A 142,144-nucleotide genomic window follows, 5' to 3' on the forward strand; every position below is an offset into this window, starting at 1 on the left:
CCAGATGCTCTGTTTATGACGAATCTCCGGCGAGGTTGTTTGATCAAGAAATGATCATCTCTCATATTGAACACCAACGCTCTGAAATCGATCGGTTCATTGCAATTCATGTAAATCCCTCTTTCTTGAATAAAACCCATTTGATTTTTGTTAAGAAATTGGAATCTGATTTGTTTGGATTTACAGACGGAGAAGGTGATGATGGAAATGGAGGAAAGAAAACAGAGGCAATCGAGAATGTTGGTGAGCGCCATTGAAGACAGAGTAGTGAAGAAATTAAAGGAGAAAGAGGAGGAGATTGAAAGAATGGGAAAACTCAATTGGGTTTTGCAAGAGAGAGTTAAACACCTCAGCTTGGAGAATCAACAATGGCGGAATTTAGCAGAGACGAACGAAGCTACCCTCAACTCTCTCAGGACTAATTTGGAGCAGGTTTTAATGGCCAACGCCGGCGAGGAGGCGGCGGCGGTGGCCGATGATGCAGAGTCGAGCTGTGGGAGTAGTTACTCCGGCGGTGGAGGAGGGCGGTGCCGGAAGTGTGGTGCGGCGGAGTCGAGGGTGCTGGTTTTGCCGTGCCGGCATCTGTGTTTGTGTACAATATGTGGGTCCAGACTCCATACTTGTCCTGTGTGTAATTCCGCCATTAATGCGAGTGTTCATGTTAATTTTTCTTGAAATTCATACGAAGAACACAAATTCACAGGTACATTTTTTTTGTTCTTTATAATATTCTTTTTTTAAAATATGAATTATTCTAATATTTGGAGATTTATTGGTTTTTTTTTTTTTTTTTTGGAAATTATGGATCGAATTAATTGAAATTACGTGATTTAAGGGAAGTCATGAATTCTGTCATTAAATTTATATTCAAGAAAACGTTAAAAGTATGAATCTTTTCTTTTTCCTTTTGATTTTAGCAAAATTATATTAAATATTATAATATAGTTAGGGAGAGGGAGTCGGTGAAAGTAGTAGTGTAGTGTTTATATGATCTGAGAATGAGAATGAGAATGAGAATTCGACTAACTCAGGCTATCCAACCCTACGCCCGACTAACTCAGGCTATCCAACCCTACGCCCGACTAACTCAGGCTATCCAACCCTACTCCATAAGAATTGGATTGGGTTGAGTGAGATTAGTGGATTAGTGCACGTATCCAATCTATTTTTTTTTTTTTTTTTTTGTTTGATATTTAAGTTTATGAAAATATGTGATTTATAAATTTTTTATATTTGAATTTATGAGATTTTAATTATAAATGGATAAATAAATTTTTTAATTAATTTAAAAAAAAAAAAAAAAAAAAATCTCATAATTCAACTCTATATTTTTGGTTTTATGGGGTAATAAGCAAATAATAATAATAATTTTGAGGAAAAGGTGAAAATAGGATGAATGGAGAGAGGGGGACACGTGGGAAATGGGTCTGGACAGTGGGGAGTGGAGCCCACCACGTGTGAACAGAAGAAGGGTTTGGATGAGTTGTTATTATTATTGTTCTGAATTGGATTTAGTTGCAGAAAAAACTAATGGGTCTGCACTCTTATGGAGTGATTTTAATTTTCTTTCTTATATAGATATAATTAATGAAATTTAAAATTAAAATTTTTAATTGATTAAACTATTTACAAATATATGAATGACTATTTATTAATACAACCATATGGTTGATATAGTCATGCCTCCTCTCATAGTGATATTCCATCACCGGCTCTTTCGAGCACGTTAGCCCTCTTAAGTTTTTGGGATTCTAGGGAACTCATGGTAAGCTTTTATGTGGTGGCTAACCTCAAGCTCTGGAAATGACGTCCTTTGTCCAAGTTTTTCCTTGCAACAACTGGGATACTTCCTGATGCTCTGCTTCTATCTGAGCTTGTGAAAATGTGAATCACATTATGTGAGGAATTGGAGTCATTCTCTTTGTAATCCACAAAATCTATTTGAGGGTAAGTTCCTAGTAACATGGTGTTTGAATTTTCCACTCTTGAGATAGTGGAGGTATGACCCTAGCGTGACCTTTTTACTCATCCCATAACCTTATCTTTGCTGGCCCCGAAGGCGGTAGATTGTGAGAATCCCACATTGGTTGGGGAGGAAAACGAAACACCCTTTATAAGGGTGTAGAAACCTTTCCTTAGCAGACGCGTTTTAAAATCTTGAGGGGAAGCCGGTAAGGGAAAGCCCAAAGAGGATAATATTTGCTAGCGGTGGGCCTGGACCGTTACATCTTGCACTGTGCGACATCAACTCCCTATCTTCCTAAGGCTAGTCTGCTATATCATAACTCCTTTCGGTCTCATCATCGTATCAAAATAGCACAATTCGAATCTAACATCGACTTATAGGGTTAATATTCACTTTTTAACCCTTGAGGATATTACCATAACTGAAAATCTATATAACAGGGTTAATATTCACTTTTTAACCCTTGAGGATATTACCATAACTGAAAATGTATATAATAGGGTTAATATTCACTTTTTAACCCGAGGATATTACATAACTGAAAATCTATATAACGTACACCCAAAACAGAAAAAATTCATACAGGTCTTGCATCATATCATATACTACTAAATAGTATGATTACTTGAATTATATGTAGAGACATAAGAGTGGATCAAGTTCAAGTATATAGTCAAAATGATCTATAGTATAAGGATAAGGCTGAGTACCTTATTCTGGGGACACTATGGATGCGGCCCACTTTTGTATATGATATAACCAATGTGATCACTAAATTGTACATGTAGAGACATGTGAGTGGGGGAATCCTATGCAATGAGTATTGCATAAGATCGGACCATGAAGAAAATCACTCTCACTTTATAATGTCGTTTACTATTGAGACTGATTTTCTTTTCATTCGATAACCTAGGTAACTCGGTTTAATCCTGAGCTAACCATGATCTCTTGTTTATTCGGAATTATCCTTAGATTTGCATGGGTGAGAGTGGCTCTAGTTCGCCGACTCAATAGGCCTCCCATTTCAAGGGTAAGACTGGGTGAATGGCTGGGGACGTGGGGTGCAAGATGGAATTCACTCCTACCTACTTTTAGGGATAGAAGAAAGGTAGTTCCCTTAAGCACTGACGACTTCAAGTCTTGAACAAGGGGCCCCACCCTCTCATTGGCCTGAGAGGGATTCGGTTTACTAGTTGGACCACAAACCAATTGTTCATTAGAGGATCAGTGAGACGTAAGGAACAAGAAGTAACTTTAGGGGTAAAAACGCTAAATTGACGTAGCTCTAGTTACGAACAACCTATGAAGGATCGACTTACTAATCATGGTTATATCAAATGGACAGAAATATATCTATAGTGAGGGGAGTGCAACTACTAGGCTATAGTGGAGTGTCCTAGTAGTTAACGAATGTTGGTTAACAAGGTTAATGAGTTTAGCCGGTTAATCTTGGATTGTTGGAGCCCATGATCTATAGGTCCATTAGGTCCCTCTGCTAGCTCATATCGGACTAAACCATAGAACAGTGTGACGAGTGAGTTCGAAGTGTTCGAATTCAAATTAGGGAATATGCGTTACATATATACAATATATTTAACCGCATTTTTGTTTTATTTACGAATTAAACAAAAGGAGAGAATCTGAAGATTTAAATATCTTAATCAATTATGTGTCGGAATTGGTTGGGATTGACATTTGAATTAATATTAAATATTAATTAAATAGTTTAATTAATCATTTAATGTTTAATGAGTTTAGATACTAAAATTCCACTAACATGTTCATTTGAATGTTACTTTAATGAGTTTAATGAGTTTTAATGTTACTTTAATGAGTTTAATTAATCATTTAGTATTAATCATTTGAATTAATACTTATCAATTATAGTAAATAACTAGCATGTTCATAAGTATTAAAACTTAATGAGTTTAGATACTAACCTTTTGTAGTTCAAACTCATTTTTCCTCACGAACCGGTTTCGAACCACCACTAGTGTCTTCTCCACTATCCTCTGGCCTTAGAACGGGATTGTGGAATCCGGTGAGTGACTAAACTTGGGAGGGATTTTGTATATATGAAGAGAGTGTTTGTGAGAAGTTTTTTTTTTTTCAAGGTTTTTCAAGAAGAAGACCTTCCATGTACTATGATCACTCTTAAAGAGTCATGTTTGCATGTTTATGCAAATTTGAGTTCACCAAATTTTGACACTCAAAATTCCACTCAAATGTTTGAGATGATGCGGCAAGCATGCATTTTGAGTTAACCAAGTTTTGACACTTAAAATTCCACTCAAACTTGTGGGGGTTTATTTGGCAAGCATGCAAGTTTGGTTAAACCAAATTTTGACACCTCAAAATTCCACTAACATGGATTTTTCCGAAGTCAACATTTTGACTTTCTTCATTTTAATTCAACAATTAATTTGAATAATTAATTTCAAATTAAAGTAACATTAAATGATTAATTAAACTATTTAATTAATATTTAATATTAATTCAAATGATTAATTAATATTTAATATTAATTCAAATGATTAATTAATATTTAATATTAATTCAAATGCCAATCCCGACACATAATTGATTAAGATATTTAAATCTGATTTAAATATCTCAGATTCTCTCTTTTTGTTTAATTCGTAAATAAAACAAAAATGCGGTTAAATATATCGTATATATGTAGCGCATATTCCCTAATTTGAATTCGAACACTTCGAACTCACTCGTCACACTGTTCTATGGTTTAGTCCGATATGAGCTAGCAGAGGGACCTTATGGACCTATAGATCATGGGCTCCAACGATCCAAGATTAACCGGTTAAACTCATTAACCTGGTTAACCAACATTCATTAACTACTAGGACACTCCACTATAGCCTAGTAGTTGCACTCCCCTCACTATAGATATATTTCTGTCTATTTGATATTGTTGGATCGATATGACAACCCTAAAGGGTGAATAGGGTTTCAACAATGTAATTATTCAATTTTTTTATTTTTATTTATTTATTTATTTATTAATAACAATCAACCTTGATACCATGCAATAAAACTTAACAATAATTTAGAACTTAAATAGGAAAAGGGTTAGAAAATATAACACCATAGTTTTATAGCTCGACCTACTCCACTAAGCGCCTCTTGGGAATTTAAATAAAACTTTATGACTCTTTCCTCGGATCAGAGCCCAACCGCTACACTGCTCTTTTTACTAGTGCAAGAGCAAACTCAATCCTTTCCACGGCTTAGGATCAAACCGGTACACTGCTCTTTTTACGAGTTCAAGAGCAAACTCAATCATTTCTACGGCTCAGGATCAAACCGGCACAATTGTCTGAAATCTTACAAAAACACACCACAACACTCTGAAGTAATAGACATCTCTCTCAGTCAAGAATAAGATAAAACAAATAGAATTGGAAAAATAAAATAGAATGGGAAGCTTTGCAGGAGCAACAACTGAGGCTTTTAAAAGAAAAAATTTAGATCGAGAAAACAAATATTTTGTGTGTTGTGTTGTGAAAAAATACGAAGAGGTGATGAGTTTATATAGCGATCAAGTTGTAAAAATAGGAATTGATACGAATCACTAAAACGTGAGGACCACGAAAAATAATATTTATTTATTTTTAAATTTATCGTAAAAAATTATAGACCACATGTTTCATTTAAATTTTAAATATTAAAAATATTTTAAATTCATTTTTATTATATATATATATATAAATATATAAATATATAAATATATATATATAACATATTTAAATGTAATAATATAAAAAAATGTTAATGAACCATTTTAAAAATAATTAAAAGTTTTATAAATCTAAATGAAATCTAATTCAAATAATTATCTTTTATCAAAACTAAATGAAATCTTTATAATTTCTTTCTATTTAAAAGTAATAACTCGTTTTCATAAATGAAATCATTATATTCTTTTTCATTTAAAAAGTAACAACTATTCATAAATGTAAATAAAATTTTTATAATTTTTTTCCATTTAAAAGTTTGACCGAAAACTTTTATAAATGTAATTGAAATGATTTTATAATTTAAATACTCATCTTTTAATTTAAAAGTAATGGAAAACTTTTATAAATGTAATTGAAAACTACACCATTGTTACTCTACCAAATTTGTAAATGTCATACTTCGATTGGTCTATGATGTCAATTTTGCCGCTTGGTCCATGATGTCAATTTTGTCACCACATCATCATGTCAAGTATCTTGTTTTGAATTTGATTGGTCCATGATGTCAATTTTGTCTCCACATCATCACGTCGGGTATCTTGTTTTGACTGAAACTTCTTCGTTTTATCTCTAATTTGAGTGAACCAAAAAATACGTTGAAATCGTTATTCCCAACCTTACACTGTGGACAAAATACTAAGAATTGTTAATAAATGAAGATAGGTTTGTTATCATCAAAACATCAATTAATTAATTTGAGATTAAGGCGAAAAAGGCAACAGATATAACCATGATTAGTAAGTCGGTCCTTCACAGGTTGTTCGTAACTAGAGCTAGGTCAATTTACCATTTTACCCCTAAAGTTACTTCTTGTTCCTTATGTCTCACTGATTCTCTAAAGAACAATTGGTTTGTGGTCCAACCAGTAAACCGAATCCCTCTCAGGCCAATGAGAGGGTGGGGCCCCTTGTTCAATACCTGGAGTCAATGCTTAAGGAAATTACCTCTCTTCTATCCCTAAAAGTGGGTAGGAGTGAATTCCATCTTGCACCCCATGTCCCCAGCCATTCACTCAGTCTTACCTCTGAAATGGGAGGCCTATTGAGTCGGCGAACTAGAGCCACTCTCACCCATGCAAATCTAAGGATAATTCCGAATAAACAGGAGTTCATGGTTAGCTCAGGATTAAAACCGAGTTACCTAGGTTATCGAATGAAAAGAAAATCAGTCTCAACAGTAAACGACATTATAAAGTGAGAGTGGTTTTCTTCATGGTCCGATCTTATGCAATACTCATTGCATAGGACGCCCCCACTCACATGTCTCCGCATGTACAATTTAGTGATCACATTGTTTATATCATTTACAAAAGTGGGCCGCATCCATACTGTCCCCAGAATAAGGTACTCAGCTTCATCCTTATACTATAGATCATTTTGACTATATACTTGAACTTGATCCACTCTTATGTCTCTACATATAGTTCAAGTAATCATACTATAACCAGAGTGTTCTTAGTTTATTGGATTTAGATTAATGATCGTAAAGTTCACTTTATTCAATAACAATCTTTATTGAATAAATAACAATAATAACTCTATTGAAAATAGAATATGTTTTTGCTTACAAACTATGAGTTTTAGGACATAAAACCCAACAATGTCGCAAGAGTGGTTGATCGATTCAAAATGTGAATTGTCCACCTAACGTCTTTAGACCAGAAATTTTTAGGCACTTTCTTCTCTGTCAGCATATCTCTTATCAAATTCATGACGGTGCGAATTTTACATTCGGCCACTCCATTTTATTGTGGGGTATAGGTTGTAGTCAATTGTCTCTTCACTCCAGGTTGTTTGCAAAAATCGTTGAATTTTGCAGAGTTGAATTCTCCTCCTCTATCTGTTCTTGAATATTTTATAGCCATTCCATTTTCCTTTTTCACCGTTATTTTGAAACATTTGAAATGATAAAATGTTTATGATTTTTCAACAAGAAAATAACTCCATGTCTTCCTTAAAAAAATCATCTATAAAGCAGAACAAACACTTTTTCTCGCTACTTGAAGTTGTGAAATTAGACCACATAGGTTAGCATGAACAATGCCCAATTTTTTAGTTGCTCTCAATTTACCCATTTTTTAAAATGGAGTTCAATGTTGATTGTCTTTCATACATGCCTCACAGGTGGTGTTTTTAGCTACAATTTATGGTAGGTCTTTCCCTATGTTTTTGTATTTCAAGGTGCATAAGTCTTTGCGCCGAGATGACCATAATGATGGTGTCAAAGTGTTGATTGATCCGTATTTGAAACTTGGAGGCATCTTCCATCGTGTGTTCACGCAGATGGTTCAACAAGAAAAATTAATAGCCGATTTGCACTCATAATTAATTCAGCCATTTTTTTTTTCTTTTTGTGGATGATAAATGCTACCTTCACCATCTTTGAACAACACTGTACTCTTTTTTCTTGTAGTTGTCCAACAAAGAGATTATTTTTTAGTTGAAGTACCCACTGCCTTTTTCTTCTTGTGGATGATAAATGCTACATACACCGTCTTTGAACAATACTGCTACTTTTTTTCTTGTAGTTGTCCAACGATCAAGAGATTATTTTTGAGTTCAAGTACTCAGTACACATTACTAATAATGTAACGAACCCCATGCAAAGTTAATTTCACTTCATCTCTAGTAACTTTCATGCTTGTATTATTTCAAAGCTTGACCGTCCGGTAAAAGGTCTTGTCTAAGCTTGAAGACATACCTTCATTTGCACACATGGTTTGAGCAACCAGAATCTAAGAACCAAACATCACTTCTTTTTGCTTTGTGTCTTTCCATATGAGCCATTAATAACATTTTATCATCTTCTTCGAGCTCGACATAATTCAATTCTTTATTCATCTTTGGACATTCATATTGAAAATAACCTAAGTCATGACACCTATAACATTCAATAGTTGCTTTGTTGAAAGTTAATTTTCTTCTTCCGCGACCTTTGTCTCGGTAAGTTCCTCTTCCTCTGTTACTCATTTCCGTCCGACCTTCGACTTTTAGAACTTACTCCTCTCCATCAATGTTGGATATTCGAAATTTTTGTTCATGCACCACTAAAACTTTGTAATTTATTAATGGACATGTTATCAATATCTCTGGATTCCTCAATGGATACTACAACATAAGTAAATTTTTCAGTCAAGGTACCCAAAAATTTTTCTACAATTTTCTTATCTAGCATATCTTGTCCATGGTTTCTCATCCTGGTGAAGATTATCATTAGTCTTGAAAAATAATCCATGCTACTTTCATCCTTCTTCATCTCTAAGATCTCAAATTCTCTCCTTAATGCATTAAGAAAAGATTTCTTCACTTTTTGGTTTCCACTAAACTTTCATTTCATTAAATCCCAAAAAATCTTGGTTGTGTGACGATCAATTGCCTAGAAGAGGTAATGCTTTACTTGGTGATCTTTGAATCTAGCATCATCAAGGTGCTCTTTTTGTGTCTCAGTTAGCATTCTTCCTACCACTTGTTTGTTTTGAGAAACCAATATGTACCACAATTCACGGACCTTTTGCTCCATAGACCCTTTTCTCCATAGACCCTTTGCTCCAAGCAAATATTCCATCCGCTCATCCAGTGATCACAGTGACCATCTGAGGGATCTTCGTTAAAGTTTTGTCTTCACTCATACTCTCTGCATTTGATCACTAATAAATTTTTACTCTACAAAATAGTGGTTGCTCTGATACAAATTGTAAGGTTTTAACAAAATCAAATTCTTCAAAACACGTCATTTAGTTTTATAATTTCCAGGTTTTACGAAAAAGAAAAATTTGTGGTTGTTCTTTTTCTTCTTTGTCTCTGGTTGCAAATAGGAAATGGTCACTTTTAGTTAAAAGGTGTTTGAAATTTAAATAATAAAGCTATGAAGGCACTCTTTGTCATATATGATTGTTTTCTTCTTATTCAAATGTTTATTTTTCTTTCTTAAATTTCTACTTAGAATCGCCACCAACGTCTTATATATCTCATATGTGGAATATAATTCTTAAAATGACATTATTTATAGCATAAAATTTTGAAGAAATTCAAAAAAACTTCAATTTTTGAAAAACATTGACATGATCTTACGTGTTTCAACATGTTATAATGAGATTAGAATAAAAAAAAAACATGAAATAAATAAAGAACATGAAATGCAACACAACTTATTCTAACCTAAGTCCAGGAATTTAATTATGCATCCATCCTATGCACGTGCCATGTGGCACAATCGCACTTTTGTTGGCAGTGGACTTGCGATTGTGCGACACTCACTTTCCAACGACAAGTGAGCAAAGCCAATTCGTTCTTGCGTCTCCTACGGCCAAGCGACGTATGCTCGAGCCTTTGGCCTCAGTTTTAAGAGAAGGTTTTAGAAAACGAGGGCAGAGAGAGATTTTCAAAAGAGAGATTTTTGAAAGAGACGTTATATAATCAAGCAAGAGAGAAATAACAACGGTTCACAGTATATAACCTTGGGTAAGGAGAATGTGTCAATGAATCTACCATCCCTATCACTGATTATGCTCGACGGAATGCCCCATAACTTGAAAACGTGTTTGAAAAATAGTTGAGCTGTTATTTCAGCCGAGCATAATTTGGGAGTGGGGACGAACGTCGCATATTTCGAGAACCGATCTACGATAACCAAGATAGCGTCATATTCTCCGACTTTTGGGAGGTGTGTTATGAAGTCCAGAGACACACTTTCCCAAGGCCTTGTTGGCACAGGTAAAGGTTCCAAGAGTCTCGAGACTTTGGCTTTCTCGACTTTGTCCTGTTGGCAGATGAGACACATCTTGGTGTACTGCATGATATCGTCCCGCATATTCGACCAGAAGTACCCCTTTTTGATTAGGGCATATGTTCTTTGTCACCCAGGGTGTCCTGCCCATAAGGTATCATGACATTCCTGAATGAGCTTCTTCCTCAATTCTCCCATTCTTGGGACGTATAATCTGGTTCCTTTAGTCATTAGAAGGTCTCCCTCAACCCAAAACTGTCGTGTCTTCCAAGCGTTAGCTAGTTCGACGACGGCTTTGACCGATGGGTCTTTGTGTAAATGTTCTTTGATGATGTCGCGCATCGATCCATCGATCTTACTTGAATGAATATGGGATAACATGCACAGGGGCGCATGTTCGCCCTTTCGACTCAGCGCATCAGCTGATTACTCTTTCCTGCCTTGTGTTCGAATTTGAAGTCGAATTCCGCCAACGACTCCTGCCACCGGGCTTGTTTTGTCGTCAATTTTGGTTGATCGAAGAAGTGGCAAATGGCGTTGTTATCCGTCTTCATTATGAGCTATGATCCCAAGAGGTACTGTCTTCAGACTCGTAGGCAATGGACCACAGCCAGCATTTCTTTTTCGGAGACGGTGTATCTCCGTTTAGCATCATTGAGCTTTCAACTTTCATAAGCGATGGGGTGACTTTCTTGAATAAGGACACCGCCTAGGGCTAAGTCGGAAGCATGTGTCTCTATTTCAAATGGCTTTGTAACGTCTACTAACCCGAGGGCAGGACCCCTCGTCATGGTTGCCTTCAGATCTTCAAAGACCATTTGACATTTATTTGACCACGATCAAGGGTGGTCTTTCTTCAGGAGTTCTGTAATGGTGCGGCTCGTCGTGAAAACCCTTCGACGAACCGCCTATAGTAGTTTGCCAATCCTAGGAAGGATCGCACATCGGACATGGAAGTAGGGATTTTCCACTCTTGGATAGCTTTTATCTTATCACTATTCATACCGATCTGTCCACAACTGATGACATGTTCAAGGAAGTTGATGCTGTTTGTGCGAAGGCACATTTTTCTTTCTTAACGTACAACTGATTCTGCCGTAGCTTGTCAAACACCAGCTTCAAGTGCACCTTGTGTTCCTCTAGGGTTGTGCTGTATACAACTATGTCGTCAAGGCATACTATGACGAACTGATCCAAGTATTCGTAGAAAACCTGGCTCATTAACGTGCAAAACGTAGCTGGGGCGTTTGTCAAGCCAAAGGGCATTACCAAGAACTCAAAGGCCCCATATCTTGTTACGCACGTCGTCTTGGACTCGTCCCCTTTGGCAATACATACTTCGTTGTACCCTGATTGTAAGTCCAACTTCGTGAAGTATTTGGCCCCGTGAAGTTGGTCGAACAAGTCGGATATTATCGGCAGTGGGTATTTGTTGCGTACTGTCACCTTGTTCAAGACTCTATAATCTATGCACAGACGCAACATCCCATCCTTCTTTTTCTGAAATAGTACGGGGGCTCCGTAAGGTGCATTTGCCGGGCGGGTGAATCCTGTCGTCAACAGCTGATATGATAAGGAAATCACTGCAAGGGGAGTAAGATTCGGATTACCTTGTCGATCGAATATCTCAAGGCAAGAACACTTGATTGAGATTCGAATCACTCCACAAGCAAGATCGATCATGTCTAGCTTGAATGATTCTTGTTGATCAAATATCTCAAACATTTGTTTGATATTCGAATCACTCCACAAGCAAGATTGATCATGTCGAGCTTGAATGATTCTACATGCAACCTAAACTACATAGAATTCCAAAGAAACTTAGCCATTGGCTAAAGAAAAGCACATATGCTTCTTTTACTATATTTTCCAAGTCTTCTCACAAATACAACATACATGGCTTTATATAGCCTCAAAATGAAACTACTAAAGACATTTCAAGAGTTGTAACATTCATAGCATTCCAAGAGTTGTAACATTCATACTTAATGGCCATAATTAACCATTATGTAATTGTAACCTAAAGTAAATTAAAAGTCTTAAAATGCATTAATAAAATACAATAAATCTAAATTGTAATCCACCCAAAATTTATAACATGAAACTTCATTCTTCTTCAATGTGGCATGAATTGAAATATTTTTGGATAATTTCAACAATATTTTCTTCACATCTTCATTGAAACATATTGTATGATTGATGTCTCTTGGTTCATATCAACAACTCATCTAATGGTTTCCTCAATTCGGCTAGCTCAGGGGGAGTCATCCGGTACGCGTTCTTCGCTGGGGGTTTAACCCCAGGAAGGAGTTCAATTTCGTGATCAATGCCTCAACGGGGTGGTAATGTTTGTGGTAAGCTCTCTGGCATTATGTCAGCATAACTGTTTAGTACCTCATTGATTTCGCTTGGAATAGTTTCCTCAGTGGTCACTTTTTCCATCAGTGGTATAGCCATAAATGTATGTTCCTCTCGTGCGAGTCCTCTTTTCAATTATATGGCCGAGATCATTCTAAGATTACCTGGTTGCTTGATGCTTGCAGGTATTACTGTGGGGTTGCAGTCGGTGATCACCAAGCATTTCGCCAGTGGCATTGGGATAACTTTGTGTTCTAGGAGGAACTCCATCCCAAGTACCACGTCAAAGTCGTCCATGCGAACCATGACAAGGTCCAACTCTCCTGTCCAAGCCCTTAATTTGAAGCGGACTCTTTTAGAAACTCTCACAATAGGCAAGGCCTCGAAGTTGACAACTTTCATTTTTCCAGGGTCCTTTTCTATGGTGAGTCCCAATCTTCGTGCTTCTAGATTGGAGATGAAGTTGTGGGTCGCTCCTGAGTCTATCAAGGTATTCTTGCTTGGTCGAGAGTTTATTGTTGCATCCACAAACATGAGCCTATTCTCTATTATCTCCTTCGGATCGACCTTCCGTTGGAGGACTGACAAGAATTTGAGTGCGCCCATTCGAGGGTTGTCTTGATCTTCCTTCTTGTCTAGCATAGTCTTGACTCTTGTGTTGTTGCTCTCTTGAATGGACACTTCGAGTGCACTGAGAGAGGCCTGATGAGGACAGTAGGATAGTTTGTGGGGGCCTTTACACAATAGGCATTGTAAAGGTGTCGTCGGATGGTTCCTTTGAGGGTAAGGTCCTCGAGATGTCCCCGCTTGGTTGTTCTGAGGAGGTCTATCTGTCCACCCGCTTGGTCTGTCATTACTTCCGTTTGGTCTATTGGGGCTTCCATTTCGATGACCTGGCGGCTTATATGTTTTGCCTGCAATGTCTGGGGCCTGTGTTGTTTTTCTTTAGTAACCCGCTTCGTTCCTATAGTCTAGGAGTCTCTCGGTGCTGGCAATTGCAGTAGCTAGGTCTTGGACCTTTTTCTCGTGTACTTTTGTTTTGGCCCATGGTTGTAACCCATTTATAAAGAAGAATACCTTGTCCTTCTCTCATGTGCCCCTGATATCTAGCATCAGGGTCGAGAACTGTTTGACATAGTCCCTTACGCTTCCAGTTTGCTTTAGGGCTATTAGTTTTTCCATTGCTAGATGTTCTACGTTTTCGGGGATGAATTGGTCCCTCAACTATCTCTTGAGGTCTTCTCACGAGTCTATGGTGTACAATCCATTCTTGATATCTTGCACCCTCGTACGCCACCAAAGTTTGGCGTCGTCTATGAGATACATCAAGGCTACTGTCACCTCTATGTCGTCGGTACAAGTCGTTGTGGCTTTGAAGTACTGTTCGACATCAAAGATGAAGTTCTCCAACTCCTTGGCATCCCGGTTCCCTTTGAAAGGTCTAGAGTCTGGGAACTTCAGTTTGTTGGATCCTGTATTAGTTTGCCCAGCCATGACGTTCTCCATGGCTTTCATGGTCACTTCAATTCGAGTGCTCATGACGGGCATCTTTTCTTGGATGTCATCGATCGTTGTTCTGAATTCGTCAGCTAATCCATTGAACAAATTCATCATTGTATTTTGTAGCACGTCGAACTCTTTGCCACGTCCCTCCTTGTGCGCGACAGAGCTATCGGGACTACCAGACGGTCTTGGACTGCTCGTAGGAGCAACTTTTTCTTCGAGTGAGGTCACTCGAAACATCAGTTCTGCAATTGGCAACCCATCCAGGCGATTGCCCATTGCGTCGATTTCTACGACTTTTCCATTCAATTCTGTCACCCGTGCTTCCAGGAAGCGGATGGTATCAGGAAATTCTTTGAGGAACAGCATTTCCTCATCTATTAGAGTAAGCCGGTCGGCTTGTGATTTGGGTGTCGACTTTGTCGTCGACATGTTTTCAGTCTTTGCTATTTCACGGAGCTTACAAAGCTCTGATACCACTTGTCACAATCGCACTTTTGTTGGCAGCGGACTTACGATTGTGCGACACTCACTTTCCAACAACAAGTGAGCTAAGCCAATTCGTTCTTGCATTGCCTACGGCCAAGCGACGTATGCTTGAGCCTCTGGCCTCGGTTTTAAGAGAAGGTTTTAGAAAACAAGGGCAGAGAGAGATTTTCGAAAGAGAGATTTTTGAAAGAGACGTTATATAAGCAACCAAGAGAGAAATAACAACGGCTCACGGTATATAACCTTGGGTAGGGAGAAGTTGACAACTAGTCTTATCCCCCTATAGTACATTCTGAGGCATTTCATATCTAACAGGCCTAGACATGATATTTCTGAAACGTCATACTTTCTAGAAATACAAAAGTAAAACACTAGAATATGAAAAGACATAAAGGGTTGGGCTTGTCATGAGCATGCGGCCATGGGCAACACGCCTTGGACGAGCATGACCGTGACATGGTCTCTACTTGCGATGCCACCATCAACCGTACATGGTGCCTTGCCTTTACCTGAAAAATGATGTAGCACACGACTTGAGTATTTCAAAGAATACTCAGTAGGTGACCCAACTATAGGAGCCATGCAAAAATGCAAACACATGCAAACATGTTCTAGGGACCTATTCTTAACTCATCCTAGGGGTGGCCTCAAGCCCAGACTAACTTTGGATGTGTAGTACTTCCATACACACAACCCACATATGCGAGTGTGAGTCTCTAAGCAGTTCGCACCCCCTCGACCCATCATCGTCGAGCTAATTGTCCGTAGCGACGTCCGGAGGTCAGCATGCCCGGGTGTCATGCTCAACATGATCACTGTCATCATCATAACGTGCGTGTCCGCACTCATCATCATAAAAGGGGGAAGTATCCTTATGCATATGTATACACAACATGCATGAGGTCCCTTTATTTCTCGCCTTTAAAATATTTTTTTGACACAATCCTAGCCTCATCTCTCTATTAATTTTAGTAATACATATGCGTTAGATATTCATATTAACATCATTATTCATGCTCTTTAGGGTTGTGTCCTAGGCCGATTTCTCAACATGATTTAACATGATATTCATCACAGAGAGCATCATCATACATCATCCTATAACTCATATACGTCATCATAGCTCATAAATCATCATATAATTCATGTACATCATCATAAGTCATAGCTCATACAACATCATAACTCATACAAGTTTCTAGTCTATCCTAATAGTAAGCCACTTGTTTGACCTTAGCGTGCGTTCTCTCTAATTTAAATAAAGTTAGCTCTCATTCCTCAAAAGCTATTTCAAATGTCGTCGAAATTCGTTTCCTTGATTAGGGCCGAAAACAGGTTGTCGAGGGTCAGAACGGTAAAAATTTGGATTACTCGAGCCGGATAAGCTGAGGGAGCCGCGGAAGCCGAACCGAGCTCACCCAAGTTGCGAAGCCGAAGGGCTGATTTTGTCGTAGGTTGACATGTGGCAGAATAGAGGCGGGCCATGTTGTGCGCAGACAATTTCGGGTCGAGGCGCGAGTCACGAGTCGAGGTCTCGAGTTGTGTCGGCTGTAGGCTGGGATGCGACCACGGATTGGGTCGTGATGCGATTTGGGCCTCAGGTTCTCAGGCTGCTGCAGGTACGGGTTGCAAGCGCGAGTCACAAGCGTACCGGTTGAGTCGATGCAGGTGTCGGCAGCTGCAGTGGCCTGGGTCCACGGTTCGGTCTTAGGCCTCAAGTCACAGATTGGGTCCAACCTAGATCCGTCGGATCCTTTCTTTTTCACCCGACTCACGACACAATTTTTCGACGAATTTTCTCTCTCCTTTTGCGACTGTTTCTGACATCTTTTCTCTTCCTTTTTCTCTCGCCATCTCTCTGTCGACCTCTCCTCCCCTCTCCCCACGAAGTTTCGTGGCTGGTGAACGTCCGTAGAGGTAGATCTACGGGTTCTCAAGAGTTGGATTTCCAAACCCTCTTTTCCAACGACAGCGGGCAACTTTGCAGCGTGAATTTGCTTTGGGTTGACGTACTAAGGCGGACAATCTCTTTCACGGCATGAGCTGGTCGGTTTAGGCATCAGGGAAGTTTGGCTGACATTCTTGGAGGTTTGGAGGGTTGTGGAGGAGATTTTGGCATGCCGAGGAGGGTGGATGCGGGCTTCCAAGCATTGCCCGAGAACTCTAGTGCCTCGCCAAAATTCTCCTTTTCTTTTTTAATTCTGTCGGTATGTTCGATCTAAATATTTGAACTCAGTAATTGATCAATCCTATTACCAATAACATAATCACGTATGAGACAATATTAAATTAGAGTCCATGTTTCAAGGTATAAGAATTAATATTTAAATAATCATACCTAAAATCCAAAACTTTCAAAATATGAACTGAATTTAATCTATTTTTGTTAAACATCTATCTTTCATATTTTATTCCTTGGTACCAACCCTTATTAAGTGTAAAATAACACTCGTTATAATGGTATACAAATTTGAAATATTTTTCTAATTTCTCTCTCAAAGTATAAAACTATCAATTCGAGTCAACCTCTTGACTAAATTCTTGAATTCAGAAGATAACACATGTATTTGGGTTGTCTTCTTCTCGATATAGATGATAGTAATGAGTTATAGGGTACGAATGAAAGGTTGGGTAAGCCTTAGCCCAATCAATCTGCTCGACTTTGGGTTGAGGCTCTTGTTTCTTCGGCTCTGGTTTCTTCGGCTCTACTTTCTTTGGTTCTTCTTTCTCTGGCCCGACGCTAATAATGTAAGCAGAGGGCCAAACCTTTCTTACTTTCCCAACAATCTCAACCGGGTCAGCCGTTCCAATCACTGTAATCTTGTTCTCTTTTGGGTCGGCTGCCATTGACGCAATGCCTACAAGTTATTGCCAAAGGCCAGATGAAGAACTAAGCCATAATGAAGAGGAGAAGCCATTTTGATTGATGTGTTTTGGTGAATGATGAAAACAATTACCTAAAAGGTTGGAAACCGCCTTGAGCACCCTTCGCTTTGTCTTGTCATCGCTTATTTCCACTTTCACAACAACTTTCTGTCCGATAAGTGACCTATCCATCGTCAGTAGTTGGTGAAAATATTTTCTAAAATCACTCTATCTTATAGTGAAAGATCTCTATTTATAATCATTTACTGAATAGAGAACTAAAATTACAAATGATATGGAAAGAACAATAAATGATGCTTATAATAAAAAGACAAATATGATAGTAAGTCGTAATGGAAGACAAATATCTACATAGTTGCATATAATAAACGATCGAATACGATATATATAATAAATCATAATTAAAAACTACTAAAAAAATAATTAGAAGAAGAAATGGAAGAGATTCTTAGTTCTTACCATCATTTTCTTTTCTTTTTTTTTTTTTTTTTTTTTTTTTTTTTTTTTTTTTTTTTTTTTTTTTTTTTGAGAGATGATAAAGAAACTTTAAATTGTTTGGAAGAAGAAGACGAGGAAAGATAGAGAGAAAGGTTGTTGAGTGCTTAATATATATAGAGATTTCTAATAAATAATTCATAAAAAATAAAATTAAAAAATTAAAAATTAAAATAAGAGAAACGAAAAAAGAAACTAAAGTAAGAGAAACGTTTGATTAGAAAATTGAAAATCTTAAATTAATTTTAAAAAAATTAATGAATTAGAAAAAGGAATGTGAATGGGGATCCAAACTTCTTTAGGTGGAACTCTTTAAGAAATAATCCGTTGATCCAACGTCATTTATACTAATCTATTGATCTAACGTCGTTTACACGCTTTTTAAGAATAAAGTTTGAACAGTATCATCTAGTAATTTAAATCACTTTCATTGACTTGTTTCATAGCATTCAGCTAAGTGGTAGACTAGTTGTGCCAATAATCGACTCCAACAACAAAAGTTTTTTAGTATTTCAAGGCCGTCCTACGTGTATACAATTATAGAATTATAGAAAAAGAGATTGGTTTCTCTTTTAATCATCATAATTAATTGTATGAATAGTTGAAAGTGAAAGTTATTTTATTTGAAAGGTAATATATATCTATTTTCGATAAATTTAAGTTTAAAATATAATACTAAACGAAGAAATACCTTATTTTCAATAAGTGTTTTCTTTATAATGTTGTTGGGTTTTGTCTATCTTACCTCTCATCGAGTCTCGATGCGTTATACTTGGCTTCTTTGGAGTATGTCTAAACCCTTCTATAGTTCGTACGGGTCTTAAACTTGCTTATGTTAACCATATTAAAATGTACTTGTCCATATCACTCACCCTCATGTCAAGTGTCTGCGAAGTGTAACCTCTAATTTTTTCGAATCATCGAATTGTTAAGATATTATGGAAAATATGTAACGACTCTAGTTTTCTACTAACTTAAAGTCTCTATCATATGTATGACGTAACATCTTGTGTTGAAATATTCATTTAAAATGACTTCATAAAACAATCTTATATGTTTAAGAAAAAGATCTTAAAACAATACAAAGAAAATATTAAAATAATCATAAGTAAATATAAAAACAACAATTGTCCTATACTAACCTAAGATCTACGAAATTAAATGCGACTATCCTATACATGTGTCATGGTCTTTAATTGTAATGTCATGAATATAAAAGTAGCATATGACTTGATTATTTTAAGAAATATTAAGTAAGTGACTAGGGTCAGAGAATGCAAACACATGTAGTTATGATTAGAGACTATCATTTAAAATCATCATATAGGAGGCCTCCCGCTTGGACAAATTGGATGTGCAGTACTTCCCTACACACAACCCACACGTGCGAGTGTGAGGCCACCCAGCGGCTCACACACCCGTTGGGCTCATCATAGTCGGACTAGTTGGTTGTAGCCAAACGTTTGGATGTACAATAAACCCTTGAATATCATGCAAGACATGATCATTATCATCATCATAGTGTATGTGTTTGTACTCGTCATCATAAAAAGGAAAGTATCTCAATGTAAATGAGTATACAATATGCACAAGGTGCTTATACTTTTCATCTTAGAATCATTCATGTGACACAACCCCACACATTCTTTACATATTACTCTAGGTAAAAATGCATGCATAAGCCTTCATACATTCATCATTTATAACATCATTCACGGGTTGTGTATTAGAAAACTCATCCTAATGTAACATGGCATTTCATACATGCACATCATCATATCATGTCATAGTATCATCATGCATCTCATGCGATCATATCATAATGCATCATCATCCTAATCATACAACACGGTACATCTCATCATCATAACATCATAACATTATCGTAATACATCATAATATCATATCAAATCACATCATCATATCATCATAGTATCATCATAGCACACCCTAATACCATAACAACATACACGACATGTGCAAGAACCACTGGACACGTGTCATCATACATAAGACATGTCTTTCGACCAAGCCGATAGTAGGGTAACTTACTTAATTAGTTTAATCTCGTATCATCAATTTATCCTTAATGAAAGTTCGATTTTGTCCTTTGAAATCCAAGTCAAGCTATGTGAGTACATGACATCAATTTCATGTTAAAACTTCTGCAAAACTATTTCGCTAAATTTTACCGTGGTTCATGTGTTAGAATTCATGCGAACATTAGGAACTTTGCATAATTAGAATCTTGGAATGTTTATAATGTTTATTATAATATTTTTTTTTTTAAATTTGTTCACACTTACTTTTAACAAGTTTTAATCATTTTCTAAAATGACAATTAATGATGACATGGGTGTGTGGAAAAGAATATTTAATTTCTGACTAAAATCTAAATAAGTGAAACTAAGTCAAGATAAAAAGAAAAAAGAAAAATCTAAGATATAACTTTTGTTATTTCAACAAATGAATCATTTTGGTATTTCTTTAGTTCTTTCTCTAAGCACCAATCCATCTCTTCTTGCTCATTTGTTCGGTTCTTTTTCTTAGCCCTAAATCTATCTCTTCTGGATTTTTTTCCTTTTTTTCCATTGACAGTTTCAAACTAACTCATTTCCCTCATTAAGTTGCTGGAAGTGATCGACAACGACCACAACAACGGCAGTAGAGGCGGCGGCGAGGATCATGACCGGAACGCGGAGGATTGGGATTGGGGGGCCTTGCTATCGCAATCGTACAATCAAAATGAACTAGATGAAAAACATATATGTTGACCTAGGTTGCGTAACCGTATCAAAGAAGGCTTTGAAATAGGATTACCAGTGGAAACAAGATGTGCCCATCCTATTTTTTTCCTGACCGACGCATGGTACGACTCCCCTTATAAAAGATTTTGTATTTTAATCAACTCTTTTTTCTTCTGTTGTTGTTTAGTTTAGAAGCTTAGTGCTTGAAATGGCATGAGTGGTTGTTGATAGACATAGACAGTGACTTTTGATTTTGATGCTTCACTCTTGAATTTGATTCTTTAGTCAGATAAAATAGAGTTAAGGGTCATTTAAATACAGCAGAACCATTGTTGTAGAATAGCTTCACTTTAGTATTAGGAGGGCATGTGTGGTTGCTCATTATGTTATTGGCTATTTGGATGAGAAGTATAGATATAGACACGAGACAAATTAATATAACAAGGACACAACACTATATTTTTAATGTCTAGAACACATTCTAAATTACCATAATTGAGCGATTAAGCAACTTAGAGTTGCTTCGAACAGTGGAGATGGGTGGAAGGGAAATGATTGAGAGTGAGAAATTGATAAGATATGAATGATTAAAGTGGATAATCATAATAATATTGGAGACTTAACTTAGTGGGGATTTGATATAATTTAGCTTGAAAGGAAGAGTGTTTTGTTGGATATTAAGTAAGATTGTTGGACTTGAACAAAGAAATCGAACTATTTAAAAAATCGATATCATTATAGCTATTAATGTGAGATCCAACATTAGTTGAAGAGGAGGACGAAACATTTTTTTATAAGGGTGTGGAAACCTCTCTGTAGCAAACTCGTTTTAAAAATCTTGAGAGGAAGCGTGACAGGAAAAACCCAAATAGGATAATATCTGCTAACGGTGGGCTTGATTCTCTTTATTTATTTATTATTTTTATTTTTTACCAACTGTGGTTAGATGCAAATCTTATTCGTTAAGGCTCAAACCTGACTAGAGAATAAATAATTAAATGTTTTTATTTTTGTTATTCCACTTGTAATTTATGTCTAATAAAGAAGAATAATAGACTCTTTAGGTTTTGTTTGTTTTAATTTTATTGCAATTATACTTGGGAAGATGGTGTAATTTGAAATAAGGTTTGAATTTTAAATGTGCTAGGAAGTATACCAGGAGCGAAGAAATTTGGACTTTTGGTAGTGTGACAGTCTTTTTAGGTTGTAGAGATTGAAAAAATGTGTCCAATTTTTCAATAACAAAGTTGCAAAGTTGCACAACAAGTTGCTTTCCATGATCTTCACAAACGATTCAAATATGCTTTTGCTTTTGCAGATACCCACATTTTGCTTCCGCAAAGAATTCTAAACCCTTCACTGGTTAAAAATTTTTCTACTTATTTATCATTTTTTTTTCAATATTTACTATTTTGGTTTTAGTTGATTAAGTGAGAATGAGTAGATGTGAAAAATGTTAATGTATGCCTTCTTCCTCTTTCTATTTCTTTTTGCTCTTGGCACATTTTATCTTTTTAATTATTTATTATCTCATGTGGAGTGATTCTACTTCAAATTCATCATTGTCTTCATTCACTTTGAAAAATATTTATCTAATGAAAAAATTTTAATTAAAAGACTCTTATCAATTACAAATAAGACTTTTAATCCATTGTTTCCCTCTTGATTTAAGCTTTTAAAGTACATGTTGTTAAAGTAGGTTGCACTGTCACAATTAGTGCTGTCATCATATATTTGTTTTGGTTTTAATGTTAATGATTTGTTCTTATATCGTGCATATACGGTCGGTTGTTGTGGGAATAGATTGTTGTGGAATGAGAGTGAGGTCAAAGAATAGATGAAAGTGTTTCTCTATCTTCTCTTTCTTGCATTTCTTGGATATTGAGTAATGGTAAACAAATTCCTTCCTAGAATATGTGAAAAATGAGATCACTTTAGAGACTTGTTACAAAAAATTTCTAATATCTCACTACTAGTATGCACTATATAAGTTTCAACTCTTTTTTCCTTATCTAACCATTGCATGTCTTTGTCGCCACAAAAAAGAATACCTTTGTAGCTTTTAAATATAACATTTTGAACTAAAAGCTATGAAAAATTGAACATCATGGGTTACATTTTTTTTTTTTTTTTTTACAATTTTTTTAACTCCCACCTACAATTTTCATCTCTCCCCTTCCATCTCTTGGTTTTTGTCGATTTCATTTCACAATTTCTTTCCCTCCTCGGACATCAAAATTCTTCTTTCATTTTTTTCAATCTACTTCTATATTATTAATTATCCTCTTTCAGAAGGTTAGAGATAAAAAGTTAGAGAGATGAAGATGAGCAGAGCAATAGTGACTTGAAGGAAGAGGTTTTCGAGATTCCAGGAGCCTCCAAAGATTTAGGTAAGTTCAATCAGAAGAATTGGTTGCTGTATTTTAGATTTTTGATGTTTAACTATGGATTTAAAGTCACTTCTTCTAGTACTCTTCTCTATTTATAATTGTTTTGAATTTTAAAGTGGTTTTAGTGGGAGAAGATGTAGAAGTGCAGAGATACTTACCATGGTTTTAGTGAGTATACTTCACGAGCAAAGATGATAAAGACTTACCATGCAAAGCCTTGACATGATAGCGACTCTCATTCATTGAACAACAATGCCGATAGTGGAGAATACTTTATCTTATATCATTGGAATAACCCTTTATTTTAGGAAATTATTAAATATGTAACTTAAATAGATTATAAAATTTCAATTATTAATTGAAGCATGACATTTAATGTTATGTATTTCATGTGTGTTTAGTTAACTATGAGTACTTGGATTAAATTTTATTACAATATAATTAATTCAATGATATTTAAATATTAAAATAAATTTTGACAACAAAAAATAATAAATTCTATGAAAAGGTTATTAGAATAATTATAATTATTATAAATGATTAAATAACTTTATTATAACATAATATTAAACCTATAAATGTTATATTGTAGCATTAAAAACATGCAATTATAAGTTAAAAGATAACACGATATTATAGTTATGTTAAACATATAATAGCATTAATAAAAACGCTATAAAATGATTATATAACAATGTATAAAAGTTATAACTTCATACTTTATTATAGCATTTATTATAGCTACAAAAAAAACGCTATAAAATGTCTTAGACTTTAAATAACATGGACTGTCACGACGTACGAAAAACGATATAAAAAGTCTATGATAACATTTTTTGTAAGCTATTGTATTCATTGTTTCTTGTAGTGAGTTGTTGAAAATTTTATTTGTTACTTTTTATTTCAAAATTGTTGTAGTGGGCAAAAGGGTGAGAAGTTATCTGTCAAATTAACTTTTCTTTTGGGTAGATTTGAAGGGAGTGGGAGTAAATAATGACCACTAGCGTTAGTGATCATTTGAAGAATTGAAAGTTTATTTTGTAAAGAGACTATAAATACCCACCCTTAAAAGTTTTAAGTTTCAAACAATTGGTGTACTAGATTGAATCTGAGTCATTCAATCAAGCTTTAATCAAGTTCGATGGTAAAGTGACTCAATTTAGAAAAATTTGTAGCCTCATCTCTTAGTTGATCTGAGTCATTTAATAAGGTTTGATCAAGTTCGATGGTAGAGTGACTCGATTTAGAACAAGTTTGTAGTCTCATCTCTTAGTTGATCCAAATTATGTATAAAGAGGTGTTAATTTCTTTGGTTCAAAATTTCTTATTCCAACAAAAATTTGAACAGTTGGGCTGAGAACGAGAGTTGTCAATTTGACATTAGAACTTAGGTTGCATTTTATGCTCATGTTTATCTTTTCTTTAAATTTGTCCATTTATTTTTTTAGGGCCATTTCCACTTCTTTTTTCATTTCTCACTTTGTTCTCATTTTCTTCCTAAGATCATATTTAAATCTTAAAAAAAATCATTATCATATTTGTTATTAAAATTAGGGTTATAGATTGTCCTTATCCTTTATTTTAGACATTTGCGACATTTGCATGCTTATTTAGAGATCAAATAAACTTTGATTCACATTTTTTCTTAAATCATCTAAATTTGTAATAGTTGAATTTGATATTTTTTCTCCTCATAATTTACAGATAACTTCTAATTTTTGGTGTAAAATCGAAAGTTAGATCATTCTCAAAATACTTTCTTTTTGGACTTCAATACAATTTTATCCAAAAATATCTTTGTGTCCATTATTTATTTGTTTATTTCTTGTTTTATTTTGCTCTTTTTTATAATTAACTTAACTTGATTTCTATTGGCAATATATTAACCTATTTTGATCATAATTTAGTCAATTTCTTAGATAGCTACCTTTGTGTGTAATAAACACGAGTGTCCCTGAGTGTCAAATCAATGAGTTGAGTGTGTGAGGTCCTGAACATATTTAACTACTGTTTGTACAATCATGAACCAAGACAAAGGAAATGAAGAGAAGATTAATGAAGCTAGGTGGAGAGAGGCACAAGTCGAGACCATTTCTCGTTTGAATCAAGTTATTAGTACATTGACAGACCGGATGGAGCGAATTGAAATAGTTTTAGGTAATCTTCAGGGAAGAGAAGTACTCTTGAATGAAGGAGTTGAAAATGAAGAAGATGACAATGTCACCCTTTTAGCAGGATATAGTCCTAAGGGAGGGAGAGATGTCGGTCGAGGGAGAGGAAGAGGCCGAAGAAGGGATAGAGAAATATTAGCACCAAAAAGAATTGAGAGGGAGTACCAATATGAGAGAGGAGAAGAAAGAGAAGTCGGGGGAGTATAGCAGAAAATTCCAATTTTCTATGGGAAATCTAATCTAGAGGAGTATTTGCAATCTGAGCAAAATTGAGCATGTTTTCGATTGCAAAAATTTCAGTAAAGAAAGAAAATTGAGATTACACAATTGAGTAGTATTTGTGATAATGCAATTATATGGCAAATATCTTTAAAATCAAAATGGACGAGAAATTATGAAGAACTAATTGAAACATGAAGAATTGAAAACCGTGAGAAGCGGAGTTCTACTCTATAGTATTTTCCAAGTTTGTTAACCAAGAGAGAGATCAATTTAAATACCCAACTTTCAAATTAAAATATTTTAGGCTTAAATAGATTAATCACAAGTAACCAAGGTAAGCCACCAGCACTTGCCATCCAAAACCAAGCCTAAGAGGTTTTAAGTTCATTTGCAGCCATAGAAAAGGTATAACGTCTCCAACAATGTAGCTAACACATAAGGTATCAATAATTGAATTAATTAAATAAAACATAATATTACATCGGTGTACAACACATTCCAAGTGCACCAACTAAACAAGTCTAGATGTAAAGAAATCAATCCAAAGGAAAATAAGATACAACTTTTTAACATGAATTTCTACGATAACATTACAACCAACAAAAGAACTTTTAGACTTTGATCATCTTCTGATTGTAGATCTCTTTCGTACCTATTAGATCCACCCTAGAGCCCATAATTTTATGAGAGGCACCCCAACTGGTATGCAAATATCATAAAAATTTAGATGGACTAAAGAAATTAGGAATAAATTGCTAAATACAACTTAGAACCCTAATAAGTGACTTAAGTGAGGTGGGTAAATGGACATATGAGTTTAGAGAGCTAGATTGACTTAAGCCATGGTATTGGCTAACTTCAAGGCTCAATTAGAATAGGTAGCCATAAGAAACATGGAGAAGATTTGATAAGAGTCTAGTGGTAGCTTTATGAATATTTTTATACTCATCTTTACTATTTTTTATTTTACAAGAATTATAGGTGGTTGGTTGATGGTGGGAGCGTGCAAGAGCCGCACGCTAGCAGGGGAAATATTAAATCCTAAACCCTAAATTCTAAATACTTATTTTAACAATGATAAATTTACGTCTTTTTATTTTTGAGTCTAGTTAACTATCCTTGATTAGCAAGCGAGTTGTTTCAATTAAAAGTTGTAGTTACTCATACAAAGAGATGATGATGAACACTAGCTCGATTAGGATTAGGGCAGCTTCAGCTGCGTTAGTCAAATGATACTAATAGAGAGAAATAACCATGATATAGAGAGAGGTTATCAGCTGGGAATAAATCGAGGGGACACGACGTGACCATTTACTTACAAGATGATTGCTGCCAAAACTACATCGTCATGGTCATTGAACCACTCCACTCATTCATAGGTTGATGCTAATCATAGAGCGTGAGAACGAAATAAAAGAAAGATTGGGAGAGTGGGAGATTCAAGGTGATCGCGAGAGTGAGAGATTAAAAAGTTGAGATGAGTTGTGTGGGATTTAGATTGATCGAGCCAGAGTTAAACGAGTGAGAGGGAGATCATGAGAAAGCTGCGAGGTTGGAGCGAGATGACATGCCACAATTAAAACCAAGATTCTCCCATGATCTTAACATTACAAGTTCAACTAGCCCGACCAACCTACAATAACCATATCCATACCAAATGAGGATTAAAATTAATAAAAAAAAAAAAACATAGTCCAACAATTGAAATCAAAATACAAATTACTTACATTTAATGCAGAATTTTCACACAAGTAAAATTTCATAGTAATGTTGAATTTAAACCGGTTTTGTTGGGATATGAAGCTAGATGTTTTTTTTTTTTTTTTTAATAAAAGATCCGTATAGATGGTAGATATTTTATAAAGATCTTTTAAAGATATATATGGTTGGTAAAAATTTGTCATAAATATATTTCATAGATTATATTTGTAGGGGTTAAATTTGTTAAACCTATATTTAGTAAACGGAAACCATATATATATACATCACAATGCTTTTAAAAATGTACTTTATTTGTTCTCTATATTCTTTGTTGGTTAACATACCTAAAGTCATTAATATAAATCCTTCGAGTCAGAGTTCTCTTTGCATTTTCTCTCTCTTATTATTATTATTTGTGTTCATCTAGATCGAGTGTGTGCATTGTTGTGCGATCCTAACAACTAGTGTCAGAGCTACACGAAATTCACCACGATCTGTGAAAATGAAAAGTTCAAAGATTGTAATTGAGAAATTCGATGGATCCAATTTCAGTTTCTGGAATATGCAGATTGAAGATTATCTGTACCAAAAAGATCTTCAGGGGGTGAAGGCAGATACCATGACCATGGAGCAGTTGAAGCTCAAGGATCGTCAGAGCATAGGGTTGATCCGGTTGATGCTATCCAGAAATGTGTCGTTCAACATCATTAAAAAAATATGACATCAAACCTATTGAAGGCATTGTCGAATATGTAAGAGAAACTGTTGGCTATGAACAAGGTGTATTTGATGCGGAGGCTGTTCAATCAACAAATGTCTGAAGGTGGATCTGTTGCAGATCATATAAATGAGTTCAACATGATTGTAAGTCAACTGAGTTCGATGGAAATTAATTTCGAAGATGAAATTAAGGCATTAATTTTGATGTCATCTTTACCCGAGTCGCGGGATACTGTTGTTGCTGCAATCAGCAGTTCACGAGAATCTAATAAACTAAAATTTGATGAAATTCAAGATGCAGTTCTCAGCGAAATTTTTTGCAAATGGGAAATCGAAGATTCATCAGGCAATACTCTCAATGTTGATCGAAGGGGAAGAAGTAAATCAAAGAGCCCAAACAAACATGGACGATCAAAATCAAAGAATCGGGAAAAATGTCCAAACAAACCAAACGTAAAGTGTTGGAATTGTGGAGAAAAAGGGTACTTTCGAACAGATTGTACAAAATTGAAGAAGAAGCCGAATCACAAATTTGAAGATGACAATAATTCCATATAATTAGTAGAAGATATTGTGGATGCTCTAATCCTCAGTGTGGACAACCCGATTGAATCCTAGATTTTGGATTCAAGTGCATCTTTTTATTTATCTCCAAATAAGGAGTTGTTTCAGATTTTAATCTGTAAGTTTCGAGAAGGCGTACCTTGCCGACAACAAAGCTTTGAAGATTGAAGGAAAGAGGGATGTCTGCATAAAAACTCAAAAATCATTGGACACTAAAGGATGTCAGATACATTCCAAGTCTCAAGAAGAACCTTATCTCCAATGGTCAAATGGATAACACAGGTTATACAATAAAGTTGGGGAAGAGTTCATGGAAGATTGTGAAGTGTGCTATGATGGTAGCACGTGGCACAAAATCTGGAACCTTATACACCACTACAAGGTGTATGAACAGGGCTGCTATTGCTGAGAGTGCTTCAAATTCAAGTCTATGGCACAATAGACTTGAACATTGAGCGTCAAATGAGTGAAGATGTTGGCTACGAAAAGAGTTTTGGAAGGTCTAAAATCTATTAATATGAGTCCTTGTGAGAACTGCATTATGAGCAAACAGAATCGAGTTAGCTTCACAAAGGCTGACAGAGAATTGAAGAAAATGAGACTGAAAATGGTCCATACAAACATTTGGAAACCATTTCCAGTTTCATCCCTTAGCGGATCAAAGTTCTACGTTACCTTCATCGATGATTTCAGAATGAAGGTATGGATTTATTTTCTGAAATACAAGTCAGATGTGTGTGCCACCTTCAAAAAGTGGAATGCTGAAGTTGAAAATCAATCCGGCTTGAAGATCAAATGACTGAGGTCTGACAATGAATGAGAGTACGACAAGTTAGAGTTTAAAACATTTTGTGTAGTTGAGGAAATTAGATTAATGAGGACAGTTCCTAGTAAGGCAAGACAAAATGGCATTGCAGAAAGGATGAACAAAACATTCAATGAGCGGGCAAGAAACATGAGGATTCATTCTGGACTACTAAAGACTTTCTAGGTTGATGTTGTGAACATAGCAGCCTATTCGATCAATAGATGGTCGTCAGTACCCTTGGAGTTCAAATTGTCAGAAGAAGTAAGGACAAAAAAAGAATTCGAAGTACTCTCACTTAAGAAGAAGTATGTTCATGTGGATCCAGAGAAAAAAGACAAGCTTAATGCTAAGGCTGTGAAGTGCTACTTAATAGGCTATGGCTCTGACATGTTCAGATATAGATTTTGGGATGACAAGAATAGGAAAATTCTAAGATATTGTGACGTGACCTTTAATGAAAATGTCGTGTACAAGGACAAAGAGAAGATGAACTCTGAGACAACGAAGCAAGTGGGAGTTGAGCTTGAGTTGCAGGAAAACTCACCCAGTGATGTTATAGTAGAAGCTCAAGAAACTCCTGATATCGTTGCTGAAGAACCAGACATAGAGCAAGTTACACCTGAATAGGTGTTGAGGAGATCATCCAGAACTATTAGAGCACCAGATATATATTCACCTTCATTGAATTATTTGTTGCTGACTGGAAAAGAAGAACCAGAGCCCTTTGACGAGACCCTACAATTGGAGGATACAAGGAGTAAGCCATGGATGATGGGATGTCTAGGCTTCAGAAATACGTTGCTCTTTCATATACTGAGGTTGAGTACATGGCAATAGCTGAAGCTGGAAAGAAGATCATGTGGATGAAAGACTATTTGGAAGAATTGGGCAAGAAGCAGCACGAGAAGATTCTTTATAAAGATAGTCAGTGTGTCATACAGTTGGTGAGGAACCCAGTCTATCTTTAAAGACAAAAGACAGAAGGTGATACCATTTCACCTGCGGGTTAGTGGAAGATGGTGATGTATTTGGAAGAGATAGAGTGTGTAAAAATCCAGCAAACATGTTCACAAAATGTGTTGATATTGAAACATTGAACTCATGCAAAGCCTCAATTGGTATGATGCAGTGAAAGTGAGAATGAAAATCTTGGTTGACTGGATCAGTCTCCAAGTGGCCGATTTTTGGGATATACAGCCTAATGCCTTTTTTTATAGTAAAAGAATATTTCGTAAATATCTGGTAAAGATTTCGTAAAATTTGACAGAAATATATTTGATAGATTATATTTATAAGTGGTTAAATACTTATATTTAGTAAACAGAAACCATATATATAACATGTGCTTCCAAAACATATTTTATTCATTTTTGTATTCTCGGTAGGTTTACATGTTTGATGAAGTTATCAATATATTCTTTTAGCCAGAGTTTTCGTAACATTTTCTCTCTCCTATTCTTTGTGTTGATCTAGATCGAGTATGTGAGTTGTTGTGCAATCGTAACAGATATTTCATTAATATGATAAAATATTCATGTTTTTTTTCGTCTTCATTTTTACCTCTATTTTAGGAGTAATAAAAAAAAAAAAAAACCTTCTCTCTTTAATATGGTTGGACAAATCTTTATATTTATCGATTAAACCATATATTTTCCCGAGTGTGTTTTTGTGACATCCAAGTAAATGACGAGTACATGAATAAACTAAAATAACACTTCCGAATAAGAATGATTCTAAGGATATGAATGACGAAAAAAGTTTAAAAGAAATTAAATTACTACCTATACAAATAAAGTGTACCATTTTTTCCGTCATCAAATTCCAAATTTTAAATCGTTATAGCTTTAGTTTTATATATATATATATTCTCCCTTTTTTTTCTATAAATTAACATTTAATAACAAAACCCCATAAAGTCAACTCAATTGAATCTGTCAAAATCAAATTAGAAAATTGAGGGATGAAACAGACCGTTTTCATTTCAGATCAACTTGTCGTCCAGTGTTTTTTTTTTTTTTTTTCTCAATATTTGTAATTTAAAATTGTTTATTTACAAATATTTTATAGGAGTTTGATTCTGATTATTCAAGTTTGAGTGTTATTTTATTTGATTTTTAATATTAAAATTTTAAAAATAGAGATTAAATTATCCACGGCTAACGGATATTGTCCTGGATATTGTCCTGGATCTCACAATTCACCTCTCTCCAGAGCCCAGCGTCCACGCTAGCACTCGAGCCTTTCTCCAATCGATGTGGGACCCCGACCAAATCCACGCCCCTTCAGAGCCCAACGTCTTTACTAGCACACCGCCTTATGTTTACTCCTTTTGGGGAACAGCCTCCTTATTGACACATCGTTGGTGTCTGGCTTTGATACCATTTGTAACGCCCCAAGCCCACCGCTAGCAAATATTGTCCTCTTTGAGCTTTCCCTTTCAAAGTTTCCCTCAATGATTTTAAAACGCGTGTGCTAGGGAGAGGTTTCTACACCCTTATAAAGAGTATTTCGTTCTCCTCCCCAACCCGATATGAGATCTCACACAACCTTTGAATGCTTAAATCTTCAAAATGTTTGTTTTTGTAATGTCTCAAGCCCGAGATTCAGAACATGATTTGAAATCTGGATTTGATACCTGATAACATCAGTATTCCCCTTGGCACGTGATGACTTTAGCATTCCCCTACATCTTATACAATATAATTACATTACCTACTACTTATATTATGATAATTTAAAGAGTTCATAATATTCAAAATTTCAAGATGAAAAAGAAAATAAAATTGGGCCTAAATTAATTTCATTTTCTAAGAAAGAAAAAGGGGTGAGACTAGATTTGTAAAAAGAAATTAAGAACAAATAATTTGCTATAAGTCACTTTCTAGCTTGTTAATAGGAGAAAAAATTATCATATCTTTCCAACTTGACAAATAGATATCAAATCTTTCCAACTTGCATGCCTTGGCCTTTGCCTATGGCTACCCACAAGCTTCCACATGCCCTTGTTCTTCGTACACACCTATCTATGTGCTTCTCCAAATGCAAACCCTAATTTTTTTATTTGCTAATAGAATGGATGCAAAACAAGAACAAAAAAAATATCTAAATGCCCTTAATCATAAATAATTATAGAAAGGGATTGGCGAAGAAAAAAGATAAAAGCACAAGAAAAAGTGTGATGGGATTGAAATTTATTTGAAGTTAGAAAAATATTCCTTATAGTGTGAAACTTTAGAAAAAAAAAATATCCATCTTTTATAATTGGTTGTCGTGTGATAACTTTGAATTAAAGACGTTGATAATGCGACTTAAGTATTCGAAACGGAGAAGAATTGATATCATATCTCGAGAATTGAGTTAAAAGAAATCCTACATCCATTGTAAAAAAGAATTATAATTTAACATATATAATAAATTTGACCGTTTATTACACGCAAATTGCAAAATATTTGTCTTTCATTACGTCTTACATAAGTATCATATTTATCATATTATTATAGGCAGATATATTTGTATCTATTTACCGTTCTTTTTCGTATCTTTTGTAATTTATTTGATTCTTTAAATTATTATAGATATAAAACTTTCACTACCATCTAGCAGGTGGTGTGGTTTTAGCAAATATTCTCATGGTATGAGAGCCATCTTGGTTTAGCAACTCTGATTCTTTATTTTCAATGGCTTCTGAATCCTTCACTCATCTTCTTCTCCACCATAACTGCGGGCTTTTTCGATTTTCAATGGTATGAGAGCCCTCTCGAACGACGTAGGGGCTTTGATGATTGGATTGATTACTCTTCGGCTCCACCCTTTTAGCCTCCAAATCACCCTTCGCCATACTTTGTACATACAACCTCACATTTTCCAACACAATCGGTTTCCCCTTAGCCAATATAGCCTCTTTCATTTTCTTCCCAATCGGCTCTTCATCCTTCACAAAAAACCTAACCTCAAGATCCTCATCAGCGTTCTCATCGAAAATATACGGAATCTCGACAAACCCATCGACCTTCTACAGAGATTTATCTTCGAAATCCGAGCACCGCACCGGCCTCCTCCCCAACCAAGTTGCCGCTGGCCTCCTCGCCAAAATTGGCTCCTTCGCTCACTGTGGCGACTCTTATGGCTTCAATACCATCTTCATCCCTTGCTCCAGGGGGCATGACTCCCACTTCGTCCATTGGAACTTCACAACATGCTATGGCGCCAACTACTTCTCTACCGGCTTCGCCTACTGCTCTGTTGCTGGCCTCCATTCCTGGCAATGGTGGTTCTATGAACAAAATCACTGTCTCTAGATCTATCATTATGGCTCTTCAGCCACTCCTGATGGTCTCTTTATTAGTCAATTAAAATATGCTCGAGATTTTTATTGTCCTTATCTACTCGATAACAAACCAATCCACGAGGCGTAGATCTCACTCCGTCTCCGCCCCTCTCTTTCTTTCTTGGTCTAAAATAAATGGAGAGTCTGCATTCTCAAGTATTCAATGTTGATTCTAAGAATATTTGTTAAAATCACCACGTCTGGGGTGAAAGTTTTGTATTTATAATCATTTACAGAATCAAATAATCATTTCATCAAAAATTATCTTTCTTCAATTATATTTCTCCGCCTTTTTCAAAAAAAAAAAAAAAAAGTTGGAGCTAGCAAAATTAATGAACTAAAACTTTGTTTATAATTCTTTTGTTAATTAATTGAACTTATGAATGGGGCCATTGAGATGTAGTTGAATTAAAAAGAAAGATAGCATATGATAGCAACAAGATTAGAAACGTTTTATTTAAAATACCCTTTGGAGGGTTGATGAGAGAATCTCCTTCTTGGAATTTGCATATAAATAATAACCTCTCTGTCTGCAATTTCCACAACTCAAGGAAATTGAGATATCAACTAGAGAAAAGGGTAAGAAACTCAAACCCAATTCAAGTCAATGGCATCCACTTCACTTTTCAAGTTCTTCTCCATCTCCTTCTTTCTCTTTTCTCTTCTCACAACCCAAGCTGTTTCACAATCTAACGAATGTGAAACAACAACCAATGCATGCACCAATAAAGAAAAGGCGTTACGACTCAAAATCATCGCCATTTTCTCGATCCTCGTTGCGAGTGTGATCGGCGTTTGTTTACCGCTCTTCACTCGATCGATCCCGTCGTTGCACCCTGATAGAAACATGTTTATCATCCTCAAAGCCTTCGCGGCTGGCATCATTCTCGCCACCGGTTTCATGCATGTTCTACCTGATTCTTTCGATATGCTTTGGTCGAATTGTTTGAAAGAGAATCCATGGCATAAGTTTCCCTTCTCGGGTTTCGTTGCCATGATGTCGGCGATCCTTACGCTCATGGTCGATTCCATGGCTACGAGTTTGTATACCAAGAAACATACCGAGGTTATGCCTGAGAATTCTCAAGGAGGAGATCAAGAGTTACCTATAATTATTACTAGTGACAACAAAGAAATTAGTTCTGGTTCTCAACTATTACGTTACCGAGTGATTGCCATGGTGAACATTTTCTTTCCCTTTCATTTCATTTTTCTTTTAATCACGAGGCTGTAGATTTGAATCTTCATCTCCATTCAAAACGTCTTATTAGGTTTTGGAATTGGGAATCGTGGTTCATTCGGTTGTGATTGGTCTATCACTTGGAGCCACAAACGACACATGCACAATCAAGGGCCTAGTGGCTGCTCTTTGCTTCCATCAAATGTTTGAAGGGATGGGTCTTGGTGGCTGCATTCTTCAGGTGAGATTAGCTACTACTTGTTTAAGCCTTGTTTTATAAATTACTCTTCTAATTTCTAGGTAGCGTTTGTGGTCTCAATGTGATCAATTATTGGCCATATCATTTTTCGATAGTTTTTTATGTCGTGTTTCCATGATTATCATTAATGTTCAAAGTCGATGCCCTTGTGAACCATTAGTTGACAAAAACGTACCTCATAGGGTCATTATCGGGTCATTATCGGGTCATTATCTAAATGATGACTTTTTTTCCATCCATTTATATGGTGATTATATTGACTAAAGGAGACAAATCTAAGCAAAGATCTAACTTATATTCATGATAGTCATTTTAGTTTTAATTTGGTTCACATATTTTTCAAAATGGATTATGACTTATATTGATTGAGAGATTGTATTTATATTATTTCCTTCTTATTTTAGTTTTAATTTGGTTCACGTATTTTCAAAAAAAAAAAAATTGTGGCTATTTGTAATGACCTAAGTCCACTACCAGCAGATATGGTCATCTATGTACTTTTCCGTTTCGAGTTTTTCCTCAAAGTTTTTAAAACGTGTCTACTAGATTGAGGTTTCCACACCCTTATAAAAAAAAAAATGTTTTGTTCCCCCTCCAACCAATGTAGGATCTCACAATCCACCCCTCTGGGGCAAGCATTCTCGCTGGTAGTCGTTCCCCTCTCCAATCGATGTGAGATCTCACAATAAACCCTCCTTTGAGGCTCAAAGTCACTCGCACTCGTTCCTCTCTCTAATCGATGTGCGATCACACAATCCACCCCTCTTCATGGCCCAACATCCTCGCTGACACAATGTCCGGTGTTTGCCTCTAGTACCATTTCTAACCGCTCAAGCCCATCGCTAGCAGATAATATTCTCTTTGGGCTTTCCCTTTTAGACTTTCTTTCAAAGTTTTTAAAACACATCTCCTAGTGAGAAGTTTCCAAACCCTTAAAGTAATGTTTCGTTCCCCTCTCCAATCAAATGGAATCTCACACTGTCCTTCTTAATTTCTATAAAATAAAAGGATAAGCTACATTTATCTCATTATCATACTCTGTTTTTCGAAATACTTTGATTGCTATATTATTTTCAATCCTAAACGACTCGTTATCAACGAACCGAGCCAAACTAACGCAATCCCAAAACCCTAGTAACCCTAAATTTCGACTCTAACTCGATTAGGATGGAAAAAACAATATTGCAGGCAGAATATAAATGGATGAAGAAGGCAATAATGGCATTTTTCTTCTCGGTGACAACCCCATTTGGGATAGCCCTAGGAATAGGGTTGTCAAAGACATACAAAGAAAACAGCCCTAGTGCCTTAATCACTGTGGGGTTACTCAATGCTTCTTCAGCTGGCCTCCTCATCTACATGGCTTTGGTGGATCTTCTCTCAGCTGACTTTATGGGCCCAAAGTTGCAGGGCAGCATCAAACTTCAAGTCAAATCCTATATTGCCGTTCTCTTAGGTGCTGGTGGCATGTCTTTAATGGCGAAGTGGGCTTGACAACATGATTATCTTAGCCAATTACATTTGTCAATCTTTCAATTAATGTATCACTCTATAATTTCAACTCTTTCTGTTCTAAACTGATGATTTTTTTCTTATGTTTTGTTTCTTTTTTGTTGTGTTGTTAGGTTGTAATTAATTAGTACAATCTCTTTAATGATATGGTGTACTCTCTCGATTATAAAGTCACTTTTCGATGCCAAAGATGCTATATTTTTGTAACGCTCCAGGTTCATAATTTGAATCCTGAACATGAGTCATTAAAACAATATGATACGGTGAGATTCCACATCAGTTGGAGAGGAACGAAACTTTTGTTATAAGTTTGTGAAACTTTTACGTAGCAGATAGGTTTTTAAAACATAGAGCAGAAGCTTTAAAGCGAAAGTTCAAAGAAGACAGTATTTGCTAGCGGTGGGCTTGGTCTATTACCATTCCCAATAAGATATGGTTGGGAGACAAACTAAGGCTAGACGGCATGTGACACGTGAAGAAAGGAGAGGTGCATAAATAAAACAATACCACATTTATATAAGAGCTATACGAAGAATAGGATGGTTAAGAAAGCTTAACCATATTTTTATAACGCTCCATGTTCAAAATTCGAATCTTGAACGTGAGTCACAAAAACAATATGGTAATGTGAGATTCCACATCGGTTGGAGAGGGGAACGAAACGTATCTTATAAGGGTGTGGAAACCTTTCTCTAACAGACGAGTTTTAAAAATCTTGAGTGGAAGCTCGAAAGAAAGTTCAAATAGGATAGTATCTACTGGCGGTGGACTTGGTCTATTACAGGTATCGTTCCCACTAAGATTATGGCTACCTGGGAGACGAACTAAGGTAGCAGCTAGCCGGCATGTGACACGTGAATAAATAAGAGGTGCATAAATGAAACAATACCACATTTAAATAAGAACGATCCCGAGAATAATCTTGCTATAGATTAATGCAAATCTCTTCGTTTAATAAAGATTGAATCATATTGCTAAAAATCTCTTTGCTTGAAAATATCAACAATTGATACCTTTATTCATGTGCACCCATACAATTTGGACAATGCATCTAAAGTTGAACATTCCCTCCTCAAATGTCTTTTTAGCCAATTTTATAGACGGAGTTGGGTTGGACAAATCTTTTGAACCAATCTAAAATTTCGAGTTAGTAACCCGAGCAACTCGAGTAGAATTCACAACCAGACCTTCTATTTTTTCATGTTTAATTGAGTTGGGTTGTCGGGTTGTTCTTTTGATTTTTCTAATTATTCAAAAAAAATTACTCAGGCACAATATATATTACATTAATAACTAAAATCTTATATTGTTCAAATATCAAACATCCACAAATCATAATGCATCAGTAACATCGATTACAAATGTCAAATATTCTTAATCTTCATAATAATCTTAAACGTAAGATATGGTTGGATTGTAACCTTATTTTCTGACTAGTCGGGTTAACCCAACCTAAAAAATGTCAACCCCGCAGATCAACTTAAATTATTCAATCCAATCCAAATCGAAAATATCTTTTTGCTTAAGATATTATCAATGAACTAGACTCAACTTGGGTTTAATTATTAAACCTATCTCAAAGTAGTTGTTAAGTCTATTTGGTTTAGAATAAAATCTCACCTTTTGATTTTATTCAACAAATTTTCATATTTAATCTTTAATTTGTTTGACTTTCTTTTAATCCTTAAAAACTTTGGTATAAAATGCATTATGTGTTATAATTCTCAATAATTGCCAATAATTGCGGTTTCTTCTTCGCAGTGACCAGGCCCGGGCGACTGTTTACCAAAAACACAGGTCTCCGCAAAGTCGTAAGACCATGTATGGGGGCTGACGCCTGCCCAGTGCCGGAAGGTCAAGGAAGTTGGTGACCTGATGACAGGGGAGCCGGCGACCGAAGCCCCGGTGAACGGCGGCCGTAACTATAACGGTCCTAAGGTAGCGAAATTCCTTGTCGGGTAAGTTCCGACCCGCACGAAAGGCGTAACGATCTGGGCACTGTCTCGGAGAGAGGCTCGGTGAAATAGACATGTCTGTGAAGATGCGGACTACCTGCACCTGGGCAGAAAGACCCTATGAAGCTTCACTGTTCCCTGGGATTGGCTTTGGGCCTTTCCTGCGCAGCTTAGGTGGAGGGCGAAGAAGGCCCCCTTTCATATTTTAATATAATCATTACAAGCAATTTGATCCGCCACGAGTTGTTCGTAATTATAGTTAGTTTAAAAGTCGGTTTTATCCCTATAATTGCATATTTTGCTTTAATTAGTACCGGTATGATCGAATTATAAATTGAGTCTCTTACGGGTCAATGGGAGAGTGGAGCTACCATGACCTAGTTTTTGAGGTTTCGAATCTCGAATCGTGATGAAAAAGGACGACAAAAACAAATAAAACAAAGTAAAATAAGGTAAGTGTAACGAATTGGAAAAAAAAAAAAAGAAAGGAAAAGTCAGAAAACGACACTCACGGAAAATCCTGAGATTCAGGTTAAATTAGATTAGGAAATTGGAGTTATTAAGAAAATTGAGTAAATGTTGTATAGGAGATACCTCGGCAACACTTGGAATAAGCTTCGGAGGACGAACTCAAGTAAGTGGCATTACTATCGGCATGATTAGAAGTTTATGTTTGTATGATGACATGTGTCTCATGGTTCTGCACTTGTCATATGTTTGATATTGTGAAATGTTTATGAAACGATATGACTATGATATGTTTGTGATATAATATAACTATAGTATGATATGTTAATGTTATGACACGTGTTATGATACAATGTGGTGATGATATGATATATGTTATGGTGTAACACGTTTGACAATATAATACATGTTGTGACATATTTTATGATATGATACGTGCATGATATAATATGATATGTTGAAGGACATGTTATGTGCATGATATGACATAATACGATGTATGATATGAATGATACAGTATTCAACCCTGATACATGTCTTAAAGGCTATGTTGTAAAATGATATGATATGAAGGAAAAATGGAAAGGGTTGATTTAAATAGTTAAATAAATGAAAAATGTTGGGACCTCATGCATCATTGTATGTCTCATACATCGAGACATTTCCCTATTTACGATGGGTACGGACGCATACATTACGAAAAGGAAAATGATTATTATTTTTATCATAATACTACGACGGTCACTATTCTTACTGGGTGTCCTTAGGAAAGGGGCCCAAGAGTTGTGTGAACTGACGGGTGGGTCCATACTCGCAGGTATGAGTGTGTGTAGAATAGTAAATACACATCCAATGAGCCACTTAGGACACCTAAGAGAATATAGATTTAAAGAATAGGTCTCATTCATGATTGTATACGTTTGCATCTAATTCCAATAGTGGAGTTACTTTCTGAGTATTTCTTAAAATACTCAAGCCACGTGCTACTTTATTTTCCAGGTAAAGGCAAGGCTCTCCTACACGGCTAATGGAGGCATCACAAATTTAAAAACTATGGCACATGCATAGGATAGTTGTATTTAATTTCGTAGACTATAGGTTATCATAGGGTATTTGTGTTTTATTTTTTCTTGTATCTATTTTAATTTTCCGTTGATTTGTTTTAAAGACCTTTTTATTAAACATTTAAGTTCATGACACTGATTTATGTTTATGTTTCAAATGAGTATTTCCACATAAAATGGTTACGTTATGTATGCGATAGCAACTTTAGGTTAGAAAAATAGGTCGTTATAATTGGTAACAGAGTAAGACACCGGATGGAGTGCCAGCGAGGACGCTGAGCCTCGAAGGGGTGGAATCTAGACGGTGTGTCAGCAAGGACGCTAGGCCCAGATGGGGTGCATTGTGAGATTCCACATTGGTTAGAGAGAGGAACGAGTGCCAGCGAGAATGTTGAGCCCAAAAGGAAGGTAGATTGTGAGATCCCACATCGGTTGGGGAGGAGAACGAAACATTCTTTATAAAAGTGTGGAAACCTCTCTTTAGCAAACGCGTTTTAAAAACGTTGAGGGAAAGCACGAAATGGAAAGCCCAAAGAAGATGCCAAAAATGTCCTTCAAAAATCTTGAGGATGTAGTTTCTAACCACCTAGGGTAAGAAATACTCGCATGCTAGCACATCCTAGCCCTGACAGACACGACTTACCTACATAATTATACAGAGACGACACATGGCACATGCAGAGTGGTGAGACGTCGTCCAGGTCGGATGTGGTCTGTCAGTTTGGACCCTTATAAAGAATGCTTGCACACGTTCCCCTCTAAAATTGATGTTGTTCTCACAATCCACCCTCCTTCGGAGCCCAGTGTCCTTGCTGGCACTCGTTTATCTCTTCAATCGATGTGGGACCTCATAATCTACCCTCTTCGGGGTCCAGCGTCCTCGCTAGCACACCGCCCAGTGTCCACCATCCTTCAAGGCTTAGCGTCCTCACTAGCACACCGTCTGGTGCCTGACTCTGATACCATTTGTAACATCTCAACCCCACGGATAGCAAATATTGTCCTCTTTGGGCTTTCCCTTTCGAGGTTCCCCTCAAGGTTTTTAAAACGCGTATGCTAGAAAGAGGTTTCCACACCCTCCTTTAGGGCCCAACATCCTCTCTGACACTCGTTCATCTCTCCAATCGATGTGGGATTCACAATCTCATCCTCTTCGAGGCTCAGCATTCTTGCTGGCACACCGCTTGATGTTTACCCCCTTCGGGGATCAACGTTCTCACTAGTATACCACATGGTGTTTGGCTCTTATACCGTTTGTAATGGCCCAAGCCTACCGCTAACAAATATTGTTATCTTTGGACTTTCTTTTTCAAATTTTCCTCAACATTTTTAAAACCTACCATGAAACGAGACAAATTTATCCTTAAAAAAAACAAAATTTTCCAAAATTTTAACACAAAAAGATTCAATATTTGGAAATATTTTTTTGTGCAAAAAGAATCTAAAATACACATTCCCAATTTGAAGAAAATAAAATCAGGAAATGTTATGGAAAATACCTTTAAAAAGCCTTAAATTAAAAAATAAATAAATAATCCATGAAAGGAAAAAACCTTAATGAAAAAAATTATACAAATAAAAAACCTAAAAAAATTTAAAATATAGAGATTAAAATCAAACCGTATTAAAATGGAAGGAACAAAATTGCCAAGTTCATAACCGAACAATCCGAATAGAGTTCATAACCCAACCCGTGAATTGCCGAGTTCTTTTTTTTTAATCGTTTAAAACTAAAATCTCATAAATTTCAAATATCAAACATTTACAAGTCACAAATCATCACTAACATTAGTTACAAACGTTAAATATTCTTAATCTTTTTAAAAGTAAGATAGAGTTAAATTGAGTTGAGTTGAGTTGTAACCATATTTCGAGTTCTCGAGTTCTCGAGTTGACCCAATAAAAAAAATGTCAACCTAAAAACCAATCTTAATTTTAGTTTTTAAAAAATTCAACCAAATTAAAATAATAAAAAAAATTAACTCCACTCAACCTTTATAGTTTAGGTTGAATAGTCTGATCAATTTATTAAATCATACGCTTCTAACCACCAAGATTAACCGAAACATTCGGAGCGAATAATCCAAGATAATTACAACTAAATTATATTAACTTTTAACTTTGAATCATAAGACAAATAATTAGTGATAGAATAATAACAAATACTATATAGTAAATTTCAAAATCTATGAATTAAAAAAACATAACTTAAAAACTTAGGAATCATTAAAATAGATTTTTTTCCATAAAGGATTATAGTGGTTGGTTTTTAGATTCCCAAGGACCAAATAAAATATTTTGAAAATACTTTAAAAAAATTAATTAAAAAAATATAAAATTTTAAATTATTTTAACAAAATTAAAAAATAACAACAAAACAAGAATCTTTTCTATTTTTTAATTCAATTATTTATTTTGGTAAAAGGCCTCTTGACCAAATTGTGACCAAATTGTAATTATTTCCCTTTTTTTTTAATAGAAATTTGGGGATGAATATAAAAATTTTAAAATTTTAAAGATATTGTAAATTAAAGAACAAGCCCTTATCCATAGCAAAATTATAGAACGAGCCCAACTAGGAGGACAATGAATGGCATAAACAGCAAAAGAAACCCATTTTTTCTTTGATCTTAAGGCATCAAATTAGCAAATAGTAACTCAAGATTCTTCCCTTTTCTCTCTTTCTTCCCATTCATCCTTCTCTCTCTCAAAAACCCAATTAATGGATCCGCCTCTTTTCTAGAGAGAGAATTTGGGGTGCTGCTTTGGTGCTTATTCTTGCAGTTTGTCAGATTAGGGTTTTTTTTTTTTTGTTTTTGTTTTTGTTTTTAATATCATTTCTTCCACAGACAAATCTTCCAGGCCCCTGAATTCCCTTCACATGCGGTGAAGTTCTTATGGTATGGAACATTCATTCATTTCTTTGATTTCTTTTTTCTTCCGTTTCTTCTTTCTCCGACCCCCAATCCCGGAGTTTTTGTGAATTTTTGTTTGGTTCTTTTAAATGGGGTTTCATGGATTAGGTAGTTGATTAATGGGTCGATCTTGATTTGCATAGAAAATACAGGAACTGCTTGTTTTGTTTGCGTTTTCTCCGATTCGGACATGTTCCTCTTTTTCGTATTCGATTTTTGGAATTTCGTGTCCTCTAATGTGGAAATGGAATGATTCTACGATAGGGTATTCTGTCGCTTTTTGATCTAGAATATAGATTTGATAGAAATTTCCGAGTGATTTATATTGTTTTCTGTGATTTTAGGAGCGAATGTTGCTTTAGTTTGCAAATTAGGGAAATCTTGCTCCCGATTGTGTATTTGGAGTTCTTAAACAGCGGATGAGTAATTAAGAACTGCGAAGAACGTTCTTAAATTCATTTGCTGGTGGATCTTCGATTGTTTACTGCCATCTGGGATTTGTGGATCGTTTGAAATTTTTTTAACAAAATGGAGCGTCGTGAGATGTTTGGTCCAGCTGAGGAAGATGATGTTGAAGATTTTCGAAGTTGTTGTGAAGATCATGAGGATGTGGTGGAAGACGGGTCTGAGGAGGAGGATGATCTTGATGAGTTTTCGGTGAAAATGTTCTTTAAAGGCGTTTCGATAGCTGAGATCGGTGATCCGTCTTCTGGTCTTTCTGGTATTGGAGTGTTCATGGAAAGATCAGGGAAAGTCCCTTTTATTCAGATCCAGAAAAAGCTTGATTTCTATGTTGATGAGCTAGTTGCTGATTATTTAGCTTTGATGGATGGATTGGTTGAGGCCATACAGAATGGCGTCCGCTCTATTCGAGCTTTTACCGACTCCAATACGTTATATAATCAGGTTATTACTTCCCCTAGCTGCGTAACTTCGCTTGAAAGATTGCATAAACTCTTAAATTTATGTGCGTTTTCTGAAGATATGTGAATGTTTGACAGATAACAAATGAAGAGGAGCCTGAAATTCCGCTTCTTGTAGCGCTGAAAGAAAGGATTCTAGAGCATGCTAGCACTTGTGAAGCGTTTTCTCTGAACCTTTCATCACATTCGGACCTCGAGCAGCCATTTCATCTCGCGAAAGTGGCTATTGGGATTCTTTCTTGTCCACAAAAGGGAGATAAATCAGTTGAGAATTGTTCGATTTGTTGTGAGAACAAACCGACCGCTATGATGGTTGCGTTGAAGTGTTGTCATAAGTTCTGCTCTCATTGTATGAAGAGTTATGTTGATGGAAAATTAGAGACATCTCAAGTTCCTATCAGATGTCCTCAGCTGAGATGCAAATATTACATCACAAGCAATGAGTTTAAATCTTTTCTTCCCTTGACTTTATATGAATCGTTGGAGAATACCTTAGCGGAAGCGAATATTCACTCGGATAAAATTTACTGTCCTTATCCGAATTGCTCTGTTCTGTTAGACCCGAGCGAATGTTTGTCAGCTCGGGCAAGTTCGTCAAGTCAATCGGATAACACTTGTATTGAATGTCCAGTTTGTCAGAGGTTTATTTGTGTTGAATGTTGTGTTCCTTGGCATTCATCAATGAGCTGTGAAGAGTTTCAGGACATCCCATTAGAGGAAAGAGACATTGCTGATATTACCTTACATCGTCTTGCACGAAACAAAAGGTGGCGACGTTGTCAGCAGTGTCGTAGGATGATCGAATTGGCTCAAGGCTGCTACCATATGACATGCTGGTAATGCTACTTCCTCCAAATCTCTTGTTATTTATGTTAACGTGTCGGTTTATGAGATAATTGTCGAAACACCGGAATCATCGTGAATATATGTCACAAGTTAAGTGGGATGTTAGATTTTTTGAAGGATCAGCTTGTAGGACTTGATTAGAAAGTTCGAGGCACTTTATATACGTATTTGCACGTCGTATACGTGATCTGATATTTGCACGTATGGTCTATACATCTATGGTCAAGCTCATGTGGTTTGATATTTGCACGTCGTAAACGTGATTTGATATATGCATGGTATGGTCTATAATCTATGGCCAGGCTCACGTGGTTTGATATTTGCACGTCGTAAACGTTATCTGCGAATTGCAATGCTTAGTTTTTACTAAACTAGGAGCAGGGTTTTCTTTATGTATATGAATTCAATGCTTATACTGATATGTTACAGGTGCGGGCATGAATTCTGCTATTCTTGTGGTGCTGAGTACCAAGATGGGCAACAGACCTGCCAATGCGCCTTTTGGGACGACGACGATAACTCCGAGGACTTGGTTACCCACTCCATCCAAGAATCCGAGCAGTGGGCATGGGAAACTTTTAATTCCCTCCCGATGATAATGGACGCATACTCAGAGCAAGAGAGATCACAGTTAGCACTAATCCAACGATTCCTGGCTGGGGGATTCAGTCTGAGTGACCACCAACCGTATCAATCACCACCACGATGTACAGACTCTTACGTCGACACGATGAAGGACCTACACCAACTTCCATGGCTTGAGAGGTTCGTTTCCGTGATAAGTGATAACTACTATGAAGATTATGTACAATGATATCGATTCTTAGACGAAAAATAAAAGGGGGAGGTAAAAGAGTCTCTCACTCTAGTTTACCTCCCTCGATACCTCATTTACACTCCGCCGCACAGCTTGGCGTTTCGATCGTTAGTTACGACGCTGCTCTGTTTGTCTGTTGAATCATATTGAATCATATACTGGAAATTATGAAGTGACCCTCAGAGGTCCTCATTGCATTAGATTAGAATAGAATGAAGGAATCTTATGCAAGAATGTGAGCTTTGTTTGTTTGATTCTTTCCTGTTTCAAACAAAAGAAAAAGGAAAAGGAGAAGACGAGAAGAAATAGTCAACAATTTAATCAAAATGAAAATTATGTGTTCATTCTGTCTTTGTGTCATTGTTCTTGTTTTTGCTTTTGTTCGAGTTTTGGACTCGAAACTTCTTGGTTGGTCGGTCGAGAGTGTATGTTTCGATGAGTTGAGTTATGTTCAAGGTGGAAAAGTTAAACCCGTCCTGCCTAAAATTAAGAACGGACGTAATCTCGATGGTACTTTGATGAGAGTATGAATGCTATATTTTGGTTTGTAACGTTTAGTTTTCTTTGAATTTTTTAACGATTTAACCGATCAATTTTAGGATGTCATACTTAAAGCTGTATTTTCAAATATTCAAAACGGACTTTGATGAGAGTATGAATTCTCACCCTGTTCATGGCGGATCCCCACTCATTTCCAGAGAGAATCTCCACCCTATTTAGAACGACCCCTACGAGCCCCGACTCCACGAATTAAATAAACATCTCTACTGTAATCACATCGATTCGAATCACGCCGTAATTACTTTTGCAAGTTCCGGAAAGCTCATGCAATTTATTTGTACAAAATCAGTTCAAATAAATTAACAACTCATAAAAACAATAAATCAATCAAATCATCTATGATTTCTAATAAATCAATCAAATTCCCCTATGCTCCATCTTTTACCATCCTCTGTTTTTCCTTTTCATGTACAAATGGTACAAGATCCAACGAATCGAAACAAAGTCAACAACTTCAATCTCGAGCTATCAAATAACCGATCATCGACAAGAGGTATCGTTCGAGCCATAACTAATTTTCTCGAGGCTCAAATCAGACATATCAGCTATCCATCTTCTAGCCCCATTTGAATCTCCTAATATGTTATACGCATACGAACGCCATCTTACATCAGTACCACATGGATTCGAAACCCCTGTCTTCGTAAGCTTTTGCGTTCTTTCAAGCACCACGAGACTCGAAAACGTAGAGAAACTGTTTCCTACGAACACATCGGCTCTCAAGCAAACTTCGTAGTCGATTGCTGACTGAACGAGGTATGGATACTTCTTGTAGATTTCATCAATGCCCAATTTCTTCTTTTCTAAAGGTACAAACCCGTCTTTCCAACCTTTCGAAATCGAAGAATCGTTAAGTAAACTATCTGCAACCGCGAGATAAACGACCGTTGGCGTTTTCATTCCGATAATGTTGCCTACTCTATTCACTATCTCCTCCTTGCTACTACAAATTTGGTTCATCTTAGATCTCTTCTCTAACTTCTTACAGTGAATCATCCAGTCGATCTCGATTCTCATGTGGACTGCAACATATGGTACCGGTTGCAACAACATCCGAGCTTTAGCACCGGTAGCACTCGAGTCGAGTTTGCTTCTTACTTCGGATCCTACTTCTCTAATCCTGGAGATCACTTTATCTGCTTCTTTCTCGATCTCGTCGACCAAAACCAAGCACTCGAAAACCTTGGCGTAGTCCTTCACGGGCCAGTGATCATGCCATAAAAATGGATTCTTACCCTCTATTCTAACCACCTCTGCCTGATCAAATGGCTCCTTGCTATACTCCTTCAATTGCTCGAAATCCCTCTCGACCGTCCACTTCCTTCCGCTTCCTTTCGGTATCTCGATCGCTTTTGTTCGATTACTTACATCCATATAACGTCCCAATCGAACAAATCCATTACAACGAGAATTAAACTCTTCATATCGAAAGATCTTATCGAAGGAAATCGGTTCCAAACGCTCAACTTCTTTATAAAACAGGGAGGCACTAAGACTAGGCATCAAAAGAGTTCGGTTCAACATTCTTGCAGTCAAACAAGCTCTTGCAAATGCTATCTTTTGATTGTTTAAACCCCAAACAATCTGAGGAACCTCCAAAAACTTATCTAAACGAAATGGAGATCGATTTCGGATGAATACTAAGTCATTCTCTTCGATCCGACCGACACTCGAGAACGGAAAGACAATAGCTCTAACAATCAGAAGAACAAGTAGTATAGCAATGCATTTACAGATCCTGGAATTTAGATAACGAAGGCAAAGTACAGAGCGTTTACCATTCGATGAAACATCCATTTAGAATTTCAATTCATAAGTCCCCTGCAAGATATCAAACAGAGACCATATCCTTTGGCTATTCCAGCACAATCAAATCAATGCTGGAGAAATCATAACAACCCTCAAATCAATTAAAGAAATCGAGAGAAACCCAATTGGAATCATGAAATATGTGATCAAAAGAACCCAGAAAAGAGTAATCAAACAGGGCAAAATCTTCAAATCAGAAGAATCCTTAATCTAAAAGCAAGCACCTAGAAGACACCCACAAGAACAAATCATCAAAACGCTTTGACAAAAGTAAGAAACGAGGATCAATCGAGATGCAAAAACGATAATGAGGATTAAACGATTCAAAGGGTATGAGGAATTCCCAGTGGTTCAACAGATTGAGAGCTCAAAAATCAAATCAAACAGAGAAACAGATGCAAAATAGATGTTACCATTGAAGAAACCCCAAACCCAGAATCTAAAAACGAGAATCACTGACGAGAAAATCAAGAACAACGAAAGAACAGAGGAAAACACAACAGAGAGACGAAGGGTGGAAAGGAAAGGGAGATGGGATTCACATGAAATGCAAGAAAAAAAAAAAAAAAAAAAAGCGAAATCCAGAGGAACCCACATGAGTTGCTTGATTCAAAAGCGAAAGAAATCATGGGCGTTGATGGAGGAGGAAAAGGGGAAAAGGGGAAAAGGGTTGAGAGAAAATGGGGCCTGCGTCAGGGAAGGAGATGGCGGCAGAGGGAAGGAATAAAGGGTTCGAAACGAAACAATCTAATCAGGAAAGAGAGTTACAGAGCAGGAAGTACAGATTTGGGGAAGTGGAAGTGTGGAGCCCAAATGGGGCACACTTCTGAGGCCATCCGAATATTTGATATATCCCCTAAATACTATGTTTTTATAAATCAAGAATACTCTCTGTATTGGAACCAAATCGTTTGGACTTCGGATGAGAGCTTATAATTAAGGTGGACAAAATCATACCATTGTGGGGAGTCGTGATTCATAACATAATCGATATTATATAAAACTTTTTTTAATTATTTAATTGTAATAAATTAATCTTCACTAACTTTTCTTTTATTAAAAGCAAACAATAATTTTTTTTTTTTATTTAGAGTTGGTATAATACAAATATATATATATATATTATAATGTGTTATTATTTCTCTCCGATAAGTTATATTTTAAAAATAATCATGAACTTTCATTTTTGGAATATGTTCCTATCCGCTTCGGTTTAGTATTATCAATTGTCTAAAAATCATAGCATCATAAAAAAGTAAACAAAATAAACTTCACGCTTTGTATCAACTTCTTGTCATCTTTAGTCTCGTTCTTCCTCCCTCTCTTGTCATCGTCGATACCTTGCTTGTCTTCACCCTATTCTCGTAACCCGACCACCCTCGGCTACCGACGATGATCACGACAACGACAACACAAGTGGGCCCACCTCGTTTTTTGAAGAATAGAATCCCAAAAAAATAAAGGACAATGTAGTTTATAGGACAGTTCGTGTTTGTGTTTGTGTCATTACTACAAAAAACAGGACAAATTTTTTAGCTCTCTCTCTCACTTTTTAATAATACAACAAATGCCTGTTGTGGGGCCCATTCTAGGGTTCGAACCCCACACCCAGGGCTCGCTAATTCATGCCTACCAAACTGCTAAAAGTTGTATATTTTTGGCTTGTTCCTTTTGTTTTTATTTTGGATTAATTTTTTTTTTTTTTTTTTGAATTTTTAAAAATTATTACTTTTTTTAATTTTAATTTTTAAAATTTTATGAACAAGAAAACAATTTATTCTCGAGTAGGAGTATACATAAAGTTGATAATTGGTATGTAATTTCGAAAAGAATTACCTTTACCAACTATCCCACGTCCTTCCAAAACAATATTATTTACATAAACAGCCCAAAGATAATATCGATTGTCCATAGAGCTACGAAGTTTGAATTCGTCGTATAAATTCAAATACAATTAGACTCATATCACGGGGCAAATGTTATTGATCCAGATTTCTAAACTTAAGAGGACGGGCGTTGGTCTAGGCTCCTCGTATCATAAATTTATGACGATGCCAAGAAGTGGGTTGGTCAAAGTATTCTTACCTTTCGTGAGCATAGCTGTGATGGTGTTAATATAACACATGCGGAAGCAATTTGAATCTTAGGCACTTTTAGAACATCAATTATAGTAAATAACTAGCATGTTCATAAGTATTAAAACTTAATGAGTTTGAATACTAACCTTTTGTAGTTCAAACTTCTTTTTCCTCACGAACCGGTTTCGAACCACCACTAGTGTCTTCTCCACTATTCTCCGGCCTTAGAACGGGATTGTGGAATCCGGTGAGTGACTAAACTTGGGAGGGATTTTGTATATATGAAGAGAGTGTTTGTGAGAGGTTTTTCTCAAGGTTTTTCACCAAGAAGAAGAAGACCTTCCATGTACTATGATCACTCTATTTAAAGAGTCATGTTTGCATGTTCATGCAAATTTGAGATAACCAAATTTTGACACTTAAAATTCCACTCAAATTTTGGGATTATGTGGCAAGCATGCATGTTTGAGTTAACCAAATTTTGATACTCAGAATTCCACTCAAACTTGTGGGGTTTATTTGGCAAACATGCAAGTTTGGTTAAACCAAATTTTGACACCTCAAAATTCCACTAACATGTATTTTTCCATTAAATAAAGTCAACATTTTGACTTTCTTCATTTTAATTCAACAATTAATTTGAATAATGAATTTCAAATTAAAGTAACATTAAATGATTAATTAAACTATTTAATTAATATTTAATATTAATTCAAATGCCAATCCCAATCAATTCCGACACATAATTGATTAAGATATTTAAATCTTATTTAAATATCTCAGATTCTCTCCTTTTGTTTAATTCGTTAATAAAACAAAAATGCGGTTAAATATATCGTATATATGTAGCGCATATTTCCTAATTTGAATTCGAACACTTCGAACTCACTCGTCACACTGTTCTATGGTTTAGTCCGATATGAGCTAGCAGAGGGACCTAATGGACCTATAGATCATGGGCTCCAACAATCCAAGATTAATCGGCTAAACTCATTAACTTTGTTAACCAACATTCGTTAACTACTAGGACACTCCACTATAGCCTAGTAGTTGCACTCCCCTCACTATAGATATATTTCTGTCCATTTGATATAACCATGATTAGTAAGTCGATCCTTCACAGGTTGTTCGTAACTAGAGCTGGGTCAATTTAGCGTTTTACCCCTAAAGTTACTTCTTGTTCCTTATGTCTCACTGATCCTCTAATGAGCAATTGGTTTGTGGTCCAACCAGTAAACCGAATCCCTCTCAGGCCACTGAGAGGGTGGGGCCCCTTGTTCAAGACCTGAAGTCGTCAGTGCTTAAGGGAACTACCTTTCTTCTATCCCTAAAAGTGGGTAGGAGTGAATTCCATCTTGCACCCCACGTCCCCAGCCATTCACCCAGTCTTACCCCTGAAATGGGAGGCCTATTGAGTCGGCGAACTAGAGCCACTCTCACCCATGCAAATCTAAGGATAATTCTGAATAAACAGGAGTTCATGGTTAGCTCAGGATTAAAACCGAGTTACCTAGGTTATCGAATGAAAAAAAAATCAGTCTCAACAGTAAACGACATTATAAAGTGAGAGTGGTTTTCTTCATGGTCCGATCTTATGCAATACTCATTGCATAGGATGCCCCCACTCACATGTCTCCACATGTACAATTTAGTGATCACATTGTTTATATCATATACAAAAGTGGGCCGCATCCATAGTGTCCCCAGAATAAGGTACTCAGCCTTATCCTTATACTATAGATCATTTTGACTATATACTTGAACTTGATCCACTCTTATGTCTCTATATATAGTTCAAGTAATCATACTATAGCCAGAGTGTTCTTAGTTTATTGGATTCAGATTAATGATCGTAAAGTTCACTTTATTCAATAACAATCTTTACTGAATAAACAACAATAATAACTTTATTGAAAATAGAATATCTTTTTGTTTACAAACTATGAGTTTTAGGACATAAAACCCAACAAGCTGAAACATTATAAGATCGTTACTATGAAATTGATTCAAACAGAAATACTATTTCAAAATTTAATGAAAGTGAATATTTAATAAAAACCCGCATTAGAAATATGTTTCAATTGACGGAATTTAAAACGGAAGCTAAATAAATAAAAATATAAATGGATGTGAAATCTTTCCTAAAGAACTTTAGCGTTCACAGCAAAAGCTGTCAACCGTGCACATACCCCTTACTTTTACCTAAAGATCATTAACAAAACGATGAATATTTAAAAATCCTCGACGATAACTAATCAAAAAATGTATATACATGCAAATATGTTTTCATCTCTAATGGGACGAGAATTCATATCTTGGCATTGGACAATAATTTCATTTATGGGCCAGTTTGGATTCATAATACTAAGCTACGTACCATCAACACATGCATTTAGACCTATTAGGCGAATTCGTGTACGCTTGAGCGCTCTTATCCAATTGAAACCAGTAGAAAGAAATAGAACGTAAAATAAAGTATAATAGGTTTGCATTTGTATAATACGATCATTTGAGCACAAAAGGACAGATGAAGTCTCGTATCTAAAATCATAGTTTAGTGAGATAGTGCACATAATGCTGTCATACGTGACATGTTTTGAATTCCTTATCAAAGATACATACATTTGCATGGTATTTCAATCATACTTTACCCACATTTTACATCATGATGTCTCATAAATTATAAACATAGTCATAACAATCATGCACGGGTGTATATGAAAGCACTTGTATCAAATAAATCATACATAATCATAACAATAGCACGTAAATAAAAGCCATATGATACATGTTATTCATGCATTAGTAAATTTCATCCAGTTTAGCTCGTATGTATTCCACAGTAAGTTTACTTACATTTAAGCTTGACTCTATATTTCAAACCGTCCCTTAGCTAATCGTTCATAAGTTCATCTCTAACGGATTCTATTTATCCTAAATTCAACCCAAATAATGAGAAATCGACCTTAATTAGGTTTAAAATGTACTAGAATGATCCAAAACAGATAAATCGAGCAAAAATTTGGCTTACTTGAGTAGAGGGAAGTATAATATTGTCCACTTTGAGCATAAGTTCTGGTGGCTTTGCTTTGGGCTTCCCCAAAAAGCCTCAAGTCAATGGATATAGTATTCTTTGATTATAAATTCATGATCATTCCCTAAATTAGCCGATGTGAGACTTTCATCCAACAGAGCAGAGAAAAGTTGGTTGGAGTGGCCACGAGCTGGTTGCGTCTGGAAGTGGCTTGGAGGGGTCGTATGGACGCAATGGAGAAGTCGGGGTTGTGCTGGACACTGGACTGCACGCCGAGGTTACTGGGCTACTTGTGGGGCTGGAAGGTTCTCTGGTCGCCCGTGACTTGGGCAGCGCTAGTGTCTTATGCTTCCTACGCTTACGCACCTGTGGCTGCTAAACGTATTTGAAGCTGAGATCGTGGCCTAAGAGCTGATGTAAATTGTCATAAATTTTGATTAAATAAAAATATTAATTTGGTTATTAATGTTGTAATCGTTACGTCCATGTGACTACATGCCGTGTGGATGTAAGAGAATTTCTTATTTTCGAATAACGTAAATCTTTGTCTCTTTGTTTAAATTCTGTTTGTGGGTGTGTGAGTACGATTGATATTGCTTCCGCTTTCGCTACAACAATTCGATATCATAATATTTTGGTTGTGGCATTCCACTGCAACAGGTTATGCTTGACTTGAACTGTCCACTTGGGTGGAGTGGTCAACTTTGTTTGACTTGAACGCATATATATATTTATTTATTTATTATTTTTTTTTTAAAATCTCCTACGCTTAATTTAAAAATTTTTAAAATTAAAATTTAGATTTAAATGCCATTTTAAGCCGACATCTAAAACTAAATTATATTCACCGACCCACCGCGGGTACCTTTGGCTGGCTGATGTTTGACAAATTATACAAATTAAAAAAAAAAAAAAAATCAAATATATTAATTAAAAAAAATAAATCATTTTTCCATGTTTGCCCATTATTCTTTTATAATCCTCGACTTTACCTTTAATATATTCTATTATTAAATTTTAAGTCTCTCTCGTTAAGAAAGATGTTCTGATACCATGTTAGATGAACACGATTCTCCATAATGGTATGATATTGTCCACTTTGAGCATACGCTCTCATAACTTTGCTTTGGACTTCCTGATTGACTAATTTAGGGAATGATCATAGGTTTATAATCAAGGAATACTCTCCCTATTAGTATGAAGTGTTTTGGAGAAGCCCAAAGCAAAGTCATGAGAGCTTATGCTTAAAGTAGACAATATCATATCATTATGGAGAGTCGCGTTCAACTAACATAGTATCAAAGCATTATTCTTAACATGGTATCAGAGCCATGTCCTACACTTAACCATGTTAATAGAATCCTCAAATGTCGAGCAAAGGATTCCAAAAGAAAAAAGGATTCGAAGCTCCTCGAAGACATAGTAAACAAATGACGAAGACTCCAAAAGAAAAAGAATCGAGCCTCGATTAAGGGGAGGTGTTGGATGAAAGTCCCACATCGGCTAATTTAGAGAATGATCATGGGTTTATAATCAAGGAACTCTCTCTATTAGTATGAGGTATTTTGGGTAAGCCCAAAGCAAAACCACGAGAGCTTATCCACAAAGTGGACAATATCATGGACAGTCGTGTTTATCTAACACTTATTTTGTTATTAATTAGAATAAAATGACGTTAAATATTAATATAAAATTGATTGGGTATGACATGTGACCGGAGTGTCCTATACAAGAGTTTGCTTAATTTCTCGTTATAAATCGAGAAAATTCTGTTACAAGTCTGTTAATTGAAAAAATTAATATTTCACATTACGATCATAAATGATTTAATTTTACTCTTGAATGAGTTAGGAAGTCGTGTCCGAAGGGTTTGTTCTTTGATTTGTTGACTTGGACTTTTGCAACTAATTCAATATACCCTACAATTTTGAGAACTCGACTAAACAGTAAGCCTGAAAACATAATCTTACTAGATGAATAGTTTTCTTAAGTATTGATTTCGGAACTTGAACAATGGAGCTTCACCCTCTTTGGATTTGTTAAGCATCTTCCCTCGGACCCTTCCAGCTTGAACCAAGTTAGGGTTCAGATTAAAAAAAAAAAAAAAAAAAAAAAAAGACGGAGCAATTACATCCACTCATTCTTGTTCGACACCCTCTTTTACACACCCTGATCGGGACGTGTGATGAAACTAAATAAGAAATAAATAAAAAAAAACAGATCGAGAGTGAACAATTATAGGAATATTCTTGGATTGAGTAGGGTCGGGTTACGTCATTTTTTAAACTAAACTCAATTATTTGAGTTGTAAATTTTTTTTAATGGAAATAACCATTTATTAAATAATGAACCCAACCGAACTCATCCATAATATATATCTACATATATATATATTTGTTAGGTTAGTTGAAGTTAGTTAGTAAAATATTTAATTATTTATTTTTTAAACATTTTAAAGATTTTTAACTCAATTTCAAAATTATATATTTTGAAAAGGGTAAATGCGTCTTTTCACATGATAAATTAAAGGAGAAAGGAAATAAAATATTTATTTAAAATTAATTTTGAATCGCTGTCGTGTGGTATTGAAGTTGTTACTGTTCATCTTTTGCTTGCGGAGGAAGAGAGAGAGAGAGAGAGAGAGAGAGAGAGAGAGAGAGAGATAAAGAGGGGTTTTTCGCTTCCAAGAGAGGCGATCTGTCTTATTGTTTGGTTTTTGCTTTCGTCTTTCTTAGATCTTTTCCTCCCGTCAACGCTTGTTCTTCCTCGATTCTCTTCGATTTTTCTCTCGATTGCAGTTTTCGGCCATGGCCACCAGCGGAAACAAGAACATTAATGCCAAATTGGTGAGTCTTTTCTCCTCTTTTTCCTTCTCGAACCTTGATTTCTCTTTTTCTGTCCTGATTTTGATGCTAACTTCGATGTGGATCTCTGTGGTTTTCTTTTTCCCGAATTTGGTTTCATTATCCTAGTGCCTTTCGTTGACGATTCGATTAGGTCTTGTTTGGCTTAATCCCTTTTAGTTTCCTCGATTTCTGTGTTAATTCTGATCTGGGGTTTTGTTTTCTTCGCGATGAACTGGAATTCTTTCCGGTTTGATCCTATCAGAATTCTGTGGCTAGCACAAGCCTGTTCTACTCTCTGCTGTATGTCTTGTCGGTTGTATTTTTGAAATCCTTGTTTGCATATCTATGTACTTTCCAATTTGTAACTTGGTTTCGATCTCGGAGCTAACTCTCTGTAATTTATATAGCAAAGAGTTCAGTAGTATCGTGGCTGTAGGTCTTGGTTTCAGCAATCAATTTTATAAGACGGTATCCCTTTTTGTTTTTCGAGGTTTTACATTTTCTTCCCCTCTCTGTTCAACTTCGGAAATTAAATCATTAAATTTCTTCGATATATATTGCTCTTACTGCGTGATCACAGTGTTACGGAACCATTTAACTATGCAACTTGATTGTAGTTTATCATTTTCATATTATGCTGCCATTGTCCTTATTATCCAATTTTCCCTCGGAATTTTATTTGTTAAACAAGGACTATGTTTAACTAAAATGATTTCTTAATAACACATACTAAATTCAGGTGGTTTTACTCTTTTTTTTTGTGTTCAGGTGCTTCTTGGTGATGTTGGTGCTGGGAAGTCAAGTCTAGTGTTGCGTTTTGTTAAAGGGCAGTTTGTGGAGTTTCAGGTTTGTATTACATAGCTTTGGCTATTGAAATTTCCAAAAGGGCTTTTACACCTTGACCATATTTCTTACTTTAAATTGTACAATTATGTAGGAATCGACAATTGGTGCTGCCTTTTTCTCTCAAACATTGGCTGTAAATGACGCAACTGTGAAATTTGAAATCTGGGACACGGCCGGGCAGGAGCGATACCACAGTTTAGCTCCAATGTATTATAGGGGTGCAGCTGCTGCTATTATCGTCTTTGATATTACCAATCAAGTAAGTGGCAGAACTCATCAACTACTTTCTTAAATACATCTTGAATAAAGAAGTAATGTTATATGTCATTGAATTAAGTACCAACCATTTTGTTTTTAAAAGTAATTGCTAAAATACTTGGAAACTGCAAGAGAACTGGTTTGGGATTCGTAAAGTTGTTATCAAGGGATTTAGGGTTTAATAAATTGTCACGTATTGGTGCTTGAGAAAGAAAACGGTTATGGGGCTGTATAGGACCTTAAATAGGATGCTATATACATATGTATATATATGTATATGTATTGGTGGCGAGGAGGTAGGAGTAATGACTTTTATGAGTTCTTACCCTTCTGAAAAATGGCATGCTCTAAACATATCAGGTTTCATATGGTACTATTCATCTCTTATATACTACTCTAATGTAATTGAATTGGAACTTTGTTCATTTTCATTTTTAACTCTATTGAGTATCCTCTCATTGATCGCAGGCTTCATTCGATCGGGCAAAAAAATGGGTTCAAGAACTTCAGGCACAAGGTAGTCTTTGTTGTTGTTACTGTTGCAAAGGCATCTTAATTTAACATTTTGTTTACTTTTAATTAGTCAAATTATTGTGAACACTTGCCTATCTGAATTCTTTTACCAATTGGACCATGTCCCTTGCATCAGGCAATCCCAATATGGTCATGGCTTTAGCTGGGAATAAATCAGATTTGTTGGATTCTAGGAAGGTTTCTGCAGAGGCAAGTACCCTGACCCTTATTTCCTTTCTATGGTGTTACTTTGTTGAACTATTTTTTGTTAGTGAACGAACATCAACCCCAGTTGGAACTTTGTGATTGTTCTTTGAAATGTCTATCATGTAGTTTGGACAAAATTGCTAGATTTAGTTCAAGTGTTGCTCATGTGCCTGTGCATTATGCAGGACGCCCAAACATATGCGCAGGAGAATGGCTTGTTTTTCATGGAAACCTCTGCAAAGAGTGCTGCTAATGTCAACGATATCTTCTATGAAATAGGTAAATAACTGACTTGTGAGTTGAATTGAACAACCACCCACCCCCATGAAAAAGCTGAAACCAGGTTAATCTTAGTTGCTTAGGATATTTTTTATCATGGTCTCAATAAAACTCGAGTTTATGGAGCCTGAGTTTTGAAAATTGTTTTTCGACTGCGATGCAAAAAATGAGTTATACATCACATATAGTTGGTCTTTGGGATGAAGTTTCACAAAATTATAGAAGTCTCACCCTCAACCACACTCAAAGCACACAGTAAAAAGACGAGTTGAAACTATTTTGATTCCTTGTTTTCGGATGCAGCTAAGAGATTACCCCGAGTGCAACCGGTACAGAACGCACCAGGGATGGTTCTGGACAGACCTGCCGAAAGGGTAGCAAGCGCGTCATGTTGCTCGTAGATCTTCGTCCTTTCTCGGTTCTAAGCTGTCAGCAGCATGTCCTTCAGTGGTATGGAGCGTTCGAAAAGAAAAGAAAGGAAAAAGAAGGAAAAAGAAGAAAAAGAAAGAGAGGTTGGCAATGTTGGGTTTATTATGATGTGTAAATTGACGGTTGTTTTTAGAAGATATTGGTTTGTTATGCAGCCTCTGGCAGTAAAGTGGCTGACTACTATGTGTTTATATATGACCTTGGGCTTGCTTCTTCTCATGCACAGTTCTGCAAATTAAAAGCACTCCCAAATGAGAGGAGAGGAGAGGTTGTGTGAATGTGAGTACTAGTTTAACTCTCTTGTCTTAATTGCATTATTATTAGTTAAGTTAATAGAAATAACCGAACTATTACTATATTACTCGAACGAGATTTTCCCTTGAATTCTTAGAAACTATCGTCGTACTTAATGGTACGTAACTGCGTTGCGTCGTCGGGGTTGGAGTATGCCTTGTAATTGGGGTCAAGGACTATGACTCAAATTTCTATTAAATTTATGTGAGTTTCATACCATTATGAATGGTCCATAAGCAAGTTGATTTGACTCATTGTTACGCTGAGTTGGTTTTGGTGGTCTAATGTATGGAAATTGACTTTGAAAGAATCCAAAAATCAAATGGATTCTTTGAAAGGTCGACCGATCTAAAATACTTCAACTAACCCTTCTCAAACAGCTAAGTGATTCTTCTCAAACAGCTAAGTAATTCTTGTCAATAAGCAGAAACAGACAAGTTTCTAAGTAATTCTTGTCAATAAGCAGAAACAGACAAGTTTAAGCATATTTATCTGGAGAGAAAAAAAATAGCATTTACGCATGTAACGATTGTTGAAAAAAGGGAAAAAAAAAATGCAAACGGTTCAACTTGCTGGTAATCGAGGAAATGACTGAATCTTCAGCCACGACGTAATCCACGCCCCCTCATTTAAATTGCCTATTCACACCCCCACACTCTACACATCCACCCTCTGTGAGATACAAAGATACATCAAATAGACGTGGAGTCTATATTCTTGAATGGAATGCTTGAAGAAAAAGTTTATGTTGAACAACCACTGAGTTTTATTGTTGAAAGGCCAGAAAAGAAGGTGTATAAGTTGAAGAAGACTCTTTATGGGTTGAAGCAAGCCTCTGAAGGATGGAATGCAGTCTTGTGAAGTACTTCCTAAGGATTGAGATGCAACTAGATGAAGATGAGATATTTATTTCTAAGTCCAAGTATACGAAAGAGATCTTAGAGAAATTTGTTGTTGAAGAACTGCAAACCGAAAGACACAACTGTTGAATGGGGTCTCAGATTAGCAAAGGAAAGTGAAGGGAAGCTGGTGAACTCGACTTATTTTAAAAGTCTAATGGACTATCTACGGTAATACACTCATCCTGACATGAATTGCAAATGGTCTTTCGAGAAAGTAGGGTTATTCGAGAATTTAAAAGGGCAAGAAGCCCTTATGGAAAAACCCTAATTGCAAATGATCTTGGCAATCTTGTGGGGGTGTCCCTAATGTGAGGGACATCAAATAACCACCCCTAGTCTCCCTCACATAGCTCCATTGCCTTAATGTTCTTCCTTCAAATGGAATTGTTTTATTATTTTTTTTAATTAACCTATTAGATATAAATTTAAATTTGATGTATAATAAACTCAACTATTTTTTTTAGAGGTTTTTCATGACGGATAACCTAAACAACTCGAATTATTCAATTTAAGTTGAGTTGAATTTTTGTAAGAATCGAAACTTCGACCCTATTTGCAGGTTGGAATTATCTTGGTCATCCAACAAACTCCAAATTAGAGGTGTACATTCAAACCCATAACCAGACAATCCGAACCAACCCAACCCAAATTATAAGGGTTCGGTTGGGTTGGGTTGGATTAACATTTCGGGTAGGGTTGGGTTCATTTTTCTAAACCCGAATTGAATCGATTCGGTTTCAAGTTCATGAATAAAACTTCCGGGTTGACTCGAGCCAAATAAAAATATATAAATTATATATATATATATTAATAGGTTTGTCAGTTGCTCGGCCTGTCTAAGGATACTCACGCCTAATCTTCTTTTATATTATTTTATTATTTTTAATTTCAGTATTTTTTTATATACTTCTTTTATATTATTTTATTATATTTAATTTCATTATTTTTATTTTTGTTATATAAACTTGATTGGATAATTTTTTCTTATATTTTTTCTTACTTTAACTAATTCTCATTCATAATTTTTTCTTATATTCTTTTTTTTACTTTAATCAGTTGTTTAACCAATTCTCAAGAAATGTCGGTATTTAGCTGTCTTTAGTTTTATCCAATTCTCAAGAAATGCTTACTTTAACCAAAATGTCGGTATTTAGCTGTCTTTAGTTTTATCCAATTCTCAAGAAATGCTTACTTTAACCAAAAAGTCGGTATTTAGCTGTCATTCTCAAGAAATAGAGGGTTGTCGACAACCCAACCAAACCCAACCTGAAAATAAAGGGTTGTCGACAACTCAACCGAACCCAACTCGAAAATAAAGGATTGAGTTGGGTTGTGAAAATTTTTGGATTGGATTACCAATCCAACCAACCCGAACTTTAGGATTTGGTAAAAAAAAAAAAACTCAATCCAACTCAGACTATATACACCCCTATCCTAAATAGAGGTTTACTCGTGAATATAGTGAATTGAATTGTAAACTCTATTTGAATCATTCAAATTACCAATCCAACTAATTACTAAGGCTCTTTAACCAAGTCGAAAGCAAAACAGAAGGCATCTCACATTTCAAACAAATTACTCGAGAGATTTCGTAAACCATAAGCCATAGACAAGGCGGAAGAGAAGTAAAACAGTGCCCGAGATCAAGAAGGGAGAACCAAGAACCGAACCGAGATCGTAAATATATCTGAACACAAAAGAATTGCAGCGGTATCATCATATTTCTTCCATACATTCAGGAAAAAGAGAGACAAGAACTATACAGAAAGAATGAATTGGTACACAAAACTGACAAGAGGAATAAGACACTAAAAAATGTCTCAACGAATTAAAGTCATTTGAACCATTTACAACACACTGCAGAGCATCAGATCCCTTTTCCTCCTCAACCCATTTGCAGATTGATATGAGCCACAAGAACATGTTTCTCATCGCCTTTTCGATATCGTCTTCATTAATCCCTTCACGATCTTCCCGAACCACATTAAGTTCATCATCCCTAGCACAGTCGGCACTCCAAATACCAAAATATATCCTATTACATGCATCTTAATTACCTGCATAACACGATTGTCCATATCGTGATCGAGTTAAATGAGAGAACATGTGGCAATAAGATCAATGTTCCCATTTCACAACTTAATGAAGAAAGCCATAAGCACTGAAAAATATGCATAATTGATCTTGAAAATACCTGATCATAGTGCAGGTAAACATGATAGAATGTGTAACCAAACAGCAGAATGCGAGCAACCTGTTATAAACACCCATCACCAAGCATGTAAACAACAATCAAAATACAAGAAAATCCAATCATAAAACAAGATCTGAATGCGGATACTACTATGTGAGATCTCATATCGGTTGGAGAGAACAAAACACCCTTTATAAGAGCGTGAAAAACTCTCCCTAGTAGACGCATTTTAAAAACCTTGAGGGGAAGCCCGAAAGGGACAATATCTGCTAGCGGTGGACTTGGGCTGTTACAAATGGTATCAGAGCTAGACATTGGGCGATGTGCCAACGAGGAGGATGAGCTCCAAAGGAGGGTGGACACGAGGTGGTGTGCCAGCAAGGATGCTGGACCCCGAAAGGGGTTGGATTGGGGGTTCCACATCGATTGGAGAAGGGAACGAGTGCCAGCGAGGACACTAGGCCCAAAGAAGGGTGGATTGTGAGATCCCACCTCGGTTGGGGAGAAGAACAAAGCACCCTTTATAAGAGTGTGAAAACCTCTCCCTAGTAGACGCGTGTTAAAAACCTTGAGGGGAAGCCCGAAAGGAAAAGCCCAAAGAGGACAATATCTGCTAGCAGTGGACTTGGGCTATTACGAATGATATCAGAGTCAGACACTGGGCAATGTGCCAGTGAAGAGGATGAGCTCCGAAGGAGGGTGGACACGAGGCGGTATCCCAGCATGGACGCTGGACCCCAGAAGGGGGTGGATTGGGGGATCCCACATCCATTGGAGAAGGGAACGAGTGCCAGCGTCCTCACTAGGCCCCAAAGGAGAGTGGATTGTGAGATCCCACATCAGTTGGGGAGGAGAACAAAGCACCCTTTATAAGAGTGTGAAAACCTCTCCCTAGTAGACACGTTTTAAAAACCTTGAGGAAAAGCCCGAAAGGGAAAACCCGAAGAGGACAATATCTGGAAGCGGTGGACTTGGGCTGTTACATGCTATATGCTGTGGTAGTTCATGTTCAGTTATGTTAAATCCAATTCTTTAGGATCTTTTAGCATGTCGTCGAGCTATAGACAGTCGTGTTTACGCCATTTTATATAAAAAAAAAAAAAACAGGCAAGATGACCTTCAGACCATGAACTCACCAGCCATGCAAAGAATATTACAAAGCCATTAATCAGATATGCACAGGATCTCTTCATACCAGCAGTGTCAAGATACCTTCACAAAATATGAAAGAATTCAGAGGAAGAACTTATAAAATTAAGAATCAATACCATAATGAAAGCCTACCATCTCATATTAATCTCAGGAGTTGTAATCTCTGAAATGAGAACCATATATGTATAGAGTTGCCCTTCTCCAGAAAAAACAGAATATGCTACTGCTAGCCCGGAAAGAGAGTGGTGGACAACCTATCATGGAAGTTTCGTAATTATGCACGACTCTTGTCAAATTTGAAGCGCTATCAGCAGCGAAGGTACTTACATATTCCATCCCGCCTAAAGACGGATACAGCCAAATGATCAATCCGAGATCTGCCAAAAAGTATCCAACCGAAATCTGGAAAAGGGTATATGATTAGAATTTTAGTTAATGTTTAGTAAAAATTCAAGGAAAACAGAATAGAAGCTCAAATGACTCGAAAAGTCTGCCTAGCGGTGTCAGACAGCTCGGAAGGTCTATTGTAGATGTTATCCTCAAATCAGAAACAGAAAATCAAACATTGGTGGGCACGACCACCAAACTCTCATGTCACAAATGTCTGTCCAAATATGGCCATGTCATGTTGGATTATAGAGGTTCCCTCATTCAACTAAGTATAATACAGATAAGGTTCAACTTTTTGATTAAAACGAACAATGTTGAAGCAAAGATCCAATAGCATCCTCGTTTCATTTCCCAACACGTCACGAATCACTGTTTTGCGACGTGTTTGCATTGCCTTGCTAATGCTATATCGAATAGCATGGTTGAGCTGGATCGTAAGGACCGAGTTTTGCTAATGGCGCCTCCTTTCAGGCTGCCTCTATCTTTCTAACATTATTGCAACCATTTCATCCATTGATGAGTTCTTAGCTTTGAAGAACATTTTGGATAACTTAATAAACACCTCAATAGATGAAAGCAACTACTAATGGCTAACATAGGGTGGTTAAGATTGGGACTTAGTTTTTTTTAACATATGGCCTTTACACAATCCACAAGAAAACGTTGGACCGACAACCTTTTGGCACATTTCCTCATCGTTCACTGCTTACATGCTGCTTAGAAACTTCAGTTATCTAAAACATCAAACAATTCAAAAGGAAGCTGACATTCATTGAAGATTAGCTAATAGAAAGCTTACCCCCAATATGAACGTAGACAACGTCGAACTTTGAAAGGTAAGAAGGCCAGCGTGACGCTGGTCAGAGAAGAGATCTGACCAGAAAACGAAGTACAATGACATAATTGAGATATATATTGCATGAATAGTGGACACACCGCTGCCAATTTTAGTTTGAAATATCAGTAATGGCCACAACAGTCCACTAAATAGATTACGAAGGCAATGAACAATCAAAGATACTAATCTCACCGGTTATTCCACTCGACTCGTTGAATTTTCGTAAGACCCAGATAACTCTTGAAGTAAAAATTGCTAACTAATTGAGTAAGATCATATACCTGCACGAGGAAACACAAAAAATTTTATGTGTCCTAATTGAAGAGAAGCAGCATTTTGTCCTAATATCTAGCATGAGCTAAAAGTTGCTACATACCAATTTACAAGCAAGCATGCCTCCAAGAACAGAGGTGTACGGGATAAAACGGTCCGCTAATAAGTAGTTTTTTACCAATGCATCAGCTTGACTTTGGTAAGATTTAATAGCCATTACAGTCTTCAAAGACATTGCCATTGTTTTGTTTGGCTACATAACAATCGGCAGATTGCTGTATCTTAGACTGATTTAACTATTTGCTCCGTCACTCCATGTTGTTATCCCTTCTTGACCAAATATGAAGCTAGTTAGAAAGAAATATAAAGGATAGTGATATACAAAATCTGTGCATAAGCAATCAATGTTCATAAGCGGCGATTAACCTCACAAAACAAAGGACGACGGCATCGAGAAGAGTACAACAGCATAACATCCAAAATCTAGTTCATTCCTTATTCCATCATAAAAATTTTCTAAGCAATCAATCTGAACTTCACACGAATCACTTAGCTAAAGTTGTTCCATAGTTTTTCTTTTCCTTTTGGGACCAAACTAAATGCATCCAGTCTAGAATTATCATATAAAATATATGAGACTTAAACTGTGCAATGTAAAAAACATCATTGCAAATTCTGTCGATTCTTTCATTCTTTTTATTGGATAATGTTGATGACCCATGTGATCAACTTTCGAGGCACAAATATCATCGTTGCAAGGTGCACCAGCCGGGAATCGTACCCAGGTCTGTACCGTGGCAGAGTACTATTCTACTATTGATTCTTTCTTTCATTCTGAATATACCTCAAAAGAGCTCTTGAGACACTGTTGTTGTATCACATTGAGGATTGTTGGGAGGGAGTCTCACATCGGCTAATTTAGGGAATGATCATGGGTTTATAAGTAAGGAATGTATCTCCATTGGTATGAGGCCTTTTGGGAGAACCCAAAGCAAAGCTATGAGAGCTTATGCTCAAAGTGGACAATATCATACCATTGTGGAGAGTCGTGATTCCTAACATGGTATCAGAGTCATGCCCTTAATTTAGACATGTCAATAGAATTCTCAAATGTCAAACAAAGAAGTTGTGAGCCTCAAAGGTGTAGTCAAAAGTGACTCAAGTGTCGAACAAAGGGTGTACTTTGTTCGAGAACTCCAGAGAAGGAGTCGAGCCTCAATTAAGGGGAGACTGTTCGAGGGCTCCATAGGCCTCGGGGAGGCTCTATAGTGTACTTTGTTTGAGAGGAGATTGTTGAGAATTGTTGGGAGGGAGTCCCACATTGGCTATAGAGAATAATCATGAGTTTATAAGTAAGGAAGGTATCTCCATTGGTATGAGGACAATATCATACCATTGTGGAGAGCCGTGATTCCTAACATACCATGCAACCACCCGCCAGAAAGCATTCATGGAAGCATCAAACAAAACAACTTCGTTTCTTCCAAACATATCAAAAAAAATTTCAAAAAACTTATTAATGTCATTCAAGCGCAGATTGCCTACAAACTACAAATGAAAATACAAAATGTTAAAGAAGAACTAGAAGAAACAAGGACTGTCTCAAAGAGAAATGACGCTCACTCATTGAATCAACAAACTACAAGAGGATGATTCCACATTTTGAACAAAACCCACAAACGCTACAAAAGCAAATAATCAGATAAGCTCAAAGATCATATGGTGTAACTTACAGCAAACACACAAATTCACAACTCTAAAAGATCCCATCAAAATAAACGATCAAAACACAGATGAGCAACCCAGAAAAACAGAGGAAATCAGTAAAACCAGCGCGAAAAACAAAGAAAAGAAAGAAGCAATACCTCATAAATGAAAACCCCAGATCACGAGGAGATGCAGAGGAAGGGGTTTTTCATTTTTTCAAAGATAACAAAATGGGAACAAACAAAATAAGATATCTGTAAAGGGCGATGCAACAACCGGCCGGTATAAAAGAACCGTGAGGTTGAATCAATGTGAAGCGTTAGGAATCTCCAACCGCAACAATCTAAAATAGGCAATCGCGACAAGATGAAGAGAAATTACAAAGAATAAGAAGGAATTGGTGAAATGGGTAATCGAATTGGAAGTGGGTTTTGCTAATCAGCAATGGATTGGAGTATCCAGAGATGGGATCGTCGTATTCTAATGGATTCAATTTCATTCTATCCAATCCTCGCACTACTAACCCAAGGAATGTGATATCTTCGCGCCTTAACCGATGATTTTTTCCCTTTATTTTTTTAGGAAAATCACTCGGTGTAGGATTCAGGAAATGTTTGAATTATATTGTAATTTTTTGATCTGTCTTATTCTAACGCATTTCTTACCAATTGGGGAATTCTTTCTCGTCTAAAATTATAAATTGAGATGATTGGATTTGCATCCATAGAAATCATAAATTTGATACCGGATGAAAGGATATTTATTTTTAGGTAGTGAATGGAGTTCTTCCATTCATTCTATCGTATTTATCACTAATACCGAAAAAATTTTGTACTTTCTTTTGTCCCGGTCCATGGTCTGAACGAGTCACACATACACCCGAGTACATGTTCTTCGATGTTGAGGACATCCCTGAAGGACAAGCGATTTGGTGATATTTCTGATTGGTTGTCTTGTGTTTCTAATAAGTTGTTTAATAGTTGACCGGTTGAATTGTATATAGAATGAGATGGTTTAGATCAATCCCAACGGGATGATTACGAATTACTTCTCAAATTTCGAATTTTTGCATGAAATTCCTGCTATTTTTTATTTAATTGCTACATGCTTAAGAAGTCGCTCAAACTTTAGAATTCCTCTAGTTAAGTTATCGAAAAGCAAGTATACCTTGTTGATATATAGTGACCTAACATCACATATCAAGACATATCACACATATGACATGTGCAGGGCCATTGGATACGTGTCATCATACATAAAGTAATTCTTGACATAAGCGCTCGTGGCCTAATGGATAAGGCGTTTGACTTCTAATCAAGCGATTATGGGTTCGAGTCCCATCGGGCGTGATGATCTTGTATTTTAACCCCGACATTACCTTACATTCCTCTAATTAAGTTATTGAAAAGCAGGTACACCTTGTCGGTATATAGTGGTCTAACATCACATATCACACATGACATGTGCAAGGCTACTGGACACGTGTCATCATACATAAAGCAGTTTTTGACATAAGCGCTTGTGGCCTAATGGATGAGGCGCTTGACTTCTAATCAAGTGATTGTGGGTTCAAGTCCCATCAGGCGTGATGATTTCCAAATTGCCGACTATTTATTTATTTTTGTCTTAATCTTTAAGAAACTAAATCTCAAAAGTTGGAACTTAGATATAGAACTCGATAACCCCGACATTACCTTACATCCATTGAGATATTTTAGCATGCTTATAAGAAGTCACCCAACTTTAGAATTCCTCTAATTAAGTTATCGGAAAGCAGGTACACCTTGTTGATATATAGTGACCTAACATCACATATCAAGGCACATATGACATGTGCAGGGCTGCTGGACACGTGTCATCATACATAAAGCAATTTTTGACATTTGCGCTTATGGCCTAATGTATAAGGCGCTTGACTTCTAATCAAGCGATTGTGGGTTTTAGTCCCATCGGGCGTGATGATTTTGTATTTTAACCCCGACATTACCTTACATCCATCTTAGCATGCTTTATTTTCATTTACATGCTTATAAGAAGTTGCCCAACTTTAGAATTTCTCTAATTAAGTTATTGAAAAGCAGGTACACCTTGTGAGTATATAGTGATCTAACATCTCAAGACATATCACACATATGACATGTGCAGGGCCATTGGGCACGTTTAATCGTACATAAAACAATTCTGGACCTAAGCGCTAGTGGCTTAATGGATAAGGCGCTTGACTTCTAATCAAGCGATTGTGGGTTTGAATCCCATTGGGCCCCGACCTTACATCCATCAAGATATTTTAGCATGCTTTATACTCATTTACATGCAAAAGTTATTGAAAGGCACGTACACCTTGTCGGTATATAGTGGTAACATCACATATCACACATATGACATGTGCAGGGTTATTAGGCACGTGTCATCATACATAAAGCAATTTTTGACATAAGTGCTCGTGGCCTAATGGATAAGGCGCTTGACTTCTAATCAAGTGATTGTGGGTTCGAATCCCATCGGGCGTGATGTTTTTCAAATTATTGACTATTTATTTATTTTTGTTGTAATCTTTAAGAAACTAAATCTCGAAAGTTGGAACTTAGATACAAAAATCGAAGACCCCGACACTACCTTACATCCATTGAGATATTTTAGCAGTACACCTTGTCCGTATATAGTGACCTAACATCACATATTAAGACATATCACACATATGACATGTGCAGGGCTATTGGGCACGTGTCATCATACATAAAGCAATTTTTGACATAAGCGCTTGTGGCCTAATGGATAAGGCGCTTGACTTCTAATCAAGCGATTGTGGGTTCAAGTCCCATCGGGCGTGATTGATACAAAACTTTATAAACCCTATCTATCTTTTTCCAGGTCAATTATGCACTCACTGCTTACGAGAGACCTTGGCCTAGAGTGAAGACCGGGAATTGATATGATGATGAGATGCGACATTGCTTACGAGAGACCTTAGCCTAGAGTGAAGATCGCGTGGCGCGTGTGTGACCGAACAAACTTGGATCTTGCACAAGTTGTGTTTGGTTGGCGTAGGCGAACCCCGCCTAAGGTTTGATAGCGCCACAAAGGTGGGCAAAAAATTGTGGGCAAAAAATTGTGAACGAGGCTTGAGTTCTCCCTCAAGAATTGTTGCGAGCATGTCAAGATCACGACGTCGCATAATTGAAGAAGTATTGTTGTGAGCATGTCAAGATCACAACGTTGCACAATTGAAGAAGTACGATCGTGACAGTTGATATCAGAGCCATACTTGTGAGGAGGAGTCTTGCCCGTCCTGAGGAGGAGTCTTGCCCGTCAATGAAGCACGAACCAAACTCAAGAGAGCATCAAGCTGGATGTGGGCGACACAGTGAACAAAGCTGCAACAAGACCAAAGAAGTGTTAGTCCAGCGTTTGCCACATGAAGGTGGCTAGTAGTTGAGATGGTTGAAGTGTAGTGCTAACATGAGGCTTAGTTACAAGCTTCAAGACCTTGCTTCCGAAAAGCGTTTGTGGTCATGACGAGAGAAGGTCGTGGTACAAACCCACATTGCCACTACAAAGGGATGTAACCATGACGAGAGAATGTCGTGATACAGATCTCCGTAAGGCTTAGAGAATATGACGGTTTGGGCCGGGCCACGTTTGGGACGTGCTCCCACTAGCTCAAGTTAGGAATGTTGATGCTAGTTTTTTTTCATGGTTTGTCTAGTGAGTCCTAAGCCTAGTCTGAAAAGTGGGCAAAGTTAGGTCCATGGAGGGATAGCCCACAACCATTGGGCAAGTAGGTTGCGACCCCCACACGCAAGACAGACAAGGGCAACCCTCAAGTGGCGCCCATCCAGCCACGTGAGGGCCAAGATTGAGAAGTGTCATGATGCAACCAAGGAGGACGATGCATCATCCAACATTGCACGAGTGTGCATCCAAGCTAAGTCGAGGCATACGCAAGGTTCGAGAGAACGAGGCAACACGAGTGCCGAAGACAAGCTCGAAAAGGGCCAAGTAGGGCCCCAAGCCATAACCTCAGAAGTCAGAGTTTCGATATGAGTTTCGACATGCGGCTCTGAAATTAAGTCTGTCTATATGAAGAATGAAAGCTCGCCAAATTTGGTGTCAATCGAATACTCGACAAACGATGCACGCGGTCATATGACCGCTCGCCAAAATGACATCTACTCAAAAAGGATTGAAAAGGCCTCAGAATGTACTATAGGTGGAGACATGATGTCAGCTCTCCACCACCCCTAGGCCATGTGGCGTAAGTGTGTTACCGTATGGCACATACGTGTGTCAGAACGTGGACGAACATCTTGGGCGTCTTCCATTGAAAGGATCTTCAAGGACAGTACGGTTAGTTATGTTACAACATAGAGAGAATCAACCCAAGATTTTCAATGTATAGTTAACTCATTATACAAAGAGCAAAACTTCTAAATATGCATTTCTTTTCCTAAACAAGAACCCTCTAACTTTCACTTTATTGTACATAAAATACATACTACCTTTATCGTCTCCTGACCTTATTTGGGTTGGCACCATCCTTCAACGATGTCGACGATGACGACGACGGAGACAACCCAGATCGCTTGAGGTTAGCAGCCTTGTCTTTGTCAAATGCCTTCTGAACATCATTTTTAAGCTCCCTGAAACGCTTCTGCTTAATCCGTTGCTCCTCGACAGTCCCCTTCGTAAGGTAAACTAGATCAAGAAGGTCAAATTCCAAAAACTTATCCAGTTCTTCCGAGCATTTCGGAAAGTAACGCCTACCCGTTTCCACTGCCACCAAGAAAGTTACTTTACATGAGATATCCGAGCTCTCTTCCGATTAAGAACAGCATTTTTCGAGTCGTAAAACGACTCGGTACAAGATATACGAGAAAGAAATAGGTTGATATGTTTTTCAATAACCTGTTTTCATAAGGGCCTGAATTCTGGAAAGAAATCTTTGGTTCTGAACACTTGGGCTTTCATTTAAGTCGACTTCACTCGAACCTTTCGGGATAGAAAACCCGGAAAACTCGGAAGTTGTGTCGGCATTGGCAATGTCCATAGCTACCCTGGCCTCGGACGGGAAGAGTAATCGAGCAAATGCTACTGCATTAGAACATGACAATATTTATGAATGAGTTCATGATATCAGTTTGGAGATGCAACAAAATTGATCAAAAGAACTCAAAAAACATTACCTCTGTTTTCCAAGCAAATCAATTTCACGTGGAGATCACCAGCCATCGTCAAGGAAAGAATGGATGAATCTGAACTTGGATTTCTCCACATTTCCCTCTCTAAAATGTCAATACACAAACGGTCTTTGTTTGCTACCTGCACCTGTTCTATCTTAGCATGATAATCCTTTGGCCGTGTTAACCTCCGACAGATATCCGCAGCAGTCCGACCATCTAACGTCAAATCCGTTGCCAACGCTCCCTCGTTAAGGAGCGATATTATCACCGATGGATCCTTACGCATCGCAGCAACATGAAGAACGGTATAGCCACGTGAATTCCGGAGGTTTACATCAGCCATCCTCAGTTTAAGAACCTCAGACAACGTCTTGGGATCACAGTATGCTGCAGCATAATGCAGTGCATCGGCTTCGTCTAGCGTTGCATCTGATTCGGATAAAAGAAGTTTCATGAGTTCAATATCATCTGAATCTAATGCCTGCCATATTTTCTTGATTCTCTTATCACAAGGACGGTCAGAGCAAGGTTTTGCTCGAACCAATTTAATGCTTTCCACAACCTCATAAGGAAGTCCTTTCTCGAGAGAAACATAATCGAGATCAGATCGAGCTATTCGGTCTACACATTGAGTGACAAGATGACTCAATTGGCAATGGAAAGCCACCTCTAAGATTTGGACAACGTTTTCGACTAGAGCCTTCGCAACATAGTTGAGCAAATGTCGCTGCACATATGTAAAGTATTAGATGACAGTAGTTCTTATTCCCAATATTGTTACGATCGCACAACAATGCACACACTCGATCAAGATGAACACAAATAAATAGAAGAGAGAAAATGCAAGGAGTAATATTGACTACAGGATTTGTATTCATGACTTCAGACATGTACACTCATAGAGAACAACACTACCTAAAAATGTTTCACTTCCAAATATTGAAAGTACTGTATATATCTCTACGAGCACTAGAGCACGCAAGCGGACGGGACGGGGCGGGAAAGAGCGCGTGCAAGAGAACGCGGGCGGGGTGGGGGGGGGGGGGTGCGTGTGGGAACACGCGGGTTGGGCGGGGCGGGCGAGCGCACGGGAGCATTCTGACACCGCCTCACCGTGCAAATTCCACCACCGCGCCGCTGCAGTCAACTGTCCTCGACCTCCGACCACCACCCCACGCCCCAAGCACTATGTGCTATAATCTTTTACTATATGTATCTCTTTTACTATAAATAGTCATCAGGCTCTTATAATAAATAGTCATCCTACTCCATGTCAACAGATTCCAAATATCTACGGTATATTTGTCATAGACGAAATATCTACTATATATGTCTACCAAATCTTACTATAAATAATATTAGCTCCATATCCCAACAAATATAATTTAAGCATTCAAATGAACTGACCTGAAACAAAGAAACCAGCTCAGGAATTTGAAATATAGACGATGCATACGTCAATTGCACAGCGAAATCGATAGCAGGTCGACAAGCATCATGGTCACACGAACTATCAACACAAGTCGATACATTCGCAGGAGACGGCTGCAGCTTTCCAGTATACAAGTAACTCAAAAATATCAAGAAAGCATCATATCCAACCTTGCCATAAGGCAACAACTCATTCATATGATACTGCGGTTTCCCGTCTTTCATCGATGGCTTTTCGTTTTTTCGAAAAAGATTATGCATAAACCTACTCCTAGCAGCCAAAATACATCGGTGAATACCAATTGGAACACCCTCAACTATGATATCAGCATCAGTATAATCAAATCCATCATCAATCAAAAGCTGTGCTAAATTAGAGCTAAGCTTGTTTAAACTAATCACTTCAAGACTAGGCACTGGCTCAGAAGAGATGGACATGTTATAACTCAGAGAGCCATTAGTATATGAAGATGAAGTGAAGCTCAATGATGATGATGGTTCTAATGAATCAGCCATCATACTAGATGGGAAGAACAAAATACATGTAATCAAACGAAACAGGATGGTAACAGCAATATATAATTTAAAAACAGGGCAATAACATGAACAGAACGAAGAGGGGCAGAAAATCCCCCTTCAAAGAATTGAAATCAAAACGCTATGGATTTAGGGTTTGAAATCGCAGGAACTGAGATTGAAATTCCCAATTGAAATCCGAGCGATTCACCGAAACTTCAAATACCCATTTCGAAAAAGGAATCCATCAAACGAACAGAGACAGAGACAGAGCCGGAATCGGAAAGAATTGGCGAATCGGATGGAAAGAAATGAGAAGCAATCACGGAAGTGGCGGGAAGCAGGGGTTTGTTGTTGGATTTGAGAGAGCAAAAACGATGGAGGAAGAACAGAGGGGGACAGAGGAGTAATGGAAATTGAAGAGAGAAAGTGGAAAGGGGAGAAGGCAGAAAGAGAATGATTGTGGACTGTGGATGATATCGTTGCCATGACGAAAGCCATGGCGTCGATTTTCGAAGCTGTGCTGCACTTGCGTGCTCAATGCCGTCACTCCATGACCTAATACCACAAAAAATCCCAATCTCTTTCTCTCACAGTCAATGAACACATGAACGCTCATGGCCGCATGACAGATGTTCTAGTTTTGTTAGTTCAGATCGGATGACAGAGACGTCAATCAATTGAGTGGGAAACGATGTTACCAATATGCAACCATGGACAACACATCTTAGACAAGCAGGATATCTGTCATGTCCCTCTCTCTCTCCAAGTCTTCATAGATGACACGCCACGTGTTGTTGTTGATGGTCATTATAGCAGCATCAGGGTGCTTCAAAGTAGAATAAAACAGTCGTTGTAGCAGCACAAATGTCGGTTACATGCTTCAAAGTGGAGCAAAACAGATTAGTTCGAGTTTCTATGAGTCGACAGGAGAAACACCGTTCAAAGACGACTCATTGAGCCAGTCATTTTGTCCTTCTTTTATGAAAGGAGTGAACCTAACTCAAAGGAAAAAATACTCGAACGGAGACGATTGATGGGAAGCTCTCTGTCTCAAAATTAAACGTCAAATACTAAAAATTAATTATTTATCGTATATTTTAAATTAACCATAAATTCAGGTCGACTAATTAATAAATCTAATTTATAAATTTTTATTTATTTTAATATATGAATAAATATATTATTAGTTAAATCATTATTTTATTTTATTTTATTTTTTAAGGAAGAGAATGTAAAATTTGGAAGTGGAAGTGACAATTGAACCGACAGGAATTATACTCCACTGAACAAATTAAAATAATAATAATATAATAAATATTAAGAACCTTCGTGGAGGGGAGGGAGCGTGCAGAGCACGTGCAGGTGACAGCGCGTTTAGGAAATTACTTGGAAGCCTCGTGTCTTTCCCCGCCCAACTGCCGTCTTCTGACTCCTGTTTTCTTTTCTTTTTTTTTTCTTTTTTTTTTTTATCTAAAAAGAAAAAATGACGTATTTATTCAACTGCTCTTTATAAATTTCAACCATACTTGCTTTTTCTTTTAATTTTTTTTCTTTACAATTTCTTTGAAAAATTTAGTATATTTCCATTAGATTTTTCGATTTAAATTGGATTTAATTTTTTAAAAAATAAAAAATTCGGATGGCTTCTAATTTCTACTTTCACTGTTCTATTCAGAAAAGATACCGGGGAGACCATTGACCCGAGTAGGCTCAACGAGTTCTAGAGCGTGAGGAAATGGGCATCTAAACCAATAGTATCAGTCTTGTTTGTTGGGTTGGGTAATAGCTCGTAGCTCCCCAGGTTTGTTTGGTTTTGGAATCTATGAGCGGTACATCGAGGAAAACTAAAAGGGTGCCCTTTTAACGTGATTTTTTATTTTTTTTTTTATTTTTGTCAAGTCAGCCTACTTTTAAAATTATTATGAAAATTAAGAATATTTGATCCGATATAGGTTAGCAGTGACTTGTGAATATTTGATATTTGAGTTTTATGAGATTTTAGTTATTAATGTAGCATATATTGTAGATATATATAATTTTTTTAAAAATAACTCGACAATTTATCGAACTCAGAAATAGAGGGTTGGGTTGTGAACTCTATTTGGGTCGTTCACATCACCAACTTAACCAATCCAAAATTTTGGGTCTTAAAAAAAAAAAATTGTTGAATGCACGTAATTTTATTAAATTTGACTAATATTTATCTAATTATCTAAACTCTGATTCCCGATCATGTTACTATAAATAGTAACTTTCAATTCTTTTAAACATCTTTTAGTCATCTTATCCTCGTGTTGGCTTCCATTCTCATGTGGTTTTAGTTCATTCGTGCACCCCTCATTTACTTGGATGTCGCATGCCCACCAACTTTCGCCTTGGTTCGTCCCTGTGCCACATCTTTTTTGTAACGATCTATTCTCAGGATTCATAATTCGGATTTGACACCTAATAACTCCGACATTCCCCTACACCCGGGTGACATAGTCAAAATAACCTACTAATCACTTCTTAAGAGTGAAATCTATTTTCTATTAAAAATAAGGTTGTCACTCATATGACTGTTACCTTCGAAAAAAATTTCATTTAAAATATTTCATAAATGGTATTATGGACTTAACATTGAAAACAAATTATTTAAAATGACATTGTCGTGAAGCAAGAAGGTAGAAAATAAAAATAAATTTGACGTGAAAGTAAATAAATTAATATTAGCTTTGATCTAAACTAATGGCTACCAAAACATACATGAATAAGACTACCCTAACTCTAGTTTTATGGCCTTGTTCATGACGTCGTCATCCACGTAGGGGTACCTTACCTTTATCTGAAAAATAAAAGTAACACGTGGCTTGAGTAGAAATACTCGAGGTTAGAAAATGCAAACACATACGATATGGAGGGACCTATCCTTTATAAATACATCATGGTATGGCCTTAGGCTGCTTTCCAATCAGGGCAAGGTCGAATGTGTAGTATTTCCCTGACATGATCCACGCACACACACATGGACCTACTTGGTGGGCTCGTATACGTACCCCTAAGCCTGGCTCATAAGGCTAGCGCACACCCACACTGCCTTACCATGTGAAATGCTATGTCTTACCATGCGAAGCCATGTTATAGTTTATACGATGATACAAAATGAAAGTCATGATTACTATGCATACATGACTCATATGTGTACTATGACATGGACGAAAGGAATAACAAAATGATTCTTATTATATGTTATGATTTTAAACCACGGGAACCTAATGCATTTATGTATGTCATGTGCATCAAGATACTTCCCCATCATACTATGTTACTACAGACGCGTACCTTTGATATTTATGTTCACCATAATATCATGTAGGCCTTTCCCTCCATGGTGTCCGGCGACACATCAACACGTTTAGTCTACCGAAGCCAACCCAGTGATACACATACGAGTTCGCCTGGTGGGCCCATGTGCACGTGTATGGGGAAGTACCATACATCTAACTCTCTCGAAAAGAACTCAAGGTCATGGTATATTGTTTTAAAAGATATTTCACACCATACTCAAGCCACATGTTACCTTTCTTTTTAGGTAAAGGTAAAACGTCCTACTCAAATGACGGTAAATGCTGGAATGACCATAGGATATATATTGCCCCTTTATTTTTAGGTAAGATAATATATATATATATATATATATATATATATATATATTCGTTTTGACCATACAAGTCAAGATGTTTTGTCTTTTGACCTCAAAATATTCTCATCTTTATTATTGGCTGTGGAAATATTTGTTAGTGAATAAGAAGGAATTGTTTTTTTTTTGTTTTTTGTTTTTTTTTAATTTTAATTGAAAATGTAATGAAGTTATACAAAAAAATAAAAATAAAAATAATTAAAAGTGTAAGACAGTTATATAAAAAAAATTACTTTATTTTTTAAAATTAGATACTAAATATTTATGTCGTGTATATTTAAATATTATTATATATTTTGTAAATAAAAATTAATAAAATAATTATTTTATGTAGGTTTGGAAAAGCAAAAATATTTTTAAACAGTTAGAATTTTATTAATTATAATTTAAAAAAAATAATAAAATATTTAGACGCATTTTTAAAAATTAGAAATAACTAAATAAGTAATTTAATCCAAATTTGTTATAATTTAACTCAAATTTTTGAATATGGGAAGCTGTCCATATTCATTGAACAGTTGACTTCTTGACTTTGCTTCCATTGGTCCATTGGTCTATTCATTCAATAATACTCTCTCTTTTATTTATTCCCATAAATTAATTCATATATATATATATATATATATATATATATATATATATATATATATATATATATATATATATATATATATATATATATATATTTAATAAATATAGTATTTTCACGTTAAATTATACACCCGCTATCTAATATAGCGTCGTTACTACTAACACATATTAATTTTACGAAAAAAATTATTTTATATTTTAAAAATAATTAAAAGTAGTGTTGCATAAAATTATATACATACCCAAAACCGACTCGATTTAAGTAGGATCACTGAAGCTTCCAACTCATTCACATCACGATCAGTCTGGAAAGAGAAATAATTTGGTGAGTAATTGATTTACTCCATGAGTAGTTAGCTTGTTATTGACACGTTTTACATATTATCTTTCTAATTTTAAGTACTATTTGCAACGAGATAATGTTATGTTTTTGGCTTGGATCGGGTCCTCAGTCCAACTGTTACCTTGGCTCCTAGTCTCATCTACTATGGTCTCCCTATCGATATTAAAGTGTTCAAGATATCTTTAAGCTTTAATTGTTGGCTTTGTTTATGCTTACTACAAATTTTGGACTCGTATGTAAGACTCGCTCTCGGTCAAATACGAGCTCACATACTAAACTCTCTAACGGCCTAAAATAGCACAAACTCGACAATAGCATCGGTCAAGGGTTGTGCGGGGTTTATTAAACTAAAATTACTCATACACCGCTCATGTCATAACCAGCTCATAAACACCGTTAAAATTTCAAGGGTATTTTTAAAACAAAATAGAAATGGATTTGATCTCCAACTAAAAGGGTATTATTGTAAATTTTTAAAAGCAAGTTTGGGCCTGGACTTCTACTCAGAACAATTGGGCCATTAATCAATAGCCTAGCCTCTATGGTAAAATATTACTATTAAATTATTATTTCTATTTTAATTTTATTTTCGTGTTTTGAATATTCTTTAAAATAATTATTTAAGAAATATCTTAAATACATTTTATTTAGAAATAATTTCTTTTTAAAAAATGTTATACTTAAAATATTTCATACAAATAATTTTTTTTTTATTTAATTTCAAGATATACCCGTAATATCTCTCGAGACTTCAAATAAGATCAATTCTTTCAACTTTTCCATTAGTTAATTTCCACGCATCAAAATAACGTGTTCATATTGTATAAGTTGAAAAACGAACACGGACACGCACATGCACACACCGACTTAAAATGAAAGAAGAAATCAAGCCAAGAAAGAACGAGACAAAGGGAGACAAGGAAAGATGAAGCAAGAGAGACAAAAAGATAAGAAAACGAGAGAACTCCATGGTGTTCGTGAATTGAATTTGGTTGGGTTCGAGAAATTTTTTGGAACCTTAATTTTTTTCAATTAAAATTATATTTATTAAATAATGAACTCAATTTAATCCGGACCTATTCCTAACAATTCTAAATACCATAGAGCCTCCACTGATACCTATGTAGCCCTCGAACAACCTCTCCTTAATCGAAGCTCAACTACTTCTCTAGAGTTCTCAAACAAAGTGCACCATTTATTCGACACTTGAAAGTCACAAACTACCTTTAGCTAGGAGCCTCTTTTCCTTCTACCTAGCTCCCCGAAAATAATGTTCGATTTGGCAATGTTAAGCATATAGCTAGCGTTCCTTCTGAGCCAGGATCAAACTCAGATTTTGAATATGATTAGGCCTTGTTGCGGTATAACCTGGTGAACCTCTGATCGACCTTCCAGGGCCCTTACTAAAGAGTACAGGCTTAAATAATCGGTTCGAAAGGACATTTGAGTGTTAGACGAATACGAATCTCTATAATGGTATGATATTGTCCACTTTGAGCATAAGCTCTCATGGCTTTGAGCCGGGCTTCCCCAAAAAGCCTCATAACAATGGAGAGAATATTCTTTGATTATAAACCCATAATTATTCCCTAAATTAGCGGATGTAAGACTTTCATCCTCTAACATTGAGGATTTTATTGACATGACTAAGTTAAGGGCATGACTCTCATACCATGTTAGGAATCACGAATCTCCATAATAGTATGATATTGTCCGCTTTGAGCATTAGCTCTCGTGATTTTGCTTTTGACTTCCCCGACCCGTCTGATACAACCATAGAAAGAAAAAACAAATCACTCACTACACTCCATGGTGTTTCTCTCTCCACCATTAATTTTTTGTTTTTATCTCTTTATCTCTCTTATTTGTGATGAAAGATTCCATTTTCCAAGGTGGGCATGAAAAGTTACCAACTTTAGAGGCAACCAGCCCTAAAATTATGAGGTGTTGGGGGATATGTACCGTAAGTTACAGTGTATCTTAGATCAGTTACCGTAGATCTTGGAGAATCATAGACCTATAAATAGGTCAAAGTCAATAGTATGTAGGATCTATGGTCCACGTTTTCCTTGTTTGAGGTTGCAGTATAGGGTACTATACCCTCTAACCTAATGTTTGGACAATTTTGGGTGTACCTTTTTGCAAATATGCCTTTCTTATAAGATACCCTTGTTTAATTGGGCAGGACCATAATTGATGTGGCTGGTTATACATTTTCTTTACCACGGTTTGGTGCCGACGGTTGTCAAAATCTCGCACCGACTCATTATTAAGGGAAAAGTCGATCTATATACGAAGTTCTTCCAATACGTTCTGTCATTCAATCACATGATCTTAAGAAAATTCATAGGAGGTTACCCAATATAGAATTGGTCCAAATAAAACACGTCTAATCCTGAAGTTCCTATGCTTGAGCTACCGAAAAGAAAGGTACACCTTATTCGATCTTTCTTAGCCATCCTATTCTTAAGATTGCTCTCATTCAGATGTAGTCTCGATTCATTCATGTACCCCTCCTCTATTCGGGTGTCAAATGCCTACCAACTTCTACTTTGATTCGTCACTTAACCACATCTTATTAGGAGAGGTACTGCATTGATACCATTTGTAAGGACCCATGTCCAAAATTCGAATACGAATTTGGAATCTCAATTCAATAGGGGAATGTCGAGGTTATCAGGTGTCGAATTCAGATTCCAAATCCTTATTCGAATCTTGGGTTTGGGTCGTTACGGTTCTTTTATTTTTGTTTTTAACGTTAGGGACCAATAGATATAAATATTAAAGTTCAACGACATATTAAACGTTTTTTTTTTTTTTTTATCGATGGTTGCTATTTAAAGACTAATTTATTGCTATTTTTAAAAAATATTTTATGGATTGTGTATCATATAATAAAAATATTAAATCGTTCGTTTATAAATATATATATATATATATATATATATATATATATATATATATATATATATATATATATATAATGGGAAAAAATCTATTTAAATTAATATTAAATCATTCAAGGATAAGATCGAAAATGTCCAAATATTTCAGAAACTAAATAAAAAATAAATAAATAAAAAAAGGGAATATTCCTTAAAAATTTGAATTAAATATAAAAATAAGACAAATATTCGAATAAGTTGTGAGCTATGACAACCAATCATGAGGCTAATTCAGGCCACGTGAACACGCATCACGATCTTGATGCATCAGTTCACGTGATCCCTAACTTATAAAAATCCTACGTGGAAATATTATTTAAATTCATTTGTGTTTAAAATTATTTTAAATCATTTTATCTTCAAATTTGTTATACACTTAAATATTTATAACTTCAAAGATAGCTAAATCATAACAATGGAAATAGGGCTATTAATATATATATTTATTTATTTATTTATTTGTGGCTTTATTCTAGAATCTTTTAAGCTGAGCGGACTCTATTATTCGTACATGACACTTTTGTCTTTACTTAAAAAATTGTTAATTTTCTTAGAACGAAAAAAAAAAAAAAAAAAAATACTCAGTGAGTGACTCCACTGTTCGGATTAGAAAATCTAAACATATATAACTATAACTTTGTGTTTTATAGGACTTGAAATTATGTCGATAGTCTTAACTTCAAATGTCAATCTAAGGTGAGTTTCGATGTATAGTACTTTTCTACGTACGACCCATGCACATGCGCATAGACCCACTAGATGAAACACCCCGTTTTCGTAAACACTAGACCTGTACATAGAAATAGAACCCAAATTCATTCTTATAGGTATGCGTTTGTACAGACATCTAACGATAAGTTTATGGTCAATGTACATATGGCATGCATGAGGTTTTGCATGAAAAATCATGGTTTCGATGCATATAATACTTCCATGTTATCATGACATACATTCTCTACGAAGATGACATATATAATCAATGTATTTCTAACATATTTCAATTCATGGTGCCTCGAGAGTCATACACATGATCATAAGATTTATATGCATGAAAATACAATACATCACATAAACACACATACATAGACATACCATTATCATATAACACGTAATAAACAACCACAAAATACGTGTTAATCATACAGCACAACAATTTCAATAGTGATTTTACTTTCACTTCCGGCTCAATTTGGTGCTGCTAAGCTTGCTTTAATTGAACATCTTTAAATTCAGTTTCATGCAGAAATTGAGCCTAGAGACAATCCATTTGTGAAACGAACGTAACTATCCTAAAATCAATCCAAAAAAGTGCCAAGTTGTCCAAAATCGTAGCGATATTCACCTCTTTTGGTCTTAATGGTAGAATAAGACAAATATCACTAAACCGAACCGTTTAAACCGACCTAATAATTGCAAGAAACAATATCACGATCAAATTAATCAAAATCGATAAAAAAAAAATATATACATTTTATACTTCTAAAATTACAAGAACCAAATTGCAAACACGACCCAGATTAAAATTAACCACAATAAAAAATTTAAATATCGAAACTAAAAGAATTATCGTTGTCCCTATTTTTAAGAAATATCTATCAAAATTGTTAAGAATAAGAAACAGAATTAGGGTCGAATGTGCAACAAACATACGTGAGATCAAAAGTCCAATTTTCATTAACGTTCACGATGTTTAAATAGAATACAAACTACCTACTAATACCGAAAAAAGAAATTAATTCGAATATCTAAAATATATTCCATAACTCGAGAACAACATTAAAATAAAATTCATATAAAATAAAAAATTTAGTTTTTTTATTTTTTATTAAAAAAATATTTGTCGAACTAAAAAAAGAAATATATATATTTTTTTCATTAAATTTTCTTGTCATTCGCCAAACAAAAAGGCTATTTATTTTTCTGACGAACTTTTTATTTATTTAAAAACTTTCCAAATCCAATAGTGGGCCCAGATACACTTGTCATTAACGGTCATCAAACGGAACCGGCCGGTCCGGTTCAATAATTCGCACCATTTAATACGTCAAAAAAACAAACGAACAATCCGGCCGGTCCAAATGGATTGGCTAAACGATTTCCTTCTCTTCTTCTACTCCTTCATTCACCCATAACCTTTGTTCTTTTCTGCTCCAATCTCCACAACAATGGCGTCTCTACAAGAATTGCTCACTCGAGAAGGCTTCGAGGGGGAAAATTTCTCCAATAATCGAAAGCCCTCGAGGCCCAATGGAGGAGGAGGAGGAGGAAGAAGAAGAAGAAGAAGAACAGTTTCAGATGGCTCTGTTACTCTGCCCATTTACATATGCCATGACAAGAAAATCATCGATTCTTCAAAGAAGAAGCTCGATAAAGCTCTTGTGCGAAATGGGTCTTCGGTATATTCATCGAAACGAGTGGGTTCGGTTTCCGAGACCTCGCTCTGTAAATCAATGGAGGGTTCTAAAGTGGAGGAGCCCGCCATTGATGGAATTGCTATTAGAGCTGTGGTTTCGGTTCTTAGTGGGTATGTGGGTCGGTACTTAAAGGATGAGAGTTTTAGGGAAATGGTGAGAAAAAAGTGTAAATCATGTGGGATTTGCGGCAATTTGGAGATGGGTATGAAGAGTGTTGATAGATTAGTTGAAGAACGTTAAGGAAATGAAAAGGAATTGAGAGTTAAAGCTTCGAGGAACTCCATTGGGCTTCTGAATATGGTGATTTCCGCAACAAAAACGATGAAAAATGGTACTCGTTCTCATCTCTCTGCTTGTGCTCTGCTTTATTTAGCGATTGTTTATAATGTTAAACCTAAAATAGATCATAACTGTATATACTAAAATAGTCTAAGATTTACTAGTTTATGATTTGAAGGGTTTGTTACCAAATCTATGATTTTATGGTTTGTTACCAAATCATAGATTTGGAATGTAATCTTCATTATACGCATCTATAAATACATGAGGTCGTGACCCATATAGGTCATCGTGCCATTCAATCTAACATGGTATCAGAGCCAAGGTTTATTTTTTAAACTCCTCGCCATGTCTTCTTCCTCCTCTCCATCCACCATCTCCAACACCGTCTCAACTACCATGGCGACTTTTGGCCTTAAACAATATCCAATCCCTCTACACCATGTTGTCACAATTCGTCTAACCAAAAACAACTTCATCATATGGCGTGCCCAGTGACACAATCGCACTTTCGAAGGCAGCGGACTAGCGATTGTGCGGCACTCACTTTCCAGCGACAAGTGAGTTAAGCCAATTTGTTCTTGCGTCGCCTACGGCCAAGCGACGTACGGTCGAGCCTCTAGCCTCGGTTTTAAAAGAAGGTTTTAGAAAACGAGGAGAGAGAGAGATTTTTGAAAGAGAGATTTTAGAAAGAGACGTTATATAAGCAAGCAAGAGAAAGATAACAACGGCTTAGCATATATAACCTTGGGTAGGGAGAAGTTGACGACTAGTCATATCCCCCTATAGTACATTCTGGGCCATTTTAGTTCTGTCAGGCCTAGACATGATTTTCTTGAGGTGTCATACGCTCTAGAATTACAAAGGGAAAAACACTAGAATGAAAAGACATGACAAGGGTTTGGCTTGTCATGGGCATGCGGCCATGGGCAACAGGCCCTGGACAGGCATGACCGTGACATCCTCCCCCACCTAATTGGTTGACGTCCCCGTCAACCGACTACTTTCATACCTTGCGATGTGGGTGGCGGCGGAGTTCAGATCTTCGGCGCGTTCCCAGCTTGTTTCCTCTGTAGGGAGATTCTTCCATTTGACAAGGAATTCACGAATCGTCCGTACAGGTCTTCCTATCTTCCTAACCCTGTCGGCTAGGATCTCTTCCACTTCCTTTGTTTCTTTTTGTTTCAGATCGATGCTCGGTCTTGTGGTTGTATTTCGATGGTCGTCGTCTGGATCAGGGTGATAGGGCTTCAAGTTGCTCACATGAATGACGGGGTGAATTTTCATCCATGCGGGGAGTGCAACTCGGTAGGAGGTAGCCCCAATCTTTTTAAGGACTTCAACCGGGCCTTCGTATTTACGAACTAATCTCTGGTCCTTTCGGCTACGAAACCTGATCTGTTCTGGTCTCAGCTTGATAAGGACTTGATCTCCTGCACGGAAATGAAGGGGGCGACGCTTCTTGTCCGCCCATTTCTTCATATGCTTGGAAGCCTTCTCTAAATATGCTCGGGCTATATCTGTCGTCTGCTTCCATTCTCTTGTAAAGTTGTGAGCTTGAGGGTTTTTTCCTGCATAAGGATGATCAATAATATGGGGTAAGGCCGGTTGTCGTCCACTTACAATTTCAAAGGGACTCTTCCCTGTAGACGAGCTTGTTTGACAATTGAAGCAAAATTGGGCGACATCTAACAATTGTATCCAGTTCTTTTGGCGAGCGTCGACGAAGTGACGTAAGTATTCTTCGAGCAAGCAGTTGAACCGTTCTGTCTGTCCATCGGTTTGAGGGTGATAACTCGAGGAGATGTTCAAGGTTGTTCCCAAGAAAGCGAATAACTCAGTCCAGAATGTCCCAATGAATCTGCCATCCCTGTCACTGATGATGCTCGACGGAATGCCCCATAACTTTACAACGTGTTTGAAAAACAGTTGGGCTGTGAGTTCCGCCGAACATAGTTTGGGAGTGGGGATGAACGTCGCATATTTTGAGAACCGGTCCACAATAACCAAGATGGCGTCATATTCCCCGACTTTTGGGAGGTGTGTTATGAAGTCCAGAGATACACTTTCCCAGGGTCTTGTTGGCACAGGTAGAGGTTCCAAGAGTCCAGAGACTTTGGCTTTCTCGACCTTATCCTGTTGGCAGATGAGGCACGTCTTGGTGTATTGCATGATGTCGTCTCGCATGTTTGGCCAGAAGTACCCCTTCTTTATTAGGGCGTATGTTCTTTGCCATCCCGGGTGTCCGGCCCATAAGGTGTCGTGACATTCTTGAATGAGCTTCTTCCTCAGTTCCCCCGTTCTTGGGACGTACAATCTGTTTCCTTTGGTTATTAGGAGGTCCCCCTCAACCCAAAACTGCCGTGTCTTTCCAGCCTTAGCTAGTTCGACAACGGCTTTGGCCGATGGGTCTTTGTGTAAATGTTCCTTGATGATGTCGCGCATCGATCCGTCGATCTTACTTGAATGAATATGGGCTAACATGCACAGGGCCGCATGTTCGCCCTTCCGACTCAGCGCGTCGGCTGCTTGATTACTCTTTCCCGCTTTGTGTTCAAACTTGAAGTCGAATTCAGCCAACGACTCCTGCCACCGGGCTTGTTTTGCTGTTAATTTTGGTTGATCAAAGAAGTGGCAAGTGGCGCTGTTATCCGTCTTCACTACGAACTGCGATCCTAAGAGGTACTGTCTCCAGACTCGAAGGCAATGGACTACAGCCAGCATTTCTTTCTCGGAGACAGTGTATCTTCGTTCGGCATCGTTGAGCTTTCGACTTTCGTAAGCGATGGGGTGACCTTCTTGAATAAGGACCCCACCGAGAGCAAAGTCGGAAGCATCGGTTTCCACTTCAAATGGCTTTGTGACGTCAACCAACCCGAGGACAGGACCCCTCGTCATGGTTGTTTTCAGATTTTCAAAGGCCATTTGACAATCCTTCGACCACGACCAATGGTGGTCTTTCTTCAACAGCTCTGTCAATGGGGCGGCTCGTCGTGAAAACCCTTCGACGAACCGCCTATAGTAGTTGGCTAGTCCTAAGAAGGACCTCAACTCAGATACGGAAGTAGGAACCTTCCATTCTTGGATAGCTTTTATCTTGTCGCTATCCATACTGATTTGTCCACATCTGACGACATGTCCAAGGAAGTGGATGCATGTTTGTGCGAATGCACATTTCTCCTTCTTCACATACAGCTGGTTCTGCCGGAGCTTGTCAAACACTAACTTCAAGTGCACTTTGTGTTCCTCGAGGGTTGTGCTGTAAACAACAATGTCATCGAGGTATACTATGACGAACTGATCCAGGTATTCGTAGAAAACCTGGTTCATCAACGTGCAGAACGTAGCTGGGGCGTTTGTCAAGCCAAAGGGCATTACTAGGAATTCGAAGGCCCCATATCTTGTTACGCACGTCGTCTTGGGTTCGTCCCCTTCGGCAATACGTACTTGATAATATCCCGATCGTAAGTCCAATTTCGTGAAGTACTTGGCCCCGTGAAGTTGGTCGAACAAATCAGATATTATCGGCAGAGGATATTTGTTGCGTACTGTCACCTTGTTTAAGGCTCTGTAGTCTATGCACAGACGCAACGTCCCATCCTTCTTCTTCTGGAATAGTACGGGGGCTCCATAAGGGGCCTTTGCCGGGCGAATGAATCCCGCCTTCAGCAACTCGTCTAGTTGTTTCCTCAATTCGGCTAGCTCGGGTGGAGCCATCCGGTATGCATTCTTTGCGGGCGGCTTAACCCCGGGGAGGAGTTCGATTTCGTGGTCAATGCCTCGACGAGGTGGTAGTGTTTGTGGTAGACTCTCTGGCATTATGTCGGTATAGCTGTCTAATACATCCTTGATTTCCTCTGGGACAGTCTCTTCGGTGGTTGCCTCTTCTATCAGTGGTATGGCCATGAAGGTAGGTTCCTCTCGTGCGAGTCCCCTTTTCAGCTGTATGGCCGAGATCATCCGAAGATTACCTGGTTGCTTGATGCTTGCAGGTATTACTGTGGGGTTACGGTCGGTGATCACCAAGCATTTTGCCAATGGCATTGGGATGACTTTGTGTTCTAGGAGGAACTCCATCCCAAGTACCACATCAAAGTCGTCCATGCGAACCACGACAAGGTCTAGCTCTCCAGTCCAATCCCCTATTTTGAAGGGGACTCCTTTGGAAACTCCCACAATAGGCAAGGCCTCGGAGTTGACAGCTTTCATTTTCCCCGGGTCTTTTCCTATGGTGAGTCCCAATCTTCTGGCTTCTTGATCAGCAATGAAGTTGTGGGTTGCTCCAGAGTCTATCAGAGTGCTCTTGCTCAGTCGAGAGTTTATGGTGGCATCTACGAACATAAGCCCTTTCTCTATTATCTCCTTCGGTTCGACTTTCCGTTGGAGGGCTGACAAGAATTTGAGTGCGCCCATTCGGGGGTTGTCGTGATCTTCTTTCTTGTCTAGCAAAGTCTCGACCCTTGCCTCATTGCTCTCTTGAATGGACACTTGGAGTGCAGTGAGAGAGGCCCGATGAGGACAGTAGGATACCTTGTGGGGGCCTTTACATAGCATGCATTGCAAAGGCGTCGTCAGGTGGTTCTTTTGGTGGTAAGGCCCTCGAGATGTCCCCGCTTGATTGTTCTGAGGAGGTCTATCCGTCCATCCATTCGATCTGTTGGGGCTTCCATTTCGATGGCCTGGTGGTCGGTATGGTTTGCCCCCATTGTTTGGGGCTGGTGTCGCTCTTCTTTGGGATCCTGCTTCGTTCCCACAGTCCACGAGTCTCTCGGCGCAGGCCATTGCGGCAGCTAGGGTTTGGACCCTGTTCTCATGTATCTTTGTTTTGGCCCACGGTTGTAGACCATTTATAAAGAAGAACACCTTGTCCTTCTCTGCTGTACCCCTGATATCCAGCATCAGGGTTGAGAATTGTCTGACGTAGTCCCGTATGTTTCCAGTGTGTTTTAGGGCTACTATTTTCTCCATTGCTATGTGTCCTGCGTTTTCGGGGAGGAATTGTTCCCTCAACTCTCTCTTGAGGTCCTCCCATGAGTCAATGGTGCACAATCCATCCTCGATGTCTTGCACCTTCGTACGCCACCACAGTTTGGCGTCGTCTACGAGATACATCGCAGCTACAGTCACCTTCTTGTCGTCGGTACAAGCCGTTGTGGCTTTGAAGTACTGTTCGACGTCAAAGATGAAGTTCTCCAACTCTTTGGCGTCCCGATTCCCTTTGAAGGCTCTAGGGTCTGGGAACCTTAGTTTGTTGGATCCTGCATTAGTTTGTCCAGCCGTGACACCTTCCACGGCTTTCATGGTAACTTCAATTCGAGTGCTCATGGCGGACATCCTTTCTTGGAGGTCGTCGACTGTTGATCTGAATTCATCAGCCAATCCATTGAACAAACTCATCATTGTGTTTTGTAGTACGTCGAACTCTTCGCCACGTACCTCTTTGTGTGCGACAGAGCTATCCGGACTATCAGACGGTTTTGGGCTGCTCGTAGGAGCAACTCTTTCTTCGAGCGAGGTCACTCGAAACAACAGTTCTGCGATTGGCAACCCGTCTAGGCGGTTGCCCATTGCGTCGACTTGGACGACTTTCTCACTCAGTTCGGTCACCCGTGTTTCCAGGAAACGGAGGGTGTCAGGGACTTCTTTGAGGAACAGCATTTCCTCCTCTATTAGCGTAAGCCGATCGGCTTGTGCTTTGGGTGTCGACTTTGTCGTCGACATGATTTCGGTCTATATGACGTTACGGAGCTAACAAAGCTCTGATACCACTTGACACAATCGCACTTTCGAAGGCAGCGGACTAGCGATTGTGCGGCACTCACTTTCCAGCGACAAGTGAGTTAAGCCAATTTGTTCTTGCGTCGCCTACGGCCAAGCGACGTACGGTCGAGCCTCTAGCCTCGGTTTTAAAAGAAGGTTTTAGAAAACGAGGAGAGAGAGAGATTTTTGAAAGAGAGATTTTAGAAAGAGACGTTATATAAGCAAGCAAGAGAAAGATAACAACGGCTTAGCATATATAACCTTGGGTAGGGAGAAGTTGACGACTAGTCATATCCCCCTATAGTACATTCTGGGCCATTTTAGTTCTGTCAGGCCTAGACATGATTTTCTTGAGGTGTCATACGCTCTAGAATTACAAAGGGAAAAACACTAGAATGAAAAGACATGACAAGGGTTTGGCTTGTCATGGGCATGCGGCCATGGGCAACAGGCCCTGGACAGGCATGACCGTGACACCCAGCTCCTCCCCTACCTACGGAGTACGAAGCTTATGGGCTACCTCGATGGCACCAATGTTGCACCTGCCAAGCTGATCCCTTCCTCAACTGCTGCTGGTGCTGAGCTGGTCTCTAATCCGGCCTATAATCAGTGGTATGATCAGGATCAACAAGTCCTTAGCGGCCTTCTCTCCTCCATGTCTGAGGAGATTCTTCATGATGTGGTTGCCGCTACTACGTCCAAGGAGGCGTGGGATACCCTGCAGCGGATGTTTTCATCGTCAACTCGTGCTCGCACTACTCAGATTCGTGTTGAGCTTGCCACGTCCAAGAAACGAGATCAATCTGCTGCAAATTATTTTTGCAAGATCAAAGGGCTAGCCACCGAGCTGGCCGCCGCCGGCTCTGCCTTGCAGGATGATGATGTGATCGCGTATCTTCTCGCTGGTCTTGGCCCTGACTATGATCCCTTCGTCACCTCAATGACTACCAAGAGTGAAGCCCTCACCCTTGATGATGTGTTTGCACATCTAATGACGTATGAAGCTCGCCAACTACAACACCAGGCTGAACTTCAGTTAAATCTTGGATCTTCTGCCAATTATGCTAGTCGTGGTGGTCAGCAGAAGAATCGTGGGCGTAGGGATCGCGGTCGTGGTCGTTCTCAAGGTTATGCACCCTCTCGTCCTGCTGGTGATCGTCGTGGCCCTTCTGCTCGTCCTTCCTGCCAGATCTGCGGCAAAGTGGGGCATACTGCTATCCGCTGCTGGCATAGGATGGATGAGTCCTATCAAGATGAACCTTCTTCTGCTCCTCCTACGGCACTGGCGGCTACTTCCTCTTACAAGATTGACCCAAATTGGTACAGCGACACAGGCGCTACGGACCATATCACCAGTGACCTGGATCGTCTCGCTGTGCGTGAACGTTATCATGGAGGTGAACAAGTTCAAGTCGGCAATGGAGCAGGTTTGCGTGTTTTGCATACTGGTCATTCTCTAATTAATACTGCTACTCGTCCTCTTGCGTTGCGTAATATTTTGCATGTGCCTGAAATTTCCAAACATCTTCTTTCTGTTCATAAATTTTCTCGTGATAATGACATATTTTTTGAATTCCATCCTTGGCATTTTTCTATAAAGGATCGACAGTCGAGGAAAAGTCTCCTAAATGGGAGGTGTGAATCTGGTCTTTATCCTATTAAGCCATCCGATGTCGATAATCTCAAGCACGCCTTGGTGAGCAGATCTACTACTCACGCCCAATGGCATGCTCGTCTTGGACATCCTTCATCTCAAGTAATAAAATCCATTTTGCGTCTAAATAATATTTCGTGTGCTAGTGAGTCATCTTTGTCAGTTTGTAATGCGTGTCAGTTAGCAAAGAGTCATCGATTACCATATACTAGTTTTTCCCATAGGTCTTCGTCACCTTTGGAACTTATTTTTTCGGATGTTTGGGGCCCTGCACCTCCATCTGTTGGGGGTTTTAAATATTATATTAGTTTCATTGATGATTTCAGTAAATTTTCGTGGATCTATTTGATGCATGATCGTACAGAAGCTCCTCGTATATTTTTGCAATTCCAAGCTCATGTTGAGCGCCTCCTAGATACTAAAATCAAGTGGGTTCAATCTGATTGGGGTGGGGAATATCAGAAAATTCATAACACATTTTTTCGTTCCCTTGGAATTGGTCATCGTGTTTCGTGCCCTCACACACATCAACAAAATGGGTCTGCTGAACGCAAGCATCGTCATATTGTTGAAACTGGCCTAGCCCTTCTAGCTCATGCTCATGTACCTATTAAATTTTGGGACGACGCGTTTCTTACAGCCACATATCTCATCAATCGTCTTCCTACTCGTGTCATCGATAAAAAATGCCCCTTAGAGCTTCTTTTTCATACCCCACCAAATTACTCCTTATTAAAAATTTTTGGGTGTGCCTGTTGGCCTCATCTTCGTCCTTATAACAAACAAAAGCTCTCTTTTCGATCAAAGGAATGTGTCTTTCTAGGCTACAGTTCTTCACATAAAGGGTATAAGTGTCTTGACACCGATTCTGGTCGTGTCTATATGTCTAGAGATGTCATATTTGATGAAAATGTTTTTCCATTCAAGAGAGCCTCACCTAATTCTTCCCCAATCATGCAGTCGACGCATAATGCCCCTGATTTGTGCACCTTGCATTTGGGTAATAGCAGTACTAATTTGGAGAATGATCACATGCATATGTCTGGGCCTACTAACTCTTTGGATGCAGAAAATTTGGTGTCTACATCAGCTTCGGAATTGCCGCAACAATCCTCCGCGTCGCTGCCATTCGAATCGGCGTTGGTTGTTCCGCCAATGATTGAGGCATCGGCTTCTCCGCCAGCAGATGATATTGCGCAATGCCCGGTCGAATCCTCGGCCGTTGGTCAACCAACTGCTGTAGCATCGGTTGCTCCCCTCGCAACGGCTGATACGGCCGTCCCCTCAAATGTGGATCCTGCACCTACTACTCATCCGTATGGTACTCGATTGAAGCACAATATCAAAAAACCCAAGGTGCGTACAGATGGAACAGTAACATATCTTGTATCTGATTGGGGTGGGGAATATCAGAAAATTCACAACACATTTTTTCGTTCCCTTGGAATTGGTCATCGTGTTTCGTGCCCTCACACACATCAACAAAATGGGTCTGCTGAACGCAAGCATCGTCATATTGTTGAAACTGGCCTAGCCCTTCTAGCTCATGCTCATGTACCTATTAAATTTTGGGACGACGCGTTTCTTACAGCCACATATCTCATCAATCGTCTTCCTACTCGTGTCATCGATAAAAAATGCCCCTTAGAGCTTCTTTTTCATACCCCACCAAATTACTCCTTATTAAAAATTTTTGGGTGTGCTTGTTGGCCTCATCTTCGTCCTTATAACAAACAAAAGCTCTCTTTTCGATCAAAGGAATGTGTCTTTCTAGGCTACAGTTCTTCACATAAAGGGTATAAGTGTCTTGACACCGATTCTGGTCGTGTCTATATGTCTAGAGATGTCATATTTGATGAAAATGTTTTTCCATTCAAGAGAGCCTCACCTAATTCTTCCCCAATCATGCAGTCGACGCATAATGCCCCTGATTTGTGCACCTTGCATTTGGGTAATAGCAGTACTAATTTGGAGAATGATCACATGCATATGTCTGGGCCTACTAACTCTTTGGATGCAGAAAATTTGGTGTCTACATCAGCTTCGGAATTGCCGCAACAATCCTCCGCGTCGCTGCCATTCGAATCGGCGTTGGTTGTTCCGCCAATGATTGAGGCATCGGCTTCTCCGCCAGCAGATGATATTGCGCAATGCCCGGTCGAATCCTCGGCCGTTGGTCAACCAACTGCTGTAGCATCGGTTGCTCCCCTCGCAACGGCTGATACGGCCGTCCCCTCAAATGTGGATTCTGCACCTACTACTCATCCGTATGGTACTCGATTGAAGCACAATATCAAGAAACCCAAGGTGCGTACAGATGGAACAGTAACATATCTTGTAGCTCGGTCTTCTGCCTCTGAACCTACTTCACATATTACTGCTATGGAGCATCCCCTCTGGCGTCAGGCAATGAATGATGAATTTCAGGCACTTCAAAAAAATAAGACATGGCACTTAGTTCCTCCTCGTGCTGGTCTTAACGTTATTGATTGCAAATGGGTTTTCAAACTCAAACAAAAGCCAGATGGCTCTATTGATCGCTACAAAGCACGCCTGGTTGCTAAAGGTTTTAAACAGCAGTATGGCGTCGATTATGATGATACCTTTAGTCCAGTTGTTAAGCCCACTACCATTCGGCTCTTATTATCTCTTGCTATTTCTCGTGGTTGGGCTATTCGGCAGATTGATATTCAAAATGCTTTTCTTCATGGCCTTCTTAATGAAGATGTTTATATGAAGCAGCCCCCTGGATTTGTGGATTCTCAACACCCTGGTTATCTCTGCAAGCTGGATAAGTCGCTTTATGGCCTTAAACAAGCTCCGCGTGCCTGGTTTTCTCGCCTTAGCTCCAAACTATTACAGCTGGATTTTACACCTTCAAAGGCTGATGTCTCTCTTTTTATTTTTAACAAAACGGGCATTCAGATGTATATTCTCATCTACGTTGATGATATTATTATCATCAGCTCATCTTCTACGGCTACTGAGAAACTTCTTACACAGCTTCAGGATGATTTTGCCGTCAAGGATCTTGGTATTTTGAGTTATTTTCTTGGGATTGAGGTCCGCCATACTTCTAGTGGACTTATTCTGACACAACATAAATACATTCGAGATTTATTAGCCAGAACCAATATGCTCACCTCCAAAGGTGTGCCCACACCTATGCTTCCCAGTGAGAAGTTGTTATTGAATGGTGGTGAAAAGCTCTCACCTGAGGATACTACTCGCTATCGAAGTGTCGTTGGTGCTCTCCAATATTTGTCTCTGACACGTCCTGATATATCCTTCTGTGTCAACAGAGTGTGTCAGTTCATGTCCTCTCCGACTTCTATACATTGGGCGGCAGTCAAACGAATTCTCCGTTATCTACATGACACTATTGATATGGGTTTGTGTCTTACAAAGTCCAGCACTGATTTGTTGAGTGCCTTTTCAGATGCTGATTGGGCTGGGAATCCTGATGATCGTCGAAGCACTGGAGGCTATGTGATCTTCTTTGGTGGCAATCTTATCTCTTGGAGTTCGAGGAAACAATCGACAGTTTCTCGTTCTAGTACGGAAGCCGAATATAAGGCGGTTGCTGATGCCACTGCCGAATTAATTTGGATCCAAGTTCTCTTGCGTGAGCTCGGGATCTCGCAAGCGCGAGCGCCTAGCCTATGGTGTGACAACATTGGTGCCACCTACCTATCCGCCAATCCAATCTTTCATCGACGGACGAAGCATGTTGAGGTTGATTATCACTTCGTTCGTGAACGAGTATCGACTCGTCAGCTTGATGTTCGACTCATATCTTCCAAGGATCAGCTCGCCGATATCATGACAAAGCCACTGCCAGCTCCTTCTTTTAGCTATTTTAGGCGCAATCTGAACTTAGTAGTACATCGTCCAGATTGAGGGGGGGTGTTAAACCTAAAATAGATCATAACTGTATATACTAAAATAGTCTAAGATTTACTAGTTTATGATTTGAAGGGTTTGTTACCAAATCTATGATTTTATGGTTTGTTACCAAATCATAGATTTGGAATGTAATCTTCATTATACGCATCTATAAATACATGAGGTCGTGACCCATATAGGTCATCGTGCCATTCAATCTAACATGGTATCAGAGCTTGATATTGTGCTCTGATACCATGTTAGATTGAATGGCACGCATTACAAACTGACAAAGATGACTCACTAGCACACGAAATATTATTTAGACGCAAAATGGATTTTATTACTTGAGATGAAGGATGTCCAAGACGAGCATGCCATTGGGCGTGAGTAGTAGATCTGCTCACCAAGGCGTGCTTGAGATTATCGACATCGGATGGCTTAATAGGATAAAGACCAGATTCACACCTCCCATTTAGGAGACTTTTCCTCGACTGTCGATCCTTTATAGAAAAATGCCAAGGATGGAATTCAAAAAATACGTCATTATCACGAGAAAATTTATGAACAGAAAGAAGATGTTTGGAAATTTCAGGCACATGCAAAATATTACGCAACGCAAGAGGACGAGTAGCAGTATTAATTAGAGAATGACCAGTATGCAAAACACGCAAACCTGCTCCATTGCCGACTTGAACTTGTTCACCTCCATGATAACGTTCACGCACAGCGAGACGATCCAGGTCACTGGTGATATGGTCCGTAGCGCCTGTGTCGCTGTACCAATTTGGGTCAATCTTGTAAGAGGAAGTAGCCGCCAGTGCCGTAGGAGGAGCAGAAGAAGGTTCATCTTGATAGGACTCATCCATCCTATGCCAGCAGCGGATAGCAGTATGCCCCACTTTGCCGCAGATCTGGCAGGAAGGACGAGCAGAAGGGCCACGACGATCACCAGCAGGACGAGAGGGTGCATAACCTTGAGAACGACCACGACCGCGATCCCTACGCCCACGATTCTTCTGCTGACCACCACGACTAGCATAATTGGCAGAAGATCCAAGATTTAACTGAAGTTCAGCCTGGTGTTGTAGTTGGCGAGCTTCATACGTCATTAGATGTGCAAACACATCATCAAGGGTGAGGGCTTCACTCTTGGTAGTCATTGAGGTGACGAAGGGATCATAGTCAGGGCCAAGACCAGCGAGAAGATACGCGATCACATCATCATCCTGCAAGGCAGAGCCGGCGGCGGCCAGCTCGGTGGCTAGCCCTTTGATCTTGCAAAAATAATTTGCAGCAGATTGATCTCGTTTCTTGGACGTGGCAAGCTCAACACGAATCTGAGTAGTGCGAGCACGAGTTGACGATGAAAACATCCGCTGCAGGGTATCCCACGCCTCCTTGGACGTAGTAGCGGCAACCACATCATGAAGAATCTCCTCAGACATGGAGGAGAGAAGGCCGCTAAGGACTTGTTGATCCTGATCATACCACTGATTATAGGCCGGATTAGAGACCAGCTCAGCACCAGCAGCAGTTGAGGAAGGGATCAGCTTGGCAGGTGCAACATTGGTGCCATCGAGGTAGCCCATAAGCTTCGTACTCCGTAGGTAGGGGAGGAGCTGGGCACGCCATATGATGAAGTTGTTTTTGGTTAGACGAATTGTGACAACATGGTGTAGAGGGATTGGATATTGTTTAAGGCCAAAAGTCGCCATGGTAGTTGAGACGGTGTTGGAGATGGTGGATGGTATCACATCGTGCCATTCAATCTAACATATAAGATAGAGAAGAATGAGAAGGTTTCTGCTAAGCATGTTCTTCAATTGTTCTGTGATTATCCATTTTTTGCTCGAACCCATTTGCTTCCTGAGCTTTGGGAGCATTTTTTTCTCCCCCATGTTCTCCATTTGAAGGTTTGGTACAATCAGGAGCTTGAATTTGTGTCCAATTTGGATTATGAACATAAGAACAGGACAATCAAGGCCTTGGGTAAGGTCTATAATGAGTATATGGATATGGGAACTGCTCAATTTGCAGTGTATTATATACAATGGCTCAAAGATGGAGCTAAAGCTCCTCCTGTTCCTGTGGTGTCTTTACCTTCAAAATCCATCCATGGAATGTCGAGAAGGTCGTCGGATTCGTACTTCTCGCAGTCGTCATCTTCGTCGAATAAGAACCTGTAAGTTCATCAAGGTTATGTTTCTTTGCATTATTTGAAGTTATAGATCCATTTGAATAATGATTTGATGCGTTTTGTTTTATGTTGCTATGGTGATGAAAATAGATATCATGCTGTATTTGGTCCAAGTCTTGACCAGCAATTGGCTGAGTTGAGGACTGCAGCTAAGGCAAGGAGTTCAAACGAAAAAAGTGTTCCTGTTCATGTCTGTAACTCTATCTCCATCTTCAAAATCAAACCATTTTGTTGATTTCGTTAAGAAAATCGTCTGAACTATCTTTTGTTGGCTTCGATATTGTTTATACAGGATGAACCTAGCAACGGTATAACGTCATCCGTCCTCCATTACAAAACTCATAATACCGACTCGTGGCGTGAGACCGTGAAGTCTGACTATTTTAGCTTCTTCACATGTCAGAACTTAACAAAAGAACACTCGGAAAGTAGTAATATAGTTGCGAAAACCGCTATTCGAGCGGAAGGACGAAACCATAATCTTTCTAGTGTTGTGAGCAGGGCCATAGCCACAATCTGCTCATCGGATATTCTAAATGACTGCGAGATAGCTGTTCGTGTCGTAACAAAAGCTTGGTTGGATGCTCACGGCGACGCTGCCATTGAGGCTGCGTTGTCGAAGCCACCGGTCGTTGAGGGAATGCTAGAGGTTTTGTTAGCTTCCAATGATGATGAGATTTTAGAATTAGTGATATCAGTTTTAGCTGAACTTGCTGCAAAGAATGAGATTATTAGACAGATTATATTGAGTTCTGATCCACAGCTACAAGTGTTTCTTAAACTCTTGAGAAGTAGTAGTTTATTTCTTAAAGCATCAATTGTTCTTTACTTATCAAAGCCACAAGCAAAACAAATGGTTTCTGTTGAATGGTTACCTCTAGTTCTTAGAGTATTAGAGTTCGGAGGTCAATTACAAACGTTATTCTCGGTTCGGTGCACGCCACATGAAGCAGCTTTTTACCTTTTAGATCAACTTCTTAAAGGGTTTGATGAAGATAGAAACTTAGAGAATTGTAGACACTTGATTGCTCTTGGTGGATTAAGTTTGCTGCTAAGAAGGTTGGAGGAAGGTGAGATTGAAGAACGAAAGAATTCCGTTTCGATAATTATGTGTTGTATTCGAGCTGATGGGAGCTGTCGAAACTACCTGGCCGAGAATATGAACAAACCTTCACTTCTTGAACTTATTGTTCATGAAAGCAACACAAACTCTGATAGGTGTGGTCTGGCTTTGCTTGTAGATCTACTCTGTCTTAGTCGGTATGGAACGTTTTTTTGTTCTTCTTGCTTTTTTGTTGCATTATAGTAGCTTACTCGTTAACCGAGCTTCTCGAATACAGAAGAACAAGGATTACTAGACTCTTGGATGGACTTAAAGATGGATGGAATGGCTTGAGCATCATGAACGTTTTGTCGATCTACCTTCAACGAGCTCGGCCCGAGGAGCAGCCTTTAGTTGCAACAATACTATTGCAGCTTGATTTCATGGTAACTTGGTCTCTTTGACAAGCAAATAAAACACTTGTGACTGACTGTTCATCAGTGATTGCTTTTAAATACATTGAAATTGAATGGTTCCCACATGAAGTTGCAGTCACATTGCAGGAAGACTCTCTCAACTGCACCATATTCCGGGAAGAGGCCATCGTGACTATTATAACGTCCTTGAACGCTCGAATATCTCGTGAAAAAACACAGGAGAATTTGGCGAGAGCTCTCTTGATTTTGGGCGGTCGGTTTTCGTGTACCGGAGAGCCAAGTATAGAAAACTGGCTATTACAACAAGCAGGTTTCAAAGAGAACTCTGGTGATTCATTCCACAGCAAGCACATGTACGACGATTTCGTGCAGTCGGTAAGCTTCGTTTCGAAATCTCTTAGATTCTGTTATCTTTACTCGAAAACAATTTGCTTAATGGTTTAATAATTTTGCATCACTTAAAAATTCAAATGGTTAGTATGAAGAGGAAGAGGAAGTGGTGAATTGGCAGCTGAAAGCAGCTACTGTGTTTTTCAACCATGGACATAAGAGTTTACTGTCTGCGCTTTCGACGTCGATGACGAGTTGTATCCCGAGTCTAGCAAAAGCATGTCTCGTCATGGTTTCATGGATGAGCAAATACCTGTTTGTTGTTACTGACGACAAGCTATGTTTGATGGCACCCTCGATTCTAGTACCGCCATTGATAAAATACTTGAATTATGACAAAGATGTCGAGGACCGAGTACTCGCATCGTATTCTTTGCTTAATCTGAGCAAGTATACAGGTAAGAGTTCTTGCACTAAACATTTTCAGTCAAGTATAACACCAAACATCCTCATTGTTCTTTTGTTTTGTATAGAATGTAAGCATATCTTTCGATTGTTCGATGAAGAAGCTCTCGACCATCTTCGAAACCTTTCTTTAGTGACATGGACAGCTGAAGAACTCATTTCGATCGTCGAAAGTGGATCGACACATCAGTATACTGAAACAAGCTCAAGAACATGATTCAGGTTTCTTCTTTTTTCCTGGTTGAATCCATTTCCTGCTCATCATGATTCAGGTTTCTGTGTTTGTTTGATTGTTATGTTTCAAGGTTTTACGTGTAATTTGCTGTTAAATTTGTGAGCTCTAGACGTTTTGTACATAGGAAAGTGTAAAGAAAAAGGCATTGTTAATGTGTTGTTTTGGAGTAAGGCAAGCATTAGGTGATGTTGCTTTCAGAATTTGGTGGGAAGTTTCTATCAGTGTCTTCTGATAAATGGGGTGAGGATGCATTATGAGGGAGAGGCAAGTGTAAGTGGGGACGATGTCTTGGTGGATGCTCACGTGTGAGATTCTACGTCGGTTGGAGGAGGAACAAAACATTCTTTATAAGGGTGTGGAAACCTCTCCCTATCAGATGTGTTTTATAACTGTGAGATTGACGACGATACGTAATGTGCCTAAGTGGACAATATCTGTTAGTGGTGGGTTTGAGCTGTTACAAATGGTGTTAGAACTAGACACCGAGTGGTGTGCTAGCGAGGACGTTGGGCCCACAAGGGGGTGGATTGTGAGATCCCATGTTGGTTGGAGAGGGGAATGAAACATTCCTTATAAGGGTGTGGAAAGCTCTCCCTATTAGACACGTTTTAAAACCGTGAGGCTGATGACGATATGTAACATGCCAAAGCGGAAAATATCTGCTAGCGGTAGGCTTAGGTTGTTATAAATGATATTAGAACTAGACATCGAATGGTGTGCCAACGAGAACGCTGGGTCCCCCGGGGGGTGGATTGTGAGATCCCCACTGTAGTTGAAGAGAGGAACGAAACATTCTTTATAAGGGTGTGGAAACCTCTCCCTATCAGATGTGTTTTATAACTGTGAGATTGATGACGATACGTAGTGTGCCTAAGTGGACAATATCTGCTAGGGGTGGGTTTGGGCTGTTACAAATAGTGTCAGACACTGAGCGGTGTGCTAGCGAGGACGTTGGACCCACAAGGGGGGTGGATTGTGAGATCCCCCATTGGTTGGAGAGGGGAATAAAACATTCCTTATAAGGGTGTGGAAAGCTCTCCCTATCAGACACGTTTTAAAATCGTGAGGCTTATGACGCATGCCAAAGCGGAAAATATCTGCTAGCGGTAGACTTAGGTTGTTATAAATGATATCAAAACTAGACATCGAGTGGTGTGCTAACGAGAATGCTGGGTCCCCAAAGGGGGTGGATTGTGAGATCCCCACATCGATTGGAGAGGGGAACGAAACATTCCTTATAAGGGTGTATAAATCTCTGCCTATCAGACGTGTTTTAAAACTGTGAGGCTGACGACGATCATAACAGGCCAAACAGACAATATTTGCTAGTAGTGGATTTGAACGACTGCACTCCGGTGTTTTTTTTTCTTGCCTATTGAAGCTTATGGCCCCCAAGTCTTCGCATCTTGGGTAGTGGCAGAGCTTGGCATGCCACGTTAGAGCGGTGTTTTGGCTTAGTGTGGCCTACAAGAGGAGAAGAAATTGTATACTACTGTGGTACAAAGATTTTGTGTAACGACCCATGTCTAGGATTTGGAATCCAGATATGACACCTAATAGTTCCGACATTCCCTTGTCTCCTGCGATATGGTCACTTGACCTCGTGCCGAGGCCGAGGGATTGGATTAAGCTCAAATCGTTCTCTTCTTCTTTGCCTCATGACCTAATCCTCGTATCCGGAGTTTGTTCTCTTGGTCTATTGCCCTTTGCAATACCCTCCAAAAACATCTTTTCGAGAGATAGTTTCATCCTAACACATCAACAAAAGTTAGATTTGATTCTTTTTTTTAATTAAATCCTTCTCGTAAGAATCACTTTTTCAAAAAAGAAAAAGAAAGTTGAGCTAACTTTTCATTCTAGGTACGTTACACGACAAAATCTTTCTGGTTACAAGTCTTAATTATAACAAAACGAAAGAATGAAATCTAACGGCCAACACGAAATGATAAGATAAGGAATCAACTACAAGGGGAATAAGATTCGGATTACCTTGTTGATCGAATATCTCAAGACAAGAGCATTGTTTGAGATTCGAATCACTCCACAAGAAAGATCGATCATGTCTAGCTTGAATGATTTTTGTTGATCAAATATCTCAAACGCTTGTTTGAGATTCGAATCACTCCACAAGCAAGATTGATCATGTCGAGCTTGAATGATTCTATATGCAATCTAAACTACATAGAATTGCAAAGAAACTTATCCATTGGCTAAAGAAAAGCACAAATGCTTCTTTTACTATATTTTCCAAGTTTGCTTACAAATACAACATACATGGCTTTATATAGCCTAAAAAATGAAACTAGGCATTCCAAGAGTTTAACATTCATACTTAATGGCCATAATTAGCCATTATGTAATTGTAAAAAGTCTTAAAATACAATAACTCTAAATTACTATAAATTGTAACCCACCCAGAATTTACAACAATCAAACTTTATTCTTCTTCAATGTAGCAGAATTGAAACATCTTTTAATAATTTTGACAACATTTTCTTCACATCTTCATTGAAGTATATTGTATGATTGATGTCTCTTGGTTTATATCACGAAAATACACCTAAACATATATGTTTTATGTCGAATCATTTCGAATAAACGTTTTGGATTTGCAATGAAAAGTGTAGAAGAAATAATAAGGTAAGGAAGAAAGTTCCAAGTTGGCATTGCATTATTTATTTCATGTTGAGAAGATGAGGCCATGATTATAAAGACAATAGAAAGCTATTAGCTTTGCCAACCAAAACAAAACGAACCAAAACCCACTACACTTTGTCCTATGCAACCAACCGAACTAAACCAACCCGGTTCGGTCAAAAATTACTTTCGGTTCCTAAACTTAGCCGGAAGTAACAATTTAGTCCATGAACTCTGATCTGTAACGGTTTAGTTTATGTACTTTCAATTATAAGTTAGTCGAGCTGTTTAGTACTTAAGGTGAAAATTAGTGTTGAAATTTAATGGAATATTTTTATAGAGGTAGATTAATAAACGAACACAAAACTCAAGATGTTTATAAGCTACAAAGTTTAAATTATTTTAAAAGGCTGAATTAATAAAAAATACCTTTGAATTTTGCATTTTTTTTAAAAAAATATTTTTAATTTTTCAAAATTTTCAATAATACCTTCAAACTTAAAAAATATTCTTAAATTTTCAAAAAATTCAAAAATACTATTACTGAGTATTGTAGAAAACGGTTAACACTTTATCTCAAAAATATTTTTGAACTTTCAAAGGGTTTTGAAAGTTTCGTTAATGCCCTTGAACTTTTATAAAAACTTCAAAAATACCCTTAAATTCTTTTAAAAAATTCAAAATTTTATTTACGTTTAGTATCACGTTTCAAAAATACTCATAAAATTTCAAGAGTAACATAAAAAGTTTGGATATAATCTATAAGGTGTCAACCTACGTTTTTTGTTTATATATTGATAGTAAGAAATTCTTTAAACATTTTTTTTTATAAAGATAAAAGGTGTTAATTCTATATTTTTTTTTTAATTTAATGGGTATGGTTTAAACATGGAACTAACTGTATGGATATTTTTTAATTTTAAAAATTTTTTTTGAAGGGTATTTGTAACACCCGAGGTTGGATGAGAAATTTAAAACTTGGTTTTTCTTTTAAAAAGTCAAACTTCCGGGATTTTATTGAGTCTTAGAGGGCCACATTTCAAGATGAGATAGAAGAGAAAAATACTTCCAAAAATTCCAGTAACTTGAAAAAAATATAAACGAAAATCGTGAAAATTTTAGAAAATCAGTCAATGTCAACCTCAAGGGGGTAAATTAGTCATTTTGTAAGGACCGGACTGATTCAATGACTCTAAATAGATGGGTAAATTTTTCGCAAAGTAAGGCAAATCAAATTTAAAACAAAAGATACATTATATTTATATTATAACAAAATAAAGTTTATACAGAGTATTTAAAATACAATACAATAGTTAAAACACAAAATAAGGAATGACATAAAATGTTTTAACACAAAAAGGGTTGAAGATGATGGGTGAAGTTTGTCTATGGCACCGACTCCAAAATCCGCTCCCGACTTCAACCAGCTCCTTCTTACCTGAAAAAAAAAAAAAAAAAAACAAAGGAAAATAAGGAATGAGTACAAAGACTCAATAAGCAACCTACTTGTAGGTTCTTAATCATGTCCTTGATATGTTAGGGTACCACACACTTTTTTTTCTTGTTCTTGTTCTTGTCGTAAGTACTTAGGCCCTCTAGTTTCTTATTCTTGACTTGCGGGTTCTTATATGTTCTGGTTAAAATATCACCATTAGCCTAATAGGGTTAAGTCTAACCATTGTATGAGTAATTATATTTATGTTAAAGAAATGAATTAGGGATTTTAGGAATAAATTTAGGAAAATGATTTAGGAATTTTAGAAAAAATAGTTACTATCTAATATAAATACCCCTCCACCCTACCTAGTTTATCCTTCCAAGAAATCGCAAGTAGTAGTTTCTAAGAGTGTTTAGTTCATCATCCCAAGAAATCCCAAGTAATACCCCTCCACCCTACTTAGTTCATCGTCTCAAGAAATCCCAAGCAATATAAAGTAGTAGTTTCTAAGGGTGTTTTAATTCATCATCCCAAGAAATCCCAAGCAATATAAAGTAGTAGTTTCTACTGAGTGTTTTGTAAATCTCTTCTCAATTGGTCTTAATAAAGTGTGCAGTGTTTCCCACTGAGAGTTGTGTTCAACGATTCTATCTCAAGGACCTTGGTCCTTGGATTCTGAAACCTTGATTATTCTCCAAGGGGCTTAGTACTAGGGTTCTTGTCCTTAGAAATTGGATCTTAATCCATGTTCTAGTCCTTGATTTTTCTCTTGTTCTTGGTTCTCTCTAGGTTCTTGTTCTGTTTCTTAATTCGTTCTCCAAAACACCACCCTTAGGATTTACGGTACTAGTCATAAACCTACCAACCTGTGTCCAAGGTTTCATGCGTTCCCAGTAACACAGTCTTAACACCTACACTCAAGGCTTCATGCGTTCCAAGCAGTAGTCTAAGTCATAAGCATGATGTATCGTGGGGGGTCTTAGGAGGTTCTTGATTCTTAGCTAAGGTAACTTACTATCTTCTTGTTCCATCTTTGATGTTGTTGGGATGAAGGAGAGAGATTTGATTTGCCTAATTGGAGTGGAGCACAGGAGTCTTGCCGTGGAGATGGTTTACTCTGAACTTGAGAAGTAGGTTTGGGAGTGTAACTTTCTTTGCTGAGAAGCAGGTTGTTGCTGCTGGGTTGTCACAGCTTGGACGTTGTTCCCCCCTACGTCCCCTTTTGTTGCCTTGAAGTTGCTGAGGAACAGTGGCCCTAGATTCCTCTCCATGATAGACCATAAAGGTCACGTGATCAATACATGCATGAACATGGCATAGATCATAAAAGTTACGTGATTGGTGCATGCATGAACATGACATAGACCATAAAGGTTACTTAATTGGTGCATGCATGAACATGACATCCTGCAAATCTTTGGGTACTCATAACATGGTGCAGGGCATCTCATCTAGGTGAGGGAAACATGAGGCCAAACATGACATCCTGCAATGGAAACATGGTGCAGGGCATCCCACCTAGAAGATGAAACATGACCTCTGAAAGCACCACAGGGTGGGAGGTTATGGGTCACAATTGGACATGCTTAGAGTATTACCTAGCATTCTTGAGTTTTTGAGTCTGAGGATCATGGTCCCTTATTCTTGAGTGGTACCTAGCATTCTTGAGTTTTTGAGTCTGAGGATCATGGTCCCTTATTCTTGAGTGGTACCTAGCATTCTTCTTTCCTTGGTAGTTGTAGAACTTGTTTGGTATTGTTCTTGGTTCTCAATCTTATAAGTTCCTAAGGTTCATAATTCGTTGAGGCATAAGTTGTCACATGCATTCCTAATCATATGAACCGATCATAATAACTAGCATGAGTTATTCTAGAAAGTCATAGATTGATAATGAATTCCTTAGAGGGTTCTAAAAGGGTCTTGAATCTTGAGGTGTTTCCTTTCGGCGTTTCTTAAGTTCTATCTTGGTTTAGGTCCCAAACTTCCTCCAGTCAACTTGAAATCTTGAACTTATCCTGATGTCATATAGAATAGGCCTTATAGAAAATAGTTGGTAATTTGGAGCATGTCTAGACCTTGAGCTAGGATATGATTTCTTGTTTCGTCTTCAAGAACTTAACCTTGAACCTTGAGCTAGGATATGATTTCTTGTTTCGTCTTCAAGAACTTAACCTTAGAGGCTGTCATGTCATGCATCGTATTTTAGCCCTGAAAACTCTTCCAAAGTAAACCTTAATCTTCTCCCCATGAGTGCATAGGTGGCGTCATAATAATCGTGGCATCCTGCTGGCAAATTGTGATACAGGGCATCTCATTTAGGTGAGGGAAATAATAGGCCCATCATGGCATCTTGCTCTTGGTACATATAACAGAGCATCCCACCTAAAGAGGAATAGGAGCCTCGTGGTACACCTTGTGATGGGAGATAATGGTTACTTCGGGCATGGATCATAGTAACTTGTTAAGCATGATATTTGCATTAACCTAGGTGTTTTCTTGTATTCTTGGTGATCCTAGGTTTTATGCATAATGTCTTAGGTCAAGCTTGGAGCTTAAAAGTTCTTCTTATGAATAGCCCAACGTGATCTCATGCATGTAAGATCTTATTAGCGATCAAGGGTACATGTGGGAAATCTCTTATTTCATGGATACCTCGTTAGTCATCCTATGAGGTAAAGTCGTATGGATCATGATGAGCGTTTTCCCCCATATCTTGGTTTCTCTACTTAACGTTTTCCAGTGAATTCATTACATCATCAAACATCATAAAATAAGATCTACTACAGAGGTTCATAGCATTTGGAGGTCATCTAGGTCATGAACTGAAGGTAAATTACCTTAGGGGCATTATGGTCATTTTACATCGTTTCTTGTTTTACCTACTTATACTTATCCAATGACCACCGAATTTCATATATAACCTCAACATGCTAAAATATGCTTAGCACTAAAATTCCATAGGCAGCGAAGTTCATCTAGTGGGTTATTTTAACATTATTTAAATTTCGAGCAATTTGGTCGATTCAGGGCCTTAAATCACGGTTCTTTGAGTTTTTCTTTCATATATCTTTAATTCATACTTGGTTTAGGGTTCATAAGAAAATCTAAGCGATTCATATAAGTATTTTTTAAAAAAAAGTCTAAGATGGCTACTTACCTCATCGTCGATGTTCAGGACTTCCGTTCTTGAGCTTCTGGTATCCGAATTACTTCAAAATTTCTTCCAAAGACTCCATATTGCATCTAGTTTCTGGAACCATAAACATTATCATGAGAACCCGTCTGGAAAAGGGGTAAAATGGAGAAAAACCAAGGGAGAGATCGAATTTTTGGTTGACTTACTAAACCAGCCACGTCATCGTCTTCTTCCTCTAGACAGGAAGAAGACGCACGTTTTCATTGTGCCCCTGTCTGAAACTCGAGCTCCATAGCTCCGATCATGTTGTTTCTCCCTTCTTATTTCAATTTTGATTATGTCAAAATTTCTAATTTATTTTTGTGAGATTTGGCAGGGTTAGATGCATGGATAGGAACAAAGAATATAATTTCTGACCCTGTTCAACTAGCCGAAATAAAAGTATCCGTACTTCAAACTTAATAAATAGATATCTCATTAAAAAAACTAAATAAGTTAGTATCTTAAGTATATATTTATTTTAACTTCAAACTTAATAACTCATTTACCACGTAACTTAAATAACGTAAAATTATGATATTTAAAAACGGTGACCAAATGAGATTATACGAAAAACTCTTCTACAAAAAAAGAAAAATATTAATATTATTTGAATTTTTTTTATTCAACGACAAAAGGCGGTTTCTTCTGAAAGATACAGAGGCGGTGGCGGTTGCTGACAGCGGCGGTCTCCGATCGACACGTACGTATACCAAAACCCAAAGCTTCCGCCATATTGCAACTCTGCCACAAAGCCTTTAGGGAATAAACCTTCAGCTTCTTCACAAGGCAAAGGCTCTTCCGTTCGCTCCAAGTAAGCCTCTGTTCGTACTTTGTTCTGTGCCCCAAGTTATTCCCTATTTGGACCTGAATTTCGACCTCTATTGTGGTTTTCATTTCATTTGTTGCTCTAGCCAGTTCTATCGCCACCGGATTCGACAATGAGAAGAGATGATTGTTACACGACGCAGCTGATTGATAACAATGGCGAGTTCAACGCCTCTGGCCTGCAGGATTTTGTCAGGAAGATTAAGTTGGCTGATTGTGGCCTTTCTTATGCGGTGGTCGCTATCATGGGGCCTCAGAGTAGTGGTATGTGCCTTGTTGAAATCATTTTGTGTTCTTGATTGTGCTGGTTCGCCTCCATTTATACCTATCTAGTCTGTCGTTGCATTTTGATCAATTTTCGACTATCTGAATTCATTTGTGTATGGGACTGAGGTTGTTGTAGTTCAACATTCGGTTGCTTGATTTGGTGTTTTTAATTAATCGTTGAACATGGATTGCCTCTACATTGCTTTGCCAGCCAGTTTGCTTGTAAATGTTCGGTCCTTGTCGTAATTGGTTTCTAATAGTGCAGTCTGATGTAACCAGGTTGGGGATTGTTGAGAGAAGTCCCAAATTAGCTAATTAAGGGGAAGATCATGAGTTTATAAGTAAGGAATACTATCTTCATTGGTATGAGGCCTTTTGGGAAAACCAAAAGTAAAACCACGAGAGTTTATGCTCAAAGTGGACAATATTATACCATCGTGGAGGGTTGTGATTCCTAACCTGGTATCAGAGCATGTTCTTAACTTAGTCATGTCAATAAAGTCCTTAAATGTCAAACAAAGAAGTTGTGAGTCTCGAAGGTGTAGTCAAAAGTGACTCAAGTGTCGAACAAAGGGTGTACTTTGTTGGAGGGCTCTAGAGAAGGAGTCGAGACTTGATTAAGGAGAGGATGTTCGAGGGCTCCATAGGTCTTAGGAGAAGCTCTATGATGTATTTTGTCCGAGGGGAGGATTGTTGAGAATTGTTGGGAGAGGAGTCCGAGATTGGCTAATTAAGGGGAAGATCATGGGTTTATAAGTAAAGAATACATCTCCACTGGTATGAGGCCTTTTGGGAAAACCAAAAGCAAAACCATGAGAGATTATGCTCAAAGTGGACAATATCATACCATTGTGGAGGTCCGTGATTCCTAACAACCCACTATCTTGAGAGGAATATGACTTAAAGTCACAATGTTGTACGTGGTATTACGTCGTTTGTCGCCTTTTGTCTTTAGGCCTCGGAGTAAGATAATGTTGTTGTTTAGTTGATTAGGAATGCCCAAGAGTTCTCTCTCTCCATTGCATTTTCTTGGGAGCAAGAGGCCATAGATTACAGATTTTGAAACCTTATATGCATTTTTTATTTTATGCATCTGATGTACCCAATATAGTATGCTAATACTCTGTTCTCCTTTTCCCTCTGGTATGGTCAGGGAAGAGCACGTTACTGAATCATCTTTTCCACACAAATTTTAGGGAGATGGATGCATACAAGGGAAGGTTCTTCCCCTTACCCTGTGCTTTTTCTTCGGACATCCACAGAAATATATAGTTGGGGTTATGCTGGCATATAAAATTTATAGTGCTTCCTAATTCACATTATATAATTACGCTCATTTGCATTTGTTACCATAAAGATAAGCTAATAAATTATATAATTTAGGGTTCAAACTACCAAGGGCGTTTGGGTTGCTAAGTGCGTTGGCATTGAGCCCTGCACAATTGCCATGGACTTGGAGGGCACTGATGGAAGAGAAAGGGGAGAGGTAAAAAATTTGGTTTTGGGATTTCTAAGGTTAGGAGATTATGGTGTATATTCATCTATGCAGAATATATATAATTAAATATTGATATAAATAATTCAGTTTTAAGAATCTATTAGTTTGTACATTAGATATTTTCCTTCCAGTTTCATTCGGGATTTTTAAGGTTTTGTTTGGTCGTGGGTTTTTACATGCATTCCAGTTAATTGGTTAATCTGAGAGAACCAGTGAACATTTGTGCAAGTGTTATTATTGGTAACATTTTATTCAATTCAATTCAATTGTTGCCAAATGCTATAATATTTTTGTATACTCCAAATTCTTTCTACTTTCAGGATGATACTACTTTTGAGAAACAAAGTGCGCTATTTGCTTTGGCGATCTCTGATGTTGTTTTGATAAATATGTAAGTTTCGGAGTTAAGCGGTTGTTTGCATCCTTTGAATTTTTATTAATGTTGTTGCTATCATAATCATGGCTATTATTATGATTATCATAAATGAATCTTATTGATGAACCAAAGAACGAGACAACACAGGAAGAAAGGAAAACAACTACAAGAATGAAATCCATACTTTTTGTGAAGTAGAAAGTGGATATGTTTTCTATTGGACAAGCCATAACTACCAAGTAGGATTCAAGGGATGAAAATTAGCTCTCTATTAGAAGATTCCAGCCAGTTGATGGTTTTATGAGCCTTTGTAGGAGAAAATAGGATTCTAATACTTTTTCATCAATAAAAAGTTACAGGGTTCTTCAATAGCTCACTTTTGGAAGATACCTTAACAGAAAATTAGGCAGAAAATTTAAGGATGAAAATTTAGCTCTCTATTAAACGATTCCATCCAGTTGATGATTCATGAGCATTTGTAGGAGAAAACGGTATTCTAACATTTTTTTTTTCAACAATGACAAATTACAGGATTACTTCAATAGGTAGCCGAGAGTCGCAAGTGGGTCATGTTATAACATGTATATTAGTCGCGTATTATTGCAAGTATCAGGGTTATGATTAGGCATCCACTAGTAATGTCTTTTACTATAATATGACTCTACACTACAGTAGCCTGTCCATGTCTTTAATGAGTCTTGGTGAATGTACTACATAAAATTTTCACATATTTGAAGAGGCTTGTAACCTGCAAGTTTCTGGTGAGTGCAGTTCGACAGTTTTTTATTTAAAAAATCCTACTTGGTAGCTTACTGATTACATGGAGTACAAAGGTTTCTGTTATTTGAAGTGTGATTGGAATTCTTGTAAATCATGTACAGATGGTGCCATGATATTGGTCGAGAGCATGCTGCAAACAGGCCTCTTCTGAAGACAGTCTTTGAGGTAATATCTCTGCGTGTTTATTTTCTTTTGGTCAGCCTTCTGTAAATAATATTTTCTTGTTTTTGTTTCACTACTAATTTAGGTAATGGTACGATTATTCAGCCCTCGTAAAACAACTCTACTGTTTGTTATACGTGACAAGACTAAGGTTGGTTGTTGACTTACCAAGGCAAATGTGAAGCTCACAGTTCAGTCTTGTTGAATGTGTTTTCTGATCTCTTGTACTTGGATATCCATGCAGACCCCACTTCTGCATTTGGAGTCTATTCTGAAGGAAGATATTAAGAAGGTATTCCTTTCTTGGGTTCTCTGATTTCCCTGCAAAAACTCCAAACATTCTTTCAGGAGAACTAAAATGAACATGCAGAAGATTAGTCCTTACCATTTTTCTTCACTGTTCCAAAATGTTGTTAGAGATTCTATGATGCTGATGACATACGAGCATTGTTAAGTAAGGTAGTTATTTTGCTGGAAATGATCAGGAGAGGGCCTTACAATACAGAATTTCCAAGTCCGGTAATTGGTTGTCTTTACCAGCTAGGGCAAGAAAAGTTATTTGTTTAGACTCAATATTACAACCAAAGGGATCTGTTCAGATTGAATAGTTTAACTTTCAAGGCTGAGCATTGTAAACTTATTTGAAATCTCGATTCAGAACGTGGTGGAGGTGGATTTAGTTGGATAGTGGTGTCTCCTTCCACTAAAACTATTTAAGGGCCTTCACTTCGGGTGTCTTCTTCTGAATGATTATTTCCCCTTCTTGGTGCAGATATGGAATGCTGTTCATAAACCAGATTCCCTTAAGGATACTCCCCTCAGCGAATTTTTTAATGTAAGTTTGTTAGCATGGATGGCATTATATATCTCTATTTCAACGTCTATTAATAGGCATCAGCATGTATGTCTAATTGAAATATTTTGGCTTGAAGGTGGAAATCTTTGCTTTGTCAAGCTATGAAGAGAAAGAGAAGAAGTTTAAAGAAGAGGTAATCTTGCAATGGCTGGTTTACTAATTTAAGGATTTTACCAGCATTAGTTTTTTTTGTAATTAGGGATAGCAAGCGGGTATTTTGCATTGCATTGCAATGTATAAGGATTCCCTTCCCTATTTGTTATTTTTTTCTTCCTTTACTGTGAAATTCAATTGCTCATCTTGTATGATCTTTTATGTAGGTTGCTCAATTGAGGCAACGGTTTTTCCGTTCTATTTCTCCGGGAGGAATTGCCGGTGATCGACGAGGTGTTATCCCTGCTTCAGGATTTTCTTTCAGTGCGCAGCAAATATGGAAAACCATAAAGGAAAACAAGGACCTGAATCTCCCTGCCCACAAGGTTTTATTGTTACATTTTCTTTTTCGAGATGAAATAATTTTTATTTGTAGGGTTTACAACTGATATATAAAGCAAAGGAAGAAACAATGTTTAACCTTTTATGGAAAAGAAAGGATTTGAAGATGTTCTACACTTCATAAAGTTAAAAAAGAAAAGAAAAGAAAAAAGTAACCCTTTGTAATAGATATCCCCAGAAATATCTATGAACTGCTAAGTATCCCACTCCAAGTATACTCCAAAGATAAATATTTACCATAGGGACTTTTTGTACCCCTCCTTTCATGTTTCTAATTGTGTTAACTGAGTCCATCATTGAGTTGATCTCAATACTCCAAATTGTGTAGCCTCTGAAAACGGTTCCTCTCGTAAATTTCAACAGAGAAAAAGTATGCTAGTTTGAAGTAAGGTGCTGGTGCTTCCAAGCATGTCCACACAAGTCAATGAAATAAGGTGAAGATAATCAGCGTCTTTCATCATGTGTTTCATGACCCACTTATGAGTTTGTGAATAAACATGGAATTTTGATGGGCAGCAACCAACCTTTGCTTAATTAGTACAACTTAATTCTTCGGGGGGGGGGGGGGGGGGGGGATGTACAAGCTTCTGGCTGATAAGCTCAATAGATCAAGCTCTAGTATCTTTAATATGATGAGGAAAGAGATACTAAGAGTAAAAGAAATGAAGAAATTGGATGGCCTTCCATCACTTAAATTTCTTTGACATTATCAGAACTACTTATTACATTTAATTTCCCCCTGGGAAAATTGATTTCCAGCTTCTGATCTGAAATTAATTAATATTATCAGGTAATGGTTGCCACTGTGCGGTGTGAAGAGATTGCCAAAGAGAAGTTTAATCACTTAACCACCGATGAGGTCTGAGATATCCAAGCTCCCTTCTCTGTGTTTCCTTTTACTTCGCAACTTTTCTAGACCGGCTCTGATTACTTGAATTGTCTTTTACTCAGAGGTGGTTGGCATTAGATGAAGCGGTCAGAAAGGGTCCTGTATTAGGCTTTGGGAAAAAGTTGAGCTCGATCATAGAATCCTATTTCAAAGAGTACGCTTTCATCTGATTTCATTTATCACTTAAACTAATAACGTTATTTTGACCTATTCTACTATTCAATGAGTCTATGACTGGTGAAAAATACAGGGAAGAAACAGTAGTAGTAACGTAGTGCATGTTTTTCTTCGTTGAAACAGGCAGGGAAGAAAAATAGCCAGCTGCTAATACACATTAATATCAATGTTCCTTATGTTTTTTGGGGGACAATCGGTGTAGAGTTTCTTGAGTTGTTTGTTTGGTTTTTTAAATAATATTTTTGTTCGATAATTTAGCCAAATTAATTGCAACAGCCATTTGAAAACTGTTCTAAGTTTGATAGTTCATGATTCTTGTGCAATTTCCTCATCGCACTCTTGGTTAATCTTGGCTGCAATTTTACACGAACATCTGTCCTTTTTTTTCTCCCCATAGATATGATACAGAGACAGCGTTTTTTGATGATGAAGTGAAAAAAGCTAAAAGGAAACAACTGGTGTCGAGGGTATTGGAGGTTAGTCCAACATTCTATTCTATTGCAAAGCTCCCCACCCTCCTATTCCCAGTTGTGAAGAGAGAGAGAGAGAGTTTATACAGCTGAAGGCATGTTAGATTTTCACTGTGTCGTGTTTAACTATTATTGCTGATTATTTCCTTCAAGACTGTTCTAGTAATTTTTTTTAGTTCCGTAGGTGAATTTTTGTCCAACTAATTGCATAAATAATATATCTCGTGTCGGTGGACGCTATGGAAAATTTGAAGCATAATCTGTTTCAACCTGTTGAGTTTAATTTGTGATTCTAGGGACATTAACTTTACTCTTCTACATCTTGTGTAACAGTCCAAGCCTGCCGCTAGCAGATATTGTCCTCTTTGGACTTTTCCTTCTGGGCTTCCCCTCAAAGTTTTAAAACGCGTATGTTAGGGAGAGGTTTCCACACCTTATAAGGAATGCTTTGTCCCCCTCTCCAACCAATGTGGGATCTCAAGGTTTTAAAACGCGAGGACGCTGGCATCCAAGAGGGGTAGATTGTGAGATCCCACATCGGTTGGAGAGGGGAACGAAGCATTCCTTATAAGGGTGTGGAAACCTTTCCCTAGCAGACACGTTTTAAAACCTTGAGGGGAAGCCCAGAAGGGGAAGCCCAGAAGGGGAAGCCCAAAGAGGACGATATCTGCTAGCTGTGGGCTTGAGCTATTACTTCTTGTCGGTAATTATCTACTTAAGAAAAACAGATGACAGGAAAAGGATAATGTTGACATAATTATAACGCCTTACGTCCGAAGGTTAACTACATTTTATGGATGCTTGAAAACTGAAAGGGTAGCACTCAGAGCTTGTAGTCCTGATGAGATCAGATGAAGGGGGATAGAAGAATAGACACCTGAAATCTCTATTCTAAGCACATTTGCTCAACAAGTAATCTGATTCTAACGACCGATTGACCTAGTGATATGTGTCTTGCAGTTTGCATCCTTAATTAGTGATTAATAAAGGTTCAATTGTATCATCTTAAACCTAGTTATTTGCTTCACACAGAAAGCCTCTTTTCACTTCGCTTTCAGTTCGTAGGATTATTATTTGACAACTAACATGCATTTTGCAGTTTGTGTATCCTTCTTATGTTATCTTGTTGGGACATCTGCGATCTAAAGCCTTTGAGAATTTTAAAAAAAGGCTTGAACAGTCTATGAATGATGGAGAAGGATTTGCATCAGCTGTTCGCAAGTGTACCAAAACTTGCATGCTTGAGTTTGACCAAGGATCTGCAGGTGAATTAGAATGTTGTAGTTTGTTCTTTTATGAATTTCCATGTTTTTTTAGTACACATATAATGATTAGTTTATTTGAGAATTCCGTGGGATCAAAGTCTTCTATGGCTTCTATCCGTTTCTTTTTTTTTCTCTTTCTTCTCTTTTAGTCATTGTGGCACAAAGTTGAGCCAAAAAGATGATATAGGTTGTTTCATTTCTAAGTCATGTACATAGACATTCCCACAACATAATTAGAATGTAAAAAATGAGTAGGAGACAAATTGCTCATGGATTCCAATAATAGATACAAATATCTCAATGTAGATCTAAAATTGTATGCACATTCAACTTACTAAGCTGGAGCATCTACGTTATAATGCCCAAGATAGTTTATTCATGCCAAATTTTGACATGTAGCAGAAAGGAGTTCCTAACATGTTGCAAGTTTAAATTATCTTGCTTGTTTTTCATACTTTTTAGCATGTGTTTTTTATAAGGCATAAAGGCGCTCTAAATCCTAGATACTAACTAAGAATAAATCTGAGTAAATCTCTAGATACTAGGTAACTTGGCGTCGAGCTATTTTTCTGCAGGACCTCCCCTACAGTATCGTCACTAGAGTTTAACCACCAAGTTCGGGATGGATTGGTGTGGGTAAATCTAAATAAATCTCAGTAAGGGATTACCCAAATATATGCTAACTTAAGGCTAATCCTTAGACACTTCCCCTCAAACTGGGTAATAGATATTATTCATTTTCAACTTGGACACTAACTCATGAAACAGTAAGCTATGAAGTCCTTTTGTTAGCAAATCTATTAGTTGAAGCCGTGAGAGACATTCTATCTCCTTGGAGCACTTCTATGGGTGTTGCTTGCCTCTCTCATACTCACTTCTCTCGAGTATTTATACCGCAATTACTTGTCTCTCTGGTGCTTATCCCTCTTGGAGCACTTATGTGGACATTGCTAGCCTTTCTCGTGCTCTCTCCTCTTGGAGCACTTCTGCACCATTGCTTGTCTCTCTTGTGCTCGCTCCTCTTAAAGCACTTCCATGGGCGCTGCTCGTCTCTCTCATGCTTATTCCGCTTGGATCACTTACTCAAGGAGAATCGATGGTTGTTTGGAAGAATTCCATTGCTTGAAATGGTGATTCCTTGAAGCATTTTTCGAGCTCCTCATCGTTCCTCATAGCTAGAAGAATACACCTAGGGTTTATCCTATTTTTCTTGTTGTCACACGTTGCGTTCTTAGCAAATTCCAAAACCTCAGTGGCAAGGTATTTGAGGATGATAGCTTAGATCGGAGCATTTACGACGTTATGCTTCCTTTCTTAAGGTACCATTCGATTCTTCCATATGGGAATGGGAGTCCCGCCTTGATGGATTTGAAGATCTTAGTTTTGGTCCCTCCTTTTTTTCCTATGATGTCCTTGACTCCCTCCATTATTGAATACTTCAGATTTGACTCCCTCCATTATTGAATACTTCAAATTTGGATCTCGAAATTTGATGCTTTGTGACGACAATTGGAACAACAACTTGAGATTTTTTTGACATGATGGTGGAATAAACAAGAGAAACGGTGGGTCTTGGTCATAGTTAATGATCGACAACTATGAAGGCTTCATCGATAAGGGTATACTTTAGGTTTAATCAACTATGAAGACTCTGATATCATATTGCAAGTGTAAAATTTGCCTTTCATATTAATTTTCATAGAGTTACATGTGTCTTTATTAAGGCAGAAAAGCTAACTAAATCCTAGATACTAGGTAATAGTAATAAATCTCTAGACACTAGGTACAGCAAATCTAAAAAAATCCTTGGATACCAGGTAAGAGATTACACAAATATCTTCTAACTTAAGGCTAATCATTCATTAGTTCCATTAAGGCTTTGATCACCGCTCTAGAGAATCCTCAGTGTTACTTCTAGCATTATAAACACTCATGGTGCGGCATTAAGGCCAAATCGAGAGATGACTTTGTGCTATTGAGTTCATGGATCTTGAGAGCATATAAGGGGTCCAAGGCTGCAGGGAGAGAATAGAAAAGAAAAAAATCTTTTGAATATTTCTTTTAAGAAGGTAAGTGACAATTTTGGGTGAACATTTGGAGTTTCTGTTACTCTTTTCGCTGAAGACATTCCATTGAAACGTTGACCTGCATAGATCAGGGTGTGATTTCTTCTCTCTTTCTTATTATTATGCTGTTGGTGTTGCCTGCTGATTAATTTTCAGAAGATTATTTTCTGCTGCATCAAGGTTGCATGTTATATTCAGAAGCCATTATATGATACGAGTAGAAATTATATTCTCATATGATTATTTTCATTCATTAAGCAATCTCTGGCTCTTAGATGCCGCTGTGCAGCTAGCAAACTGGGACCCTTCGAAATTCCGGGAAAAACTACGCCATGATATTGACAGGCACGCATCATCTGTTCAAAATGAAAAGCTTTCAGGAATGATAGCCAGCTACGAGGTAAATTTCTGACTAGTGAAATTTTCTCTCCCCCCTTCTCAACTTCTCCAGATCGATGCCTGCTTTACGTTTTCTTACGTTAATTAAAATATGCATTTTAACCTACAGAAACGCCTCACTGAAGCACTGACTTCACCAGTAAGATCTCTGCTTGAAGCTAGTGGGAAGGATACCTGGGCTTCAATAAGAAAGATTCTTCAACATGAGACTGAAACAACCATATCAAAGTTTTCAGTTGATATTGCTAGTTTTGAGTTGGATCAAGAAAAAATTGACAGCATGGTACTAGATCTAAGGAACCATGCTAGAAACGTTGTAGAAAACAGAGCAAGAGAAGAAGCAGGAAAGGCTCTAATGCACATGAAGGATAGGTAGAAAGTGACATGTTTTATCCGACTCATAAATCTTTCTATGTACTGATATGTCATTTTCTTTGTATCTTCCATCAGGTTTTCAACCGTCTTTTATCATGACAATGATTCAATGCCTAGGGCCTGGACTGGGGAGGAAGATATTAGAACGATAACTAAAGATGCACGTGCAGCGGTCGGTTTCAAGGATCTTAATGATTGATCTTAATTCCGCTCTAGTCTTCCTATTAACATTTTAAAAGACATAACTATTACTGTCTTGCAGTCGTTGAGGGTTTTGTCAGTTCTGGCTGCTATACGTTTAGATGAAAAGCCAGATAAGATTGAAAATATTCTCACATCATCTTTGATGAATGACGTTGTTGCAAGTTCTTCATCAAAAGATAAAAGTTTTGGACCTTCTTCTGACCCTCTTGCATCGAGTAAATGGGAGGAGGTACCACACGAAGATCATCGTTGGCTTGCTTGTGTAATAATATTATTATGAAACAATGTACTAACAAATAATGCTCATGAATTAGGTTACGGTAAAGGATACTCTGATTACACCTGTGCAATGCAAGGCCTTGTGGAGGCAGTTCAAAGCAGAGACCGAATATATGGTTACTCAAGCTATAACAGCACAGGTTCAGTCTTTCATGCACCATTTTGTGCTTGCTCTACTATATATTTTGGTTTTCATTCATCTGAAGTTACCTACAAGTTGTTACTTTGAAGCTTCATTGTGAATGTGCTGAATGAGAAGTTGTTGCTGATCTATTTCCCATTTTATCAATTTTCATGTGACACATGAATTCTTAGTTTTGAATCAATTCCATTCCTCTTTGTCTTTGTGTTAGTTAAGTTAAAAGGATAATGGCCTTCTGTATATATCATCGTTATGGTATGAAATTGTCCATTTTCGACCGGAGTCCTCAGGACTCTTTTGGTTTCATCCAAAAGATCTTCTACCATTGAAGATAGTTGTCCTTACTATACACCTATCATCTTCTTCCCCTTATTTGGCCAATTTGATATAGCTTCCTTTTCTCTAGAGCACATCATTCCTCTAATAGAGCTCAATCACGAACTTCCACCATGACTACCTCTTCGAGGTTCACTAGCTTCTTTGTTTGGCATCCTATGATTCTACCGACATTGCTAAGGCAAAGTCATGCCCCTAATATCGCATGTTAAGGAGACGACCCTCCCCATATTCTCATAATGATAGACAATTGTCCATACATAGGCTCTCGTAGCTTTGCTTTTGGTTTCACCCAAAAGGCCATATCGTGTAGGATTTTTTTCTTATCAAGTCAAGGCGGACCTTCGGTTGCAATTCCTTCTCCTTGTTGTATCCTGAACTTAATTATCGATATTTTGGCACGTTATTTTCAGGAGGCTTATAAGAGGGGTAACAATTGGCTACCTCCTCCATGGGCAATTCTAGCCATGTTTGTTCTCGGCTTCAATGAGATTATGCTTCTATTAAGGTATGAGCAGGATTATATTATCTTTAGTTCAAGTTTTACATGAGAATTGATGCCATTTCAGTATATCATATTTACTTTTCTTTCTTCTCTTCTGTTAATAATATCAAATGCAACAGGAATCCACTCTACCTTGTTGTTATATTTGTGGTATATCTACTCTCAAAGGCCCTATGGATTCAGATGGACGTAGGGAGGGCGTTCCAAAGTGGGACTGTAAGTAATAAGCTAATTCATGGTTTTCCCTATATAAGTTTCTATCTTGCAATACATGTTAGGTTATATCTTGCCATACATATACATGTTAGGTTATGGAGCCTGCTCTCTTATTTATAGCTTGGTCAACGGTTATATCCGGTAAAGCTATATCTCGTAAGCTGTATCGTAAAGTTATATATGATAAATAGTTATATACAGTAGATGGTTAAATCTGGTAAAGTTATATTCAATAAACTGAGGTAGAGCTTTGAAGATGTACTTTCTATTCTCTATATTCTCTCTTATACATACTCATCAATACAAATCCTTTAGCCAGAGTTCTCCTGCATTTTTCGCTCTCCTGTTTCTTTGTGTTCATCTAGATCGAATGTGTGCGTTGTTGTGCGATCCTAACCACCCAGACAAAAGCATGCAAGTGACTCTTAATCTTGCATAGAAAGTGCTATGAGTCATGGTTCATTGTTTTTCGGCTCATTTTTGTAGTGAAATTCTGTAGTCAATTAAATAATGGTTGGGAGTGAGTCCCACATTGGCTAATTTAGGGAATCATAATGAGTTTATAAGTAAGGAATACATCTCCATTGGTATGAGGCCCTTTGGAGAAAGCCCAAAGCAAAGCCATGAGAGCTTATGCTCAAAGTGGACAATATCATATCAATATGGAGAATCCCGATTCTTAACAATGCATGGTTTTTGTTTTCATTTGCACACATCACTTGGTTTGAAATTCTGTTTGGTTACGATTTTGCTGATTTTGGCTTCTTCTTCTCGCATTTTCGAGCAGTTGGCCGGACTTCTTTCCATTTCATCTCAGTTGCTTCCATCTGTTATAAACCTACTTAAAAGACTTGCCGAACAAGCTCATGGACATACAAATTCTCAAGCATCTAGACCCTCACCTCCATCAGCGAACTCCCGGAGTTTCAGGAGTCAGACACTATATTCAAATCACGCCAACACAATTCTGGAGCCATCAGCTGTAACCAACGTTGAGTCGTCTGTGTCATCCAATGTTGAGTCATCCTCCGATAGCGAAATTGAATACTCGAGCCCCAGTGCTGGACAGGCAGACTAACAGCCTCCGTGAAGGTGATCGGTTCTAGGGGAAATTTATTTTGATGCATAAATATTTCGAAGTATATGATCATCTCATCAGAAAATAGAAGTGGGTTGAATGTAAGTACTTGATGTATATAGGCATAGGAAATAAATTTGGAGTACAAGTCTTTCAGGGGATACACATTATGAAAGGATGTAATGTATATCTAAGGAGACACGTGTAATATATTATACAACTTTATAATGTACAAATTTTATACATATAAGCGACTTTGGTTGGATGTCATAATTCGTCTATAGTACTTGATAGTCTATATGCTATTTGCTACAATTGCACTCTTTTGATAGTATGATAGAAATTGTTTAGCCAAAGATGTACATCCTTAAGAGTAATTCCTCAGAGTCTTCCAAAATCGAGATTATACCACTGTAGAGTAGAGAGGGTAGCCTTTAGAATCTAGAGGTTGGGAATGTTTAAGATCATGTATTTGTTTAGATTGCTGTCAGTTAGTATCTAATTAAATCTCGTTAGGAGTTAGATTTAGTTTTGATTTGATTTGATTTGATTTTGATTTGTTTACTGGTTTGTTACCAGATTTTCTCCCGATATTTTAGGTAGATTTTCTGAATATCTTTTGTATTCTCTGTATAAATATGGAGCATTCTTGCTCTCCAAAATTCAATCTTCTCATCAATCATTCAATCAATCCCTATTTCACTAATAGGGAAACCAAGAGAACGCTTCGCCTTGCCTTTTCTTATCTTTTGGGCGAGAGGGCAAGACGACGTGAGGCTGGAGCGTTAGAGTTGCGTTAGAGTTTTTAATAATGCTGGTTTAACCAATGCCTATTTTTGCACAAAGATGAATGAAGGATGCGAACAAGGGTACACTCGCGTCCTGTCCATGTCGGATCTAATCAGAGTCAAACTTGGATTAGAAAAAAACCTTTGCGGTGAAACGCCTTGGTTATTCTCCAATTTGGAGTTAGCCTTATCCAATGATCCATACATAGCGGATATACCTGGGTTTGAATAGGAAGCATGAAAATAAGATCTATTCGGCTTTTTGTTCTCATCCAAAGAGTCCAAGGAGTAAGGCAGTTATACAAGAATTTGACTTCGTAGATAGTTTCGATGTAATCTTTAGCTTTTGGCTCATATTTCATGAGAAATAGTTTTATAAAATCGGAAAGAAAATGAGATTAAAATATTTTCGTAGTATTAAATAGGTAAGAGAGTTTAAACACTTTTCTAGGGGAAGTTTGATGATTGTTTGTTCTCTATATCGTCTTTGGCGATATAAAAAATGGCTAGAACTACTACACGTACAAATAATAATAATAATAATAATATAAATCACTAGCTGTTATGAAAGCTAAGATAAAATGATTTTAGAATGGGCATGTGGCTATAGGTAATACATTGTATCATCCTTCCCCACTTAATTAGTTCTTGCTTAAATTAAGCAATGTGAATCGCAACTTAATTAGTTCTTGCTTAAATTAAGCAATGTGAATCGCAACTGAGTTCAAGCCTTCTAGCCGTTTCGTGCTTGTTTCTTCCGCAAGGAAGATCTTCCACTTGACAATGAACTCTCGAACTCTTCGTACCGGCTTTCCAACTTTTCTGACTTCGTTAGCTAGAATTTTTTTGGTCTCATTGGTGTCCTTTTTGTTTCAAGTTAACATGGGGTATGATGATTTAATTGTGATGGTCATCATCTAGATTGGGATGATGGAGCGTTAAGTTACTCACATGGAATAACGTGTGATAACCCAAAAAAAAAAAAAAAAAAAGAGGGAAGTTGTCCCTTATTGCTTATGTTGAAAAGTGGGGAGTTAGGCTCCACTATAAAATGGAGGTTCCTTGCTTTCTTTCATCCCACTTGAATGGGTTGAAGCCAGTTGGAAAATACATTTTTTTACGGCTCTAAGCTGACATTTCGGCTTATTTGGCTTGGGTTTAAGGTTAGTATATCTATCTTTTAGCTAGTTTATATTATTTTCGGTAAGTTCAAAATATTTTATGCCTTAGGTGAGCCAATTCTCATGGTAAAATTTCTAATATATGAGTTCTAAGGCAGAATTAAATTTCAGAATGTTTACACATCAAGATACTTCCCCTTTTGTAATGAGTACGGAAGTGTACACTATGAGAATGAGATGATCATCATGCTTGGTGTCACGGTCATGCTTGTCCAAGACATGTTGCCCATGGTCGCCTGCCCATGACACGCCGAAACCTTTGCCTTGTACTATTTTATTGCTTTCTTTTACCGCTTTCATGTTGTATTATTTCTTTCTTGTTTTCTTTAAGAGTATGCCGTTTCGGCGATGTCATGGCTATGCCTGGTAGAAATGAAATGCCTCAAAATGTACGGTAGGGAGATATGACTAGTTGTCAACTTCTCCTCACCTGATAGTTATATGCACTAAGCCGTTGTTGCATTTTGCTTACATTCCCATATAACACCAATCTCAATTTCTTTCTCTTGCTTTCAAAACTTTTTTTCCAGAACCTCTCTCCCCCGCTTTCTAAAATCTTCTTTAAAATCGAGACCCGAGGTTTGTATTCATGTTGCCCGACCGCAGGCAACGATACTTGAAGTAGGCTTGACCCACTCAGTGCTGAGAGTGGGTGCGACACAATCGCCAAATCCGCTGCCTAGAAATCGCGATTGTGACACTTGGCATAGTGCACGACGGTCGTTGTACCTCCGAGCACTCGGCTATAGCCTAGAGGAGCTAGTCCAATGAGCAGGCCTAAGGGGTGTGTGAGCCCGCCTAGTGGTCCTATGCTTATATGTGTGGGTCGTGTATAGAGAAGTACTACACATCCAATTTATCTCGACTAGAGGCCATCTAAGAGAATATGGTTTTAAATAATAGGTCACATTCATGTTGCATGTGTTTACGTTCCCTGATCTAATATTGGGGTCACTTACTGAGCATTTCTTAAAATACTCAAGTTTTGTACTCTTATATTTCAGGTAAAGGCAAGGGCAGCTTCAATTATAGACCATGAACTGCCTACAGTAGTTGCATTTATTTGGTAGATCTTAGTTTGATACACGACATTGTTCTTTTTAATATTTTCTTTTGGTTTATTTTAATTTATTTTAAATATTTATTTTGTTTTATTTTAAGACTCTATGCAAATTTATAAGTTCATCGCATATGAAACTGTTTTAAATGAATGTTTCTGCCTAAAGAGGTTATGTCATGCATACTGTAGCGACCCTATTTTACCCTATTTTAGTAGAAAATCAAGATCGTTACAATTGGTATCAGAGCTCTAGGTTATAAATTCTATAGACTAGTCTATGAAGTAGGCTTGACATGTTTCATGACCCACTATTGATGCTCCGCCCCACCTTTAGAAATTTGAGCATTATTTTTGTCATTTGTAAGTTTCATGCAATTCTCGTGTTAGATTGCACCTGAGTCATTTAATCAAAGCTTTGATCAAGTTCGATAGTGAACTGACTTAATTTAGAACAAAGTTCCAAATCTTGCTTTTATATTTAATTATAGCCTTATCCATTTTTTAACAAGTAATCTAATTCTATCCTTATTTATTGGTTGATCCAAATTTTGTATGAGAGGTGTTAGTTTCTTTGATTTAAGGCTCCTTGCTTCAACAAAGGCTTTGATCATTGGGCTGAAGATTAAGGTTACCTTATAAGTAAGTATATACTCCACAAGCTCTAACTCTAATTGATTGCTAGATGACCAAAGATGGGTAGTGTACGTGATGCAACAATGTCAGACTTATTTGCCCTCTTGGTCATATGGTGATGTGGGCTAACGTGCCTCTGTGACCTCCTCGACCTCCCTAATTTTGCCCCACAAGTTATAGCCATGGATATAATCATTTCATGCAAGTTGATTCTTTACAAGTGGTTCGTAATTACAACTCATTCAAAAGTTTGTTTTGTCCCTATAGTTACATTTCATATCTCCAGTACCAATAATTCTCTAATGAACAACTCGATTAAGATTCATTTATAAACGCTTATAGAGTAGAACGCTATGCCTTAAGCAAAAACTACTCATCTACTTATCTAATAAGACGTCTAATAAGAGAAACGTTGCAACTATAAACACATAATGTCGGAGTCGCACCGAGTCACAATCTTTACAAATTTAGGGTACACATAATGCAAAGAATGGGGAAGTAGTGAACAAAATACAACCAACCATTGCATAAACTCATCTCAAGTTCCCAATTGAAATACACATATTTCACCAACCCCAATCCCAAAAGTTAATCTCTCTTCCACTTTCCCTATCTCTGTCACAACCACAACAAAGCAACATGAACCAAATAAGAACATTGGCAAAGAACATAAACAACATAGCTCATAATACAAAAGACTTTGAGCCAAAGAAGCAATACCTGTCGGAGGAGAGAATTAGACATCCTTGGCAATGAGTTCGCCATTGACAAGCTCTCTGTAAGCAGCAATAGGCCAGCTAAAGCCTCTGAACACCAAGCTAGTAGCCAAAGGAACATCAATGATAATCTCCTTCTGGGTAGGCTTCTTATCATCTCTAATAGCAATCAAATAGCTTCTTCCAACCCATCCAATCCACCCAGCAATGTAAAGGAACAAGAACCCAGGAGTTATAAACTCACCCCAATGCCTCTGGTCGCCACTCACAATCAAATGAGGCAACCCATCAGCCCCACAAAGAAGCCCCTGTTTTCCATAGAAAGCGAATCGTCTCTTCGTCTTCTCGACCGAAGCTTGGATCGCCAGCGCCGGGGCACTGTCGGGAGCGTAATTCTTCAAAGAGGATTCCAATTTCTTGATTTGCTGCTTCTCCCGCTTGGCAAATTGTTTGGAATCCTTGCAGGGGGTGAGACCAGCGATGTCGGCGACAGCGGGGAGAGGGGCAGAGAGGAGGATGGAGGAGAGGGCTAAGGCGGCGGAGAAAGCCTGCAGAGAGGAGGAAGCATTTTCAGGACTTCCATTTTGATTTTGGGTGGCGGAACAGAGGATTGAGGAAGAGGGTCTTGATTTTGAGGCCAATGAGGAGCTGAATTTGGGCTTCAAAAGGGGTTTTGAGAGGTTTGTGGGGATTGTTAGAGACATTGTGAAGGGATTTGGCGATGAATCTCTTGTGGGTTTGAAGGATTGGAAATGGCGGAAGCAGAAAGAGGAAGAGATTTGGGGAAAGAGTGTGGAGGGAAGGGTTTTAGATTCAGAGTGGATGAGATTAGTGGTGGAGGGAGAGGTTTTGGATAAGATGAGAAGAATTAAGGAAGCTGAGTTGGAGAGTTGTGATTGGCTGAGGTTTTGTTTCTGATTCTCTCTTCCTCCTATCTTGGATAAGAGATTAGCCCACCTCAACTTTTTTTTATTATTATTTTTTAAAATTGTAAATTGATGACAAATAATTGATTTTTGTTTTTTAAATTTTAAAATAATAATCGTCTCGATCAAAATCTTACGAACGTTCGTAAGTGAATCAATTTAGATTTTATGTTAGTGATTTGTAGCTGTTTTTATTTAATTTCGTTAGAAAAAATTTGAGAAAGATGAAAAGATAAAAGAAAATAGTTACCGTTTATTTGAAATCAATATTTTATTGTTTCTTTAGTTTATGTTAATCTAATGTATTTAAAGAAGTTTTCGGGTTAAAATAAATGGGAAGTTTCTCAATAATGGGGAATAAAATAAAGCTTCCTCGTTCTGTAGACATCTCTCGGAGTTATACATAAACAATTCAAAACAAAATGTTTATAGGATGTTTAAACTGATTCAGTTATAAAAATTTAGTACAAGTTGAATAAAAAATTTAAGGTTTCTATTACCTTACACGACATCATATTTGAATTTAGCAAAAAGTTATAGCTTACCTAGCCATCCACGATATATGAACAACCATTTGATCCCATGAAGTATGCATTGAATCCTTGGCAAACTAATAGATGTAAACAAATAGCACGTCCTTCCACTAAAATAGGTTGGAATGTCTGGATGCATAATCTATGTAAAGTGGGCTCTATTAAGTAATAGAGAATGTCCCTACATAACTTCCTGAAATATTTTCCATATAAGGGGTTCTTTTTTCCGAATTTTACTCTTGCTCAACAAAATGTCTGGAAAAGCTCTATTGCAATTTCGCTAGGCAATCTACATCGATGTAATGAAAGCGAGGAACCTACAACAATCACAGAACGTCTTGAATAATCGACCCGTTTGCCAAGCAGAGTTTTTCAAAATCTTCCCTCTTTGCCTTCAATTACCTCGAAAAAAAGACTTGTAAACCTTATTATGGTCATGTCTTGTTGGTTATTCGCAGATCCCATTATCCAGAAGTATATCCACGACTTCTTGTACCACTTTCTTCCCACACATTACAAATTCTATTCCCAAATAACAAGAAAAAAAAGCCAACAAATCATAGAGGCTATTGTATTTCATTCAGTCACAAGGATCAAATATTAAAACTAGGCATAATCCAGAAAGACATACTTCAAAAGTATATAAAAAATGTTACTTTCAGATATATATGAACAGAACAGAGTAAATTTGGGTTATTATAAGGCAACCATTCTAATAATTTTAAAACACAAAACTTGCCAGTTGAGTTTATACAGTTACCATCACCAAAAGAATCACAAAATGGGAAATTCCCAGAGCATGCATTACAGTTTTTTCCCCTCCTGATTTTGGGTAATAGTCTGGCTAAAAGCTCAACTGACTGAGATACATTTGAATCCTAGACCAAAATTACATATCGAACTACGAAAAATGAGTACTTTAAACCAAATTACACTTATAACTGGCAACAAAAAGCATAACACAATGATCCTAGAGTACAGTAAAAACATAATGTTAATTACGATCAAAAGAACAGTCCTCGTGGCTTCCTTGCGTGAAAAATAGCGGAAGCAAGAGAAAGCTTACGCGTCCATGCTCGAATTCTTGATCTCGGCCAAGAATATGAGCTTTACAATGTCCTGAAGTAAACACTCACCTTCTTCAAGTGGTAAATACTCCAGTTCCTAGGTTTAGCAGGTGAAGCATTCCATCGACAGTTTGTATTGTTCGTGATGACGTATGTTCCACGGAATTGGTATACTTCTCACTGCTTCAGTACTTGGACTACCCAGGTTACACATGCTATGGCTACAATATAACAGAACTGGATCCTTGCAATCGAGTTTAATAGTGATTCTCATGGGCATGTCTTTTGAGCTCCCTATCTGCGTAAACGGAGCGATTCTTGCGGTTTCCATCTTCCACAGCATGGTGATGGTTATTAGACAGAGAATCGTTCCACTTCTTTCCGTCGGAGTGCCAATCAGGCGATCTTCCGACTTTTCTCTTGCGGCTATTCAAAGCTGGGGAAGCATCATCTAGCATCTCCCCTTCTTCAACTATATTCTCTACTTTGGTCCCCCAAGAAGTGTGGCTCTTGGTTCCTGCATGATGTTCACTTAAAGATTCCTCATAAGCCTTTCCATCATCTTGGTTATAGACCTTAGACCAGCTTTGACCCCGTTCCCGCCTGTTTTTCTCGTCCTCTGCCGCCAATTCTATACCATCTTCCAGCTCTCTCTCTATGAGATCATCTTCATCCATCACATCTTTCTTTTTGGACATCTCTCCACGTGATTTTCTTCTTTTCTCAAGTGCTGCCTTAACCTTGTCTCTATCGATCATTTTGATAGCTTTGGGCGACTGCCCGACTGGACCTTCCCGAACCTCAACATTTCGTCCAACTAGACTGCTAGACTTGTGAGATACACCATCATCCCTCCATTCTCCAGCTTCCGCAGTCTCACTTCTACTACTGTTTTTTTCTTTCTCTTCTCCAGCGTGCTCTACTACAGACCTTGTTCTGTCTGAAATATCTCTGCTGCTCTCCTTGTAAGGCAATTCATCATTTTGATGATTATCTATTGGGTCCACCTTGTGACAAGTAATGGCACTACCCCCCTCTGTAGCGGTCCCATTGTTCTTACCAGGATTCTGGACAGCTCTTTGAGGTACCCCATGATTGTCTGCATATGAATGGTCAGGTGCCGAACAAGAGGATACTTGCTTTGAAGTCTGTTCCTCAGTTTCAGCTGTAGTTTTTGCTACATTATGATGACTCGGACCGCCACCAGTACTTCCATCGACTTCACTTCCCTGAGCTGGTTGCACCCGATTTTGCTCGTATAGTTCTAGCATTTGATTGCTAACCTCTGCAACAAATACAGATAAAATGATTAAAATAATTAATTAAATTTTCCAGTTGTTGAACTCAATGACTTCAAAGAAACAGCACAGTCGGAAACAGCTATATTATCGTAGATGCCACTATTAATCGGGAAAATCTATGACCCGTACCAGATGATAGTATATATCACATTCTTGATCATTCTTCACAGCATTCAAGGAATTATATGTGAATATCGAAAATCATCTGGTTCAGGTTGTTTTTTTTTTTTTTACAATTCTAAGGGACGAGAATTACAAAGATCAGAGCCACAAACAGCAAAGGCTGACAATTTTGGTCAGAGATTATCTCAATTGACAAAATGAAGGGACACCAACCCTCCAATTGGCGAGGGGTCACGTCAAATTCTTGCCACCAAACCTTCTCACCATCCGATGGAAGCTTCACTTTAAGAAACTTGGCAGCAAGAAAAATGGCACCTGCTGCGATGTGATGGGGTTTAAACTGCAGACAGAGTGATGTTCTCAACCTGCCCAAAGAATCAGTGTCGGAGTTTTTATAATGCATCTCAGAAGAGTGAATAAGAGGAGAGGCTATCTAATAGAACTACAAGAATCATGGACAAACAAATAGCTTCTTGATCTTACCCATCGTTGACGAAATTCCATGCGACTTGAGCTAGTGCGTTCTGGGCAACCTTAAATTTTTTTATTGCTTCAACAAGTGGCTTGTAAGGGTGATGAATATTCAGGTCAAAAGCTAAGGTTGCAAGAACAACCCTCTCACCAAGTAAAATTAACTCCTTCTGTTGCTCATAAACTTCCTACATGATTAAAAGAGATCAATTAGAAAAAAGTGGAACTACAATATTTAGCGCAATCATAATTAAAAAAAATGAAACGTGTGTGTGCACATGTGGAAGAGATAGAGAGAGAGAGAGAGAGAACACAGACATCTTAGGAACACGGGCAACTTGATTGGTAACTTTCACTTAAGTAAGCAAACAAATTAACATGTTTTCAACAACATCAGTAAGAGACAACCTTCTGCTTGATCCTCTGGGCAGCACCAGGATTTTTCATGTGAATAATCTCATAAGATACAATGATTACATCCTTTAGTGGGCGAGGCGTCTCTTCAACCTTCCCAGCAAGGAACATACAGACAGTTGCAATGGTCTGCATATCATACTAATAACATAAGTCTAAGTATCCTGATAATCACTCAATATCCATTCTTTCCTTCTTTAACATCTACCTTTTTTTCCTGCTATTACCTTCTACATAATTGTATAATATTTGGCTGGCACAATTAATTAAAACCACTTGCTAAATAAAAGGTTCATCATATGCAGTCTATGTGATAACTATTTCTGAATAAAATAAGTAATCTAAAAATAACCCAAGTAATTTGCAGATGGTACTACTACCAAAAACATAAATGCAGAGTTTTCAACAAATAGTTCACATACTACATTTTAAAGCGAAAAAAACAAAAAGATCCAAAATTGTTTATATTTCATGACTTCATATCAATAACTATTTTCACTGCTACGAAGTCTGAGTGTTCTATGTCACGAGTTAATGCAATAAACAAATTTTATTGTAATAGCAAAGATTTAAATGGATATTTGGCCATGTAAGTAAGAATTTAAAGTAATCTTTGATACATACACCATGAAAACAATATCAGGAGCATAACTTTGTTATAATTAATCAAAACAAGATACATACCCTTCTGTCATTCTTTGCATGGGACTGACGAAGAAAGAATCTATGACAGAATATTATAGCTGTGGCTATTGTTACTTGAGGCCTGCATTAAATATGATTTTAGAGATATATTAGTTAAGAAATAAAATTTCAAAAGATAATTATCCATACTATCATGATGGAACATTATAATATTTCTCGTGTTGAGTGTAATAGTATGTATTTATCTTTTAGCTTAGCCATTCTCTCTTAACCTAATGAAAACAACGAAGTAACCCATATTGAGTAGGTTCGGTTGAACTAATCCATTTAAGCCCCAACAACACATAGGGGGAAGACCTTTGGCAAGGTCAATAGTGCTAATTTGCTTAAGTACAACCAACCAAGCAATTGAACTCCTTAGAGATTTTTAATCTTCCAAAGCAAGGAAAGCAGAGTGGGAAGGAACCAATTGTTGACTGAAATTTCAATAGGACCTTGTAGAAAGCAGAGATAACATCTCTGGGAGCTTTGAAAGATCAAAGGTGGTTACAAAAATGCAAAAAGCGTTGGATTGAAGATGGTGATACAAATTCTAGCTTCTTCCATCTTATTATGACCAATAAGAAAACAGAAATCCACCGCCCTTGAGATTCTTTCCAATCAAGGAAGAAGCCTTATGAAGGAAGAGGAGATTCTAGTTGAATGCATCAATTTTTACATCAAGCTATATATGAGAACAGTGAACTTGGTGATTGGAACCAATCGAGATTTATTTATTAGCTGATTTAGAAGGTGAATTTACAAAATTTGAAATTTTGCAGGATGTTGATCTTCTTGAAATGGACAAGACTCCTGAGCTCAATGGTTTCACAGCAGAAGTCTTTAAAAATGTGGAACATGCTCCTACTCGATATTATGAGAGTGTTTCAAGACTTTTTTCCCTTTTCAGAATGGGATTATTAACACTAGCCTTAATGAGACAAATTTATTTACTTCCAAGGAAAATCGATGCTAAACCTGTAGTTGATTTTCGTCCCATTGCCTTACAAGATTCCTATCAGAGCATCTCAAAGAGGTACTTCCCCCTCACCATTACTAATAACCAAACGACTTTCGTTGAAGGAAGACAAAATGTTATGCTTCTTTAATGGCTAATGAATTGATAGATGAATAGAAAAGGGGAAAAAAGGTTAAGTTATCAAACTTTATATTTTAAGGCTTTTGACAAGGTGGATTGGGACTTTCTTGATCTTATACTTGCCTCCAAAGGTTTTGGTTATAAATGGAAATCATGGATTAAACAAAGGGTGCACTTCTTCCACCAATTTCTCTATTGTAATTAATGGTTGTCCTCGCAGTAAAATATAAGCTACAAGGGGTCTTCGACAAGGGGGTCCACTAGTTTCAGTCGATTGATATAAAAAGCTGGATGTGAAGATCGAATCAAAGGTTTTCCAGTAGGTCAAGGAACCCTTTGTATTAGCCACATCTAGTTTGCAGATGACACCATTCTTTTCACCAATATGGAGGATGAATCAACCTTTATCCTTTTTGGTGTGGTTAAAGTTTTCGAAGAGATATCTTGAGCTCATGGTCTAACACTATCTAGGCTTCCCCTTAATGATGCTCCAATATCATCATCTTTTCGGGCTACAATCATTGAGAAAATTGAGAGAAGATTATCGACTTGGGGATCCATTTCTACTTAGAAGGATGGAAGACTTACTCTCAAGCAAGCCACCTTATCAAACCTTCCAACTTACTAACTTACCTTGTTTGTGGTGCCAAACAAGGTATCTCAAGAGGTGGAAGACTATTCGAGACTTTCTTATGAAAAGGGTGTCATCTTGTTAGATGGAGTGACATCCTCTATCCCATGGACCAAGGAGGCCTTGGAGTAACATCCTCTGTCCCATAGATCAAGGACGCCTTGGCCTTTAATCATTGATGGACAAAAACAAAGCTCTTCTGGCACAATGGGTTTGACAATATAACCTATAAAAGCAAGCTCTTTGTAGGACTGATCAAGGAAAATATGGGTCTACTAATTATTGAAATTGGGCTAAGACCCCACCAAAGGCTCAAGGAAAAACATGATCAAATAGTAAGATCATCACCAGCTGCATTTATCATCATGTTGGCAATGGAGCATCAACCTCTTTTTGGAAGGATCCTTGGGTTACTTCCCCCGGTCATTCACTACCCACACTCACATAGGATATCTCATTGCAAAGAGGCCACAACTAGAGGTTTTGAATACCACCATAAAAAGCATGTCTCTCTCTCCATAGGATATCATTCTACACTTCATAGGATATCTCTCTGCAAACACCAATGATGTTTTCCAGCTCCTATGGCCTTCTTGCCATCTCCCTGGGTTGATGCTTTATATGTCAAAAGACTTGATGAAACCCCAGAACATTTATTTATGCATTGCATGTTTGCAGCTCAATTTTACACTAGAGTTGGCTCGGCATTTGGATGGTATTTGACCTTCCCTCTTGAAATTGAACTTTTCCTCTCTACAATCACCCTTTTAAAAATACAAAGGCCATACTTTGGATGCATATTACTCCCACTTTCTTTTGGATTCTCAGGAAAAGATGGAAACAACGTGACTTCATTGATAAAGAGCAAACTTTTAATAAGTTTTTCAATTTGATCACTTACTATGCTATTTCATGGTGTAAAATGTCTAATCTTTATGCTACCTTTCAGGCTTCCCTTCACTTTTTTAATCTACATGGACATATCGCCTTTTATAAATTTCATACATCAATGAAATTGTATCTTATCAAATGATCGACCTAGGTGAAGTATTGGCGGAGGTTGAGATGAGATGACACATTTTCTCTATTCATCTTCATTTTTGCAGCCAATATATTGGGCAACTTAATGGGCAACAGAATAGACAAAGGTATCATAGACATCATAAAAGTTGATCGTTGACAAGGAGCAAAGCATAGCAAGCCATCTCCCATGCATAGACGGTACAATTCATTTTCAAGAAGACCTAAAGGATGATGATTTCAAACGCACTCTGAACTTGATCAGCATCTTAGACATCATGAACTTAAAGGAAGTTCTAATGCTATGATAGATGACTCAAGTGTGCTACTACTAGTTAGAACTTAAATCTCTTGTTTATTTCTTGGAGCGATAATACCAAAAGCATCAATTAATGGTTGTTGACATCAACTCTTATACAAGTGATGCCCAAAATACTCCCAACTTAACTTTTTTGTCGCTCACTAAGAGGATCAAACATTGTATGAGGAATTTCCCCAGGGGTAACAACGATTACAAGGCAACCTGGCAATGGAAAAGTAGGGTCATTTCCGTCAGTTTTGAGTACTCACTATTAGGCAATTTAAGGAATAATTTTTCCATTGGTCGCTAGGTGACTGCAATACTTGATATTGGAAGAATGTGCCCTTTGGCAACAAGATAATTGTTACCAAATATGGTAGGAAGATAAGGGCCTAGTTTAGTTTCAATCATTTTGTAAAACACAAAAGGTGGTTCACGCCTTTGTTACAAGCTGCTATTGGGCAATGATGCATTTAAGCTAGGGCAGGTACACACTAATACGTTTCCTTATACCTTAGCCAGCTCCAAAAAGCCATCCACCTCCATTAAGTAATTTATTTTTTAACGAGAAACAACTTATCAATGGTATAATAAAAATGAAAAAATGTTCAAGGGTTCAAATAATCGATGGGAGTTTAAAAAAAGAAAGAAAATACAAATCCAGAACCTAGAAGTGATTACAATCTTCTTCCTCATGCACATTAATGAAAACCGAACAAACTTGAGGAGTATACTGCCTAGAGACCCAAAATCTGAAATTATTATCTTGAAAATGAAAGACAATTTAGACTTACCATTAATGCCCCTAAAAACTAGAATAAACGTCGGATGAGAAAAGGCTTCTTCCAACAAGAACTTTTTAAATTCAAACCAAGGAAATAAATGCTAACTTAAACAATCTTCCACCCTAATGAAAAAGAACCCTAAAAGCCTCAAAATTCTGCAAAGAAAACTACCTCAAACTAAGATAAATAAAAAAATAAAAAATAAACCCTTTGAAATTCAAACCAATGAAATCAATACTGACTTAAGCTAAGCAAACCAATGACTTGATGAGAGATTCATTCTTTTCAGAAGAATTTGCTCTCAAATTGGGGTGAAAAAATTCATTTAATTACAAAATACATGATGAGAAAGGAATCAAAACAAAGTACTAACAACCATTGAAACGACACCCTAGACTCCTTTTACTCAACAATCCACCTTTAAACTCACGCTCAACAATTGGTCTTCATAATTTAGCCAATTGAGAATAAAGAGGAGTGGCAGCAGACTTTAACAACAACAATAAAGTCCTCAGTTTAATTGAGGTTAATCCCTTTAAGGTAAATTTCTTCTCAAGGTTCTGTGCTAGTTGAAACTCATGATTGGTTTCGCCCATAGTGTAATTGAGAAAGCACCACAAATAGTGCAGCGGACAAGCTACTTGTCTTCTAAAATCTGGCCCTTACACTGTTCCCATTCTCATCCTAGAAAGAAGAATGTAGTGTGGTCTAAAAGTGGGCTGATCGAGTCTTGGTTTCTTAAGTCCCAAACAAATGAATGTAGTGCAGTACTTGAAGTGGATGTGGACTGTGAAAATCAACTGTTGTGCAGAATTCTAAATCGTTCCAAGTCATTACAAGAAAATATGATCTAAATGATGATGGAAGGTTAACTAAAAATAAGAGTTCTTATTCCAAGAAGTCTTCGAACCTTTATCACTTCCTGCAAAGACAACTTGCTCCATCTTTCGGAGATGTTTACAATGGTATGAACATCTCAAAAGATGTCATAATGGGTTCTATACTACCAAGCAAATGAATGTAGAGTGCCACTTGAAGTGGGTGTGAACTGTGAAGAACAAGTTATGTGTAGAATTCTAAATCATTCCAAGTCATTACAAGAAAAAGTGATCTAAATGATAAGTGATGGTTTACTAAAAATACGTGTCCTTATTCCAAAAAGTCGTCAAAATCACTTACTGCAAAGACAATTTGCTTCATCTTTTGGAGACTTTCGTAATGGTATGAACACCTTATGGTCAAATGTAATGAAAGATAGTCATTGGAAAGCGTGAAATGAAGGAAACCATAGAATTTTATCCCCAATAAAGGGGAAGCAAATACTTGTATCTTCCTCATTCCTAAGTAAAGGGGGAAAAACATCATTCATGATTATATACACATTAACCTTGTTTCATGGGAAAGAGTCATCTGGGCAAAGATTGGAATTTAAGCCATGGTTCTAGTTTTTTTTTTTTTTTTTTTTTTAATTAGAAACTGAACTTGCATCAAGAAAAAGTGAAAGAATAGAAAGGTATCCAAAAAAAACCAAGCCTACAAAAGGAACTCAATTAAAGAAAGGGCATCCAATCAATTAAAATAATACAAAGCAATAATTTTTCGCCAAGCTGGGGCAAACAAAGCCGTCCGGTCGAGCTCTTTCATCCCTCGTAAACTCGGTCTCACGGCTTCGCCCCGAAAGCATAGGAAAGAAAAGAAATTCTCGGCACATAGGGTAGTGGTTGCCCGGGTTTCTCGGCCTGGTATCCAAAAGACCTAAGAAACTAACATCCAAAGGGAAACATAGAACCCTGACAGTGGAAAAACATCATTGGGGATTCTCTCCGTTCCTCTAAAGATTCGATTATGCTTCTCACCCCACCCCGCCCTCCACAAGAATCTCTCATTCTCACGAAAAGGCAAGATGTGAAGGAACCACTCGATCATCTCCTTGCAACCACTATATTTAGCAAATTGAGAGCCAAACACATCCAGGCAAAAAAAAAAAAAAAAAAAAAAAAAAGAAAGTGATCAAGATCTTCCTTTGCCCTTCGACAAAGGATGCAACAAAATAGCACAAACAACAAAAGCATCTTTCTTGAAAGCCCTCAAAAGTATTAACTCTTGCATGAATAACTTGCCAAAAGTAAAATGAACCCTCAGGATTGAACCTTTCCCAATGCAATAAGGAGAAAGGGGAAAAAATGACTCACTAAACGAAAGGGATTTAACACGGAAAAATGAGCTACCCTAGTGGAGTTTGGACTCCAAAAGTGAACATTTTTTCTCTTCAGTCTAAGGCCAATCCCTGATCAAAGCTAGAAGAGCCAAGATGTTCAAAGTTCCCCTATCGGATTACAAACAACAAAAACCCAGTGAAAAAAGGGGAGCTCCTCAAAGGACTAAGGACTTCAGCCACAAAACTATTTTTCATGGAGGCCATGTGATAAAAACGAGGATACATGGAGTAAAGGGGACTATACCCCACCCACCTATCCTCCCAAAAAGTAAGCATCTCTCCCACCACTCACAAAACAATGACCAACAAAGAGAAAGATAGGAGCTCAGTAGAGATATCTTTCCAAAGATTTGGAAGCTAAAAAGCATGAATACGGATACGAGACACGAATATGATAAGACAAGAAACGGTGACACGTCCTTTTTTAAATATCTAGAACACAAGCAAAGTAAGGATACACTTACCTTTTTTTTCTTTTTTTTTCTTTCTTTTTTTTTTTTTTTTTTTTTTTTTTTTTTGTTTATAAGAGACAATTTCATTGATGAGTGAAATTTACAAGAGGGATGTATAATCCATGATGTTTACAAAAGACCTTCCCAATTTGCAATGAGGGAGGTATAACTATATGAAGTAAAAATATTAGACAGTTTACACCAAGATATAGCTTGGTAAACAACATTGTCGAAAAGTTTAGTGTAGGTCTGTGTCGTTTCTGCAAATATTCTCTGATTTCTTTCTTTCCACAGATTCCAAAATAAAGCCATGATGAGGTTTTTCCATTAGGGCTTTTGCGTTCTTGAAAGGGTGGTACATTAAGGCCATATCCAAAAAAAAATTTACCTCCCTAGGAAATGTGAGATGCCATCCGAATATATTGAGAATCGTTGTCCAGAAATTTTGAGTGTATGTGCATTGCATAAACAAGTGACTTTGTGATTCGTTTGCTTTCTTGCATAGTGGACACCAATTTGGAGAGAGGGTGATGTAAGGCATTCTTTTTTGAAGATTTTCACTTGCGCTGATGGCTTTATGCGCTATTTCCCAAATGAAGAACTTCACCTTTTTAGGTTGATGTCCTTTCCATATTGTCTTTGCTAGCATGGGATTTATTGCTTTTATTTTTTCCCCCATGTCCATCATCAAGGATTTTGTAGAAAAGACCCCGTCAGCGCTGGGGAGACAAGTTAAATGAGTCTTCTTTGTTTGACAATACCACAGGGGCAATGTCAAGGCTTAATTCGGCCCACTCCGCTGCTTCATTATCCTTTAGTTCCTACCAAGCTTCAAGTCCCAAAATTTGTTGAAAACATTCCACCTTTCTTTAATCGTGCCTTTTTTGTTGTGAGAAAGCCTGTACAAAAGTGGATACTTCAAAAAGCTAGCGTGGTGTTTTCAATCCATGGGTTGGTCCAAAATGATGTGCTTCCCCCATTCCCCACCTTATGGCGAGTTCGGTGGGTGATGAGATTTTGATGTTTCTTTATGTACTTCCAAGGCCCTTTTGTAGAAGATGGAGGGAGGTGATCTTTGTTTGATGTAGGAGTATATTTAGCCTTTATAAGATTTCGCCATAAGGCCTTTTCTTCATGATGATATCTCCATATCCATTTGGCGAGGAGAGCTGTGTTCTTCTTCCTGATCGAGAGAAGACTGAGACCTCCCTTTTCTGTTGGGAAGTTTATAATATTCCAACGAACAAGGTGTGCGCTATCTTTCCACAAGTAATTTCTGAAAAGTCTTTCTATATCCGCGGCCACTTTTTGTGGCATTTCAAATAGAGACATATAGTAGGTAGGGAGGTTGGATAATGTGGCTTGTATTAGGGTAAGTCTTCCGCCTTTTGAAGTATAACGTGATGACCATGTTGACAACCTTCTTTCTATTTTCTCAATAATAATCTTCCAGAAGGAAAAGGATGATAAATTTATGCACCTATGTGCTTAAAAAATGAGTTCAATGTATTTTATTCTCAAAATTTACTAGTTTTGTCCAATATTAGCAAGAGTCTAATTAGTATACTAAACAAGTGCTTGGTATTTGTTTAAAAGATGCTGAGACTTGCATTAACTTTGTATAACTAGGGTCTAACACATACCTAATGTGTTAACATGTGTTTATATATGCCCAACAAGTGTTAGAGTGTCCAAGTGACGGATACATATCGACCACGAACATATTAGCCAAACTAAAGTGTTTGTGCTTCTTAGTCTAGAATTGTCTACATTCCACCCAAACACCCACTCAAATAGATGAGGACTGTATTTACAATAATCTTATACCAAACAAATTCAAGAGAGAACCTCTAAGCCATTTTGTCAGAAAAGCTTTGTTACGAATCCTTAATTCCCCGATTGTAGCCTCCCAAGGTTCAGAAGCTTCCTCATTGCCTCCCAACTCACCAAGGTCTTTGGACTACAATTTTGAAATCCTTCAACCTCATAAAGGATAGAGCCTACAATAAAAAAGTAAAGGATCCAATATCTTGGGTGCCTCATTCTCCCATAGCCAAGGATTTCCCTATTTCCTTGCTCTTTACACCTCGAAGAATGCTCAAGTTTGTGTTGGTCTACCACCATAAACCTTGCAACAACGACCTTCCCATGCCACCTTAAAGATGAACTTACCAAGTAGCTTACCCTCGCCCAAAAACTTAGCTATTGTCCCTAAGGAGACAATTGTTTTAGAAAGCAAGTTTTCATTTAAAAACGAGAACGAATATAAAAGGTCAAAAAAACTAGCCGGTACAAAAGGGAGCCCAAACCCACCGGAAGAACCTCCCAGCCAAAAGATTAACGCCTAAGTAATAATTCCTCCATCCACATCCAATGAAGACAATGGGATGTGGCCTCTTAATCCCAAGAAAGTTGAAATCCATGATTAGTAACCGAAGGTAGTGACCCACACAAGGTTTCCTTTTGTGGCCTCTTTGGAGAGACAAGTACACATGGAATGTATAATTCTTTTTTATCAGAGCTTCACCACAAAGCTATCAAAACACAATACCTAATCCAAAAATTACTCCCAAACTGTGTTGCATTTCCCATCATGGATGATAAAACATGGGCATTAATTTTGATCATGCGACTTCACAAGAAAATTTTGGACTTCCATTCTAGTAGCTTTTGAGTGGTAGTTCCTTTGCATAAGGACAATAGTAGTTGCCATCAGGCTTTGTTGGTGGACATCCTTTCAAAAAAAGACAAGGAGATCCTATGGATACAGCTTATACGGCTTTCCTTTGAAGTCCTTGGAAGGAGAGAAACAACATGATCTTCATAGACAAATTTTAGCCTTATATTATATCCAAAGGTTTTCCATGTCAATGTGCAACTAAATATCATGCAGCGTCAATGTGGTTCTCTCCTTTCATCATAAGACTCCATGATGTCGTAGGATTAGGGTAAATTGGGATAAATTCATATTAATGGTTATATTCTTGATTAATCCCTTTTAATTTCCCTTTTTGAATTTGTATTTGCCATAATTCTCTTCAAATAGAGAATCTCTCTCATGTATCCAAAACTTAGATTCATAATAAAGATTTGATTAAATATTGTAAAGACAACTCTTTTTATCCTCTAAGGCTACTCCGAATTGGTATCAAAGCAACTATTTGGGCCAACTCTAGCTACAATGCAAATTGCAAGAGGGAGGTTTACAACTACTTATAAGGTGATGCATTTTAGTATACATGCTTTCCCTGTTGGACAACATATATACATGCTTTCCCTTTTGGGCAACATTTTTAACTTGCCTTGATTGCAGTTTCTTCTCTTTTTCCAATCCCAATTTAAGGGTTTAGGAGAGAGAGTTCTTGTCTCTCTATCCTCCTTTTGTGTTTCTAATGAAAATCTTGCGACTCTTCACCCCCCACCCAAAATAAAAAATCTACCAAGGGTGTTTCCCCTCTAGAATTCAAAAAGGTAAAACCCTAAATAATCATATTAGTGAGCTTCATGGTACCACTGTTTTGGGAATTAGCATGAGAGGAACCAGAGTTTTTAAATAAAAGTTAATGATGCAATCAGCGCTTAACAGGAAGGTACTTTTACCCAAACTCTTCAATAACACTATTGGTTTTGGTAAAGGGGTACATTTGTAATCTACCCTGTTCCTCAAATGCATTTTTACATAATCGCATACTTTTAACATACATCCATATGGAATAAAGCTCAAAATGTGCATTTTAGCCTATGATACTCATAGCCAAACTGCAATATGAACTAAGGCATAAGATGAATGGGCATCCTATAGGTCACTAAAAAAAATATTCATGTTTTCATTAAACGCTAAATACAGACTTGCACAACAAATTCCCCATTTACCACATACATAATATTTAGGTAAAATCAAGCATCAAAGACTTACACTTTAAGCCTCATGCCCAGATCTTGCAAAAATGTGCAGTATGACTTTCGTAAATAAGTCTCCTTCTTCAAGTCAATACCATCTCTTCTTGATGGGGAATTTTCTTCGATTTCCTTTCTGGACAAGTACCAATGACCTGCTTCGTCTTGCTTGTCTTGAGAACTCTTCGAAGACCCACCATCAGATGTTCTATGATGTGTTGAATCGAATGGTAGAAATCCAGACATGATGTTCAATAGCCTAGAACAATGCCAATTTTCTGTATCGATTCAACTCCCTTAAACTAAAACAGCTATTTCCTGCCAATAAGATCAAGATAAGTACAAATTCAGATATAAATCACAAAAATCACGAACTGACAAAGTCACTGTGACCAATAAAAATATTTCAAATACTAGTTTTTAGTTCATTAAAAATTTGGGCTATTTTGAAAACGGTTTTAACTCTGTTCAAAGAAGTGTTTTAAAAACGAAAAAAAAAAATTGTAATGAAAAGTTAATGTTATTGTTAGTAGGGAATCATTATTCACAGACCATAATTTTGGAATGAACGACTTTATTTAGTTAGTACCTTATTGGAAGTCATTCCTAATAAGCAAATGTAAAAGCACGACAAAGAATGGAAATCCATATGCTATAAACTAGAAAGGCTACACTTGCTAGCATAAAAGGCCAGTTTCATGTAACTCAGGTCTGTTAAATACAACTTCAAGCCACTTCGGGACAAAATTCTTTCAGAACTTATTCTCATGTGGAACCGAATATGCTCCTTATCCTTTTGTCCATTCCCTAGCAATCAGTTATTAGAAGCACAAATTCATGTATAGTAAGCTTACCCATATACCTATTCTCTTTAGTCATAAGCCCTTACAACTCACCATTACCATTTTTGCATACTTCGAATAATTCCTTACCGATTAAGCAAAAACGCCAACAGTCTCCAAGCGGGTATGAAGAAACAGGGCGAAAAAAACAGTTCTCAAGTAAGAAACAGGAAAGTACAAGTCTTCGATCTTTACCTTCGCATTATCCACTCTTTCCACGAAGCTCATTAACACCACGATTTTCCTTATCCAAAGCTCTCAGAATTCGCGAAATCCAAGAGCTTCCCTCCCTGCCGAATAGTAGAACAATACCAATTAGCGAGA

General features: G+C 37.5%; 12 protein-coding genes and 6 non-coding genes across 19 annotated transcripts in view; 11 read left to right on the forward strand and 7 right to left on the reverse strand.

Moving 5' to 3' along the window:
- LOC111801931 (BOI-related E3 ubiquitin-protein ligase 1) overlaps positions 1 to 782 on the forward strand; it is a 1,202-nt gene extending 420 nt beyond the window's left edge. Inside the window, exons 2-3 of the mRNA XM_023686172.2 lie at positions 1 to 110; positions 187 to 782. The exon at positions 1 to 110 is cut by the window's left edge and continues 110 nt beyond it. Coding sequence (XP_023541940.2) covers positions 1 to 110; positions 187 to 675 — 599 coding nt within the window. The 3' untranslated portion in view covers positions 676 to 782. The remainder of the gene's footprint in view (positions 111 to 186) is intronic.
- A 16,561-nt stretch (positions 783 to 17,343) lies between these two features.
- Positions 17,344 to 17,853, reverse strand: LOC111802116 (heavy metal-associated isoprenylated plant protein 39-like). Its single transcript, XM_023686376.2, has 2 exons — positions 17,754 to 17,853; positions 17,344 to 17,654 (listed from the first exon to the last, which is right to left on the reverse strand). Exons 1-2 carry the CDS (start codon positions 17,851 to 17,853, stop codon positions 17,344 to 17,346), a joined length of 411 nt encoding a protein of 136 aa, XP_023542144.2.
- A 16,502-nt stretch (positions 17,854 to 34,355) lies between these two features.
- LOC111801593 (putative zinc transporter 10) lies at positions 34,356 to 36,967 on the forward strand. The gene is made up of 3 exons (XM_023685624.2): positions 34,356 to 35,007; positions 35,099 to 35,248; positions 36,455 to 36,967. Exons 1-3 carry the CDS (start codon positions 34,435 to 34,437, stop codon positions 36,758 to 36,760), a joined length of 1,029 nt encoding a protein of 342 aa, XP_023541392.2. The 5' UTR covers positions 34,356 to 34,434; the 3' UTR covers positions 36,761 to 36,967.
- A 5,856-nt stretch (positions 36,968 to 42,823) lies between these two features.
- Positions 42,824 to 46,113, forward strand: LOC111801894 (E3 ubiquitin-protein ligase RSL1). The gene is made up of 5 exons (XM_023686113.2): positions 42,824 to 43,033; positions 43,115 to 43,165; positions 43,525 to 44,086; positions 44,182 to 44,939; positions 45,379 to 46,113. The coding sequence occupies exons 3-5, from the start codon at positions 43,709 to 43,711 to the stop codon at positions 45,761 to 45,763; spliced, it is 1,521 nt and encodes a 506-aa protein (XP_023541881.2). The 5' UTR covers positions 42,824 to 43,033; positions 43,115 to 43,165; positions 43,525 to 43,708; the 3' UTR covers positions 45,764 to 46,113.
- Positions 46,114 to 46,569: 456 nt separating this feature from the next.
- On the reverse strand, positions 46,570 to 48,940 carry LOC111802702 (O-fucosyltransferase 23). Its single transcript, XM_023687166.2, has one exon. The coding sequence runs from the start codon at positions 48,122 to 48,124 to the stop codon at positions 46,808 to 46,810; it is 1,317 nt and encodes a 438-aa protein (XP_023542934.2). The 5' UTR covers positions 48,125 to 48,940; the 3' UTR covers positions 46,570 to 46,807.
- Positions 48,941 to 55,863: 6,923 nt separating this feature from the next.
- On the forward strand, positions 55,864 to 58,987 carry LOC111802377 (ras-related protein RABF2b). Its single transcript, XM_023686717.2, has 7 exons — positions 55,864 to 56,094; positions 56,863 to 56,940; positions 57,032 to 57,199; positions 57,667 to 57,715; positions 57,848 to 57,921; positions 58,104 to 58,197; positions 58,501 to 58,987. Exons 1-7 carry the CDS (start codon positions 56,056 to 56,058, stop codon positions 58,596 to 58,598), a joined length of 600 nt encoding a protein of 199 aa, XP_023542485.1. The 5' UTR covers positions 55,864 to 56,055; the 3' UTR covers positions 58,599 to 58,987.
- Positions 58,988 to 61,483: 2,496 nt separating this feature from the next.
- LOC111802750 (TRAM, LAG1 and CLN8 (TLC) lipid-sensing domain containing protein) lies at positions 61,484 to 66,955 on the reverse strand. The gene is made up of 9 exons (XM_023687232.2): positions 66,535 to 66,955; positions 64,773 to 64,996; positions 64,589 to 64,677; positions 64,358 to 64,496; positions 63,496 to 63,570; positions 63,301 to 63,422; positions 63,153 to 63,228; positions 62,017 to 62,076; positions 61,484 to 61,879 (listed from the first exon to the last, which is right to left on the reverse strand). The coding sequence occupies exons 2-9, from the start codon at positions 64,908 to 64,910 to the stop codon at positions 61,751 to 61,753; spliced, it is 828 nt and encodes a 275-aa protein (XP_023543000.2). The 5' UTR covers positions 64,911 to 64,996; positions 66,535 to 66,955; the 3' UTR covers positions 61,484 to 61,750.
- Positions 66,956 to 67,652: 697 nt separating this feature from the next.
- Positions 67,653 to 67,725, forward strand: TRNAR-UCU (transfer RNA arginine (anticodon UCU)). Its single transcript has one exon. It is a non-coding gene; the product is annotated as a tRNA-Arg (tRNA).
- Positions 67,726 to 67,891: 166 nt separating this feature from the next.
- On the forward strand, positions 67,892 to 67,964 carry TRNAR-UCU (transfer RNA arginine (anticodon UCU)). The gene has a single exon. It is a non-coding gene; the product is annotated as a tRNA-Arg (tRNA).
- An 849-nt stretch (positions 67,965 to 68,813) lies between these two features.
- TRNAR-UCU (transfer RNA arginine (anticodon UCU)) lies at positions 68,814 to 68,886 on the forward strand. The gene has a single exon. It is a non-coding gene; the product is annotated as a tRNA-Arg (tRNA).
- A 247-nt stretch (positions 68,887 to 69,133) lies between these two features.
- Positions 69,134 to 69,206, forward strand: TRNAR-UCU (transfer RNA arginine (anticodon UCU)). Its single transcript has one exon. It is a non-coding gene; the product is annotated as a tRNA-Arg (tRNA).
- A 1,518-nt stretch (positions 69,207 to 70,724) lies between these two features.
- On the reverse strand, positions 70,725 to 74,071 carry LOC111802636 (BTB/POZ domain and ankyrin repeat-containing protein NPR1). The gene is made up of 4 exons (XM_023687067.2): positions 72,964 to 74,071; positions 71,560 to 72,283; positions 71,282 to 71,467; positions 70,725 to 71,149 (listed from the first exon to the last, which is right to left on the reverse strand). Exons 1-4 carry the CDS (start codon positions 73,504 to 73,506, stop codon positions 70,878 to 70,880), a joined length of 1,725 nt encoding a protein of 574 aa, XP_023542835.2. The 5' UTR covers positions 73,507 to 74,071; the 3' UTR covers positions 70,725 to 70,877.
- A 9,059-nt stretch (positions 74,072 to 83,130) lies between these two features.
- LOC111802366 (putative E3 ubiquitin-protein ligase LIN-2) lies at positions 83,131 to 99,965 on the forward strand. The gene is made up of 8 exons (XM_087126876.1): positions 83,131 to 83,865; positions 96,841 to 97,241; positions 97,347 to 97,446; positions 97,549 to 98,516; positions 98,597 to 98,744; positions 98,862 to 99,110; positions 99,214 to 99,523; positions 99,599 to 99,965. The coding sequence occupies exons 1-8, from the start codon at positions 83,776 to 83,778 to the stop codon at positions 99,745 to 99,747; spliced, it is 2,415 nt and encodes an 804-aa protein (XP_086983002.1). The 5' UTR covers positions 83,131 to 83,775; the 3' UTR covers positions 99,748 to 99,965.
- LOC111784429 (small nucleolar RNA Z247) lies at positions 90,383 to 90,522 on the forward strand. Its single transcript, XR_002813536.2, has one exon. It is a non-coding gene; the product is annotated as a small nucleolar RNA Z247 (small nucleolar RNA).
- On the reverse strand, positions 96,155 to 96,294 carry LOC147791303 (small nucleolar RNA Z247). The gene has a single exon (XR_015422556.1). It is a non-coding gene; the product is annotated as a small nucleolar RNA Z247 (small nucleolar RNA).
- A 7,670-nt stretch (positions 99,966 to 107,635) lies between the features above and the next one.
- On the forward strand, positions 107,636 to 120,917 carry LOC111802675 (protein ROOT HAIR DEFECTIVE 3 homolog 2). Its single transcript, XM_023687123.2, is given in 24 exon segments — positions 107,636 to 107,829; positions 107,930 to 108,107; positions 109,264 to 109,330; positions 109,494 to 109,596; positions 109,929 to 109,999; positions 110,866 to 110,929; positions 111,012 to 111,077; positions 111,171 to 111,218; positions 111,699 to 111,761; positions 111,859 to 111,915; positions 112,103 to 112,261; positions 113,068 to 113,136; positions 113,229 to 113,320; positions 113,741 to 113,819; positions 114,913 to 115,078; positions 117,420 to 117,544; positions 117,653 to 117,915; positions 117,994 to 118,090; positions 118,181 to 118,351; positions 118,437 to 118,541; positions 119,293 to 119,387; positions 119,504 to 119,600; positions 120,388 to 120,656; positions 120,658 to 120,917. Coding segments are annotated over 23 exon segments (2,526 nt in total). The 5' UTR covers positions 107,636 to 107,829; positions 107,930 to 107,956; the 3' UTR covers positions 120,707 to 120,917.
- A 3,824-nt stretch (positions 120,918 to 124,741) lies between these two features.
- PSAF (photosystem I subunit F) lies at positions 124,742 to 125,861 on the reverse strand. Its single transcript, XM_023686572.2, has 2 exons — positions 125,061 to 125,861; positions 124,742 to 124,955 (listed from the first exon to the last, which is right to left on the reverse strand). Exon 1 carries the CDS (start codon positions 125,758 to 125,760, stop codon positions 125,077 to 125,079), a length of 684 nt encoding a protein of 227 aa, XP_023542340.1. The 5' UTR covers positions 125,761 to 125,861; the 3' UTR covers positions 124,742 to 124,955; positions 125,061 to 125,076.
- Positions 125,862 to 127,289: 1,428 nt separating this feature from the next.
- LOC111801329 (cyclin-T1-3) overlaps positions 127,290 to 142,144 on the reverse strand; it is a 15,138-nt gene continuing 283 nt past the window's right edge. Inside the window, exons 2-8 of one of the 2 annotated variants that reach the window (XM_023685286.2) lie at positions 142,016 to 142,110; positions 140,998 to 141,296; positions 130,576 to 130,657; positions 129,886 to 130,020; positions 129,490 to 129,665; positions 129,220 to 129,371; positions 127,290 to 128,867 (exon numbers count right to left, since the gene is read on the reverse strand). In XM_023685286.2, the coding sequence (XP_023541054.2) occupies positions 127,840 to 128,867; positions 129,220 to 129,371; positions 129,490 to 129,665; positions 129,886 to 130,020; positions 130,576 to 130,657; positions 140,998 to 141,224 (1,800 nt within the window). In that variant the 5' untranslated portion in view covers positions 141,225 to 141,296; positions 142,016 to 142,110 and the 3' untranslated portion in view covers positions 127,290 to 127,839. The remainder of the gene's footprint in view (positions 128,868 to 129,219; positions 129,372 to 129,489; positions 129,666 to 129,885; positions 130,021 to 130,575; positions 130,658 to 140,997; positions 141,297 to 142,015; positions 142,111 to 142,144) is intronic. The other variant, XM_023685287.2, reaches the window with a different exon arrangement.

The sequence above is a fragment of the Cucurbita pepo genome, chromosome 9, assembly GCF_057944985.1.
Source record: "Cucurbita pepo subsp. pepo isolate OVF chromosome 9, ASM5794498v1, whole genome shotgun sequence".
Taxonomy (NCBI): Eukaryota; Viridiplantae; Streptophyta; class Magnoliopsida; order Cucurbitales; family Cucurbitaceae; genus Cucurbita; species Cucurbita pepo.

What these genes read in the sequence shown, in the direction of transcription:
- LOC111802116 (XM_023686376.2), bottom strand. Translation starts at nt 17,853, where the DNA reads ATGGATAGGTCACTTATCGGACAGAAAGTTGTTGTGAAAGTGGAAATA. An exon ending in GGCGGTTTCCAACCTTTTAG is followed by an intron (nt 17,655 to 17,753) that starts GTAATTGTTTTC and finishes AATAACTTGTAG; the next exon opens with GCATTGCGTCAATGGCAGCC.
- LOC111801593 (XM_023685624.2), top strand. Translation starts at nt 34,435, where the DNA reads ATGGCATCCACTTCACTTTTCAAGTTCTTCTCCATCTCCTTCTTTCTC. An exon ending in GTTACCGAGTGATTGCCATG is followed by an intron (nt 35,008 to 35,098) that starts GTGAACATTTTC and finishes ACGTCTTATTAG; the next exon opens with GTTTTGGAATTGGGAATCGT. An exon ending in TTGGTGGCTGCATTCTTCAG is followed by an intron (nt 35,249 to 36,454) that starts GTGAGATTAGCT and finishes ACAATATTGCAG; the next exon opens with GCAGAATATAAATGGATGAA.
- LOC111801894 (XM_023686113.2), top strand. Translation starts at nt 43,709, where the DNA reads ATGGAGCGTCGTGAGATGTTTGGTCCAGCTGAGGAAGATGATGTTGAA. An exon ending in CCAATACGTTATATAATCAG is followed by an intron (nt 44,087 to 44,181) that starts GTTATTACTTCC and finishes AATGTTTGACAG; the next exon opens with ATAACAAATGAAGAGGAGCC. An exon ending in TGCTACCATATGACATGCTG is followed by an intron (nt 44,940 to 45,378) that starts GTAATGCTACTT and finishes GATATGTTACAG; the next exon opens with GTGCGGGCATGAATTCTGCT.
- LOC111802702 (XM_023687166.2), bottom strand. Translation starts at nt 48,124, where the DNA reads ATGGATGTTTCATCGAATGGTAAACGCTCTGTACTTTGCCTTCGTTAT.
- LOC111802377 (XM_023686717.2), top strand. Translation starts at nt 56,056, where the DNA reads ATGGCCACCAGCGGAAACAAGAACATTAATGCCAAATTG. An exon ending in AGAACATTAATGCCAAATTG is followed by an intron (nt 56,095 to 56,862) that starts GTGAGTCTTTTC and finishes TTTTGTGTTCAG; the next exon opens with GTGCTTCTTGGTGATGTTGG. An exon ending in TCAAGAACTTCAGGCACAAG is followed by an intron (nt 57,716 to 57,847) that starts GTAGTCTTTGTT and finishes CCCTTGCATCAG; the next exon opens with GCAATCCCAATATGGTCATG.
- LOC111802750 (XM_023687232.2), bottom strand. Translation starts at nt 64,910, where the DNA reads ATGGCAATGTCTTTGAAGACTGTAATGGCTATTAAATCTTACCAAAGT. An exon ending in CGAGTCGAGTGGAATAACCG is followed by an intron (nt 64,497 to 64,588) that starts GTGAGATTAGTA and finishes TAAAATTGGCAG; the next exon opens with CGGTGTGTCCACTATTCATG. An exon ending in TGTCTACGTTCATATTGGGG is followed by an intron (nt 63,571 to 64,357) that starts GTAAGCTTTCTA and finishes ACCCTTTTCCAG; the next exon opens with ATTTCGGTTGGATACTTTTT.
- LOC111802636 (XM_023687067.2), bottom strand. Translation starts at nt 73,506, where the DNA reads ATGATGGCTGATTCATTAGAACCATCATCATCATTGAGCTTCACTTCA. An exon ending in GATTTGCTTGGAAAACAGAG is followed by an intron (nt 71,468 to 71,559) that starts GTAATGTTTTTT and finishes GTTCTAATGCAG; the next exon opens with TAGCATTTGCTCGATTACTC. An exon ending in TCAGGCCCTTATGAAAACAG is followed by an intron (nt 71,150 to 71,281) that starts GTTATTGAAAAA and finishes TCTTGGTGGCAG; the next exon opens with TGGAAACGGGTAGGCGTTAC.
- LOC111802366 (XM_087126876.1), top strand. Translation starts at nt 83,776, where the DNA reads ATGGTGATTTCCGCAACAAAAACGATGAAAAATGGTACTCGTTCTCAT. An exon ending in TCTTCGTCGAATAAGAACCT is followed by an intron (nt 97,242 to 97,346) that starts GTAAGTTCATCA and finishes TGATGAAAATAG; the next exon opens with ATATCATGCTGTATTTGGTC. An exon ending in GATCTACTCTGTCTTAGTCG is followed by an intron (nt 98,517 to 98,596) that starts GTATGGAACGTT and finishes TCTCGAATACAG; the next exon opens with AAGAACAAGGATTACTAGAC.
- PSAF (XM_023686572.2), bottom strand. Translation starts at nt 125,760, where the DNA reads ATGTCTCTAACAATCCCCACAAACCTCTCAAAACCCCTTTTGAAGCCC.